The 144,179-nt window shown below is 41.5% G+C and overlaps 2 protein-coding genes across 8 annotated transcripts; both read right to left on the bottom strand.

Annotated features, from left to right (window-relative positions):
- Positions 1-244: 244 nt before the first annotated feature.
- PPP1R1C (protein phosphatase 1 regulatory inhibitor subunit 1C) lies at positions 245-53,038 on the bottom strand. 3 transcript variants are annotated; one of them, XM_065637880.1, is made up of 6 exons: positions 52,971-53,038; positions 50,558-50,891; positions 48,231-48,291; positions 27,496-27,533; positions 25,292-25,352; positions 245-2,044 (listed from the first exon to the last, which is right to left on the bottom strand). In XM_065637880.1, exons 2-6 carry the CDS (start codon positions 50,801-50,803, stop codon positions 1,956-1,958), a joined length of 495 nt encoding a protein of 164 aa, XP_065493952.1. In that variant the 5' UTR covers positions 50,804-50,891; positions 52,971-53,038; the 3' UTR covers positions 245-1,955. The 3 variants fall into 3 exon arrangements, with proteins under 3 accessions (XP_065493952.1, XP_065493954.1, XP_065493953.1); XM_065637882.1 differs by having other exon boundaries at positions 50,558-50,770; positions 52,971-53,013; XM_065637881.1 differs by lacking the exon at positions 52,971-53,038 and having other exon boundaries at positions 50,558-50,991.
- Positions 53,039-59,049: 6,011 nt separating this feature from the next.
- Positions 59,050-116,888, bottom strand: ITPRID2 (ITPR interacting domain containing 2). 5 transcript variants are annotated; one of them, XM_065638049.1, is made up of 19 exons: positions 116,820-116,888; positions 100,601-100,855; positions 100,413-100,461; positions 94,900-94,949; positions 93,993-94,049; positions 91,490-91,526; positions 90,069-90,167; positions 89,339-89,547; positions 87,747-88,441; positions 84,072-84,144; positions 77,915-78,003; positions 73,585-74,799; positions 71,089-71,169; positions 70,538-70,665; positions 69,349-69,499; positions 68,051-68,116; positions 66,962-67,375; positions 60,679-60,794; positions 59,050-60,269 (listed from the first exon to the last, which is right to left on the bottom strand). In XM_065638049.1, exons 2-18 carry the CDS (start codon positions 100,803-100,805, stop codon positions 60,684-60,686), a joined length of 3,729 nt encoding a protein of 1,242 aa, XP_065494121.1. In that variant the 5' UTR covers positions 100,806-100,855; positions 116,820-116,888; the 3' UTR covers positions 59,050-60,269; positions 60,679-60,683. The 5 variants fall into 5 exon arrangements, with proteins under 5 accessions (XP_065494121.1, XP_065494118.1, XP_065494120.1 ...); XM_065638046.1 differs by lacking the exon at positions 116,820-116,888 and adding an exon at positions 101,219-101,288; XM_065638048.1 differs by lacking the exon at positions 116,820-116,888 and adding an exon at positions 101,215-101,285.
- Between the last annotated feature and the right edge of the window lie 27,291 nt (positions 116,889-144,179).

The following is a 144,179-nucleotide window of genomic DNA, read 5'->3' on the forward strand; positions in this document are numbered from 1 at the left end:
ATCCTCAACCTAAGAGCCATCCTGAAATAGAGATTTCAGTGATTAATTCTCCAAGCTCTTATCAGGTGTTTTGTGTTGGCTTTGAAATGTTGAAATTCCGAAGTGTTTGATACCGTGTGCCTGTAAGTCCTAGACAGTCCTCATGTGAAACCTATGGGTACTAATTACCAGCAAAAAGCCATTAATATCAAAAGTGCTTTATTAGCTAGCAATACAGATAGTGCAAGGTTAAACACCGATCACCATTTTACGACTGGGAGTACTGTGGCAACGAGTGACTCTGAAGGGCCTGGTGCTGTGTGAAAGCAAAGCTATGGCAAAGCGGGGACCAGAGCCCAGCTCTTCTTGATGCCATTCCAGGCTTAACTTCGGTCCATTCAAATGTTTTTTGCAGGGTCACTTCTTTCTTTTTGTTGTTTGTGGCATAAAAAGCCGTCAGTCGTGTAAGTCCGGTAGTTGCTTCTGTACAACTAAAGAGTCCTTCTTTTAGTCCTTCTTGCACACCCACGCTGAGCCCGAGTCACGGATCCTGTTTGCAATGTTTCTACAGAAAATGCAACAAAAAAATGACAGATCCAGCGGTACAGATGAGGGGCAGGCGGGGAGGGGCAAAAAGACAGCTCCCAAATATAGAGAAACACTTGTTGACAGATCCTGTTCTCAGCAGTCTTCATGGAAGAGCTTGGATTGAGTAAAACCACCATGCAAGGCATAGACAAAAGGCTCTGTGTTTTGAGACCCTTCATCTCTTTTTTTTTTTTTTCCTAGCTCTGCCCTTTAAGAGACTTAAAGGAGTGGAACACTAAATGGAGGGTAAAACTTTGTATCAAAGGCAAACAGTTAATACAAAATGACAGTGAACTGGTTGAAAAATTGGCCTTTGATTAAAAAAAAGGAAACGATCTGTCAAGTGTGACTTTGAAGAAACAAGGTTTTCTTTCTCCATATTACTTCATTTTATTCCATAGAGTTTGTGTGGGCTAACAAATGAAAATGTTGGTATGAAGGATGCCAAACTTGAACCAAAAACCCGAGGGCTCAGACACAGGCTAAATCACTGCAGCTTGATCGACTGCCACTTACTGGCTGAAACTGTGACAAATGCAGGGTGGTCTGTCCCTCTTTCTCAGAGAAGGCTGTACCCTGTACTTGCTGTGGGTGACGAAGGTGAATATCAGCATGTCCCACTCCTCAGCTGGTGTGTGGGACCCTGCTCATGGGTCTTGCACACTCTCGTGTCTCCTCTGGTTCTCAAACCGAAACTTTTTCTAATGCCTCCAGACAACGATGTTCTTGCCTAGAGAGAAGTTGGTTTTGCCTGATGCAATTAGGCAGCCTCAGACCAAAAAGCAAGACAAGTACTTTAAGCATTGTATATCCAGGGAATACAGGGAAGAATGTCTTTGCATCCTTCTTCATGAGACTGAGAGTCACCTCTCTTTACTTTGTTTCTATCTACATTAATGTAAGTAACTCTAACAACACTGGTAAAAGCTGCCCTTAACTGAAAGGATTATTTTATGTTAACATTTCTCTGCATGCTAGACAAACCCACTGTACAATATACAATTTTGTCTAAATGAACATATTTATTTTGTAGCTTTTTAAATCAGTTTTATTTACAACAGGTCTTAGAGAACAGGTCACACGCAGTAGTTAAGCTCTGGCAGTACTGACATCAGGTCGCTAACACATTTGCAAATTACATTTCTAAGTCATAGAAAATGAAAGAAAAATGACTTTAAAATAACAGATTTATCTTTGAGTATAAGGATCACAGAACACATTTGCAGGTGGCTGTAAAACCCAGCCAAGGGTGCTGCTGGGAGCCCCGGTGCCAGTGGCACACTGAGTGCTGCGGCACGGGGACACAAGCGGTGGCGAATGGTCTGACGCACTCACGGCCACCCAGTTCAGTTGTCTCTGTGATGGGTCTCGAGGCAGCTCCACGCTCTTTAATGGCTCCATTCCTCTTCTCTTTCACTAACTCCTTCTTCTTCCTCTGGAAACGCTGAATCACTCTGACTCTTCAGGTGCTTAATCCCTGAAAATATAGAAGTCATGGTTAAAGTTGTGTTAGCTCGTATCAGACATATTTTTCCTGAAGAAAGAAAGAAACAAAAAACCAAACTAGTGGCAAGTTTTTAAATGCCCGTTCTAACTCTCATTTTCACAAACCTCTTAGTTCGAACAATACCGTGGTGTATTTCCAACAGAAACATTCTCTTCCTTGAACATAGACTCTTAGGAAATTTATCATGTTTTGTTGAAAAAACTGCTGAAAGATACCTTGTAGAACAGAACAGTATTTGCTTCTCTTTTTTCCTTGGTAATCCTTGATCAGATTAGTATTGCCAACCTCAAGCAAGTTAAAAGTTTTGAAGGCTCAGACAGTAGACATGGGAATTATCCTACCAGAATTTCAGCTTGAGCCTTTTTCTGAGACCAATCTGAAGAGATGAAAAACTTGCACATTTTCTCACATGGAGAATGTATTCTGTTGACCTCCAAATACCACCTGAGGCTGGATGACAAGAGTAAATAACTATCATGGGATATTTGGAAGTTTAGGTTTTGGGGAAAGTTGTGAAGTTCATGCGGATGGCTGGTTTAAGCCAGCAAGTGAAATAAGCTCTATGAAAATCAACCAAATTGCAGTTATTTTCCCTGTCCCATGTTCAATACAAGCAAGCAGGCCTTGATGAATGGGGCCTGGTCCCATCTTTTCAGCTCCGCCTTGCTGTGATAGAAGAATTCAAGCCAAAAAGGAAGCAAAAGCAAGCTAAAAAGATGACTGAGCAAAGAGATCAGCAAATCTAAACAGCAAATGCACAAGATTCATTTCTGGGTCCCCTGGTTTTTGACAAAAACACTTGTAGTGGGAACGTAACTGTTAGTCAAAAATGCATGATTTCAACAAAATGTAAGCCTGAAGTAGGTTTTCTGGTGTCATTACTGCCATAACATGGAACATTTTTGGTTTCATTACAGATCATACATAGCTCTACACACCACTTCTAATTGTCAGGAAAAAAAAAAAAATCTTCTTGTCTGTTTCAGTTCCACTGTTTGTTGAGGAGAAGTTGCACCCTGCTTTAGATGATAACCACAGCTGGATAATCAGACACTCCACTGCCATAGCACTGGTAGAGGTATAATTTTCAAAAAGGGGTGCACCCTTAAGGCATATAGGGCAAGATCCAGATTACCTCAAACTGTGAGTAAGAATTGTTGGTGTATGTCCAAGAGTCATGGCCCCAGCATCACTTAACCTGGAGATTCCTACACTTCACTGTTTGTGTCCACATCACTCCAAAATATGGGATAGTTTCTTCCAAATACATCACTTGAACAAAATTTCAACATAAATTATGCCAGTTCAATGAAGTTACAAACAGCTGAAAAAGAGGATCTTACAATGGGTTGTACAAGAAGAGTGCAGCCAGCTCCACTTCCAGCGGGAGCCCATCACTGCTCTGGGCTCTGGGCTCCTCTCTGGGTTTGTTGTTGGTTTTTTTGGTTTGTTTCCACCCCCGCCAGGTGACAGTACTTCATTCCCTGGGAAACTGTTGTTCAGATGTGAAATGAGCAAATAGTTTAATGCTTCCAAGCCACAGTACTTAAAAGTGTGCCCTGCAATAGTCAAACCATTTCCAATTAAGTAACTGTGATGCATGAAGAAACACTGAGGGTGTTCAGCTACCACCAAGCTGGCCTCTGTAGCAACACCCTTTAGTAAGACAAATGCTTTAAATATTATTTCATCTAACTATAGGTTAATGGACATTCAATTCAAAATTATATTATGTTTGTAAAGTTGTCTCTTGTTGTTGACTTTTGGACTTACAGAGCTATTTCTTGCACATTCACAGTACCCATCTAACAGCTACAGTTCAGTACTTAACACAGGAATTGCTAGGAGAAGCCAGAATGCATTGCTTTTTAGAGGGTTTTTTCAAAGATTATAAAGGAAAAGTTATGGACAGAAAAGAAAGCATGTGATATACGGTTAGTATGATGAAGCTTCATTTTTGGTAGAAGTGAAGACTTCTCGCTACATTGCTTAATTGCAATATTCAATGTAAAAATTGCAAGAAATTGAGAGAAATTACATCAATTAGCATTACCCATTGATTTTCATGTAGCAGGCAACTATCAAGCTCATTTAATGATTTTTCATAACCTCCGTTCTACAGCCTGCCTTCACCTTTGCCAGCTATTTAATACCACAGTGTCATTTGAAGTAAAGACTCACAGGGTTTCCTGCACTGACCAATAGTGTACAAGACTCGCTATCGTTATTCGTAAGCCTCAAGATGTTCTGACAGCATCAGGTTGTCAGAATTAATGGACCATACGTGTGGCATTACGAAATAAGGTGCTCAGCTACGTGAAGAAATAACTGCTGTGAATCAATGTGCAGGTAATGAATTTCTTGTCAGTAACACATGAACTTGCGTGACAGAAAAGGCTGGTGCCTTTCCTGGAAAGATACATCTTGTGCACCAAGCATCAGGCTTTCACAGTGGAAAAAAAAGTCTGGGGTAATAAAAATACTTAGTTAAATGATAGCAACTGTACTCTTAGATTAAAAGTGCATCTAGCAACGTAACATTGCAGTAGCCAGCAGTGGCTGCTGAGGGTGTTGAGAAGGTGCTGTAGCCAGGCATGCCCAGGAGCACACCAGCATATTTGTCCACAGCTCCTGCTGAGCCAAAACAATGCAAGAACCTTTGCTGTGGCTCTCGAGTGTCACTCCAGCAGTGTTGTTCAAACTGTGTGCCCTGCCCTTTGTCAGTACGAGGCAAATGATAAGCAGGTAGTGAGCTGGAGCTCAATCCACAGAGATATTTTTTCCTAAATTGAATCTATTAATACCCAGTATCTTTGTTTAGCAATATCTAAACTGTTTGCTGAAAGGTCACATTCTGGTGAAAATTTACTACTCAGGTCACCCCAACCCATTTAACAACTGCTACTATGGTAACATTAATTTATTAGAAAGGATATTCCCTTCTCATCTTTTCAATCTTCATATGCCGGTAACAAAGCTCATGCCCCCCAGGTTTCTCAAATAGTAATCAAGAGGCACCAGAAAGCTGCCGTTTTGGCTTTGTTTTTATCAATTGATGAAAAATGCTAGTAAAGATGAGCAACAAATACGGACTCTAAGCTTTTACTCATAGGTAAAAAACAAAAAAGCCAAGATATTTGAAGGGATATATGGGGATATTTTAGAAGATATTTTTTGTGCATACAGCAGATCTAAGTTAGAAACATCAAGTTACTAATTCCGTGTTAAACTACAGAAGCTTCATAATGTCAGTTACGAATAGGGAGGACTGCAAATGCTGATCCAGGAGTCACCTTATCTTATCAGTGTCCCCTATTCCAGGCAGTGGGTAACTCTGAATGTGGGGGCACTCTCGCCCTCCTGCAGCATGGTGCCTGCACCCTCCTGACGCAGTTCGGCTCCCCTCCCAGCCCTGTCCCCAGCACGGTGCCCTGCTCTGCTGTCTCCGTGTGCGCGGGGGTCACAGGGTCCCAGCTGTCCCCCAGCTCCCAACCTGACTGCGGTTCCACAGCCTCAGGCCCTGGCTGGGGCTTTGCCCTTCGCCAAAACCCCTCCCGGTCCAAGGGCTGCCCCTTCCCACCACTGCCTGGCAGCGATTTCATACCCACAGCGTGTCCAAACCCACTCATGTTCTGCCTGAAAACAAAGCCTGTCTGATCACTGCCTCCCAGTTTCTTTTTCCCTTCCCGCTCCCCCCTCCTTTTTTGTTTCTAACGCCAGCAGGACAAGAATTGTTTTTCCTCCAAGGGCTCATATTTCACTGCAGGTAATTTAATCCAATTAATGCTGATGAAGAAACCCTTAATGCCAAGCCATATTCAGCAGCCATGCACTAATACACTTTGAACTGGCAATTCTTTTCAGATGAAGTCACTGCATCAAAGCATATTTCTAGATTACTTATAAATTATGAGTGCAAATGGGACAACTTTCTGGCATTTTTTCCGACACATAATAACATCTATGCTGTTGAATCAACAGCTGTCTTTTTCCTTCTCTCCATCTGAACAAAGCACCACATTAGAAGGCTAAGCAGTGTCACAAGATATGGAATAACCAAGTGTTTCTGAACTAAATATGTCCTGGAAAAAAAAATAAATTTATTTGAGTAATTAAGGCAGCTCCCCATCCTACTTAACACTTCTTCCTGCACCCTGCTTCACTGCCCAAGGACCGGTGTTGACATTTACCAAACTCAGGACTGAAGTCTGGTTGGCAATTTGAATTCCCTAAAGTTTGAAGGTTATTTAGTTTAATGCCTTGGAGCTGATCCTCTCTATCAAACACATGTTTCCAGATTTTGAGAAAACAGTGGAAGGCAAAGCTGAGCCACAGACAAAGCAGCCTGATTTTCAGAGTTTCAGAACTAAAATGGCTTTGAAATTATCAAGCAAACAAACCTGGCCAAAGAGGATAAGAGCCAAATAAAAATGTCTACTTTATGCCAATCCTAAATGAAATATGTTCTAGTTCCTTCATCAAAAATGAGAATATCAAACCAAAAATCATGTATTCACACTACTAAACAGGAAAAATAACTTTTTATTGGAACATTTTGTTTAGAATTTACCAGTCAAATATGTTTTGACTTCTCTGAAACACCTTTCTCTTTTTTTTTTTCCCCAACTGAAATAAATTTTTGACTTTTATGAAAAACAAACCAAACTACAACAAAAAACCCAAACCCAACCGACCAAACAAAAACCCCACAACCAACCAACCAACCAACACAAACAACAACAACAGGAAAAAACCGCCAAAAGTAACATCATGAACCACAGGTTTTTGGCTAAGTTGGTTGCAGTGGGAAGCAGCTGTGAAGCTGACAGAGCCCAGAACAGCTGGCAGGTCTTCAGGAGCAGCCTTCACCAAGCACAGGAGTGGCCCACGCTGACACAGGAGAACAAGCTGCTGTATCAGAAGACTGGCTAAGCAGGGACTCCATGACTGAGCTCCAATGCCAAAAAGGTGATGCATACAGTGAAAGAAAGTCAAGGTAAAAATGAGGAATAGAGAAAAAAATACAGGCCCACAATGTGCAGATGATGTTAGGAAAGCTCAAGCTTAGTTTGAGTTGAAACTAGCAGAATGTGTCAGGGGCTGCAGGAAGAGTTTCTTCCCCTACCTTCACTTTGACCTTCTTGATCAAAAATTCAGTTGTTTGGCCAGGAAAAAATAATTCTTACTATGTAATTTTTCACTTTAAACAGCTGAAATACAGAAGGGTATATACTCCATGTAAAAGCAGGACAGTGAACCAGTAAGGAAAATGCTATCATTTCCCAAATGCCTATTTTGAGCTTTCTTATTTCCTCTTTGTATAAATGACCTGCTATCTATCTCCCTCATCTGTACCATCAGTTCTTGAAACCTTTAATCCATTTTTCCTTAATTAATTGGTTTAGATAAGCTCTCCTTGCATGCAAGTCAGAGTTCAGTCCATAAGCTTTTGTTAGCAACTCCTTAAAAAACATTAACTCCACCCTTAACCCTATTGTCTACCCAGCTGCTGCCAAACTCTTCTCCTTCTACCACCCAGCTCACCAAAAACAATGCCCTCTTGAGTTCCTTCCCCTGAGTCCCTCCAAGAATTTTCAGATTAATGGTCACTATTTATGCTTTCAAGGAAAATTAAGTTTCTTTGCATATAATGAGCCCCACCCACTTTCATCTCATCTTGGGAACAGATACAGCTCCATTTGCTGGGCTTTCAAATGAGCATTTCCATCCTTTCTCCCACATTGTGCTGAGTTCTGGAGAGATACACCTATCAGCCTCCACAGCTACTTCCAAATCCTCCTCAAAACTCTCAGTTATGGAATTTGAGACACAACGTGAGGTTGTGCTGAGAGCCAGTTTCATCCCTCCCTGGCACTGTCTCCATTCCTGGGCTGGATCAGTAACCCCCAGCTGGGAGTTCCCTGGCGAAACAACCAATCTCTGTTAAATGTTAGAACAAGGTTTAACACAGGATAGTGCTGATCCCTGGTGAGGGCTTCTGGGTGCGATCGTAACATCAATATAGCATGGCAAGACCTGTGGCATACAGTGATCAGTAGGGGATTACTGAGTGTGAACCGAGAGCCAGACCATGACTAGTATTTGTGTGCAAATAGAAAATGTGTTTTACATACCTTTCCTTGTGCTTCTTCATTCCCACTTGCAAGAACGACTTCATTCTGCCAGCCTGGCAGCAATTATTTCACCTGCTGATGCTCATGTTCATGAATCACAGCAGATCACCTGTGGTTGGAGGCTACTGGCCCTGCTGCGAAGCAGAGCCAGCACAAGAGCAGCAGCCCAACCTGGCTGAGAGTGGCAGCCCCGGTGTGTCCCAAGGCAGCCACTCTCTTGGGTGGCCCCTGAGCCACCAGTGGTCCAAAGAACATCAAAAAGTCATCTGTGAAGTGACAGCAATAAAACACACGGACCCTGACAATTCCCATGCATGTGAGTGAGCGAAAAGAAAAACATGAGGGAGAGAAGACAAAGTGAAAGTAAATAGAAGTGGAAAATTTTGCTTTATAAATGTGGGCAACTGTGAACAGTCTGTTTGCTGCAGTGTTTGGAAGTCTCCTAAAAGTTAAGTTGTTCTTTTTTTGAGAAAGACTGAAAGATGCTTCTCTGTAGAATTATCTCAAAGGACTCTCAACTCTACTTGTGCCTGTAAACTTTTGTTAACCAAGGTTTCATGGCACAGCAGTACTAATCCCTTGACATGCAAAGGTCTGGCCTTACTCCTGTGGTTAATGAGTCTGAACACAACCAGGTCCTCTGTTATTACACAGGGCTTGGTCCTCCAGAAGTTAATGAGACTTTCCCTTACTGTTTTAAAAGAAAGAAGGGTCAGCTTTTGTAGTTTATCTTCATTTTCATTTATAAAGAAGAAATAACTTCAAAGAGCTACTGTTTATTTACAATGAATGTATATAAAATAATAATAAAAAAAAAAGTTCTATGTGGCTTTAAAGTTTGAAGTGTGAGATAAACGAATTGACACAGAAAACCAGCACACTAAGTATTATCGAACTCCTGTCCTGATTACCCAAGGGAAAGCAAAATCAGGCTGTCACTCTGTCCCTTACAGCTGATGAAGTCTTCAAAGGCCAGCACACATGGTGGGCCTTCAGCATTTAGAATAAAAAGAGTCTGAAACACCAGTGTGTCGGTTTAAAAGTACATTGGCATTTTAGCAAACTATAAATCAGCAAGATAATGTTGTGTGATACATTATTTTATACCTAAGATCAGGTTGAGGAGGAGAAAAAAATTTTCATGTGTCCGTTCTGATTATGAGACCAAGATATTATTCAGTCATGCAATTTCATCTACTTTTTTGTTGTTGTTCTCCAATGTGCATCTGTTTTACAAGTGCTGATGACCGAATCAAAACAAATGATCTGAAGCACTGGCAAATATGATGGGTTTATAAAGGTCACATGTGTGATCTGGAGCAGATCAGATCATTAGCCTATGCGGGAGGTCGCCCTGGCCTCATAAATGTTTGTGAATGATCATTTGGCTCCCAAGCAACAAGGACTGATTTCCCAACTGCCTGCTGGTTGTTACTAACTCTTAGCTCCAGCCATACAATACTCAATCCACATGGTGAGCCTTTTAAATGACAAATTTTAGGCCTCGTGCTACTTTCTCCACAGTTAAAAGGCTCAGTGCTAAACTATCACAATGAAGACTGTATGAGAGCAGCGAAATCCATGTTGCAAATATCTGGCTGCTTTCCATTTTGTTCTCTCACACAGTACTTCCACCCCCTTTTACCTCTCAGAATTTGCCTGAAGCAGCCATGGCTCCAGAAGACCAGTGCAGAAGAGCTGCTCCAGCACAGAGAGGTTGTTCTCCATGGGCCGCCAGAACATGCAACCAGAGACAGTGGCCAGCTTCGCTGTGACTGAAGGGACCGCATCTCCCACTTACAGTAGCCAAAGGAGTAGACAGAGAAGCTTTTGTCACCCCAGGCAACTTGCGCTAGCATGTAAACATGTCATCTGGCTGGTTCCTTCCTTCCCTCGCTAGCTCTCAGACGTCAGAGAAGTCAGCCAGTCTTCAGAGGTCAAACGCACAGCAGAAGCCCCCGTAGTGAGCTAAGTGGGCGTTTCAGCCCGTAACAATCTCAGTCCAACACTAATTCACCCTTTGGAAAGCCAGAAAACATTTCTCAGCTGATCCTGTGGAGGATGGCTCTTGGCCAAATATGTCAACAACAGCTTGAGCAGAAAAACCTGTGGAGATGACTTCCACATTGGTGATGCTGGTGGACAGCACTGCAGGGCTCTCCTCCTGCTCGGCTCCCTGTGCTGGGCTGGCTGGGCAGCTGCAGGTGCAACCAGGAGAGGATCTAAGCTTTTCAGCTGTTGTTTTTTCATCCTAGTTTTTCATAGTTCAGAGATGGGCTCAGAGCTGTTGATAAGTGTGTTTGAATTCAACCAACACAGGCACATCTTCAAGGGTGCTGTGCTCTGACAGGTCCTGAGAAGCTGCTCAATGGTGAGAATCATCCCTCAGAAAGCAGCTGTCTGGATGCCAAGTTTTACCGGGCAATATGTTTATTTGCTGGAATTGCTAAACCCTCACTTTTAACACCAGCACCATTTGCAGCTAGGCGGCCATCTGTCCGACAGTAGATCAAAATCACAGGACTGGCAGAATTGTTCCCTTATAACAAAGGATTACAGGTATTCCATCAAATATAGGACCACATTTTCAAACCTGAATCAGCTGCTCTATAATAACAGAAGCTCTGCTAATACCAAGAAAATATGTATTAGAACTCACTGGCCTTAAAAGTTTATGACTAACATTTTCTAAGCATGGCTTCTTTAAATTAAAAGATCATACATTTCCCAGGCAACTTCTGTCATTCTTATAATTCAGCACATGCTACTCTAGTGTAGCTTATCTTTCTAGTTTGAGACACTCTGTAGGCTGACTAACTTAAAATAAACTGTGAGGGAGAAAGCAGGAAATAGATTTTGCAGCTAGAAAATCACCTGGGAAAGCTGATGCTCAGGACAATGTGAAACTACACTCAGTATTTCAACTGCAGCATGTAAGTCTGGTTAGGGGTAGAGACAAGACAATTGTTAGTCAGATAGTCTGCTATGTACAAAATAAAACAATGTTATCATCCTACCTGCCATAAGTAAAGGAAGGGAAAGGCTAAGGACAATTAGATAAACCTTAACTTTCATAAGAAGTCATGACTTCTGTATTCTAAAATATATGCCATCATTCAACACAAATTATGGATCAAGCATAGAATTAGGTTGAAGGGTGTGCTTTATGCCAGAGATTCAATTATATAAAAACAATGGTTCTTTCCTAACCTTAAGATGAATAAGCATATACAAAAGTAATCCTCCTCTTGCTTCTAGGAACAAGTGCTTTGTTCACAGATACTATTCCTTTTGCTGAGGAAAAAAAAAAAAAAAAAAGGAGTTCTGCCACCAATATGTTAATATATTAAAAGGTGATTTATATGTGAGAAAGAAAATTGAGTCTCATACCAATTTAATTTCCTGGAATCTGTTACTGCCAATAATGGCAACCAAGAACATTTTCTTTTTTTTTTTTTTAAATTTTTCCTTCACCGGTTCTTAATGGGAAATCTCCAACCCACTCCCCTGGCCACTTCTCTTACTTCAAGCACAGTTATTCAAGCCTTTATCATTTCTAATAAGGGGGTATAGGTACTTCTGCAATATTGAACGCCATGGCAGGCTTGAGGAGATACAAAACATGTAAGACCCCATCCAGATTGGATGTACCAGGTATTTGACAGCTGTGATTGGATTGTGATACGAGGGCCAGCAGTTAAATCTAGGTCCAATCACAGGTCATATGTAGACAGAATCTGGACTCAGATTTCACCAAGGTTTTAATTATGGCCTCTTTAGCTAGAGTATGTAATTGGAAATGCTCATCCTTAGTTACACAAGGCCAGTGCCACTGCAGTCTCACTAGCTTTGGCCATGCTGCCTGGCAAACATTTTTCCTCAATGCAGAATTAATCGTCAAACATCAGGGAGGTTTTGTTTTGGCTTTAAGTGCAAAAATATGTGATTCCCCTCATTATAATTATGATAAACCATGTAAAAAGGTAACATGGTCAAAGCCATCCTTGCTTTACCTCTGCTTCCTAGGTCTTTATTTCCCTTGTTTTCCACTTGCTGCTGTGGCAACTTAAGAACCATCCCTGCGGGATGTCCCAGAGCAGCCTGGGTTTGTAGCCAAGCACAGATGCCCACCTGTCTTTAGGTACTTTAACAATGAACACACTTGCCTGTGATTCCTTATACGCTCAGCAGAGAGAGACTTCCAGGGCTTGATTCTTCACTTGGCAGCCTAAAACAAGCCCAGAGTAACTCCATGCCTGACTTGGTTTAAGCAAAATGGATTCAGGCAGAGCATTTATAAAAATGACAGTGGCAAACTTCAATAGCTGAATATTCCCACTTGCTTGGAGTCTTACAATTTTTGTTTTCTTGTGATTAGTAAAAAACCTGAAATTTCACAATTTCCTTTGAGGGAAAAAAAGAAGAAAAAACATTTCACTAAAACATTTAATATTAGCAGTACCAAAACATTTAGTTTTGCCTAGTATGTTAAACATAAAAATCTAGACAAGCCATAGGAAAATGAATTAAATTTTTATACAAGTTCAAAACACAAAGGAAATAAAGTTTTTTGTATTCAAAACCTTACTGAAAATGCTTTACGAAACATTTTCATCTGCACAACTTCACAAGCCATTTCTGAGCAGCTGTATTTCAGTTTTCTTCAGTCATTCTTATCTAACTTCGACATTAATGGACAGCATTATCCAGCTGCTCTCTTTTTCCTGGACAAATGCACTGTGGCTCTACTTCTTAATATTTTGGCTGACATGGGGATTTTTCTGAGGTCATGAAACCTAAACAGATGACAAAAAAACTTACTGCCACATCCTGAAGGGAGAGAAACCTTGACAGAGGAGGAGAGGCTGTAATACTGAGAAGCAGAAGCCTGAGTACCTGGTGGAGTGGACGAGTCCTGCGTGTAAGGACTGAGCAGCATTTGCTGTTTCACAGCTGCTTCTGTTCCCCTCCAGGCCTGGCATGGTACCCTGAGTGCTCTGTTCAGTTTATATTGTGGATCCATAGTTTCTATTTTTGTTATTATTTTTGTGGCTATTTTTGTGGCTTACTGTGGTCTGGGGCAGATACAGCATAATGTTTGTTAATGGCAGATTTAAATCTCTTGCTGAATACTCTGTGCAGCCTGAGATTTTTAGGGTGCAGATGAAAAGCTTTCCAGTGAGTTGTACTTTTCAAAATGAAGACAGGAGCAAAATCTTTCCTGGTCAGCCAAAAATCCAAGGCGGTGTTTCTCTGTTGTACTTCCATGTGCTATGTGGCTTTCACGTTTAATTAATCCAGTCTGTTTGGTTTCTGTCAGAAGTCTATAAGCTTCTCTGTTAATTTGCTGATGAATCCCCTACTGAGTTATAATTATAATCCTCATTGTGATCCTTCTCATGATGACAAAAGAGATAAGATTTTGGCATCAGCATAACCTGACATCAGTAATATTGTAAATGTTAGAATGATCCCTTATTTTCTTTTAAGCATTTCATAAACCTTCAAAATTACAAAAACATTGTGATGATTAAACAGGTGATTGGTAGGCTAGTGTTTACATTAGATGATCCCCATCGCAGTTGCTTCATGGGTGGCATATGAATAGCAGGCAATTACCATTTTCTTCGTATTACTGGTACTCTAGCTTTAGTTCTTATATCCAAGCAGGAATGTGTCAGGAAGAATAAGCCTTTTCAGTTTTCACCACCTCATTTCCTGTGAGCTGCTGAGATCACCTCAAGCAGCTGAGATCCATTTCAGCAGAGTGAAGCGGAAGATGGCTTGGATCCTTCCTCTCTGCATCTGCAGCAGGGATTTCACCCTAACCAAAGCCAAGGCTGCAATATCAGTGATGAATTGAGGCAGCCTCACTGCCTAGGAGCACTGGAGTATTTCTGGAAAGCCAGTCCCGTGGGGGACTTGCAGCCTGCCCTAATCCTAATTTTTGATTCTGAGATATTTTCACCGAAAACACAGCATCGCCCAGGCAAACTGACATTTAAAGAGCTCTTTTACAGAAGTAGGGAATGTAATACCATAAAATGTCACCTGTCAGACTAAGAGGTGAAGTTCTCGTATGGACAGCTGCAGGATGAAGCTTTTACTGTGCTTGTCATCGCCATGATACGGAAGGTTTATGTTACCTAAATGGTAAGTAAAACAGCTATTGAATCACAGAATTACTGAGGCTGGATCGTACCTCCAGTGACTGACCTGCCAGCAGGTGCTGATGGCCTGCTAGCTGGGGCTTCTACTGGAAAGTCCACCCCAATGCAAGCTGATGCCTCCAACCCTTAAAAGTTGGATGACAATTTGTTATGTCCCGCTACTGTAACCAGCAGGAAGGGGAGGAAGCGGGGAGCCCTATAGTCTGCAGCAGGGACCCATAGTCCCAACCAGGGGCTGAACTCTGCCCACCACGCTTGCTGGTCAGGTGGGAGTGGGAAGGAGGGATCCTGCTCCCTGGCATCTGGAAAAACAAAGTGACCCCTTAGCATGCAACACCAAATCAGAGACATCTGGTGGAAAATGGTTCTCCAGAACTGCTCAGCACAGCAACTTCAACAGGAGACAGTGATTTATAGTGTTTTGCACAAAAATATAGGTGGATTTCCCCACTCCTAAGAAAACCAAAAAAAATTGCAAAAAAAGTTGTACATGATGCTTATGCACAAACAGGCTGCTTCTCTGTTATGCAAATTCAGCAAACCCTAAGTACTAGCTTTTTGGAAGGAAGAAAAGATAAGGTGAAAACAGTGAAAGGTTTGTTTTGATATCCTTGGTAATGTTTTAAATTTGTAATGATTTCATTTTAACTCACTAAGCTTACTGTCAACTGAAAACCCACCAAATTCTTATATTGAAGTATTTTTTTGATTGCTGGCAAATTAAACCCCAATATTAAGAGATCAGTTATTCCACATAAAATGTAGTCACCACAAACTATTTGCATCACAGTAGATACAACTGATCTCACTTTGCAGTTGCCATGGGCAGCAAAACATCAGGGGCAAAATCTTTAGTGGCTCTTTATTGCGTGAGTGACTTGAGCTTGCAAGAAACCCACCTCTTCACTTTGCCTAAGGCATCAAAATACCCCAGAGCCAGCAACCACTACAACCAGAATGTAATTACACCATGGAAGCACACTATCTGGCACTCATATGAACAGTCAGAGCCTGAAAACAATTTTTCTGGCAAGCCCATACAGTAATCTAGGAGAAAGAATATCAGTTTAATCAGCTTCATTATGGAAAATATAGACAAAATACAGAAAAGGTATACTCTTCTCTAAAGGCTTAAACACATTCGTATCAGAGTTATAGATTTTGTAAAAATGAGTTTTAACACTATTCTTACTTCAATCTTGCTAGGAGTGAGTTTTAAGAAAAGCCATGCTCTAACCTCTCCAAGGATTTGGGAAAAACGGATGGCATGCAGGTGAAATGTAGTAACAACCTAACAGATTTTAGCTGGAAATTATAAATTGCAGCCCAACTGTAATATAATTCCACTCCTCCTCTTATAACCTTTCTTGCCTGTTTCCAAAAACTTTCAACATGCTTATTTAGAAAAAAACATTTAGGAATTCACCAGAACTAGCGGTAAGGAGCTACACCTACATGTCACCAGGGGGAGCTTGCATGCCAAAAAGTCCATTAGCATTTTTTTAATAACTGAGTGTAATGCCTCAAACTAGACACAATTACAGCTAAGCTGGGTAGATGTGGGGGGGTTTCCTATGCCTTATCAGCTGCCCTCCAAGTACAACTGCACGTTTCGTGTGTCATGTCCCTGTTGCACAGAGAGATGCCACTGCAGGGAGTAGCCCACGAAACTGTGCTGTTTTCAGCATTTACCAGCCACCCGTTTCCATGTACTCCTTGCTGTGTGTGCAACAAATGCAGTAAAGGTGCACCCCAAGTTGAAAGCAAACATTTTTTGTTTCTTTTTTTTGCATCTGAGTGGTCATTAGATCCCACAATTCCTTTAAATGTACTCTTAAAATGAGTTACTCTGTAGATTGTTTGGAGCCTGCTGACAGTCTTCTCTGGCTATAAGAGACCTGTGGAATAACACTGGTTCGCAGGTTGGGTGAGCACTGGAAAGCATGAAAAATTCTCCCACTGTTGCAAGAAAAATTAGCAGCTAGAGCAGATGAGATCTGTTTAAACAACATCCTCTGGCCCATGCAGCCCACAGGAAAATGAATCCTTTTTCAGATCCATATGCTTGCTGCAGTATTTCCTGTGTTTTTCTGGTCACATTCACACACATAATTCATGCGAGTGTTCAGTTCTAGCTGCAGGCCTGAAAGGATGTGGTTGAAATCTTCAGGCTGCTCATGTTCTTGTCTCCATGCCAAAGCTCTGGTGGATGGTTTTGGGAACTCTGTGTTCCTGCTAAACTGGGCAAAGTTGCATCCCAAGGGGTCGAGGAAGGGAGAAATTATGGAGGGGAGGAGAACCACATGGCCTTCTTTAAAAAAGTTTTGCTTTTCAATAAATTCAGACTAATAGGCACCCACTTCAAAAAAAAAAAAAAATCAAATCATAAAAAAATCAGACAACATCCCAACACAGATGGTCTCTAAGAGTCAGAAGCAAGTTTTCTCTTAGCCTTGTTTTGGTCTAACCACAGAAATAAGGCCCATGTTTTTCAGAGAGAGAGATATCACAAAGCTAACATAGTCCTTTGATATTTACTTGGGTCAGAGTGAAACCTGATGATAGAAAGCAAAATAACTTCTGTCAAGGTACTGTCCCTGGAAGGGCAGCTTGTGGGCAGGAGCTGCTTTCGAGGAAATCGTTGTGTTTTCCAGGTCTCCCAGCCCTGATCCCAGGAGAAGTGAGTGGGGGCGGTGGGAGCTGTGAGCCTGCACCTCCCTACACCTGCTCGCAAGGGCCAGCACGGCTGATGGAGTCTCGGCTGGACGGTCGTGGGATGATTTTGCTGCACCAGTCACTGCTCAATGCACAGTGGTGCATTCACACTGTACACATTCACTATGAACCTTGGGTTTGCCTGTAGCTTGTCATGCCGTCTTTTGACAGCTTTGCTTTTTGAAGGTAGAGATTTTTGTAAGTGAAATCTGACTTCATGGAGAGGAGACACTAATGGACATGGAAGAACTGTAGAAATACACAGTTAGATACAAAGGCAGGGAAGGCTTTACTTTTAAGGGTAAATTAGATGAGACGTGAGCCTGCATACTATGGAGGCTTTTTGGAAAAATGTGACTTAGAGAGGTACCTCTATAGTTATACCTGTGTACCTGTCATTACACTGTACCTATCTCTATCTTGAGAAGACCCCAAATACAGACTGAGGGAGTTTCCCCCTGCCTCCCCACGTGCCAGATCCCTGGGGGTCCGTAGGAGGAGTGTGCTGTCCCCAGCAGGGCTGGTGGGTGGCACAGAGCCAAGGAGGGGTGAGGAACTGACAAATACACTCACCCCTGCTGCACGCAGGATCCTGCAGCTCCTGTCCAGGAGCCCAGGAGATGTCAAAGGCTGAACAGGAGCAGCAGTGGGAGTAGGCAGAGCCCGCTCCCGTGTCATCTAGGCTTCCATTTGGTCATCTTGCTTGGGATCAAATTCAGGATTTTAAATGCTTGAGAAGAAACAAAGGGGCAATTACTATTTTTTAAAATAGGACTTGCTGGAGTCAGTGCCTGCCATGTGGCTCGGTTGTTAACCTCCAGCGTAGAACACGCAGCTAAAGCCAGGAAATAAAATTTAATACCCTGCCAAATGACTGGCTTCATAAGAACCTCACATCTTCTCCTACAAAAATATTATCTTTTCTTCAAAAGATGTTTCAATTCAGAGCACACCACTGCCAAAATCCTTGGAATTTCACTATAAATATGTCCTATGATATAAAGCAAACAGAACAACACATGCTGCCCTTCCTGGGCTTTCTACTTTATATTTTAAAATAAGTACTAAGTCTCCCACATTCTCCTTCTAGAATATTTTATGGTGTTATCTTTTAAAGGGTTGACTTTTTAATGCCATCTGTTACTGCTTAGAAGCAATTAATAATACTATGATGTTTACACTGCTCTATATTTAGTACAACAATGCTTAATTACACTTTTCAAGTCATAAATGCTGTTTCACAGACATTTGTAAGCTTATCCTTGTGTCATAAAAATAAAGTCATACCCTTAAAAAGAAGGCAGTTTAGTATTCACTGCATGAAGCTTAGAAAGAACTATCAGATATGTGGACCTCATGCTGAACCAAATGAAGTCAGTGGAAATACTCCCCTAGACCTTGGCCCATGTTGGATCAGGCCTTTAAACCACACGTCGTAATTTAGAGACCCCTATTAGTGCTCAGCACGGTCTTTTCTTTTTGACACGCCAGGTAATAGTGGCAGATGACAAGTTATAACACAAACATCCCAGTTTTGCTGTAGAGCAGATGTCAAGCTTAATCTTGACTGAACACCTCAGTGTCTCTAACGGCACTGTGGTATTTATTGCAGCCAAGGCCAGAGCCATTTTGAAGCAGAAGCCGCCAGCTGTGTGAAATGAAACGTATTCAAAGCTGCCAACAGTAAGAAATTAAATACAGACTGCGATGGTGTCTGCCAACTTTCTGGGCAGTAGCAGAATGGTGGCAGCCAACTGAACTTGAGATGGCAGCAATCTAATGTATCCCATTCACCAACTCAGTGATTCACTAATTAATTTAGCTCTTTTTAAAAAAAAATTATATCTACTGTCATCATACTACTGTACAAGTCTGAGGAAGAAGAAAGGAAGCTAGAAAGAGTGAGAAAAAGAGACCCAGCACTGGAAAGTAACATCTTGAAAAAGAACAGTACCATAGGCAGGAAATCTGACCATACGACATTCAGTGGTGTGATTGCATTGAGGTGCAATCTGACTAAGATCTGGGTAAGAATGGTGTATAAATGAAGAGCTAGTTTTGAAACCAAAGCCTCACCTTTCTTTTGTGACCTTTCTTTTGTGACCTGATTAGGCAAAAGGTAAAAATGTAATGATACAAGACTGCAGCCTGAATTTTCTTCAGGAGGTCCTGGCAGCTGTGGGACTTCCACTCCTGAAACTAAATGCACTGAGGGTGCTTTGTCACATCACAGCACATGAACAAACAAGAGCAGCACACATGAATAATGAGGCAGAGCTTTGTCTTCTTTTACCCAAGAAACAACATATTGAGACAGATCTTCTACCTAAAAGTAATGGATTGAAGAACGGGTGTCACGAGGCTAAAGAAAAGCTGCTGCTCTAGGAACACCACAGCTCTGCTGAGCGACTAGAGGAGGACTTTGCTCTGACCTCGGGGATTGCTTCATTTACTGGATGGTGCCTGCTTTTGTGGAACAGTCCTAACCATCCCCCCAGGATTTATCACAGCCCTTTAGCTCACTGGAAAAACAAGGAGATCTGAAATGCACATTCGGGACTGAGAGGACAGTTAAAAACCATCTCCTCTAGTTCTAGTCTTGTGGCTCATGTACAATACAATCATGATAAAAAAATGGTAGGTGTTTTGTCATCACTGGAGAGACTGGGAAAATGTAATATCCTGAGCCAAAGTGACTTACCCACACCAGAAAAGTCTGACTGAGCAGCAGCTCAGTCTGTGAATTTTGACAAACCTGGGCTGGATGTTCAGAAAAGTATGTAAGATGTGTTATATTATGGCTAATATTAATTACCTAAAAATTAAATTTAAGCCAGTGCATGATCAGAAAGACAGAGTATTTTTCTTTCTAGTGTAATATGATGTTTCTTGTTCTTACACTGATGTATTTAGTTAATGCTAGAAGCTTTTCACAGTGTTTGCCACATAGGTGGGCAGCCTATAAAATGATACCAAGATTCTGTAGTCACTGTTTAAGACTTACCGACTTCATTCCTCTGCCACTTGACGTAAATTTAGCCTGAGATTTTTGTTCCACGATGATTCTCATGGGCTCCAAAGTCAGTACTTACCATGCTAACAATAATCCTTTATGTCTCTAGGCTCTATCCACATTCCTTGTTAACCTTCAGTCACAAAGTAATGAGATGCACAAGACATCATCAAGCTGGCCTAAGGGGTTACAAATTTGGATGATGGCCACATACTATACTAATTGCTTCTAATAAATTACATATTTCAGGAGGGACATCATGATTTTAATCATTTATTCTGCATGTTGTTTCCTTTGGAGAGAAGAACAAGCAGGCACTAAACACACTGAGCATCAGAAATTCATGGCAGAAGCTAGAAAGACCTCATTTAATATCAACCATCATTGTAAATACTAGAATTATGCATGTATCAAATCCCTGGGTCTGAACACTTTGGGAACAGGCAGCGAGTCTTGTTTTTTTTAATGAGTCAAACCCAAATGATGTCTTTGAACATTCCTTAGATTCAGAACAACTCAGATTTAATCCCATTTTCAAGTGTTGTAGCTGGGGTCTAGCTCAAGAAAAAGTCTTTGTTTCTATGCGAAGAAAAATACATTAAGAGGGGAATTTAAAGAATGTATTTCCCAAAAGCTGAGAAGGAAAACAGTCAAATGTAACTTTCACCTCTGTGGGGAAAGACTTTAATTATGATTTGATGGCAGCTAATTGCAAAGGTGGTCCACTGTACACAGAAAGCTGCAAGAACTTTCTTTCCAGCCCACTGAAATTAGTAGGAACTTGATGCTGATCTAAATAGCCTCCTACAGAGTGAGGTGGGATGAGTGGAGGTTTCCTATTTCCCTGACCTCTAGCACACCCACACCAGTGGGTTCAATGAATTCCTCAAACCACTCAGGAATGCACTTCCTTCATGAGAGAGACCTTGATGGTGTTTAAATAGCTGTCAGTATTAATAGCAATAGCTGGTAGAGAGTGCGGAGACTTGGGAACTCTAGGGAGTGATGCAGGTTTGGTTCTGTTCGTCTTTGCAAACCTTCTTTCCCGTCACTTCAGTCTGCATTTCCTTTCAAGGATGAGCTGATATACCAAACAAAACGTGACTGTCTAGGTAAAAGGAAACCTGCATTGGTACAAAGCATGCCTTGGGATGGAAAGTTGCAGTTGTAACTCTGAGACTCAAATGTGTTCTTTTGATTTTCTAGTGGTAATGAGACACCAAGGAACCACCACTACCTGAGATAAACTGCTTCTGCCGTGGCAGTCTAAGATGCTTTCCACTTGGTCTCTCTCTACCTGGCAGGGTTTTTTTAGTCTTGTTTTAGATTTCTCTGGTGTGTGTGAGGGGAAAAGGGTAAGAATCCAGCAAGGCTTCTAGTGGCTCCTCAAACCCACCAATCAGAATAATGAAGATATCTCAAAGGATGCTCTTTGTGGATGGATGGATGGATGGATGGATGGATGGATGGATGGATGGATGGATGAATGGGTATTTGTGCTAAGACATTTTAACTTCTACTTTGTACAGAGGAAAAAGACCGAAGGATTTTTCTTGGTTTTGTCAGACAGAACAAGAAGCAGATTAGTAAATAGGAGAAACAGGCCTTATGCAGTGACAACTGGCTGAAAAAGATTGCCTTAGATAAACTGCTGACTCTTCAAATTGAGAAACCTTCCTCTGTTTGTTTTTATGGTGTTTTCCACAGGGAGGTTCAAACCCACCTCTTCACATGAAGAAGAAGAACTTAAATTGAAAGAAAGTGACGGAGATTCAAGCTTAGCCTGTTATGCATTGGAAGTTACAGAAAGATGAGAGAATTTGAAGTACAGACATAAAAGCGCAAGAAAAAGGGAAGAAAAAAATGCCTAAAACCAAGGGGAACAGAGGTCATGAATCCTCAGTTAAAAGTGATAGTATACCTAGAAAACAATGTGATGAGGTAAATCGCAACAAACTGAAAGTACAATGGATTAATTTAGTGCAGTTTTCAGATACTGGCTTGTGCAAACTTTGCATGCGAGATGAGAGTGTGGAATTAGCAAACACTAGTGTAGCAGGGTTAGGAAAAGAAATATTTTTGAAAGCAAAATAGAAAACCTCATTGACATCCATTAGGTTTGGTAACTTAATACTAACAATAACACTGCACTGAGCTGTTATCTGGTTTGCTGTCTGATTTGCTCTCTAGATCACCATTTAAATCAATAGCTCTCACATTGATTTTTCCAGCACACTGTATTCCAGTAAAAAGAACAATGCTCTGAGATGAGTCAGCTATTTAGTCTGTCTGTAGGGACTCTGGTGCATTTTTGTTTAGGAAAATAAATGCAGGAGCCAAAGTACACACAAATATATAGTAATAAGAACCTGCCTGTTGCACCATAACATGACACTGGCTCTGCAGACACATGGATTTGCTATGGCTTGCTGCAGCAACTACAGACCTGCCTTGGGATAGAGCAAACTGTTGTAAGGATGGAACCAAAATATTTGGGGGTAATGGTAGACAAACAACAATACCATCTTCCAGTTTCAGTGACTGCGATGGCAGAGCAGAAAAAAATATGCCTACATTTAACTAAGAAGCTGATCTCCACATATTTACCATGTAGAATATCAGCAATATTGCATTTTAATATATTTCAGTTATTTTCATGTGTTTCCATATTCTGTGTAATGAATACTGCAGTTCTGGTACTGTAACAGATCATCATGATTTTTTTGTGTTGGTTCCGCTCATTTTAACCATGTTAACAATTTCCTATTTTGTCTCTAAACACAACATGCACATTCATTTACTCTTGCTTTCTCTCTCTCTTGCTCAGCCATGAATTCATGAAACCAGCAACTGTTCTCTCACACAGCTTTGTAATTGTTTCAAGGAACTGACAAGAAGTACAGCAAAAACTTTCTCAGTTCACAGAAGAAATAATAATCTCAAGAGCTACTTGGAGGCTGGGAGCCAGGCTGAAGCCTGACTCCCCCCGTGGTTTCTCTGAGCACCTCTGCCGCAGGCACGGAGCAAAGCTCTTGCTGTGACCCCATCTCACCCACAGCTCTGCACACGCGGGTCCTGCCTCAGCTCCAGGCTCCGCACCTGCCTGTGAGCTTGGCTTATTTCTAGGAACTTGGGATTAACAGCAGCTAAAAACTACTAAAATGCCAGAGAAATTAACAAATGAAAATATTTCACCCTCTTTTCTATTACGAGTTCTGTTTTATGGAGATTTCTTATCTCTGTCTTTGAATGCAACGTACAGGACTGCACTCTATCCCAACTTCCATAGAGGTTCAGCATCCAGAATCTCATCCTTTCCTGTATATTGAATACCATATCATGAGTACACTGAGGGAGAAACAGCCCACAGGAAATGAACATATGCAAAACTGTGGGAACAATCTGTAATTATGAAGCTTGTTATTCTGAAAGTATTGCTGAATATTGCTATCTTCAACTGCTATAAAACTAGAATTATTTAAATCATTACAAAACCTCTATATTTCTCTGTAATGCTTTCATTGCATTGTGTATTTCACATTGCTATATGTTTGCCTCCTAATCTCTTAGTCTAAACAAAATGACATTCCTGTTTTCATAACAATGAAGAGGAAGGAATAATTAATTTTCTACTGCAAGTCATTTATAAATAAAAAGGATAGTATTTATGGCAGTTACATTACGGTAAATCTGGCGCAATCCAGCCTGTTTACAGGAAGGGTTATCACCTTCAGATGTGCACTGGTGTATCTGGGGAATACTGTGTAGTTTAGGGTGTTCAGGTATCGAGGAAAGGCATTCTGTGCTTTGCTTTGTTCTGTTCACAAGATATTTCAGGTTAGTTGTGATCTATCTTGAATCACATACTTTCCTACTGTTCCCTGGGGACTAAGTTGATGTGGAAGCAAATGGTGCCAGGTGCTTCCCCAGGTCTCAGCGGGGTATTAAAGTTAACGCCAAGTAGGTTGCAGTCCTTGAGAGGAGATATAAGGACCTGTTTTAGAGAGCACTTCATTTGCACAGTATTTAGTTATGGCTTTTGCAGCAAAATAATATAGCACTGAGAGCAATAGGTATTATTGCTACTCATGCAAAGCTTTTTCCTTCCACAAATTATTATAATTGACTGTAATAATCTTACTTCTAAAATGCAGTACACAGACTTTAGCCCATTTTGACAAACAGTCTCATACATCTTTAATTGTTGTCAAGACAAATGCTAGAGAACTTAAGCTACAGAATAAGGTACATGAAACTGGCTGATACAGTAAATTACCTAATGACAGCAGCAGTATTTCACACAACAAATCAGATATCCTAACTTTTTTTTCTTTTTTTTTTCTTTTTTTTTTTTCTCTTCTTTTTTGCCAGGTAATAATTTCTGTTAAGCCAAAGGAATGGGAATTGAGGTATTCATTATCTATCAAGAGATAACCGGCAGAATAGCCTTTGGTCTGCAGTCTGAAAATAATCCTGCACTGACAAGGTCTGAAGTGCCGGTGAATCACTAGAGATTTTGCTTCACTGCAAGCATGGTCAAGTCAAACCCTGTTCAGAGTCATCTGAGAAACAGTCATTTCTGATCTCAGTTAATATTCCTGCTGCTTTTACATTCATCCCTGCAAAGCAGGTAGGCTCTTTAAACATTTACTGAGATTTCTCGTTTCCCCTTGTCTTCACAAAAAAACTTCACCCTTCCTATGATCGGATACCCAGCTCACCACTTTGGCTATTCTTCTTTTCACAGCTGCCTGGAAAGGGAGGCAGAACACACCCGAGTAGTTTAAATACCAAACAGAGAGCTGTATGGGCCCAGCACTGCTAAAATGCATGTATTCAAGAAGTTCTCTTCAAAGTTTGGGACAGAATCATGTCTTACATCAGATTGATACAAGTATCAAGACTTTGCAAAAAAAAAAAAAAAAAAAAAAAAAGTTTAAAAGAAGAAGGAATTGCTACTGCTGCAAGATTCTGTGGTGAGGATAAATACCATAGATGGTTGGTCTCAGCAGATAGTCAATGCCAGGCAGTGATTTTAGAGTGTGAAGGCGGTGATGGGGATGAGGAACCTTTCGTGGCTGCGGTGCCGGGGCAGAGCCATTGCCGACACCGCAGGGTCTCCGCCGCCAGGGCAGACGCAGAGAAACAAGGCACGGGCCGGGGCAGGGACGGGACCTGCACGTACCTTTGAGGGCCGGCGGGGTGAAGACGCTCTGCTTCCTCTGCTTGGGAGAGGCACTCTGGGACTGGGCAGAACAGAGACAGGCGGTCAGACACGGGCACTCACACACGCTTCTGCCCACAGCAGCTTGGGGCCTTGCCCCGCCGCTGCTTCCAGAGGGTGCACGCACCCATCTGAGGAGTTTCTAAGAAATTTGTATTGTATAAACCTGATGCCAGCTCCCGAGCTTTCACAAACACAGGGATAACTAAAATTAGATAGACCAAACATGCGTTTGATGGGAAATCTTCATGGCTCACAGGCAAAACAGACCCAATGCTACCAAAAATTACCCTTAACTCTAAAGAAATATTGTTAAGCACAAAATTAAGATAGCCTGTGGTTTTAAGAGTCTATGCAAATGATTCTCATAAGGCAAATAAATGTTTGCATATATATCAAAATAGTTGGAAATAGTTGCAAGATCTGCATTAACCAATATTCCAATTACAGTGTAATAAATGGTTGTATGTATAGCTAAGGTAGTACTGAAATTATTAATATATTTTTTACACAAATAAACGGAAGATCCCTCTCCCTGCACTTTTTCTGTTTTTCTATTACTTCTAAAATAATAATTTCAGCAACCAATCACTCAGCTTTTAACTAAGCCTGATTAAAGTGGTATATTCAGACAAAGTTAAACTTTTTATGGCCCTGAAATCACATCTATGCACAAAGATAAGTTATTCCAAAATAATTGTAGTAAAATTACACATAGAGTAAAAGTGGTATAATTACACCAACATATAGTTAGCAAAAACTAACTGGAATATATTCCACTGCTAAAGCAAAGCAACTTTTGCAAAACTAAAGGAATTAAATTGGTAATTATACCAATATGACATATGTCCATATACGAAGGATCTCTACAGCTATCTGAAATCAGGTTGTAGCATGGAGGGTGTTGGTCTCTTCTCCTGAGTAGCAAGTGATAGGATGAGAGAAAAAAATGGCCTCAAGTTGCACCAGGGAAGGTTCAGATTGCATATTAGGAAACATTTCTTCACAGAAAGCATTGTGAAGCATTAGAACAGGCTGCCCAGGGAAGTGGTTGAGTCGCCATTCCTGGAGGTGTTTAAAAGACAGGTAGATGAGGCTCTTAGGGACATGGTTTAGTGATAGAGTTAGGTTACGGTTGGACTCTGTGATCTTGAGGGTCTCTTCCAACCCAAATGATGCTGTGATTCTATGATATCACACATCTATGAGATCACACACATCGATAGCTTTTGAAGACATAAATATATATCACATTCCTAAGGATTCCTAATCAGTTTGTTGTAGTTGGTCATAAGGATGTCGCCTTTTCCCAAATATTTGCTAAAAATGTCTTTTTCCCTGAGTACTTTGACTGGTATATAGTCTCTGAATTCTAATCAGATCTATTTCTTCAAGGAACATTTGAGACAGCTCTTAAGAGAACTACTTTCACAAAAGTATAGCCAATCCTATTAACTTACCTTATCACAATGGATGAAATGATAACATTTATAAATAAAATATTGTCTTCTTTTGAAAGAGAAAGCTATTTATAAACACTGCAGGATAGGTTGCTGATCCTCCCCCCAGTAAATCTTTGTAAGTCTGTATTTGAGTCCAAATTTGAACCAATCAATACCTCCTACTGCTATTTAAAGCACTGCCTGCTTCTCTGAGCAATGGGTGAAGGAGAAAGAGATCAGGGAATTGTAGGAGCTGTGCAAGGAGAGGTTAGAAAATGAGATTGGAGGAGCCGGCTTTTAACTGTTGTGTGAAGAACACTGATGTGCCGCCTGCTGTGGGCTTGGCAAATGATGGAAGGAGGAGAGAGGAGCCTGTAATGCTTTTGTAGGTCAGCAGTGACCTGCAGACTCAAAGCAATGCTGGATGAGGTGACCTGGCAGGGTCACCTTGGGCCAGGTTTGCTATGATTTGCCAGGGCACGGCAACAAGGCAGTGGGGAAACTTGCCTTTCCCAGTTCCTGGCTACAGAGCTGAGATACAACACAGCTTTACACAGCCCTGGTTTGGAAGGGATGGTTCTTAAAAGGCTATGTTACTGAAGATGGCATGACAATGTAAATAAAAACATTAACCAGGATGAATCGGTGAGTTTCAAAGGAGTTTTAACAATAGACCTATCTTAACAATAAATATGTTTGGAAAAAAAAAAAAAAATCACTTACCTCTGCCTGTGAGATATTTGTTCTCTTCTCGTCTTTTTCTAGAAGAGGAAAAGATATAGAAGGAGAAAAGTTAGTACAAAAGTGTTTCTCAGCCCTAACCCTTGCAACTCTGTCCCGAACCCTACAGCATTATTGTAAGTAAGGAATTACTCTTCTGATTTACAGCTGTTCTTTCTGTTTTGTGTGTCTGAGAAAACCAGAGGCCCTGATTAGCATTTAGATACAAGCCCTATGTCTAAAGCACTTCTGTCTTTTGTCAGTGACCTAACAGCAGGTGAGGCAGTGCCTTCAGCAGCAGGTCCTTTGGCCAGGCTGGCAGCAGGGCCCTCCGGTGGCCATGGGGACAGGCGGCTGTGCTACCTGGGACTGCATTTTCCTCTGTGATCAGAAAAGGTTTGGTTGCCAAACAGTGTGCAGCAAAATCACGAAGGGCTCTACTGAAATCAAAGAATAATAAGAACCTCACCCCCGTTAAATTATTAATATACTAATATTGGTACTAAAGAGCACCTAACAGTAATATGTAAAATTAGCAAACCAAAGCTTAACAAAGACTAATCTTTCATTTTTAAAGTTTCATTACATTACTGGACTGGTTTTTTTCCTGAAACTGCTTACTTTTGTTGCCTTAATTTGCTTTGGGCTATAGGCATGGCAGTAATGGTCAGTTCCAGAGATTTCTAATGAAAATAAGTGTCTCTGAGAGCCTGTCTGAACAACTAAGTATAATTGTGTGAAACAGAGAAGGGTCAAGGATCTTCCTAACCATTTCACTTAACCAATTTTTGCACGAGATTAAAATATTTTTCTACTATTCTCTTGATGTGGTTAATTGCCAGAAAGCATCTGTCTTCTGATGATGATTCCCCACATATTAGATGAAGATCACTTAGGATCTTTGATGCACAGTAGTTTGGAGCTCTAAAATAAAATGCCATTAAAAAGACAGACATCAATCTCTCACTGTACCTACACCCCTTCTAAAATTTTCCACCTGCATATATCACTGTGCAATTTCCACTGAGGTGTGGCAGATCTGTAAATGTAAGTCTCAGGGAAGAATTAGGTTTGGGCAATATCTCTTTATCTAACTTATCCTCTAGATACTGGCTGCTTGTGTTGTGCTGTGTGTGAGGGGATGAGCCAGTCCAGACAGACAGATTGCATATTCTATTGTGTTCTTTACCATTGTATCTGTTCATCTTGCAAATATTCATTGGCTTACTGGATTTTTTTCAATGTATATATTTCCCATTACCTTTCTATGAAAGACATTCAAGTGACTTATACTCAAGGTTAAACAGTGCAGTTGAAAACAGTGCTGATTACTGAACCATGGTCCCACAGATACTGAATTAGACAGGACAATTAGGAGGCCGGTTCCTGCCATTGACATTTGTATGAACTTTGGCAAGGTGACTAATCTCTTCCTTGACTTCCTCACCTGTAAATAAGTAATAGCAGTTCCTATTTAAGCGTAGCAGCGTCTATTTGCCTTTGTGAAGCACTTTGAAGAATGAAAAGTTAGGCTGGTTAAATGGGTGATTATTTATGTGCTTGCAATCTTTCTTATTAGTTGTATACCAAACAGACACAGCCTTCAATGATTCAGCATTGTGGTGTGGGTTTGTTGTTGTTGTTTTCTTTTGTTGTGTTTCGTTTGCTTGTTTGTTTCGTTTTGTTTCATTTCATTTTGTTTTAGCTTAGGATCCTGGATTTAGTTTGGAGGTTGGAATTTGAATAAATCAGGAACTTTCAGCAGAAAACAATGAAAAGTAAGTTATCTGCCATTCCTTCCTGAAACTCTAAACTTGCCCAGATTAAAAATATGTTTTGTAAACCCAAGCTGAGGCTTGCATAAGGAACAAAAACTGCAACCAGCAGCTTTGTTGGGTTTCAGCTCATGTTCCTAAGGATGTGCACAACTCTAACCTTTTGGGCTTGCACATTCAGTGCTCTTAGTGGGGTGAACCTACCAGAACTGGAAAGTTTCCAGCCTTTCCTTTCACCCAGCAGCCCTTACATGGCAGGCAACTTTGGGAACAAGAACTGGTCCTGTATGGAGTTAGAGGAATCATCCATATCTACAGGGCAAATAGTGCCAATGAATAGCATCAGACAATGCAGAAACTTAAGAATGACTTAGAAAATCCCACAAACAGTTTTTCAAATCCAGTAAACAAAGATCAGAAATTAACCTAAAGGAGCAAAATAAACTTGAGGCAGCAGATGTGAAGTGTTTCAAGTGAGTTGCAAGACAAAGGGAAAGGTAGAGCTGGTTGGAGTTGCAGTTTGGTCAATGGAACATTTTGGCATGCATTTATTTTTGAGGACGGAAAGATCACTGCATGCCTGTTTTTGACAGGCATTTTGATGGATAAGACTCAGTGAAGAGTGTAGATTTTTAAGGAGAGTTGACAAGGAATGGGAAGAAGGGAAGCTGAGATCCCTGAGTGCCATAGGCTGAGGCAGGGAGTAGAAAATAAACAGGGACATGGATAAATAAAAAGGGGGACATGGAAGGAAGACAGGTGTACTTGCGTGTAGCTGAGGCAGTAATGAGAGACATGGACAGTGGACTTGTAGCAGAAGTAAAAGGGAGAATTCAGTGGCGACAGAGCAGAGCTGGAGCGTAGTGTGGGCTGGAGCTCAGTCAAGAGCTCTCTGCCTGGGGAAATACTTTGAGACATCTTGATCTAACTGAAGGATTATATTAATAATTGTGTGAAGGCTCTTCCTTGGACAAATAGTGTTTTTCCAGTGTAACATACAATGCTTTTAAAGAAGTCTAAAATAAATGAAAGCATGTCCTTATAACAGTCTTACTAAGAAACTGTCCTTGTGAGAGTCAATGCATGTGGAAATTGATGCTCTCACTACAACAGGTCAGCTCTGGCACCAAGAGATTCCGAGTAGAGAATCTCTGTGACAACAGAATTTACAATGAGGATGGAAGGTACAAGGTAAAAAAGAACCTAATGAATTAGCTACTGCAAATCAGACATATGCACCTACAGAAATCAAGCAAGCCACGCATTTATCACCCTTAAATCCTTCTCAAATCCATTGATAATTATAAGCTGAGTTTATTTACTGAACTCTTTGAGCATAAATTCCTCTTGAGAGGGGTCGGGAAATAATCAGAAACTAGATCCCAAATATCAGACTGTGATATCACATGATTTACAGGAGAGAATGAAATCCCTGGTTTCTCAGCATCCTTTAGTTCCCATTGACAACTGTGCAGTCAGGATTCTGCTCACAAAAAAAAAAAAATAGTTATACAGAATGAGAAATTTCCTTCTCATGTTCATAATTAGGCAATTATTTCACAGAGAATGTGAATTCAAGTGATCAGCTATTCCTCTCTTATATGAAACAAACCCCAAGTTCTCAGTACTTAACATCTCCCCACAGATTTGCTCTCTTTTGGGGACAAGAGGGAAGAGTTTTTAACGATGGTCCATTTTTCTCCCCCACAGACCATAACATTGCTCACAGAAAAAAATGCAGCTGTATTATATTCCAAATCTCAACATTTGCCTTTTCCAGTTTAACTTATTCTTGGCTGCTCTAATTAGCTAGCAGGAATCTAATTACTCAAGTAATTTCTTGACAGTTTTTATATTTTTTGTTTTGAAGTGGTATAATAGAAATAATTTGAAGTGCTGAGAACAGATTTGTACATTCTGAAGTTACTGAAAAGTCAAGGTATGTAAAAATAACATTGGAATTTTGTTTAGGGGTTTTCACACCCATGATGAAGAAAAAGCAGTGGAGGACTTTGCACTGTGCTGGATGAATAACGTCTGAGGCCAGTGTGGCCCTTACCTTGTGTAGACTGCAGTAGCACCTAGCAAAATAAACAGGGTTTCAGGCTTTAGTCAGTGTCCTCAGGAGGAGAAATGGCCTGTGTTCATCAATGAAAGGTTCAGTCTGAAGGATGTTTCCATCCATCCAGATATGTACACAGACTTTCTGAAATGAAGCCTTATTTATTTAAGGAGAGACACTACTAAAAGTCCATCTACCTGCACAGAGCCCATTTCAGCATTAGAGCTCTAAGCTTTAGTCTTTACCCAGGCAAAATCTCACCACCCGCAGGATTTAGCCTGGCTGTATTGCTGAAATATGGAGGAAGAACCACCAGGGGATTTGTCTCCCACACAGTCTTGTCAGGATAACTCCTTTGAGCGTTTATTAGCACAGCCACCCAGCCAAGCTGACTCAGTAAGCTGAACTACCCCAAAGGTGTCATTATATCAGGTCAGAAAAGAACCGAGTGAAAGGAGGGGGCTGGTTGTAGCCTGGATGAAAATGGTTTGACATTGCTGATCCCTTTTCCTGTGAATCTCCATGGTTGTGCAAATGGCATGACCACACTGGGGGAAGCCTTATGGTTGTTTTAGAGTAAGATCAAAATTCATCTGCCTCTCTTCTCCCTCTGGATAATGTTAATGCACTTGGAGCTGCTATGAAGGGCAAGAGGTGACCTATTTTAAAAGTCTTGGCCTCTGACATCACCCATTGGCTCTGCAGTGGAGTCAACCGGCAAAGGCTTATCTCATCCAACTAAGTGCCCTGCTTTCTCTCCCCTTGGCAAGAGCAAATAAAAGCCTTTTCTGTAGGGTTTCAGTCAGGCACACGAGGAACAGAAGAGGTCAGAGAGGCTGGCTTTTACACAAAAGAAAAAACTCCGTAAGAGGCTGGTGTAATTGTTGCAGAAAGCTGCATGTAGGGAGTCTGGAATTTTCCTTGGGGAAACAAAGATGAGAAGTTTCAGATAAAAATCACAGGGGGCTGACAGGGCTTTGGATTTGCTTAGTTCTTGTCATAGTGTCTAAATTTTCCCTTAAAAATAATAAGCACGATACACTCTAATCGCTCAGATAGTGGAAATAACCCATGAGACACATGGCTATAACAGGTTTTAGTTAAAGAATGATTTAAACAAGAATGGTTTGAATCTGAAAGAAACGAGCCTGAAGACAGACTTTAAGGACACAATGTCATCACTAATGTGGAGCCGCCTTCTAGTCCTGCCCCCACCCCTGTATAAACAGTGCCACTGGATAGAGCAAAGCAGATGAAGAGAAGCATGGACCCAGCCTTTCACATGCAAACTTTTGTGCTGGACACCCCAAGCTAGAGACAGAAAATAGATCATGCTACTGCTATGAAATAGTTCAACCTCTTTCACTTCGTTTCAATAATTTCGATGAAATGTCTCCATGACCCAACAATACTATGTCCATGAGCAAAGCTTTCTGTCTCAAAAAATGTGAAAGAAATGAACCAATTGCTGACTTCCGATCAATATAATCAATGTCGATATACAGCTGGAAAACCAACATCATTTTCCTGGCTCTGGCTCCACTTAGCCATCTCTTGTGGTGAAGAGGAGAGTGGTCTCTCCTCCTGCGGGGGGATCAGGGGATGCTCGTTGCTTGGGCTGTGGGCAGCAAAGCTCTGCTCCCTGCCCTGCTGTGTGCTACCTGTGCAACAAGGCAGATCACCTCTTTCAAAACCTTACATTTAAATGTATGACCTATGCAATTTTAGGAACTAAGAAGCAGATAATTTTCCAAATAATTCTTCATTCTCTTGTCACTTAGTGGTACATAAACCTGAAATTTTCAAAAAATTTTGTTTCAGTAATTTCACATTTCAATTTTTTCATCAATAAAGTAAAGGATGTCAGCTTGACTCATTGGTGTTTGTCCACCACCATTTGCCTTTGTAAAACAAGCTCATTGAAATCTGATACAGCAATTAACTGGCATAATGTTATTTTGTTTTTCTTCTCTCAAAACTACTTTCCCTTTCCTCCAGAAGACAAAGTGAGATAAAAAAAAAATTATGTTCTGCTTTTGCCAGAGTTCTAACTGCAGAATAACAGATTATCTAGCATCTCATGGTTTTTTGCTAAACCACTGAGGCAAGAATTGGAAAAAAGTCCAAAAAGGCAAACATAGAAAATGCTTATGTAATTAATTGTTTGACTTTTGCTTGATGGTCTTTATTTGCCTATACCTATCAATGAAATCTTGACTACGGGTATAGATGTAATTACATTTAATTACAAAAAACACATCCTGGTAAGCCCTCCTGGCATCAGTATGTGTTTCTAAAATCTTCACATTGCAAAAGCACTTCATTAAACTCCAGTATTGCAGCTGCTACAGTGAACGTAGCTGGAGGGTCTGCTCCCATCCTCAGTCAAGTGCTGACAAGAGAGTGAGTACGTTGCGGTTCTGCTGCATGTTACACACTAATCGGCATCTAAATTACTGCCTGGCCCTTTAGGGAACACTAACAACAAGATTTGTATAGGAAATACTAACAAAAATGTAGTGGAGAGAGGAATTTGCTATATACACAAGCATTTGGATGCTTATTCTGTTGGGCATTTGCAGTTAAGGTGTGCAGCATGGGAAAGGTCCAGCACTGCCATCAAGAGACAACTCATCATGCTGGTTCAGAGGTGATTGTGCAGTTCTTCCCAACTAGCTCCTGACTGTAACCAGCCTCCTGTAGTTCACTAAAATGCCACAGGCCAGATGAATCAGCTGTTTGGACACGCAAAATTTTCTTTCCAGGTAAATTAGTCTGTTTATATTTATGTAGCTCTGTATTTCCCACCTTCAATATTCAAGTAGCCATTACTAGCACTTAGAGTAGGGGCAAAAATCTCCTTCGTTAGACCAAATCCTTCCTAGTGGTGCTCAAAGTCAACCTCTAAATGAAAAGAAGGATCGGTCTTTTTCTCCCCAATACACACAACAACATCCAATCCAAACAGCATCTATATCTCTGAACATCATACAGACAGTATCCAAGGACCCACTTTCAACAGCACAGCTATAAGAATATAAAATAAAACCAACTTTCATAAATTACACAGATCTAAAACTATTTAAAACATACATTTCAAGGTCATAATCTGGTTTGGAAGAAACTGGAGACATTACAAACCTTAAATGTGAATCTAAATTATTTGTTTACATCACACAAATCTCAGAAGGGAATTATAGTGCGTGATTTACCACCTTGTTATTCCAGTTTCATGCCAGACTCATGGAAATCAGTCTAGTTTCACTGGCATTATACAAGAATATGACAGTGATGAATCAGATCTGCAGCCTTACCACAAAGCAGTCATGAATTATTTCAACAACACACAAAATCATCACTCTCTTAAGCATTTTGTTTTCAATTTTTCATTGTCCCTCCCTAAGATAGCTGTTAAATATAAATATATAAATATATATAGATATAAAAATCTAATCAAGCCCCATAAATCAAATACAGCTTCTCAAAATATACATTGAAAGAGAATTCTAATTTAATTCTTTGTTTTCTCTCTTCTTATTAATAAGGACTGAGTTGTTTGGTCTGCCTGCTTGGAGTTACTCCTCTGCCTGACTCTGTGATCTTCCAGCTGCTGCCAGCTCTGTAAGGCTCTTTCTGATACTGTCCTGGCTTTGAATGACAGAACACAAAACAGGCTTCATGGAAAAACCTGTCATGAAAACATCCTTCCATGCAGAGGTTTATTTTCCTCACAGCACCAGAGTCCCCATTCTGTAGCCCTGCTCCACGAGAAAGTCAGGCGAGCGTGGAGTGTGGAGCAGACCTTCCTGACATGAAGTCCCTCATCCATCATATGGAGACTATTACAGACTTGGCGGGTCTTGCTGGGGAAAGTAATCAACCCAGGGAGAAACACACTTGAAATAAACATTCTGTTTGGATAACTAATGTAAAGATTGACTTTAAATCACAATATAAAAAATTCTAGGCTTGAAGTTGCTTCCTTCTAGTTGGTTTCTAAGCAGCACAAACTCCTCTTTGCTGAAAGAAACGGAGTTGGCTTTCAAAGAAAAACTGAGTAAATAAGAGGAACCAGAAGGAGGTAACTGAAAGTATCTTTTTTTCTTTTGATCTGTCAGATGAGACGTTTTCTGGACACAATATAAATCTCTTACTAAATTACCAGGAATGACTCCGAGATAAATTTTTCATATAGCGCGCAGCTGGCCAGCGTGGGATCATGGCATCAGAGCCTGGAGAAACCTCTGACAAGACCACAGGATGTCACCGAGTGCAGAAGCTCCAGGTCAGGGTCTGCCTCTACATCGCTTCAGGGCTCCTTGAAATTAACTTGTTCTAAAAGAATACCATTTAGTTAACAGAAAGTACTGCGTCTCATTTCCAGCACAACAAAGTTAAGCTTAATCACAAACCTGCCCTGCCTGTTACACTCCGACCCTCTGCAAATAGGAGCCCTGTCAGTGCTTCAGACAAAAAGAGTCCAGCACAGGAGTTCGATACACATGGAGGGCTGCTCAGCGCAAATACCGCGGCAAGTCTACAGTCTGCACCAGCAAAACAAACCCTGAGGGAAGTGCGAGACAGAAAATTATTTTACTGCTGACTTGATTAGGCCATAAGCAATAGGTAGTTTTGCCATTGACTTAAAAGTGAAGATTTTATGCTACATATGGAGCATGAGCTTGGTTAAAAAAAAAAAAAAAAAAAAGAAAAAAGAGAAAAAAGGCAAACTACTTTCTCATTTAATGAACTAGTTCAAGAGTTAGTGCAGTTGGGAAAGAACTTCAGCTATACATAAACTGGCTTCTTAGTAAGAACTCTTATTCATTATCTAAACTAAGTAATGACAGTTGCATTAATATCACTGCATCTTTGAAAATCCATGTTAACTCATTCAACTAAGTAAAAATAAGTGAGATTAACTGAAGAAAACTGCTGTGATTGGTGGTGTGAAATTTAAAATCCTTGGCCTATTGGGAAGGTTGATGGTAAACTCAAGTCTCAAAATGTGTGAAGTAAGACTTAAATGATACATGATGATTTAGATATGACTCTCTTTTGTGCACATTTATTTAGGATGATTCAAATATCTCTTTTAGATTGGAATATACGTAAGAAAATGCCCTCTATTCCTGAAGCAAATAAATGTAAACCAGCGTGACACTGATTTTCGGGTGTGAGCCAGAAGGGAAAGCTGACAGCCAGCAGGAGGTGCTGGAGGTGCCCCAGGGAGTGCTGGAGGGCCAAACTGAACCACAAGAAGACTTGGGAAAAATATACTTTCACAGACATATGGAATGAAGCAATGGACAAGGACTGGAAAATAGATCTAAAGCAAATTGTAGTATCTCAAAGTTTGTCCAGCTGTGCAGCAGGAGGACTCATTTTTATTGTAAGGTTACATTGACACAGGGTCTATTGACACAAAAGCAGACGTCAATAAAGATTACATCTTTGCTGCATGGAGTAAGTTTCTACATTCACAGCATAACCTCATCTGGCCTGAAACCTTACAGTGAAAGAAAAGGCTCACACAAACCAGGAGGGCAATGGAAATAAAGACGGCTTTTGAGAGGTCAGAGGAGGGCCAGAGCTGTCCAGTGGCTGCCAGCAAATACTCAGAGAAACAGGTTCGAAGAGCAGAAGTGCCTCTGAAATGAATGTGACAGAGCAAAACATACTGCCAGACTACTAAATATTTACAAATAATGGCTAATGTTTTACCAAATGTTTCCGAAGCACTTACCCCAAAACTGCCCAAACAGCTTGCAATTACTTTGTCTGTTGACTCAGTCATAACTATGTATTAGTGTGCGAAAAGACTTAACATGTTCATTAAGTATTTTCAAATACAGAAGGAAGCTAAGTACCTTGAAAAGATGGTTACCCAGTGCTGTGAATTCATCAGCAATGCTGATTAGTATTAATGATGTGTTACTTTCCAGCTGCTTGCTTGCTTTATGTTCAGTCTATGTTCAAATGACATACTGAGGAGGTTGAAGATCTAAATACAGCTGAAGCAAAGATGATGAAGAAAAGTCCATCGTTACCAGAAATATAATACTAGCTGATCCCCTGATATAGATTTAAAGAATTTCCTAATAGCTTCATATATGGGAACCAATTTTGATGGAAAATGGCTCCAAATCAACCCACTGATCGCGATCTTTACATCAGAGTTACAGCTGCAATAGCTATCACTGTGACCAGTTCCTTTTTCAGTTGCGAACTGTAGGAGTATTCTAAGCTCTAAAATAAAAGCCAGCAGCAGCGGCAGCCAAAACTAAAAAAATCAAACAATTTTTAGCATGCTATAGCTCATAAAATCATTTTAAAACATCATAGCTGAACAGTTGTGTATTGTACATTCTGGAAAGTGACATTTACCAGGGGAGAAGAAAACAAATACGAAACAATAAAACTCTTCCTTAGCCAGTGATTAGTATTGCTGCCTTTGCAGTTTCCTTCCTTTTGGAATAATACCTCAAGGATTTCAGAAAGAATGTGTTGTAAAGGCAGTCTGGCCAACTGCTTGCAGCTTGCTTATGGTTAGAATGCACATGCATAAAGCTCCTCACATACATATATCACCCTATCCATGAACCAAGTGAGCTACCAATCATAGTACCTCTTGGGATTTATGACCCTTTTCACAAAAAAAACAAAACAAAAAAATCCCAAAACACAACAAAACAAAACAACCAGCAAATACCAGTTTTATAAATTCATTGTTTGGTTTTCTAAGCTTTCAAAGAGCCAGTAAAATGAGGTTCCATAATCTCTTTTTCACCATCAGCATGACTAGGTGGGATGGAAAAGACAGGGCAATCATTGTTATCTCAGACAATGTGATCTGTATTTTCCAAAGGCATTTTTCAGAATTTCTACTAACCTCACTACATACCAGAGACAGAGGGGACCCTGGATTTTGTTTTATCCATCTCCATCTGTACTGTCACAATCAGAAACACCTCACTGTTATTCCCATGGAATGAGCTGTTCCACACTGTCCTATAGGATAAGTTATATACATTAAAGCCTAAGACACACACTAGCATCAACATTTTAGGAGGCTTGAATGCACATTTCTAAACAATTACAGCCCTGCTGTCTACTTCCTGTATTTCTTCCTGTATTTCAAAAACAGACAGTAAAAACCTAGTGTTAATTGGGATCAAAAGATCTGAAAGGGAAAATTCCTTTTTCTAACCTATTCCTCTAATCACTTTTTAGTTCATCAGAACATTTCCGCCTCAAAGAGAAAAGGTTATAAAAGTGCACTTTGTAATACAAATATGTTGCATTCAGACCACCTGGGCTTGTAGGTTGAATGGCTCCCTGATTTTGTAGCTGTCCTGCAGATCCAAATATAACAGGGAGAAGGTGAAGAAGTGCTGCAGCGATGTGGTGGCTGATCCAGAGATGCTACTGTTTGGCGCTGGTAAAACAAAGAGCAGGAAAGCCTCATCCAGAACTTCTTTGCTCTCTGTCACTGTCTGAGAACAGCTATGTCAGGGAATGTCAGAAAGAGCTGAAGCAAACACTGTCACCACAAGCTTTCTTTTTTCTCCATGGTGGGGGCTCAGAGCAGAAACGTTTAGGCTATGGGATGACTAGGTACCAGGATATTGGTACTGTAGGATGCAGTAGAGCTCGCGGCTTTATTGAACTTTCCATCCGCCTTGCTCAAGCTCACGTTCTGCCTGGTGTGACTCTTCCCTGCTTGTCTCATCAGAACGAAGGACGTGGTCCCTGGGTGAAAAACGCTGCCTTTAAAATGCACATTCATCTACTCAGCAGTGCGGACTCTCTAATCATAGAATCATTTCAGTTGGAAGAGACCTGCATGATCATTGAGTACAACCATAAAATGCCTAAGCGTGGTTTGGTTCCACAAGATGAATAACACTAAGACATTAACTGTCTGTGGTACATGTGCATCTCAGGTGTCCCAGGGAAGACATGAATAAAGAGAGAACATGTAACTGTGCTTCATTCTGCTACTATGATATTCTCTTCATCCCCCAGTAAAGCCATTTGAGAAAAATACTAGAAGTGATGATTGTAAATACAGGCACGTGAATCAGATTGTGAGGGAGAGAAGGGGAAAACAGAGCTCCTTCCAATAGACATATAGTTTAATTCTATCCTAGAACTGCTTTGATTACTGTAAAAAGAGACTTGGCTGGTCCAGCTGATCTTGTTTCCACCAGCTGGTGACACAGACAGCTCAGACTCACAGGAAAGCAGCGCTAAGCTCTGCACCTCCCTGCACGCTCTTTGAATTCCCACAGTCCAGCCTTGCGTAGGTGGCAAAAGCTTTTATGATCAATAGCTTTGTTTTGTTTAGAGTCTTGCCAGCTTTCAGTCCAGATTAATTAAATTCCCACTTTTGGTGTATTTTGAAGTGAAGTTTTAACTTCATTTACTCCACATAAAGAGTTAAATTTTGTCTCTGAAAGCTCAATAAATGGGGCTATCTTAATTGATGCTTTAAGTGCAACCCCTTCCCGATATTCTGAACATAATGAGGTTAGTGCTAAAAGCTGGATTCTCTCTCATCTGTCTGCATTATCTATTTATTCTGCACACGTCACCATGGTAAATGAGTGCTGCATTAAGTACTAAATAGTAGAGGGCAGACAAACTCTGTTGTTTTTTTTTCCCCTCAGCAAGGCTGAAATATTTATTAATGGATTTCGGTTTCTTACCTGATGGGAAAAAAAAATCATTATTGCCACCGTATTGCAGCATAACTTAAGCACAATCTCAAAACAAAGTAATTTGACGTTCTTATTCAAAACACTTTGTATTCATTTCAAATGGTCTCTAAAATTTTTTACTGTTTAAAAAAACCCACTCAAAATACAAACAGAACACTTGCTCCAGGCTAAACTGGACCTATTTTGATCCAAACTCAATTTTTTTTGAAGGCAACCAGCCCTTCTTCCCTCCAATTGTATATTCATGTAGCTGTATAAAATATAGCTTAATACTTTTATTATAAGATGTAGTTAACTACACCTAGGCATTTTTCTAAATAGAAAAACTCACTATCTATTCAGAATTCTCACCAAAACCGACAGTGTGAGGTGTATAAGTATTTGGCACAGTGCAAATCTGTTAAGAGTTCCTCTAGCAAAATATTAAGCCTTATGAATGCAATAAAGTTAGAAGCTGTCCAGTTGACTTCCTCACCAGGGGAGGTGGCTGTGCATGCTGCTGTTCTCTACCCAAGGCACAGCTCTTTGTCATGTTAATACACATGAAGCTGATAACAGAGGTAAACAGTCTGAAAGCTTATCAGTCCTGACATTGAATAAACAAGCAGATGGAGATCTGTAACGTGAAGCCATATATATTAAAAATGATTTGCAAATAATCTCCTGTGGTGGAAAAAGGCTGTTTCTATGGTGCTTTTGTATAAGGAATGAGGAAAACAGATGAAAAGTACAAGGTTCAACTCTAAAAATATCTCCTTCACTTTTAGATAGTTCCACGGACGTTGACCCTTCCAACACAAAACCAACAGGAGGCAGGGAGCAGGTGGAACAAATAATGTCACAGTACACATTAGGGGCTTAGCTGCACTGATAAATAAAGAATTATGTCAATTCACCTGTTGGGGATTTAAGACTGGAACAAGAGAAATGGATAAATGCAATTCCACCCAAACTGGGAGCAAGTAAACTTTTTTTTTTTCTTTTTTTTTTGTCTTGATGGCCTCTCAGCTGCACCACTTCTCTGATCTAGGCCAGAAATCTGAGACCTGGTTGTGAATATCCAACCTCTATTTCCAGTTTGCAGGGCTGAGTCAGGCCTTTCCACAGACCAGAGCTTTCTGGGCCAGCATTTGCATCCCACGCTCCCCCTTCTTGCAGAGGGAGGCCAGGTTTTGGGGAACAAGAGGGACTGCTTGTCTTGTTTTGACTAAATTTACTCACTTCAACCAACTAGACCATAGTCAATAGAAGCAACCAAGCTCATATGGGCTATGTGTCATGTGAAATGTACCTATCAATCATCATTAAGCACTGGAAATAAAGGAAGCATGGATAAAAGTAAACATGAAAAATGAGGGAAGTGAATTATGACCAGAACATGCACAGTATCTTTTTATTTTTACTTTTCCTGAGTAGTTTTCAGACACTTCTCCTTGTTAAAGCATTACTTACTGACTAAAGAGAGCCCAGATTCAACTTGGGCACTATATGAAATACTGTTTCCTACTGTTTCAGACTATGTGTTTTACACAATGACTAAAATGTTCCCAGAGAATGTTTCTGTTTGTGAACTAATATGTTAATGACTGCAAAGAACAGCAAAAATGCATCTGGCTGTTTTGGTGATAACCTTTGGGCTAGGGCACAGTGCATCCCAACCAAATAAAGCCCAGTCTTCCAGCTTGCTGTCTTTGCCGTACTGCAGGGATGTCCCAGTTTCAGCTGCAGTAGAGTTAATTTTCTTCCTTGTAGCTGCTATAGTGCTGTGGTTTGGATTTGAAATAAGGATAATGTTGATAACACACTGATGTTTTAGTTGTTGCTGGGTAATCAAGGACTTTTCAGCTTCTCATGCCGTGCCAGGTGCACAAGAAGCTGGGAAGGGGCACAGCTGGGACAGCTGACCCAAACTGACCAAAGGGATGTTCCATACCATATGATGTCATGATCAGTATATATTTTGGGGAAAGAAAGAAGGTGGGGACATTTGTCTTCCCAAGTAACCATTATGCATGCCGGAGCCATGCTTTCCTGGGGATGGCTGAACACCTGCCGGCCCATGGGAAGTGGTGAATGAAGCCCTTGTTTTGCTTTGCTTGCACGTGTGGCTTTTGCTTTACCTATTAAACTGTCTTTATGTCAAGCCATGAGTTTTCTCACTTTCACTCTTCTGATTCTCTCCCCATCCCTCTCGGGGATGGGCGGCTGAGTGGGGCTTAGTTGCCGGCTGGGGTTAAACCACGACAAAGGAGCAGGACAGGTGATGATGATGACATATAAAATCCTCACTCTCCTATGAAACATTTTCATGAAAGAGGCTAATGACAGCTTCTTTTTAAAAAAAGAAATTCATTGCTTCTGTTTGGAAGCTTCTGGACTCCTGTCACTTCTGAACTCCATTAAAAACCGCTCAAGCAGAGTTTCCTGTTTGTTTGTTTGTTTGTTTGCTTTTTTAAGTCCCTGAAGTTTTAATTTTCAAGGGTCAAATCATGGAGACTCTACTCACACTGCATATGTGTGAAGAACTTACACTGTGGCTTGTCCCAGGGGCTTCTGTAAGCCTGAACTGCAGAGTAAATTTAAAGTCACTTGAATGAAAGAACATCCAAGCATAGTGTATATAGGTAAGAAAAAGGGATGTAGTTTGCCACTAAATGTTTCCAATCACACATCAGCCTGCAAACAGCAGAATATTTCCAAGCATAGACATTTTCATCTCTGTTCTAGAATCCCTATCACCTGTCAGGTCTTATGCAATGCTTGTTTTACGTATTTCATTGTTTCACTGTGTCAGATGGTGCTTTCCAGCACAGGCCTAAAGAACAAGAAGGTCCTCACTGCCCTGACCAATGGTGCTTGATCTCTGAGCATCCTGGTGCTGTTGGTAATCTACACTGAGCTGTACCAATCCGGTGGCAGGAGGGAATACAAATCTTTTTCATTGCTTATTGCCATAAGTCCATGAACTCCTAGACTGAAATAAAAACAGACAGCGCACTTAAATGGTGGCCACATTTACATGTGGAAAGGCCAACTAGTTTAACAACAACAAAAATACAGTTAATGACAGTTTTTATTAATGTACTGCATTTCTGAATGCTTTATCACCACATCAGAAGCCTAAATTTGCAATTGAAACCAGCTGCTATTTGGCTTACTCACTTTCTATTTCTTGAACCAAAGTAAGCAGTATGTCCTACCAGAATCTCATGCTTTTGAAAAACATATCAGTTTTCATGAACTGTGGGACCAAGAATTCTCAGCTGCCTCAAGTTTCAGCGAGACTTTTGCCTGAGAAAGTATAGCAGGATTGTTTGACAATGCCCAGAAACAGCTGTCTCCTATCTAGCAGGTCTTTTTGGTCCCAGTTTATTTTGTCTTGGGAAAACAAACAAACAAAAAGAACATTACATGTAAAACAAACACATTCATTCACCTAGAAGCATAATTTAACCAATTTTAGTTACAAACATTAATGCTGGGTATTGCATCTTGCATTTATCCCCTCAAGGATGTGGTGCTCGTATAGTTTGCATCATCAGAAAAGCACATCTCTAAGTGTTTAGGAGATGTATTGTACGGGGAAAATCTGGGAGTGTCTAGAACCAATTTAGCATGAAAAACCTCATCTCATTTGGGTTGTTGTGGGATTGCCAAAGGTGTATGGACAGTTTTTCCTCCCACCACCCCTCTGGCTGTGCTGTTTGCTACTGCACTGAATATTGACTCTGCTCCTGAGGCATCTCACCAGGCCTCTGGGGAAGGGGCAGTAAACTGAAAGGCATGAATCCCTCTCTGGACAACTGAAAAGCAGCTGGGAAAAAGACAGGAAAACTGCTAACGCCCAAAGACAAGCTACAAGCAAGTTCCTTGCCTGGAGACAGGTACAGCTTAGTCATCTTCAAGTTATGATTTCCAGCCTTCAGAAAACTCAGATTTACTGAGTTGTACTTGGAATATGCATTTTGTATTGCTTTTGCAGTGATAATATATGCTTTCTGCCTTGAAATGAGATTTGCAAAACACAAAAAGGCAGCTCTGGAGGAGAGTTATCAAAACACATTGCTATGTTTTTCTTATTTCCAAGCACCAAGTAACATTTACATTACAAGCAAGGAAGCCAAAGCAGGCAACTGAGCAGAAAGGAGAGCTGGAAACAGAAAATGCATAGAAAGTTCAGAAATTTAGAAGTTTATCCTAATGTTTACCCATATTCTAATGCTTCAAGGAGACCAAACCCTTTGACACAAGTTGAACGGCCTTTGCCAGCCAGACTGTTTGATGTTGTGTTGGCTCTGTGACACAGCCAGGCTGCACAGGAACACTGGCATTGTTTTCTGATCAAAGCAAACCCTAATGGTGTTAAACCTGAGCTGTGGTCTGACGTGTTTTCCTCCCTCAGTCATCACTTCTCTACATTGCCACCAGCTTTTTTTGGAGCCATTGCAGTGTGATATTCTGCTAGTTTAAAGCATGGTCAGACTTTTATTTCAGATTATAAGACTTGATTTTCATATATATCCTGCTATGCTTGGTAAGGAGACAGGAGCTTGTGAGTATATTATAGCAGTGCAGAAAAGGTTGCTTTCAGGGTATGGTGATATTCAGTTTCTATTGGCTCCAGTGATATTGCAAGAGAAAGAAGAAGCAGGAGAGCTTTAGCAGTTTTTTGATTGAGCCCTTGTGCAGCAAAATAGTTAAATGTGTCTTTAAAATTAAGCATATGCTGATGTTCCCTTTATAAAGGACAGACATGGAGCAACTGTGGCTATAGCAGGACATGAGTGGGTTACCCCGGTAACCCACACGGGCATCCTGCACAGGATGAGATGCTGCACGTTTTTGCAGTTCTGTCCATTAATATTTGGTTTTGCTTTCACAGTGTTAGGGAATAGACTACCTTAGCTTATTGAAAAGTAAAACAGTCTTATAATTTCAAATAAAAGCAAAACTGCTCAGAAAATATAACTCCATTGATGGAGCATTTTCATGAATGACACTAATGAAAGCAAGCAAAGCACGATAGAGTTAACCAACTTCATCATTCAAGTCTCAATTTTCTAGCACTAGCTTCTCTGCTCAGATGTGACACAACTCACCACAGAGCACTTTACAGAGCACTTACAGGAAGAGTTAAGGATTTGTTCATTGTTATGTTGCTTCACAAGCCCATATTATTACCCACTGCAATAGTTGTTGCTGCAATTCAAATCTCTCTTCTGTTGACTTTGATTGCAATTATATATGATGCCAATCAGAGGGAACAGGAGAAAATGCACCAGTCACTGATACTAAAGGCTGGATATTAGCTCCTGCAGTCACGTCTACCACTTGTCTTTAAACCATTTAGTGTGGTCTAGCTCTTACTGTCTCCTTGGAAGCAGTGAAGCCAAGCAGACTCTTCTTGTAGTTTCTGAGTAGCAGTCATCAGTTTAAAATTACTTAGCTTTGGTAGATACTCCATCTTCACTTTGTAGCACAATGGACCTGACCTAAATCGGTGAAGACAGACCTCTGTCAAAGCTGTAGTAGACATCAGGGACAGATGAAAAGACTTAGAAGAAAACAATTATTTTAGATCTTTGTATGGCACCACTCAAACTGAATTTATTTTAAAATTCTGAGATGTCCAAACACATTTTACTGCCTTCTGGTTTCCAGATGGATCTGCATCCAGAACACCAGAATACCACAAGAATGCTGCTTTTTTCCTGCTTCAATCAAAAGCAGCTGCAACAGAGGCTATAGAAAAGTCTGATTCTCAGAAAATGTCTGTCTCTGCTTTGCAAAAGAAGTTTAAATAATTTGAGTAAACTTTGCAGTGGCATCTAAACATTTAGAATTGCCTTAGGACATGTATTTCAAACCCTTGGAAGCATATCCTTCACTAGCTGTTTTCTCCTAATGAGGAAATTGGAGTACTCCAGTGGGTAAAATTCAAGAGATGGGATTCTTGTTTAGCCCAGATCTAATTTAATAGGTGGCTTTGACAGTATCGCTTAAATTCTCTGCTGCTCAGTTTCCCTGTTGACCTAGGGAATCACACTTTTAAAGCAATTTGCTGGAGTGTCAACTTACCATTATTATATTATTGACTGCAAACATGTAGTAAGGAATTTAACATTTTTGGAGACAAATCCTTACTCTGCATGCCATTGAATTCTATTCAAAATCCAATAACAGACCAGCATTTTGGGTATAATCAGCAAGGTATCAAGAGTCCCTAGGACTAGCTGACTCTTCTGAAAATTGAAGGTATATGGTAATTTCAGAAGCTGTGCAGCACCTTGCAGGATCACACCCATAAGAAATATTTTTACTATTTATACTTCCATTGTAAAGCTATTGTCTGCCTTTCCAGTTGGGCATTGCAGTCCTCGTATTCAGCGGGTTTACACAACTACATGTGTGCACTCCATTCAAAACACTTGCCCATATCAAGAACGCCATATGGAAATATGCATACGCATGCTCATGGATAAACCACATGGTGAGGTGTGGGAAAATGAAGGTGCTTTTAAAGTTTATTTTTTTATCTGACTTCATGTAAAATTAAAAACCAAGACTATTATAATTTAAACAAACTATACCTTCATTGATATTAGTTCCCAGTATCTAGTAAGGGGGGCTAATATCTAAATGAAAATATATAAATAAGTGAAGAAGGTGAATGTACTAGCTCTTGGGCTTATATGGAAGATGACTGATATTTGCAGCAATCCTGACTCATAATAAAAATGATTTATTTAAAGATTTATTATGAACATTGCAGGAAAGGAGATAACAGACATGCACCACTTTGTTTACAGTAAAATTTCCTGTAAATTAAAAAGAGTTCTTATTCTCTGTTTGGCTTTGATTTGGTACTGTACCAAGTATCTGTTTATAAAAGGAAATATGACAGTACAAAGTGTACAAAGTGAATTGCAAAAGAGATTAACAGCCAAGGTGAATTTGCTTTAAATTAAGTCCTAGCAACACAGACACTGTAGATCCCACTAAGGTAAGGAAAGTCAGTCTAAGTAAGGCAGATCTTTTGTGCACCACTACTGAGAGCTGAACTGCCAAAATTCAGGCCAGAAAGCTACTCCCCAAACTGGGATTGGTGTTACACCTGCAGCAAACACGTGGGTCACTCTCAGTGTCAAAAGAATATAACCCCAGCCATATGTCATGCTAGAACATCCCTAATCTGTGTGCTGTGCTGCAATGATCTCAACTCCTAGAACAGGGCCCTCTAAATGCTTCCTTCTGTGCATTTCTGAGGAACTTCAGTTACTGGTTATCTTAATCAGAATTGTAAACCATCAGCACAGCGCAGTAAGTGAAGATCCTAATAGAGCTAGGATGGGTTTGGTTTGCTGAGGTGCCAGTGCATACAGCAGTGACCTGAGACACATCAGTGAGATAAAACCTGAACTGCTTTTAAAAAAAGATTCAGGTGATGAAGAGATAAGGCAGGAAAAGACGTTGCAGAGTACTATAAAAAAGAAAAGTTTTATATAAATTAGGTAGTGTCTTTCAAAGGGATTATGTCTTGAGGAATTTTTCTTGAAATCCGTTTTTGCTGAGCTTGTTTACTTATAATACTCCCTGAACAGCTTCAATAAGAGTCTTTCTGAAGTCACATTTAGGTGACAAAGTATGTTGCAACTTCAAATTGTCTCAGGCCACAGAAAATCTGCTGAGAGGAGACTTGCACAAAGATAATGTATGAACAATTGAAAAGGAATAGTGAAAACAGACATCACATGTTTCGTTAGAAAACAACCTGTTTTACAGAAGCAACTCGCTTTTTTGAATTAGCCCTGGAGCCACCCTGGTATCTTTAGAGATCGGAAAACCAAGACTAGGACTTCATGGATCTCCAAAGTATCCACCCAGGGAAAGAAAAGGTTTGTGGACAGGAGTGCTGGATCATGGTCATATTAATTCTCCTTGTACATACAACAAAAGATTTACATGGAGGATAAAACCCTGAAATTACTGGCATTATCTGGAGGCCACGAGTAACACATATTCATGAGGTTTACTCCCAACTGTTCTAAGATCCATAATTCAACATGTAGTACAATGAAATTAATGCTGGAATTCTTAAATCATGTAGTTAATAAAACCAATTTGCAGAAAGTTCTGTGTATACAAGTTCAATGGTTTAGAAGGTATTTTGGCACTTACCTGAGGGCACATGTTCATTCATGATGACGAGCGATGCTGGTGTAGGCCTTCTTTTCCTGATCTGTAACATGCATAAACCAAGGACAGTCATTAGGGTCCATCAGCTGTCCCACATCCAAAGAAAGCAAAAAATCCATCTGGTGCACTCCTGAGTATAGACCAGGCAATGTTAAAAGATAAAATATTCAAAGAACAGCAGCACATCACTGTGTTACTGGTTGCTCTCCTGGCTGACAGTGATCAGGGTCATGCTGCTGCTTGTACATGGAAAGCAAAGGCATGGAGAAGAGCTTTCCAAAATACCTTTAGGATTTGCAGTCATCTTGAATAAGTTTCTGGATGTGTATTGCTGACATGTATTAGTCATATCTCAAAGTATTGGCATTTAGCTTTGCTTCAGGAAAATTATTGCAGTAGTTTGTGAGCTTATATGTGCAAATACCTAGTATTGTCATAGCTCTCACAAGTAATCATTAATACTCGTATTTTGTGAGTGCACTTGAGAGCTGATACGGCATGCATGCCTCCCAATAAATTTATGATACTTCTAAACTGTTGCCAGAGCTGTTACTATTGTTCTTTAGCTAAAGAAAAACAATACTTAAGACTTGCAAAAGAACCTTTTCGAAGAGCACTTTACAACAGATCTTTACCTATCAATATATAACCCTGAATTCTATGCAATTCTTCTTATTCAGAGTTTATTTGGTTAAGTAGTTTTGTTCCATTTACACTGGTTGAACTATATGATATCGGACTACCACATTTGCATTGAAAGCTTTGTGTTGTTTCACTAAAGCCTTCAGGCTATTGATATTCTATTGAATCTAAGAGAGAGACCAGGAGTATTTAAGCTAGAAACCATTCTGACACAAAACCTCCGTGTCAGTGCATTTGTTCTTTCTTAGTTGCTGACCCAACATCTGTATTTAGCTGGATTCAAATTTTGCTTTGAGAGGTGTAAATGGAAAATTACATAATCAGGGTTAATGGGTTTATTCCAGATTAGTGTAACTGTAGCTGACAGCAGAATTTATTACTTTGATTTCATTACACACCCACAGTGAAACTGTATAGCACTTGGAATTAGACTCACAACATAAAAAAAAAAGACTGCCCATAAATCCTGGGCAAAGTTTGGGCCACAGCACTTCAGAAGCCGTGGGAATTTCAGGAAATCCTAATCCTATGGTTCTCACAGATTTCAGAAAAATATCAGAACACATCCTGCTTGAATTCATTGCAGGGCTGTTCCATAAGATACAGACATCTTGCAGCTCAGAAGCACCTATGGACAAAATGAAGACCCACAGCAATTGTCTCCTGCACCCTTCTAGTATTTCTTCGTTCAGTGGTCATGCACAACTCATCATTTTCTAGCAAAGGTGGCTGCTTTTAAGAGACACAACATCAGAATATTCAGGAAACTAGATACCTGTCCTAAAGGTGCAAATAGTTTGGTAGCTAAGAGCACGGAACTGTCAAGGTTATAATATTCCCCTGGTATCATCTAAAACTAGACTTACCAAAATAGAAGCAAATGTCAAGAAGGACTTGCACTGACAGAAATATACTGGGTCACCTAATTATGATTTAACCATCTTTTCTCGTAAGATTCCCTGTGTCCTTCTTTATGTGTATCTATGCATATCTGTACGCAGTAATAGACATATTTTCCTCCTTAGACATCTTTATTACTATATATATTACATGTATGTGTTTTGGGAGTGAATCAAAACCTAAAATAGCACACACATAATTCCAACACCGACATAAGTCGGGCATATTTCTACATGTATATATTTTTCAAACACGTAAGCTACTGTAACAATGACATAAACCTATATAAAAATCATGAGAAATACAGCAGGTAACTGGAGGGATAACTATTGTGCAAAACATAACTCATATTTTCTCATGTTAAAATGATGGGTAAATAAGCTCTGTTCTGCACACTGTTTCCATTAGGTACCTATTATCAGCTTCATGTTTTGCTTTATATACAAATAAAATACTTCAGTTGATTTGTTGAGAAAGTGTATTCATGTGAAGTGTATGTATTAGGGTACAAGTCCAGTTATAGAAAAGTCATGACAAATACATACTGAAGAAACCTATGCAAGGTAAAGAAGCCTTATTCTGGCTAGAGGACATATCATGCTGCCGCTTTGGGTGTATCCAGACATCGCTATAACCTCCAGAGCATTTAATCTACAGCTACACTAATATAAATTAGAAAAGCATTTAGGCCTCAAGTATTACCTGTTCTCACTCTACATCTTGTCCCCCATTCCCTCAAAATGCCAAAGGAAATTTGTCTTCCTTACCTGCTCAGCTGCCTCGGGATCTATTTGACTCTGAAACAGTGGCACAGCAAACTGTATTTTTTTAGGGCTGTTGGGCTCCATCGTGATGCTGAGGTGAGTCAGAGCGAAGAGCCTGGAACGTGGGACTCGGTCTGCTCCTCTCCCGGGTGCTGTCCCCGCAGCCAGGCTGAGTGCTCCCAGCAGCAGCTGCAACTCCCGACTTAGCACGGGAATCTGCGTGAGCCGAGCAACTCCCTTATTCCACATCCACGGAGATGCCCACTGGCTTGGCTATTTTCTTTTCTTCCCCCTCTCCCCTCTTTTCTGCAGTCCTTCAGATCCTCTCAGCACAAAGCTGAAAGGAACAATAAGCTAATTGTGTACCAGTTCACTTCTACATATGCCAAGCATTCACTCAGAAGCTAATTGAAAATGCAATACTAGCATTGCATGGCCTGGAGCCCTGGGATTTGAAAAAGAGGATCTCTCCACTGTATATTACTAACTGGCTGCTCAGAAGTGCAATGCAAGCTCCCTCTGAGTATTGCTGATGGGCTCTTAATTATTGATGAACACAAATCAGGAAGTTTTCAGATTTTGAGGGCGGAGGTAGCAGGAGGGGTGGATGCAATAATTCCATCTCTGTTACACTGTGCCAGAACTGCTCTCCTCTTCTCACCTATCAAACAATTGCCACTGCTCTATCAAATCCTTTTCTAAACCTCTTCCAGGAAGAGTTTTGATGATGATGCTACACAGATGCCTACACTTTCATGAAGCTTATCTGGTGTGCTAAGTGGGTTTGCAGATTCATACTGTTATCGCTTCTGGTGGGCTCCATCTCACTTGATTTCAGATACTGTGAACATCCACATTTAAACCAGATATCTGGATCCCTCATATTAGACACATCAAAGGGCATTTCAGTTTACCCTAGTTAAGCAGAATACAGTGTTTACTGGAGACGACATTTTCTCTCCATTAACCTTAGAAAAAATAAAAATGACTAGTTACTTCACTTTTAGATGGCCAAATCCTACTTCGGGGTACAAAATCCGTGCCTTCTTCTAAGATCAGGAAAATAATTTGGCCAATCATACCAATAGTACCCTTTGGTGAATATAATTCATTTTCACTTTTCATTTCACCTTAATTCAAAAGAACTGTCTGAAACAGTACACAGCGACCACTGATGTAACCTCCTTTGCTTAGAGCACCTGGGCACTGCCAGGCTGCACAGCAGAGCTCCTTCGTGTGACAAAGGTGTGCTCGAGGCCAAAACTGGATCCCCAGGCACAGGCAGAAAATGCCCCAGAGCCAGTTCAAAGGGTTGTGCTGAAAGCTCAGCTCTGAGTCCATAAGCATTGGGCCGATCTCTTGTTACACACACGGGCCAATTTGGAAGAAAGAGAAAATGAGGTACAGCAGGAAAACCCAGACCGGCCCAGCCTGTCAGACTCAGCTTCACCTGGGATAAGGCTACCTGCATTTTGGTCAGGGTTTTGGAGGGCCTGTGAACATTCTCAACATGTGAAAGGAAACACACCCAGCCAGAACAAAGAGCAAACGCAGGAAATTCATGGAGAGGAGTAACAAGCTGAGCCTGCCTCTGGCAGACTGCAGTAAGGAAACAGCCAGCAGCTGAATTCAGAGCTGAGGCTGGACATCACTTATCAGTGTTTCATGTGATAATTTTTAAGCCTTCACTATTCCTACTAAGATGAACTATAATTTGCTTTATAGATGTCTGCAGACAATTTGAGCCAGAGCACAATTGCAGCACTTCTGCTGGTACAACTAAGAGTCTACGACACTAAAGTAGCAGAGGCACATGCCACTTTCACAAAGGACAATTAGAGAGTTATTTTCAGGACAGTCTAATTATCCAATTTCACAAGTCCTTCATTAACAGATACACCATTAACTTCAATGACAGCTTCAGACATAGAGAATCTACACAGGAATACACTCGGGGGGAGGACACACACAGGGACAAGAAGTCGTGACTTTTATCTGATAAATTTTCATAGTTAAAATAATTTTTGTTTTTGCAGTCCCAGATAACATGAGAAAAATGTTTCCCAGCTGCTTTGCTATTATATATAGTAATAAATAGTATATTTAAATACAGCATTTCTCTATGGAAAAAAAACTGCCACAAAATATCTATTATAGCTGTCTACAAAACTTCATGTATTAAATTATGCTACAATTACAGTGTATGTTACTGTATTACAGGAGCTATAATTCTCGCTATAAAGGCTTAAAATTTCTTATGTTAATGATAAAGTCCATTGAAAAAACACATTCAGACAGTGAAAAAAATATTAAAATATTAAATGCCCAAAGGATTGTAGTGGTGTGTTTCAGCTCTAGACCACTGGACATCCTGTCTAAAGGAATCATGTCTCAAAGTTGTCGCTAGAAAAGGTACCTGAGAAAAACGTTCAACAGTCTTTTGAAGAAACAAACCAACGAAAGCACTTCTTGGCAGGTTCAGAAGGGAGACAGACAAAAGGGACAGGACAAGACACAAGGACAAATCCTTAATGGGGCTGCTATGAGGCCCACCAACCATGTGATGTGGAGGTATTTGCTTCTGCAGCTCAACTCCCTGTGTCTATTTGGAGCTGGCGCCCAGCAATCTTCACATGCACTATAACAATACAAGTATTTTTTAAATAGTATAAGAGGCATATTTCAGAGAGCACTCGGGTATAGCATTTCAGGATTACTACATCAGCTCACTCTTACACCTAATTTGCAGCACTAGATGTCTCCGGGCAAAGTGTGCCTGCATTTTCTATAGACTGCATCATAGTCTGGGGAAGAGCTGAAATGCATTTAAGTACTGCCAAATTCTTTTAGCTCATCTTCTGTTTTTAGTGCAGTCCCAACAATGTTTCAAATGCCTTCATGATTCAGCTAAAACTATCATGTAAGAAAAAATAACTGTCTAAGATCATTCCTTCCTATGTCATTCACTAGGTTCTGGTATGAAGTGCTGCCTTTTAATGTATTCTACTGTAGTGATGAGCTATCAGCACTCACAGCACAGTTCCTGCTTGAGATATTTTTCTTGCTGTGTTAGGGTAGGTTTATATTTTTTTTCCTAGCCAGATACAGAGGCTGCTGGGAAGGGAATTCAAGGGTCTCTGTCCTGTGCTTTCCTTACACAGTTTCTGCTGTGGTTGTGATCTGCCTCGGTGTCTCTGCCATGGTCAGGGACTCCTGCAGCGTCAGCCAGCTGAGGAGAAGAGAGCTGGAGCTGCTTGTGAAGCCAGCCTGCTTAAGGCTTTGGCTCCTAATTTCACCAGTGCAGATGCAGGGAAGCATTCAGTCACAGTTCTCTGATCCACCAGGCTGCCTTCACAGAGCAAAGGCTCTGCTTGTCAGTGACATTCCATTCCATGTCCATGTCCCTTAGGACATAACTTTAATCTCCGTTGTAGCCAATGATGTGTGAGAACCTTTGGGCAGATGTGTTGATCTACGCGTTCCTGAGACGTCTCCTCACACCAGCATCTCCTCAGGTCACTGCTGGGCAGCCCCAGAAGGGAGGCAGAGTGCATGAACACTGGACATGGTCTTTGTTGTGCACACCATACCTGTTCAAGAACAGGTTTTTCTCTTGGGGCTCTACACCGGGCCTTGCTCATAGGTCCTAAAATGACATGCAAACCTTCCAAGAATAAACAAAGATCTATTAAAAATGACACTGAAAGTTTCCTTCCAAAATAGCTAAATACAGGGGTTGCAAGCAGGGTGGCTCCCACTCAACTGCTGGAGACACAGTTTGCTATTTATATGCAGAAAATGTGAAGAATTTAAAATCTGCAAGGGTGGGAGGGTGTAGAGCAGATCACATCTGTCTCATGAGCAGCAAGTGCTGCTGCAGGCAGGTCAAGAAGAGGAAGAGAAAGTCTTGCTGAGCAGCAACAGAGTCAGTGGGACATTCAGCAAGAGCTGTTGGCCTAGTAACAGCCTAACCCAAACATCCACCACCAGTATCCATCCATCGAACACCAGGCTTGTCCATGACTATGTACTAACTACATACATGGATTCACAAAGCCTAGAGAAGTTAAAAATACAGCTATTTCTATTTATACCATCATTCCTTAGAGGTATAATTTTAATCATGATCAGTTTAAAGTCAGCTTTATCTGAGGACATAAGAACTGATACTATCTATTCAAGTCTTTCTCTGGGACTCACAGCTCTCCAGACTGTCAAGGAATGTACAGACATTTACACGTAGGTGCCATCCACTACTGTCCATAGAACACACGTATCCAAAACATAGGAAATGAGCTGGATTAACGGGAGGTAACCTGATCAGACAGTCAAAAGATCCATGTATAATATGGACTGTAGTTCAATAGTGCAGAAACCAAAATTCTGGTACTGGTTTTAGGGAGGTATTTCAGCAGGCAGTCATGCCAGAATTTGCTCCCTTACCAACAACAGGGTAAATCTAGTATATCTTTCAATAAACAGAACTACTGTTGGCAGTTTACGCAGACTTTAGAATGAAATTATATTATCTTATTTCCATATTAAATCTTTAATGCAAAAATAGACTGACTATATCATTGAATTAAACAAAATATAAAATTGAGTTTCTACTGTATTTTTTTAAAAAACCCCCAAAATTAAAATATAGAACATGGAGAAGTTGGACAAGAAACGAACGGCCAGAGTTTCAGAGTCTGAGTCAGAAAATTCAGTGTACAAACATAAGCTACCAGGCTGAAAACTAGATACATTCATGGAAAAGAAATCCATCAGGGATACCACCACTGGCCAGGACATCCCAGGGCCACCACCTGCTGAGAGTGGGAAGGCAGAGATGCTCCCCACACTCCCCCCAGGGAATGCTCTTCCAAAGGGCATTGTTTGCTGTTGGCCACTGACGGGGTGAAGATACCGAAGGGGCTGGACCTTTGGTTTCATCTGCTGCGGCTGTTCCCATGTTACTGACTGCAACAAAACTCCAAGTGTTTCATGAGCCTGCGCTGCTACACTCCTTATACTTAAGAATAAGCAATCCCTTTACTAGGCTTTTCTTTCCATCACTTATGCCAGTGCAAAAATAAGCCTAGAGGTAAATTTTCCTGCACCCCCAATCACAATAATATTTAATTTATTAAGTACACATATAAAACTTGCATTGTTTAACCTTAAGTATAGGACACTGCCCTTCAAAATCAAGTCCCATGTCTTTATGATCCTTTTCAACAAAAATCTAAAACTGAAGTCGAACACAGAAAACTAAACAGAAATATTTATGTGGATGTTTTCTTAATAAATTGACTCTAAGACTCCCTAATGACTTGCAGTATGCAACCAATGGAAAATGAGATTACTTCAGAAGATAAACTCTACATTATTATACGAAGTACTCACAAACTTAGAGATACCTGTGAAAGCAGGTATCCGTACAAAAGATTTCACAATAAGCAGAACAGCTACTCACTCACTGAGACAGTTCTTGGTTCTCATTGTGCTGCCTTCTCATTGCTACCATTTAATTACTTTAGCATTGTCCAGGCTTTCCCCTTTTACCCTGTCAAAAAAAGAGAAATATGTTTCTGCATATAATATTCACCATCACTGAGAAAGCATCTAGGCAGAATTGCATGATATACAAGTTATTTAGAATAATCAAGTGATAATGTTTCTGGTTGGTTTTTTTTTAATATCTTTTATTGTTTCATTAGTTATCATAACACTATTGTGCATTTTTATTCTAGGGTATGAATATTAAGGATTAGCACCACATCTAAAAATTACTTGTGAAATATCAAAGTAGATTTGCCATATGCCAAGGTAATGTAAGTTTCGTATTTTTCCTGAAAATCAAATAATGTATTATTTTGAAATCGTCCTGTTAATTCAGAAGAAAGCATTGTATTGGACTGAAACCATCTATTTTAGAACATCAAGCAAGTTTCAGAGTTTTGGGTCTGTTCCCTATCGAAAAAACTCTTCCAAAAGAGAAATTTTCCAGCAGTTTAGGTACAATTTTGTTTTACGCTGTTAGTTATGGCTTGAATTACTCCGGCTTCCAAATTGGCCTCCTCTTCTCTCTCCCTAATCAGTATCTTCCTGTGGCAAATTTCATTAAAACAGACTAATCTGTGGTATAACTGCATTAAAATGTTCTAACCTATGCTGTATTTCAGGCGTAAGCCATTTGCTCAGCAGTACACAAAATCCAAAGGCAGGACAAATGCTGCCCCCCTAGACTCAGTAGAGTGATACTGGTGAGCATCAGTGGTTGGACTGCATCGGCAAGGCTTTAAATTCTCACCTTAATAGAGACAGCAATCAGAGCAAACCGGTCCTTAGGAAATGCATGGCTTGGAGCCTCTTGGGCATCACTTGCCTTCCAAGAGCAAGCTGCTGAGGGCTTGCACACCACACACTTTGAGAGACAGGAGGAGATGCAGGGCAGCCTCCCTCCTGTGAGGGCTGTGTTCAGCAAAAGTGCCTGAGAGAACTTCAAGAGCCCATCAGTTCTTTCAGCAGGGCCACTCCGAGTCCTCTCTGCAAACAGCATTGCAGAACTACCAGCAGCAGGACCCTCTCCTCCTGCGTACTCACCCCCAGCCACATAGCTGGGTTCGTGGCCATCCTCAGTCCTTTCCTTTTCGGGTCTCGCACCCACGGCGAGCAGCAGCAGCACCTCCCGGACATCGCAGCGCTGACCCAGGGGGCGTGGGGGCTGCTCCCACCTTTCCAGCTATTGCCTCCAGCCGCCCAGTGCTGAGATGTCCCCACATCATTTCAGCATAGGTCATTTTTGTAGCTTTTCACTGCAACAATGTGGGCTAGAAACATGCTCTCACCTTAAAAAAACCCCAAAAATCTCCAAGTACCAGGCCCCAAACCTCTGCCTGCTCTGAGCTGTGCCACAGGCAGCAGGCTAAAGACAAGTCTATTTTGTTACCAACAGCGATGTAGCTGTCCTGCACTTGCCGAGAACAGCTAGCTCTTAGCGTTTCCAAAATACAGCCCTTGGCTTTATATTCCTGCAGCCAACTGGCAGCCACAAAGACCACTATCACAGTGAAGTTTGGAAAAGCATCCAAAATATCTCTGGCATTACTGTTGGCTTTAGTCACAGCAAATTTGATAGACCATTATTTATCAAGCCACCAATAAAGCTGCTTCAATCTGCATAGAATTCACATCGAATTTCAGGCTGGCAAAAAAAAAAAAGACAACACTAATTTGTAAGGAAAGTAGCAGTTTCAGTCATTAAATAAAAGAAAAACCATCCATGCTCAGAAAATCATTACAGCTGAATTGACATTGCTAAAGGGCAAGGCACCCAGGTTAGGCATGTGTCCAATAATGACGGCTGTTCCTAAGGCACAAGCAGAAATGTCAATAGAGGTTGACACCGGTACAGCTTAACTTACATGACAGCAGTGCACTACATTTTTTTTTCTAACAGGAGTTTATAGACATTCCTATAACTACATAAATGTCAGTCAGAAAATATTAGCTAGAACTGTCTTTAAGAATAGCAAAAATCTGTTATCAGGATTATGGAAAAACAGGTGTTCGTGTATTCATTAGTTTCAGTAGAGTTTTAGAAATGTCATTTTGAAATGCCTTTATTTTAAATTATGCCAAGAACTTCACAAATCTGCCTCCCATCAGCTGAAAGAAAAATCTGCACTGTTTTCCATTTCTCAGGACATATTAAACGTTAGACTCTGTCGCTGAGAAGCACGCCAGGCACACTGGGTCGTTACCCAGCTGCATGGGGGATGCTGCCGTGCAGCGGCCGCCAGCTCCTGAGCTGCTTTTCTCCATCACTCCCTCACAGCCACAGTTGCCAGCTTTCTTGGAATGCCACTTTGAGTAGCACACAGGCACAGGACCTACATTAATGGTCAAGCGTGTTAATTAATCTGGCTGGGGGACATGGGGAGCATCTGCTGCTGCAATTATTTGAGTGCGTTTTGGGTTTGGACATCTGCGAAGGAAGGTTGCAGGCACTCAGGTCTGGCTGGTTACTCTCCGGTGGCACTCTAGAATGGAACTGCCTGCTCATGCAAGCTCCAAAGGAAAGCAGAAACCTACTGCAGCTCACCACCTTGAATGGATTGCCATGCCTAAGTGCTGTCAGAGCTTATATTTCGACTTTTAAACATGTAGGATAAGGTTTTCAACAAAGCTCTGGCTCCACTCACAGGGACCACCTCTGAGGAGAGGTCAAGACCAACCAAATTCCTAGAACCACAACAGTAGCAAAAAACTTTAAGAGTTTGGTTTTAAGTGCCAACATTGTTCTCAAATCTCACATTTCCTAAGCATATAGTGTCTCCTGAACATCTGAAAGCTTCTTGAAACTCAAGTCCTGAGCTTTCCTGCTGTTCTCCATTCTGTGCACTATTTGATCAAACCTATATTACTTATTTTGCTTAAGAGTAAACCATGGACAATGAAAAACACTGACACAGATTATAGGCAAAATAAATATTTTATTGGTTTAATATACACTTTTGTTTAAGAAATCAGCCCTTGTGTGTCTTCCTAACACAATTTAAAATCTTATAAACTTTTCCATATAATATTGTTATATTTGAAACAATTTTTGATTAAAGACCTTGACATAGTGTAAAGAGTTTTAGTAGACGGAAATGGCAAACGAATAAAGAGATTCCAAGCACAGCAAAATGGGATATTACATATCCACTAAATGTCTATTTGACCACATAAAACCTCCAATGACTTCCAATTTGCTCCATTGGAACAAATACATGTTCACCAGGCTAACTGAAAATATACTCAGTGATGGATGGGGAAGGAAAAGAGATTTTTTCCATTTTCTCCATAATACAAGCAAGGTCGTTCATCCATTCCAAGTTGTACATCCTAATTGCTTTCAGAAGATCAGTACTTTTATTGCATTTTGGTTAATATGAAGCAGAGGAGAACTTCTCTCGGTATGACTGAAAGCAGTCAACACAAATAGTGCTTAAAATAAGGCACTTTACTATAAAGGGATGGGCAAACAGTAAGGAAGCAAATAAAATTAATTAAAAGTTGTCTTCTACACAAAGATAAGGCTTTCAGTGTCAGAACTTTAAGTAGTTTAAGTAACCTCATGTCATTCTACCACTCTGCTAATAGTAACCGCCCCAAGAATTAACAGCAATTTTTACATCAGGATTTTTTCCTTCTTTTGAAGTGGCACTAAGTAACAGCAGTGGAAACCATTACTGGTTGTTTCAAGCTCTTAAAGTGAATCAGTTATTGCACAATAAATACCTCACAGAGGTCAGTGTTTTGGGGGGTTTTTTATTATTTTTTATTTTTTAATTTTTTTTTTTTATTTTTTGTAAAAAAGCTAGGCTGAATGCGTGTGTGTTATTTATAAATTGCTTACGTCTGGAAATCTTCAAGTTTCATGATGCATCATTAAAGAAAGAAATTAGCTACATAAAAATTTACAACAGGGACATACAAATAAATACAAAACCTTTCAGAGAGCCACAGTTTTGTTGATGCTTTAACTAAAGTAATGAACTAGTTAAAGTGTCTAAGTCTTTATAGACGAACTCAAGGAAAGGCACACATCGTAGAACCAAGCATTGAATGCAGTAGCCTATCTCAGCAGCTTTAACATCTCCTGAAGCAAAAATAACTTGACTCTTTCGCCAGTGTACACGGCTCAAAGCAGAATCCCACAGCGTTTCGGACTACATCCAACCTTACAGAAAACAAAAAGCGAGACGAGTATCTAAATTAGATTTTCAGAAGTCTGCTTGTTATGCTTAAGTATGTATCTTGATAACATTCGTAGCTAAGGCAGGCAAACTACAGAAATCCTCTCACATGCTATATTCACATGCGAAGCCATCACAGAGCACACCAAAATCAAACATCAAGGACCACTGCGTGAAAGCTGACAAGAGAATGGGCCAAACTATAGACCAGCTGATCTTGCAAAGCTATCCAGGATTATCAGTATTCTCTGTATTTAATGAACTTCTATTTTGATTACTTATGTTTCAAGGGAAAAATGCAAACAAAACAAGGTTTAAGTTAACAATGATATTTCATGTGACAAAAAAAATAAAACCTGGTTGTGGCAGTTTGCCAAAGATTACCTGCAGTACCTGTTTCATGGCTGTGTATCTTGTTTTGCAGTTGCAGATCTGCTTTGGGGTGATACAGCTGCTAACAATCCACTTACTATTTCTCGTCTTATTTCACCAACAATAGATTCCTTGATCTGAAAGGGATAAGCCAAAGTTTTAAGGTCAGCAAGTTATATAAGCAATGGATAAAACTAAATGATATTGCAGATATGTTTGACATTATTGACACACGAAAACGTACAATAGCAAAAAGTCAACTGCCAAAAAAACGCAAATGGAAAAATATAAGAGGATTTCTCTTGGAAAAATAACCATAATTTTAAAGTTCTCAGAAATCATATAAATGCAAACTAAAGTAGGTAGGTTTGGGTTTTTGGTTGGTTGGGTTGGTTTTGTTGTTGGTTTTGTTTGTTTGTTTGTTTTCCCAGATGGTAAACATATCTGTGTTTTACACTTAGGATTACTAGTTTTAAGTTAAGAAAAAATACATTTTAACTATGCTAAATTTCTGAAAATGGCATTTCAGGATACACACAGCAAAAGCACCCAAATGCACCACTTTTTGACAGTAGTTGTTATCTCTTGAAAACAAAGGCAGGACCGATCTGCCTCACAAATGGATTACGTAGTAGGAAAGATCCAAGCCTAGGAACATGAGCTGCTGTTTTCATACAAATCAAAAGGAGGTGAATCCTAATTACATACTTTCAGCAGCAAAGACAAACAGAGAACTTGAACTGTTGCTCAGCCCATCAGTTGGCCCCTGGGGTATGATCTATGCCAGCAAAGACTATTTTTCATGGGACTGTGACAAAGCATTTACTCATTAAATTTTACATAAAACAAACCCAGGAGTTACTACAAGCAGGCACCTGAGTGTGGCTGAGGCTAGAACGGGGGAAGAACAGAGCACTGATGGCTACAGAAAAGGAAAAGGAAGCAACCCCAGTTCTACAACAGCGTATTATGCTGGAAAGGAGCAGGGCGTGACAAAGAAAAATAATACGGGCTGCTCTCACAAGTATGAGAAATCTTGCCACCAACTCATTTTTTGGATTGTCTTCACTTGGGGAAGCACTGGTAAGTCAGATGCGGTTCCAAGGATGGGGAGGATGATGATGGTGAGAGAGCGCAGCGGGGTCAGAGCCGGAGCCCAGCCACCGGGGTCACTCACTGGAGCACCCATCGACCCAGTTTAGCCCAGTTTTCTTGTTCTTATGAAAAGGGCAAATAATTTCCTGGCATGAATAACTGATCTTGGCCTGAAGAAAACACTGTTCACAGTGTCACTTTAAAGTAGCTTTCAAGTGCCTGAGTAGTGGTAATGAACATGAGACTCAATGCCAGAGAAACAGCCCAAATTTCTAATCCTGGTGTTGCCTTCACGTTGTGATGCCCCACCAATACCATGGGAATAATATTTACTCAAACCCAGCCTTCCCGATGGCATAGCCCTCTCATCATCTCCACGATCATCTTGCAATTCTTGTAAGTCTCCCCTTTTCCTGGTGCGTCAAAAGGATTAAGCAACAACGTCAGAAGGGCGGCAACAGCATTAGCGACAGGTTATTTATCCCTTGTTCTCACTGGCAAGCAATTCAATCCCTAAACTATCAGTGGCAAAGTTCCTTACTTCACTACTACTTTGCATCAAGCAGAAATTAAGAGACTCTAATATTATTGGGAAACAGGTTTACAGTTGGGTTGTTTGCTGATTAACTGACAAAAGAAAAACCAGTGTGTCACAGGACCTGGCTTACTGATGGCCAAAGTCCTAAGGATGTCTATGCCAATGCACACATGGATGTACAAAGCTGTAGGACCGCTGTCAACGCAGTAAGGGCTTTGGGATTTAGAAACACTGGCACAGGGAAACAGCCCCCCAGCTGTCTATCAGGCCACTGTCCTAAGAGCCCTGCACTGCTCTCATCACTTTCCTTCTCCAGTATCACACAGGGTGGGTCTGTGACTATACTACAAAGCAGTTATTCAGTGCCCTTCCCTCACCAGATAGACAAAAATACACCTCACTTTCCAAAGAAAACTGATAAAAGCTTCCCAAATCGGCAAGTAAATGGTCTAGTATGACAGATAGTCTCGCAGTGAGGCGGAGACTGGAAGGGAAGCGGCTCCTGTTTTGTCCTCAGCTCTTCCAACAACTTCTGGCTTGACCTTGGTGGATCACTTGAGCCCTCTGCCTCTCACCTTCCTGCCCAGACAGAACAAGGACACTGCTGCTTCTTTTCCCTGCCACTGCTTCCTCCCTCCTTTCCAGACTCATCATGGCCACTCTTGCGTGGCGAGCACAGCATCAATTCTGCAGTGACTCAGTCCCATGTGTGTGTCATGACAATTGCCAATGTTTGCCTTTTTCATTACACACAATTTAGGGCAAGGTGCACCTTCCATTTACTCTGCAGAGGGCACAGCCCACTGCCAAGGTTTCCTCCATACAAAAGAGAGAGGCGGTCAATGAACGCTCCACCGTATGTTTAGCAGCTGAATGAAAAATGGATCATTTGAAAGGGGAGAGAACCCTCTCATTTATGGTACACATACTACATTGATACAACACTAACATTCAATATTGCATTAATAAAAGAGTACCACATTCATAGAGAGCTTTACTACAGTAAACCAGTGATCCTTCTCCCTATGAAAAAATTAGCATAACTGTAATATTATGTTGTTGCTAAATAATGAACTGATTGAGAGTGAAATGTGCCAAATCGGCAATTCTGGAGATGGGTGTTCTTCATCTACTCATGGAAAATGAGCGCGATGCTTTCACAGTCCTCATACTCCTGATCTGAGCTACATTTTCTAAATCAAAAGAATTATTTTCTACTCTATTATCTTCTTGTGCCACTTCCTCATGGCAGCAGCTGGTGAGTTTTATGCTCAAGTTAGTAAGAAGAGGAATTCAATGCCTTCACAGGGGGAATATGAACAACCAACAGACATTTTTGATTGATGCTGAGCGAACATGGATTTGAATGGAAAACGGAAAAGGGAAGATTCTCTATAAAACCATCTCTCTGTCCCATTAAGACCCATTATGGCCTCTTAAAACAGATGTTAACAGGAAAACTATACATTTCTTTAAAGTGTAACTTCATTAAATGTCATTTACAATAGAGAACTGTTAGCAAAACCAAAACCTGTACCGCTCTTATGCAGAAAGTTTTTTAAACTATCACACCTTTTAAACTGCAGAAGAGCAGAGAGGGCCTGGTGGCACTCCTACTGACACTGTGACCTACGAGTCAAGCAGTGTGTGCTTCATGTGATACTTCTGTGGAGGTCAGGCTGTAGTTTCATCAAAACAAGAGGGCTTCTGTTTGACGTTTTAACATTTCAGATTGTTGAATGCTTTTCTGTGGGAGTTAGTCAATTAATGCTAAAAGTTAACACCATGGGGTTTTTTAATGCCAGCAAATAGTTACAGGTCAAAGCTCACATGCATTACAACCCACCCAGGCATATTCTGAAACACTGCCTGACTTCTCTTTCCCCAACACAAGGTCATGCAGCTACAGAGAATGGGAGGAATAAGCAAGGGTTTAACATTTGTGAGTGCAGGCATCAAGAATGCATCCTACCAGATTTCTTCTTTTGACAATGAAACTGGAATTCCTTTGCTAACAACAAGGCCACTTAAGGAAGGCATATTTCAATTGATGCTCTGTTTTAGCTCTTATGAAATACAAAAGATTTTCCTGGCCAGTATTTAATAGCATATTCTGTCTCTGCAGAAACTACCAGGAGCTTCAAGCCAATGCATCTTCATTCTGACCTGCAAAACTTCTCATGTCGAGAATGAGCAGAAACCAGGCTGCCAACGAAGTTAAACTGAGGGACAATCTCTGTGAGCTCAAACATTTGCGAAGTGAGTCAAGCTCAGCTATTTGCTGACTACTCATCGTTGAATAGCAGCCTCTCAGTTCAGTGCAGATTCTTTCAGCATTACCATGTCCTCAGTGCCACACAACCCAAAGAACACTCTCTGTGCAAAGAGTACACATCTTTGTTTGCTATCAATTAATGAAGTTAAAGAGGGACTTTCACACAGGCTAACCTCAGAGAAAATACTGGCTGAAATAACTCTGTACTTTGACTCCAGCTCCCTTTATTGTCTCTGCTGCTTTTACAGTACATTTGAATTACAGGTCTCTCCTTCCTCTCTCAGTTTCTCCTTCAGCAACCCTCCACTACAACACCACTCTGCTGACATGCAGGTTTTTACAGAGGGGCTGAATACAAATGCAACATCCTGGCTTCACTTCAGAATTGACAGCAGAGCGCAAGGCATGATAAATATGTGCAGGTCTCTAAGCATTAGGCAATAAACCCCTTTAAAAAAGGCATGAAAGAAAAAAACATGAACCAGAATCTGGGACGTCTAGGAGTATTTTATGACCTTTCCAAAACAAGACCTTTCCCAAGACTCCTTTCAACTTCAGCTACTTTAGAGAAAATGGCAGCAGAAGGGTGGCAGAGGCGGAATACATTTCAAAACGGAATGCTTGCGCCCCTGCCTCATTCACTCCTTTGCTTTCAAAGTAGAGGTGTAAAGTTGTAGCATCATGAGCTCCACTGTAAAGATCACTGATGGCCAGAAGGTGTTCAGCTCCTAATGCTGAGCACAGTAATGATGAGGCCATTGGTTTGGTGGTACCTCACTGCGAGCTGACTGCGGTGCCCTTCCTTCCACAAGATAATGCCACTTTGCGTAACTCATCCCACTGACTCCAATGGGGCTACTGATGGGGTGAAGTACTAATCAGCATCATAAGGTTACTTATTGAAAGCTGGTCTCCATTTCACCTCACTGGCAAATTGCATCCTTTTTTAACACCAGCAGTTCACTGGCTGTTAATGTTTGTGGCTATGTATTATTCTTTGCAATCTCAGCTCCGGCTATTTATGGTGTTACCCAAAGGTAAACAAAGTAAGTACCTTTACATGCTTCCAGACATCATCTTCTATAAGAACACCCCTTAGTAATGCTCTACTGCTTCACAAATCTCACCGTGCAAGTGTAAAGTGCCTATGCACAACAAAGCCCACATGAGTCAGCCAAGAAAACATCTTCACTTTGCAAAGACAGACGCAGCAGAATCTTGTGGTAAGATGATGAGTGAAAGGAAAGCTTATGGTCCAGTACACTCTGCCTCTTTCTGTGCTGAGAGAAGAGGGGTGAAGCTGTGCCAAAAGATTCCTCTGGGATCACAGCTCCTGTTCTATCATGAGATGAGCAGCCTGCCTCTCATCTGTTTAAAAAAAACAAAGCTAAGGCAAAGCTAGTTCCAGTTATTCACAGCCTCAACACAAGCAGACCTGGATGGCAGTTACAGCCCGGTCTGTTGCACATTCCTGAGCAGGATACCCCTCCTGGCCTTTCCAGTGGTTTGCAGCACAGCCGCATAAAAGCTTCAAGGGACAAGCTAAAGGTCCAATGACCTTCAGCTAAAGTCTAAGTCGTGCCTCTCCAGTGTAGGAGAAGGAATAAAACTCACAGGTTCTCGTTTCCCATTTCTGTATTCACAACAGAGAGCTTGCTTGCTCCACTTTCTCATGGGCACTGCTTTTGGGAACAAGAAGTTTCTTTTGCTTCCTTTTCCCATTTATACTACTTGTCACAAGGCTTTCTGTCATGTCACTGACAAACAAAACATCCAGTTTTAGTCCTGTTTTTCAGCCTGGCCCACAGGAAAAATAACCAAGCACCCTTCACTTTCATTGACTGCCAACAAAACTAGTCTAACAGCATTGGTCCAACATCAGTCTTAAAGTCTGAAATAACTTCTCATCTGACTTCAGCTTGCTTCACTTACACTCCTACAGATCTTCGTGGTTTGGGGCAGAGGGACTGGGAAAGTATTTTTAACATTTACTACAGAGTTTTTTTCAGAAACAGTAATTCATTAATCAAAGTAACACCAACCTGGCTTTTTAGCAAGCACATACAACACAGAAATTTTCACTTGGGACTCTGAAATACTGCTGCTTAACCAAACAGTAGAGATGGCAAATTCTTTCTCACCCAGACTTATGGTAGCAACAAGCGATCAAGTTACACGCTAACCACTACCACTGAAAAAATGTCTACTGCTTAGCACAAGAATACAACTGTGGCTTGAACACTGAGTCACAAGCTCCGAGCCTTCAGAAATAGTACAGTAACAGTATGGAGCCTTGGCTTGAGAGGGAAGAGAAAACCCCAGTGGCCAAGAGTTAAAGACAGCCTGTCTCTAGGTTTCAGTAAACACTGTTCAAACATCAGCCCCTCTCTCCTCACCTCCCGTATGACTTGCTGCAGCTCCTCCTGCTCCACGCTTTTGTGGATTTCATCAACCGAAGGCACGAGAGGGACTTTTTCAAGTTTGTGCTCTACCTCTGGCTTGGAGTCTGCAAGCTCCTCGGAGCTTTCCGCCTGCTGCCCAGCGCCTGCTCTCACCGGGGGAGTTGGTGTTAAGGCAACAGATGCTCGGTATAACTTCTTGCTTTGACCCTTAGACTTTCCCGTTAGTTCAGAGGATCCAACACCAGCTTTTCTACCTGCGTGACCAGAGCACACTGAAGAGGAATCAGAGTTTCCATGGGAGAATACAGACTCTGTACCCTCTGCCGGGAGAGTTTCCAGTCCAAGATCTCCTAGTCCTAAACCCAGTTCAGACTTCAGAAATGACTGCTCTCTAATAAGTTCGGACACCTAAGGATTCAGAAAAGAAAGAGTCCTAAATATGCATATTAAAAAGTCACATATAGACACAACTATGCTTTCTGGTTATTCATTCACTTACTCATTCCGTCCATGTAACAAATACAGCTATAAAATAAATACGTGCTTTGCCTTTATGATTGCAACAAAGAGGATCGTAAAAAGGAATGGGCTTTTTTGAAAGCCAACATAAATATGAATTGAGGCAGTTCCCCAAGCCACTGACTTTTGCAATACGGATGCATCCTGCCAGAGCCATTGACAGAGACACATGTAAAGGCTTGACCTTGTTTTTCTTTACTAGAACAATTCAAGTTTGTTCTTTCCTTCCTGAAATCTTTGAACTACTTGTTTTTGATAGCATAAAATGAACAGAAAAATAAGAAATAATATTCCCTGGAAAACTCACTATGTAGTTATTTTATCAACTAAATGCCAATGATATCTCATTTCTACATATTCCTTTTGAAAACTAACAAGAGTTCATGGCTACTTACACCTATAGTTAACATCGCTTAAGGAAAAACGCAGCTGTTCTCAACAGAACTACTAAGGTCAGTTAAGTATTTCAAAACTGTGTCAAATTAATCTCCTGCAACCTTTTCTAAGAAATTCCTTCCCAGTTCTTTTTCTTAGTAAAATATACAGCACACAACAATTACTTACTGGTTCAATGACATTCAATGGAGAAGGGCAGGATAGATTATCAGCACTTCTGCTTCCATACATACCCTGAAAAATTAAGTCAAGTTAATGCATTGAGGATTTTTATAGAGCTGTCAGAAGCCAATACATAAACATGCTGTGTCTCAGATGACTTTCTGTCAAAACAGAAACTTAGAAACAGGAAGCAAAGCTGGCTGGAGAAAGTTTGTTTCAGACATTTTTAAAGCTGGCTCTCCTTCTATAAAAGGATTTACAAATAAAACGATTTTTATATGGTTTGAAGAATGCAAGTTTGGCTTGGGATCACAGTAATACCATATTTTCCTGTTCTTGCATTTCAATTTTTTTCCCATGACAAAATACTGAAAAGGAAGATGTGGCCTGTGCTGCTTCTACAGAAGAAGATTGGCTAAGAGAGAGGAATGAAACCCAGGAAGAACATACGATACTTTTCATTTGTGCTTCTTTTATTTGGCTGATGACAGAATTGCAGCAGAAAAAAGAGGAACCATCTTGCGTTGAGTGAAAAAGAAGAGAAAGTATATAACCATGCCACCAATAAACATATGCAAGTGTCTTTTTTATTCCCTCTCTCGTGCTTCTGGGGAGCGTCTGTGGGAGCAGAGCTTCTCCCACTATTTGGCGGGGAGCCACACGTTCATCTGAAGGAGTTACAAAAGGCAATAGAGGGGAAAATTGAAGATGACGACTGGATTTTCCTGGTTTTGGTTGATTGATTGGTTTTGTTTGGTTGATTGATTTTTGTTGGTTTGTTTGTTTCTGGTTGTGGGTAGGGTTTTTTTTGTTGTTTGTTTTTTCCCCCCATGGGTCAGCAGAGCTTGAGGGGAAGCACAACCCATTTCTTGGGAGAGAAACACTGCACGTTTCTGATCTATCTGTCCTCACTTCAAAAGAAAGAAAACCAATGTAGGGAAGCTCCAGAAAGACCATCCCCATGCCCCAAGCATTTTAGACATGAGTACTACCTACCAAAACTGTGAGAATTCAGGGTCATGACAAGGAAAAAGAAGAAGAGGTTTGACAGAAGAGGTTTGAAATCTCAGACTTAGCACTCCAGAAGATATGTATTGATTCTTATCAACACCAAGGAAATCCCTCTATTCATGACCCTTTTCCCCCCAACCCACTGACTCGAACCAATAAAATATGACCCCTGATAATACACACGCCATCATTAGATTGCCCAGATTTCACTGCACTCTAAGAGTTTTAACAGTTATGAGATATTAACATTACACTGAGAAAACATACAATGTTGTTACAGAAGAAATACTTACTATGTGTGTCTGAGGTCTGTAAGGTGAAGACATGTGCAGACTTCTCAGCTGGTCTTCCAAAGCAAGCAGACGTTCTTCTAACTGCATCTCTAACTCCTGTAGCTCCATGCGAACAGACTTTCTCAAGCTCTGTAGCTGATCAGCTTCATATCTATAGCAAGTCCATCACAAAAAGAACAAGGGCATTTACTGCACTCAGCAGCACACCACAAAGGGGGAACTGAGCAGGACAGTCCCGCAAGGGAAGGACTTCATACAAGGGGATTCAAAGTGGAACACAGAAAACTCCTGTTTCAGGGAAAAATTAGCTGAACACCTAGACAGAAATCTTTCTCCACTTACAGAAAATACGTATCACTCCATAGAGAAAACTAAACCACATAGTGTATCACAGAATACTCTCCAAAAATTTTAGCTTTAAATGCTTAAATATGTGCAAGCAAAAGTCGGCATTTATACATGTAGCAAATCCAATTTAAAACTAGTAACAAAAAAAATCATAGAGCAATGCAGTAATTGCATATTACTTCTTAGGTTTGGTACTAGATTCCCAAGCAGTCACAGCTACATTTTGGCCAGGATGCCATTGTACAAGAAAGCCAACCGATTTCAAACATGTTGACTTTTAAAGTGACTAGTCAAGAGCTGATTCAACTAAAGTAAATATGTAAGCAGTTTGGAAAATTGTTCCGGATCAGTGACTGCTGCAACTCATGGTGAGCACAAACACACGGAGCCAGAAAGTGAATGCCATCTGTAGCCTGACAAGTGGGCACCGTAAGTTGGAAAAGCACCTGAATACTAAAATGTTCATTTTTTTATTTACATCTACAAAGATGGGGGGGAAAAAAATCTAAGACTAAAATCTTTAAGGCTTTTTTCCTCCCATATCCTATGTTCAAGAATTCTATAATAAAAGTCCTTAAAATCCACAGCTGTAAAATCACTTTAGAGAAAGGATGAAGAAAAAAACCCCATCAATTAATGAGAAATAGGGATCAGAAGAAATAAAGAGGAAAAAACTCTGAAATTAGGAAGCGTAAAGAAGAGAGTAAACAAGTTTTTGGCAAAAACTCAGCTCCAACCCTGTTCAAACCAAAACTAATAGGTTTTTTGCTCTGATTTGAGGGGCAACAACAAATTTCCTGAGGTGCCGAAGTACTTTCTTTTTTTAAAAAGAGCATCTTACCTTTCCTCTTCTGTCATGTGCTGATAAACTGTTGTCTGTTGACGTAACATAGTCAATTCCAAATCCATCATTTGGGTTCTGAATAAGTTTAGATTTCGCCTTACCACTTGTAGCTCCTGGAAAGTATTCTGGAGGAGAAAGGAAAAATAAAAAAAAAATACACCAACCAAAAAAACCCAACATAATATTGTGTCACATGGAAAAACTGAATTTAAATAAGTCTGGATCTTATAACCACATGTGTCCAGATGTGCCCTTGAGTCAAGCAGAACCTCAGCAACTCCAGTATACTACAGAGGCTGCATGTTGTGCACTCACATTAATTCAAGAAAGCAACATTTTTAGATGTATCATACAAGCAAACACATGAAAGGATTTCCATGTATTTAGATTAATTAATTTTTAATATTATTTGCAGGATGGAGTCAACTGTTATCTCTTGAGAGCAAAGACAGAGAACTGCCCAAAGTTAGCACAATCTCTGGCACATTTAGGATGTTTCTTTGTGTTTCACATTGACTAAGTACCACTGTGTGAACAGGGTCACTTACTTCGTAGAGAGGTAGAATGGATGATCTCTGAGTAGTGTAACCGGTGGCTGCTGAAAGATCCTGACCCCTCATCACAGGGTACTAGGGAAGAAACAAGCAGTTTGAAATGGGAACATCAACAATCTCCTTTCGGAACTCATCTTCCCAAACGCACCGATACTCCGACAGCAGCCACTGCTAAACACAACCTTGCCGGCATCGCAATTTCTGCTGTCTATGTAAATATTGTATCAGGAAAGGGAAACCTTACAAAATGGCAGTGCCAGCTCTTAGCTGAAGCATGTGCACCAAAGCTCTGTAATGCAAATGTGCTGCAGGTGAAAAACCAAATTAATCCTGTCTGACACTGTAAGTAGGAGTAAAAGCTGAATTTTCCTGCTGCAGGCATGTTATGCCTGAAAACTCAGTAGTCTTAGGTAATGGAAGAACAACTCGGAAAACAGAACTGAGCAAATTAAAGTGCGCCATTTTCAAATCATTATTACAGTCACATTTGTCTCAGGGTTTTGCTCAGTTCTTAGTCTCGGTTTTTTTGTTGATTTTGGTTTTTAATCTCACTACATTGCCTACATCCAAAGACCTCTGCATGCTAATGATCTCTCATGAAGAGTGTTGAAGAATTTCTGGTTGCATGTTGCATCAACACATGGAGCAACCAGATAAAATTAAGGGGCTGTTAAGTATAGAGACATGACACAACAAGGAACAGTGGAAACAGCAAAAACATTTGCCTTTTCATATGTGAAAAAGATAACTTGTCCAAGATAATTTTGAAAGAATTCAAAGGACTATTGACACAGCATGGAAAATTTGAAGCATGTCCATTCACCCAGAGGAGTTTTACTCAAACATGATCACATCAAGGGGATGTTTTTTTTTTCCTCTCCCAGTTCTCTGTTCTATCAGGAATTTATCTGCTCCATTTTATTCTTTCCTAAAATCAGAGTCATATATTCAAAACATCTCAACTTTTTCATTAGCACCTGAGTATGCTACAGGCCAAACTTGATCCTGGAAGTAAGAAAAAGCAGCGCCAGGGAACTGTGTATTTTAAGCGAGATGTTTTCATATAAACTTCTGTAATGAGAAGGATCAAGCCCTCAAATTGGAACTAATCTAGACAAATTATGCTGAAAGTAGAACAAGTGGGCTAGGAGACATTATTATCCTTTCTGATACTGATTTTTTTTTTTTAAGCAAACCGGCTTGAGCATAAGTTATGGACATAACATGAAGACTTTTTCTTCAGCAGGTTTAGTTAGCACAGTATAAGTGATAAAAGTGCTGTAGCACACTGTAACCTTACCCACATTAAGGCTGCAATTGGTTCCCAAGAGGAAATTTTACAAAGAAGGTTAAATTCTGCAAATGCTTACTCTCAGGCACACTGTCCACTACCTTGAGCAACGGCTGACTCAAACCACAGCTATCTCAGATTTCCACTGCAGAGCCGTGTCCCAGTGCCCAAGCTTGCTCCAAGAAGCAAAGCCAGCTGATACAGACGAAGTCAGGATGGAATGGCCTCTAACTTTTGACAAGTGGCAAAATAAAACAAAACATCAGGGGTCTAAAAAAGCCCACTACAGCCTACCACCTGCAATATGGTGCAGGCAGGTGTATGTTTGTTCTTGGGTAAAACCCACAGAAATTGTTGAAGCTCTACAACTGAATAGTGTTCATGTGTTCATATATAAGCAAGCAAAGTCTGCTGTGCTCACGTAGCCTCCCGCAGCAGCTTGCAGGCTCCTAAGCTGGATCACCACCTAAGAGAACAGCAGTACAGGGCTGGCAGAGGAAGGACAGCTGGTGATCAGGAGGGAAAGAGCAGAAGGTATGGCAGAAACTGGCAAAAAAAAATGCGCTTGCATTTTAAAGTATTTCTTCTCTGAGTGATGAGATGGACAAAATTTCACACACTGTGATTAAACTGGTTCTTAAGAAAAGATGGATGACTGCAGGATCATGTTGACCAGCTCCAGAGCTGAATGTGCAAAAGCAAACAGCACAAATATATATGGAACAGACATAATCATTGACATCATTACTGAAACCATTGGACTTGCAATTAAAAAAAAAATTCTATCAGTTGGATGTGGAGTATGTCAAAGACAAGTGAGAGGTTAAAGGACTGTCAATATGTATTTTTAAATCTAAAGCTAATGACTATCACCCTAAAATAATAGCTGATAAAGAGTACTCTGTTCCTCCCACCCAAGAATATCCATGAGTGAAAAAAAACCAAAAGAAACCAAAAATCAATCTAAGTCAACTGCAACAAGAAAAAAATAAATACAAAAATAATGGAGCACAGGAAAGATGATAATTTGCCACTTTAAACAGAAGCTCCTAAAACGGCAGCAAATCAAACTTGCATAAAATATCATTTTTTCCTGATCTGCTGCACCACACAAAAGAATATTCAGATTAACATTCTGGTTTTGTAGGGATAAAATAAGAAGACTCTTTGCCCAAGGTAAAAATTTGGCTTCCCCTTACCTGTGAGAGGTTCTGCAGGGAGTTTCTGATGTCATGTAGGACCCTGCGCAGCTGCATCTCCACAGTGGAGGGAGGGTTGAGGGCATGAGGCCGATGAGGAAACATGGCATGCCTCGGAGAGAAGGGACAGCCGAACGGGGAAAGCAAGGTGCCGAACGAAGAGCCAGAGATGCTTGGGACGCTGTGGGTGCTCAGCGTCCTCATGTGCTCGCAGAGGGGTCTGTCCTGCCACTCGGCGGGGAGGGAGTGGAGGGAGCATGTCGACTGGGACATGTGTGCCGGCGTGTGCAGTGGGCAGCTCTGTACCCTGGTGGGACCGGGCTCCTCGGACAGTCTGCTGGGCCCAGTTTGGGGCACTTCTTTCTTGGAGGATGAAGGCGCAATGAATAGCGTGGATTTGCACACCGGCGGGATGGCGGCTGCCTCAGCCTCACATTTGTCATTCTCAGACATTGGTTTCTCATCTTCCTCCACACGTGTGTACTTGTAGGTGAAAGAAGGAGGACTGCAGAGAGTCTCTTTTCCTGGAGCTAACTGGACATTCACAGAGGACACCACTTTCACCGGATTCAGCAATGCAGCTGGGAGAGACTGAGACCGCCTTAGAGGATAGCCTGATTCAGCAAACCAGAGTCTCTGCTTCCTCAGGAGATCTTTTGACTTAAGCAGAGGGCGTCCAGCCCTGGAATCAGATGTGCTGATGATCCTCATCTCGGCTCTTTGCAAGGCGACGTGCACCCTGTCCACAGAAGATGGGGAGGAGCTGCCACCTTCCAGAGACTTCATTGACTTGAGGATATGGTGTGTGTGGTACTGAGGAAACTCAAACACACTGCCTTCCTCCAGCAGGTTGAATTCTTTCTGCTCACTGGAAATGTCCTCTTCTTTGGAGCTGACCTCTCCTCGGACTGTCTCCAGTATACGAGATGACTTGCTTTCTCCTCCTTGATTTTGTTCGGTTTCATAGTCAATTTTTCTGTCTTTGCTCCTTCTGTTCTCAGAAGGTGCCCCTACCTTTCGCCTCTCTACTTGAGAGATAATATCCTCTTCATCATCGTCATCATCATCATCATCTTCTTCCTCCTCCTCAGACTTATTGAAACGGGACAGTTCCTTGCCTATTGGTGTCTTCTGTTCCTCACTATGTGATGTCACGGTTGTCTCACTGTCACAGCTGTCGGCACTGCTTCCCATGCCCTGCAAAGACTCCTGAACCTAGGAAAGATATGAGCCAGCAAAGGGGTGAACATACTGGAGACTCGACTACTGACTTCTCAGGGGTCAGGCTGAGAGTCCAAGTCCATATTCATTGAGTATTGTAGTGAGGAACAGAATGAACAATATAAAATGCAAGAAAAGCAGTGAATGAGAACAAAGAAACCAGAGATGTTAGAAGCACATTGAAGTATAGCACCAAATGGAGATGGTTAAAAAAATAAAACCAAACTACTCACACATTTCTTTGATTTGACAATAAACACTTTATTGCCAGAAGAACAGAAGTGGCAGCGGAATAAAGAGTGAAAAGAGTAAAACACCAGTATTTCAGGTAGCGATGACAAAGGACTAGCAGGGTGGAAGCACATGGCATCTCCCATACAATAAAGTTTCACAGTGAACACTGAAATGCAGGGTGGTATTAGGGAATGCACACAGAGAAGTGAAGAGAACTGCAGACTACAGGGAAACTAGTGTCATGGGACAACACAAAGAATAGGAAAACCAGTCTGTCTGTACACTCAGCCTGTTTTAAGCCACAGAATTGCCTGAGACCTGACATCTCACATAAGGCTGCTAATCGCTATTGAAGACTGCATCCAGGAGCATCCATCCTCCCTTTCTTCTTCCTAATATTTCTTCCCCTTTTCATTCTAAATCTCAGTTTAAAACAGAGCATGTGTGCGGGAGATGCTAATTAAATAGGTAACAAATGGCAGAGAAAGCATCTCTGAGACAGGGGGAAAAAAAAAAAAAAAAAGAGATCTACGGATTACAAAGCATATTCCTTAGGCTGGCCTGATTGACTACCATATTTACAAGTGGACAAGACATTTTTGTAAGAATATGTGTTATTAAGTACGGTCTTGGAAGTTCACCATAGTTGACATATGAACTAGAAATTTAGAGTTTTTCCCATCTCTAATTTCTGCAGTTCTCATTGCCATTAGGATACTAAATATGAGTTTCTTCTAGAGTGATTAGTACATCAGGCAATAGTTCCTTCTCCAACCATCTAGAAGAAAATTTCAGCCATGAATGTCAACTTCTTAAATTATGTGCTTGACATTGCAATCACTGGCACAGTCACAAACTCATATGAAAGACTGTACAGGTTCAGATACTGTTCGAGTCAAACGTATTAAAAGAATAAAAGATTCAAATGTGAGATGAGGTGTGCTACATTTGTGCGTGTCTGTGTCTATAATCTTCCATCACATTGTTCACTTACAAGTCAGGCAAGCAAAACTTCAAGAACTTGGATGGAGACGACTTCTTATTTCACTGGCAACATGAAACTCCTCTGCAGAATATCCCACCTTAATGCCAAAATCTCCCTTTTAAATCTTTATTTTGGATGTCAGGGATGAAAGGCAATATGGTTCCAGTTTTTGAGTTTTCTCCTGAATTTCAGAGGAATGCTTTGGCTGCTAGAGTCAATTATTTAACAGTAGATGGCACCAACTTACCATACTTTTAAGAAACAATATACACTCCTCTGTATCCCCTTCATCTTCTTTTCACAGTTCTCTTTGCTAGCTGCCAAGTCCTCATTTCCCCAGTCCCATCCTTCCCCTGGATTTTCTGAATTCAGCTCAGCACTTGGTCTGAAGAAAGCAGTGAAGGTGGCAGAAGAGAGCCTAGCGACTCCACGCCACAAATCTCATGCAGTCTCAATACATCTTTTCAAAACAGCATAATAGAAAGCAGAACAATCTCGTCCCTTTACGGCCAACAAAAATAAACTCCACTAGTCTTCCAGTGAAGGGGTGCTTAGTTGCAAAATGCTTTTAATGGACTCCTAATCAGGTTGTGACCAATATAAAGATCAGGAGTGAGCAACTCTAACCTGAGACTCTTTCTAACATGCCTGCCAACTTCAGTGCAGCCCCAGTTTAGCAGAGAGCAGAACCAGTATCTCAGACTATTATGCTCATTACAGAGACTCAGGCTCATGATTTCCTTTATTCACTCTCTCGCTCTTGGAAAGTGTAAGCTGATGTTTATAAAGGAGACACAAAGACTAGCACTGTCTTGGCTTTAATTTTGATACCCAGTTGAAAAACTACTAAAAACTGGAAAACACAGAATAGCAGTACCCAAACAGAAAAGCAACACTGATGGATGGGGAGGGTGGGAATCTCTTCCTAGTAAGTCCTAAACAGCTTTACAAAATGTTTGGTGTGTCACAAGGCAAAAAACATACTGTAGCATAAAAAAAGAGTTCAGCAGCTGCAAGCTCCAGAAATGAAATTAACCATGATACTTAGACTCCTAACTTTGTGCTCCTCCAGACTGTGGTTTAGGTCCCAGACAGCTAACTGATGGCCTTGAGGCCAGGATCCAACTCAAGACTTTTTTCTGGCTGATTGACAGGCCAACCAAATCATGGCTATTAGTGCGTGAATGTTTTAGGAGAGGCAAGAGAACACCTCTCATAAATATCAGGTACAACGCTGAGCAAACCTGTGCATCAAGCAGACACCTAAGCACCACGCTGGAACAAAAGCCTCCGCTAAGACATGCGGTCTCTGGTCAGTGTCACGGCAAGTTCTGGGACCGAGATCAAAGGAACTGGAACAAGAAAGAGCGTGGGAGCTCAAGATCAACTAGACATTAGTATACCTTCACAGTAAAGTTAGTATGAAATTGTTTTCACTTTCTGTCAGCTGCTAACTAAAAAAAAAAAAAAAAGAAAAATATGCAAAAGAATATGAGTGGGAAGGCAAAAATGATACAAGAAATGAAATGATCAGCAGAAAAGCTATATTCTTTCATTACCTTCATCTCTACCCACTACAGTCATGAGAGGAATGGACTGTGATTCTGGAGACTCAGTTGGTGAGAAAAGATGTACCAGAAATTGCGAACAGGACATATTGAACTTAGAGCTTATTCGAGGCCCAAGGACACCCAGACTATCCTGCCAGAAGGGCCTCTAAAATTTTAACACAGTTCTGTAAGGGATTCAGCAGGTCCAGCTCTGAAAATGAGAAGTTTTATAGGATCTAAACTGATGGTCACGATAGCAGTCACACATCAACATCCCTCCCCGGGTTCCTGCTGTCACACAATGATCTGTAATACTTCAACCCCAGAGTGGGAGCCTTACCTGAAGCTGATTAAACGGAGAACAATCTGTGGAGTCCTCAGCAAAGCCACTGCTGTCAGAGTGCTGACTCGCACTCCGTAAGAGCTGATCTGTTTAATACAAGCAAAACCCAACTGTAATTACTCTGAAAATCACCACCTTTCATGCCCAACCACATTCAACACACGCTTTCCTTTTACATTCAAGTAACCTTAAGTGGATAACACAATTACTTTTGAAATTCCACTTTGAACAATACAGAGAAACAGATTGATTGTTTCAAGGAAAAGCTCTTCTCATGCAAAGTTCTACTTGTGAAACTTCAAGCAGTAGTGGAAGAGGAACCATCTTTTACATTTTTCTTTCCTGTACTGTGGAAAAAAACCCCACTCTGCAGATATTGCCACTGCTGGAGTTTTCCTTCCGCAAAACTGAATCACTGGTTAATGCACATGCAAGCAGTGGAACAGTAACTGAATCACTGGTTAATGCACATGCAAGCAGTGGAACAGTTGCCTTTGTATTGACACGTACAGATTCGCCACCCCCCACCCACCATCACGGAGATAAAGGAGATCACTCGTCTCCTGCCAGCCTACACCGGTCCATACACCCAGGAGAACAGCATCACATGAGCAGAGAGGGCGACATGCAGGACTTGGAGAACTGCTACAGACAGTCCCCCGCTGGTTTAGAGGATAAATACGAAACATCTCTGACACATCAACAGGCAATCGGCCAAAGCACATTCCCAGTGCTCATTTTATACACAAAAGATAAGATCCTCCTGCTTCTTCTTTTCTACTTAGATTAGGTAAGTGTTAAAATAGCCTAAAGAGACTCTAAAATCCTCAGTGCTACCCAGGAGTGCTTTCTGGTGGAAGCACTATAGCCACAAACCTGCTTTCCAAGGAGACCTCAGCAAGCTCTGCAGTACAGTACTGCACAAATCTTGTTCCCTGCTAGACACAGGAGGCACTCACCAGGTACAGGGCTTACATTACAGGACCATAAATATTTCACTTAGCCAGAGGGCAGCCTGGGCAACAACCACGTCTCACCTATAGTTCTCCACAGAAGTGTAAAAGCTTGGAGATGGGATGAGACCACAGTGGTCTCCAACCCCCAGGCTGCTGTCTCCTCTTCCTCACCCTGGGGCGAGAGCTCACTGTTGTCTTCTCAGATGCTCAACACAGAATTTTGCCCCACATTCCTTCAACCACTTAACTGTCATCATATAATTAATCCCAGTTCACAGCTCAATGCATTGGAATGCATTATGAAAACTGTTTTGAAACTGCTGGATTTTCAGAACTCATTTTTTCATTATTAATTTTGATGAACATTTCACTAACACAAAAATAAAACCCTGCACAGGCCCAGAAGCTTGTGAACACCAGGAGAGGCGAACTGCCCATTAAATTTCTGTATCAGTGACTTCACACAGCTTTTAGGGAGTGCCTTTCAAATTGTGCTGCTGCTCTGTTATCATGGTAGGCACAATATCCTGCGATGATAAACAACTTCTTTACCTCAAGACAGACATTCCCACCCAGCTCCCAGTAAAGACAATGGAAATGACTTCCCTGAGAACTGGACCAGTTCTTATTAACTGCCTGATTCAATCAATACAGCTGAAAGAGCATGCCATCAACAGGCTGCCACTACAGCTGAGGCTGCTGGGAAGCTGCCACCTCCTCCAAGGTGAATAGTCACCTGCTTTGGCCTCCTCACTGTCTCTTTCCCTATTTGGTGAATTTTAATTGAAAAGGACAAAGCACTACTGGTGAAAGCCTTAGCCACAGGGGAGAGATTCCAATGAGTTCCGATAAAGCAGTTCATCAGTGCATGTGCTGGCACCTGGTTTCATGTGCATGAAGCTTATTACTGCTGAAGAAAAATATTGACCTTCCCTTCTATTTCCTTCTCAGTCAATACCTCATTTTCAGTTGTTAAACCCCCCCCCCCACACACACACAAAACAAACAAAAAACAAACACCAAACCAAACAAACCACGCCCAACAAATTTATATATGTCACCTCAAATCAATTCTTGGCCTCCTTGGACACACAGTACTAAAGAAAATTATCTAAACCACTGATTTTTACTATAGCATTTTTTATGTATGCACATGCTTTGACAGCCTTACGTGACAGATACTGCCAGTCAGCTGGTCAGATTCAAGCAGACAAGGGGAAAGCATGAAAACATTTTTTAAAAAAGCTGAAAAGTTACATTTAGATCTTGATTAAAACGCCTCCTGTGATGAGATATGGCTCTTCTCTCTTCACCCTGGATGCAGAAACCTCATCACCAAAAGCTGGGCTGCAGGGGCAAATCTGGCACCATCCCTTGTCCTGCATACCCCCACTAAGACAACTGTACCTTCTGCAAAAAGTCACTGCACAATGCTGACACTCTGCAGTCCACAACACTATGTAGAGGAAATCTGAACTAGCGGGAGAAGGCCAGAGGCAGCATAATAAGGAAACTGTGGGAAAAGGAGCGAGCCAAGATGAACAAAACCAGAAGGAACAATCACATTCACGTCCCAGCTAAACAAAGCACAAACAAAAATGCCCCTTGGATTATTGTTTTAAGTGGCATAAAAAAATATATATATATTTTTAGGCACTGAACACATGCCAGAGAAATGTGGGTATTCAGAAATATATCAAATAAGCTGAAAAAGTTTTAACAAGAACAGATGATGAAGAAACAAGTCTGCAGTTTACAAAACGTGAGAGCACAGATTTGTCAGAGAAACACTATCAAATAATGGAATAATTAATCTATTGTAAAATAATATTCAACTACCAACGGACTGTCACTCTCACCAGTCCAAATAGTCCCATCAGGTACTTGTCCTAGACTTTCTGTGTCACTCAACTGCTCACGCAGAAGAGGAGGAGAAACACACGGAAACTGCCCATGATGCTTTAGTAACATCTATGTTTCTTTTACCTGCAGTACTGGCAAAGCTCTAGTGTACTTTGTGTTTCACAAGATTATTAATAAACTGACATTCCCAACTTAGTTATAAAGTATTCCATCATGGGATTAAATATCTACTGCCCCTTTTTCCCATACTGATCGCACCCTGCACCCCAGCACTGCCAAAAGCAGCCTGGTAGGGAACCCTGCTGCAGAAACTCTGCAGTGTCCCTGGGGATTTCCCAGCTTCTGGAGAGATAAGCACAGACTGCCACAAATACTAAATCTGTTCCAAATGTTTTCTTCTCACTCCCCCATCTCCAATCTCCTGTGGAGCTGCACCCACAGAGAGCCATAAATACAATAATATCTTAAGGACAGGAAGTGCTAATGTTGTGCTTTCTTCACTTTAAAGAACACAATTTTAGAAATTAATCACTGCTTTTGACTGTCAGTTTCAGATACCTTAAAAGAAATAGGTTTGTGGCTATTCAAAATTTCACAGGGCCACTGATGTCAGCAACTAGACACTCACAAATCACAATGCCTCAAGAATACTTTGTTCTCTACACATTGTACCTATATTTTTCTTGTTTGTTGGGCATTTTTGGAATGGGAGGTGCTGCTGTATAAATATGCAAGGAAGAATTAGTTTTCCAACTAACAAACCTTCCTTCCAGATAACTTTGCAGTAAGTTTTTTTATAGTGGACATTTAGCAGCACTGTATGCTTTTAGTGCAAAGCAACTGAAGCTTTTCATTCTTCTCTGCTGCATTCCTAAAAAAACCCATGCAACAAACAACAAAATGCCGATTTTGGGCATAATGGATAAGCCAGTTCAGCACCATTCAGAAGACATAACCTAAAAAGTACATCATGCTAGTCAATACAATACAGAATTCTTTGTATCCCCTAAACAAAGACAGTACTATAGCAAAGCAATCATTTGCAAGCCACTTCGAAAATCTGAGCTTACCACTTATAAACAAAGCCAATCTGAAATGAGAAACACACTTTAATGGGGAGTCTAAGCAGCAGGAGACTCAGTGTTGTTCAAGCATATCTCCAGACTATTTCAGTAGGAGAGTCTTAAAAAAAATACAAATACTTTATATCTTATTATAGGCCCTCTTAAAATGCCTTACAAACTGTTCTAAATGTCAGAGGAAGCACCCACATTCCCCTGTGTAGAAGTAAAATGACACTGCAAGGTTTATAACAGTCTGTGCCGAAACGCCACTAACTCTGCTAATTGACACAGAAATACCCCTACATGAAAAAAAAAAGTTACAAACGTATTCCCTCAGGTGAAGCACTCATCTGGAACAAATTTTTTGTTTATGGGTGCTTATGTACAGTAGAGTCAACACCACTGAAATAGGTGGGTCTGTATGAGGATCGTCAACTGACATCACACTGCAACAGAAGACCAGTGCTTGAATTTCTTACTGACCCCACCTCAAGAGATTGCTAGTGAGAATGACATTTCACATTCAGATACAACGGTGCGCATTTTTAATAAGTGGCTATTAACTTTGAATGCCTTCAAACTTGGTCACTCGCCCTCTGACAAAACTGGCCTCTATGTTGTCTCATGGTGGACAACTTGCAAAAGAAATTACTACTGTTTTTTAATGTTCTGGATAAGTTCTCCATCAAATGCTCTTCCTCTTGGCAATGTTACTGAAATCCATTAGAATAAAATCCTAAGCTTTCCATATCTCCCAGGTGAAATAAAATGTTGGTCTCAGACTAACTTCTAGCAAACGTGCAGGCTTACCATCGGCAGTGACATCCTTGTTAGGCAAGTCATATAGAAGTCTAGGCAATACTTGCATAATAAAAAAGTGTCATCGCTAATCTATGCCAAGCGTATTCAGAAATGGGTGGCAAACATACGCCAGCACGCCCCGCTTCTGCCATACTGAAGACCCATTGCTAGAACCGCTGGCACCTTTCAGCAGGTACACACAGGAACACCTGGCTTTTTTTCCCCCATTTCATGGAGGAAGAAAAGGGTAAGATAGCTACTGGGAATAGAGAACACAAAACTAGCATTTCGGAAGATGAAAAACTGTATTTTTCTCCACCCTGACTACAGCTCGTGGTTCCTTAAGTTGCCTGTCTCTGAAGAGCTCTTTCTGAAACTGCTCAGGCCAGGCAAAGAAGAGACCTGCTCTGTAAACAGTGCAGCTCTTAACATGTAATCAAGTAAAACGTGAACTTTAAAATACAGCCAAGGGAGAAATGCTGGGACCAGTTAGAGATGCAGTTTCTGGCGGTCCTTCCTGGCGGCCTGCGTTTGTAACAGAGGAAGACTAGTGAGTGCAATGCTGTGTTGTGCAAAACACTGCTGAAATAGTTAGCACAAGCTGTCCTAATAAGCAGGCAGTAACTTTCAGAGCTTAGGCCAGAGCATTCTCAACCACGTTAATGCAATTCAGCTGACAGTTCACAAGACTGTCAGTTCATTTGTGAAAAAGCAAAGATGATCTCTGCTTCTTAAGACAAGTGTTACTGCCTTTCTTTAGTATCTAGAGATGCTAGTCATGTTTCACCAAGAAACTGCATCACAGCTAAGCTTCTCACTAAGTGCCACAAGCTCTATTTCTTTAATTACACGTAACAGCTGAAGAACGGACTTCACTTGCCAACAGTGGGCAAATAACAATTCACAAAATGAACTTAAAGATCAGTTTTGTCCCAGTCCCCAGCCATAAAATACATAAATAAGAATTTGAGATGAGAGCACAAACTGAGCTACGAGAGCCAGTGCACGGTTTGTCATGTGCAGGACCACAGCTTCCATGTGGGTGTGAGAGACTCGTCTTCTGTGCAGCCGGCTTGCAGGCGGAGCAGTAGCTCATAGGAAAATGTTGGACGTATCATGCAATTTAGGTTTAAAACAATGTAATTTTAGTTTAAATGGGTATCTTAAATTACAAGATCTGCCAGAGAAAGAAAATCCCATGCAATCTGAATTAACATTTCAGTTCCTCTGAGCTATCATCGGTTGTACAAAAGCGAAAACAGCCAGTGAGGTTATAGGGCTGTTGCCTTCCCTGTAATTTGGTTGCCACTTTGCACTACTGTTCTGTGATTTAGCTGAAAAGGAAACTCAGATCTTTTTTATAAATAAAGAGAAAAGAAATTTTAGAAGTTTTAAATATCTGAATGAGCATTTCAGAGAGAGAAGGACACTCAGCAGACTGCTGTCTCCCAGGAGTTGAAGTCTACTCACCTTTCCTTGACTTGGTCACTGCCAGCTGGTGAGAAGCTGGAACGTGCGGCAGATCCCCTTCTGTGCTCTGGATCTATCAGGAAGAGGAGATGAATATTTTGTCAGGACAACTGGAGTACGTTCCCGTGCTTAAGAATGCCCAAGCTATATACACTGCCCGTGCAGGAAGGGTTTGTTTGAGGGGGGTTTTGTGGTTTGGTTTGGTTTGGTTGGTTGTAGTTTTTTGGTTTGGTTTTTTTCTCTCCAGTCCAACAGCCTATAATGACTGAGGGAGTAAATCGTACCTCCTTGAATCAAAAGTATTATTTCTCAGGTACTCAGCAATGCCCCTGCATGACAACCGGGATCCTTAGGACAGAACCTCTCTCTCACAGCACAGGGCTTCCCTTCAGTTAAATTCATAATGCAAAAGGACCAGGAAATCGCATCCTGTGACACTACTGAGAGTTCTCAGTTCCTTTTTGATCAAAGACTGAAACGTGAAAATACCTTTGACCACCTTCACACTACTACTGTCTTTTCTGTTCAGCACTCTTGGCCCCTCACTTGAATTTAAAGAAAAAGCAAAATACATTTAGAAAAATATATCAAGAGGTCAGCACGTAAGGGTTGTCACCTACTGCCCTACCAAGTATCCAGACCCTGCCAGAACCTACTCCAGACTTCAGCACACCATCACTCGTGGAAACACTTCTTGTGTCCCTCAGTACAAAAAAGGAAGATAATATATTCAGAGCTATGCAGATTTCAACTGGGAAACTTAAAACTACATGAAAATTAATCCTATTACTTAATCACTTTGTGAAACACAGCCTTATTAAGAAAGCAGTTCTCAGACAACCATTCAAACAATGAAAAGAATACATCTAAAATCTCAACAGTGAGGCCTTTGTTCAGTTCAAAAGCTAGAATATGTTCTCTCTTTTGTGTGCTACAGAAAAAATCCTCATGGTTCACATGCAAGTCTACATGCACAAAAACCCCAACTACCCCCTCAATCCTTCCCTCTAACGGGCTGCCTGCCTGATTTAAAAATTACCAAGCAATGAAATTTTCATCTCCATTTTTGATCAACTTAAAAATGCAAAAACAGGATACTGATGGTTTTAAGCCCAAATTAGTATTTGGCTAAAGAAGAAACTATATTTGCAAGAATACTGTGTGTATAGCAGCCACCAGAGTGCATTTTCTTAATTAGAAGAGTTTTGAGAAGTACTTGGCCTGAATTTTTCACCTTTAATAAGTGACCGGCATTACTCCTGCAAGATAAATCAAGATGCTTCTGTTCCTTTAGGAGAAAAAGGCTGTACCAAAGGCGTAAATGCTTATTTTGTCCAAATGCAGGGAAGCATAGAAGGGACTCACCATTTATGTTTAGGAAAAGCACCTTTTAAAACAATAATAAAAAAATAAAGAACGGCAAGTAATCTTACAGGCCTTTTGGACAGACTGGCCTTCCAGGAAAGGTGTCTTGATTCTCTCAAACCTCCCAGTTTCTGATGGCTAAATTTTCAGCCTCCCAACAGCAAAGCCTCTTCTCACCTAAATCCCCCCCACCTCCTGTCCTTGGCTGGCACACACATCCTGGCCGCAGCTCGGCCAGCACGCAGGGCTCCTCTCTCCGTCCCCGTCCCTTCAGCCAATACTGATGCTGGTAAATGACCTTCGGGACTGCAACTGGCCGGCTCAGGAGTGGGTGTTTGGGGGAAATCCTGCCCTGACTCACTCTGCACTAGCTATCTCCACAGCCACAGGCTTCCGAAGGGCGCCCGGACCTCCAAGTCATTCGTAAGTGTGGAAAGAGCTTCCTGATACATCTGTCATCTTTCATAGGTCAATGAATGCACTTTGAGCCAAGCTGGGAAAATGAGGGGAGGAATTAGTGTCACTGTTTCTAATACAGTTTTTATTGTTCATTAAACCCTCCTTAGAGACGCACACAAATAAAATCACACTGCCAGGTATTGTTCTAAAGTTTCTTCAACAAAACCAAATCCCTCCCTCCCAGGGATCTGACGGCAGTTGATATGTATGTATTATATTACATAAACAAAAATTCACCACAATCTCCTGCCACATCACATCTGGTCTTGCCAAAACAGCTGTGTTTATGCACGGGCATCATTGCAAAGTGTGTCAACCAAAACTTCACAAACCCATTGCATTTGGCTTATGCAGAATTCAGCAAGTCTTCTTCATGTCATAACCCTTTACGGTCCAACTTACTCTGAAGGAAAATTCCATTCCTTTTTTTTTTTTTTTAATTAGTTGTTTCAACTTGGCCCAAGAGTACCAAAAAATGGATTTCTCCTCTGGGATACGTGAAAGCAGCCCAGCTATCAAGAATATAGCAAAATGCATTGCCATTCAACCTCTCCCATTGTGTCAATGCAAACATCTGTGCAGCTACACAACAAACTGGATACGGAAATTATCCAGTTGAAAACTAAGCCAGGAAAAATAAATACATCAAAATACACTGGGTTTCTTTTTCCCCTCTCAACTGGACCAGCCTTTTGTTCCAATTCAGAAGATGGCCACACAAGATGTGGGTGATGATACCCAGGCACAAACAAGTGGCAGGAACTACGAGAGGCTGGATTACCTCTTTCTACTTAATGAGTTCCTTCAGCTCCAACACTAGTTAATCTAGAGGAGCCTCAAAAGCCTGTAGTGCAAATATAACACTGGACATGGCATCTACTAAATCATCATTTCCTCCTTCACTGTAGAACTTCGGGGGTTTTCTATTCACTTACTTTCTTCACTCATTTCACCAATTAAATCACAATACCTCATTTTACATGTCTATTTCACATAGACAGAAGAAGATAACTGCTGAATTGCTAAGGCCACTTCAAAACATGCCCACCTAAATATCTGCTGATTTAAGTTAAGGCAGATCTTAGAATTCAAGGTGTGAGTCTATGCAAAAAAATTGCATTCTTACTAGCCTATTAAAAAAAAAAAACTTACAGGAACCTGGGAATTAAAACCCCTTTATGACAATTATCAATCAAAAAATGGATACATGCATTTATGAAAATATTAAAAGGCAGCCAGCATAGAATATGTAACTAAGCCACAACCAAAGGCACATCAAACAGCAACTTCCAGAGAACAAACAAATCAACATATTGCAGATTGCCATCAAAACTAAAAGTTGCACAAAATAAGCACCTCACCTTACTTGATGGCCCCTTTCCCTTTCATACACCAACACTCTTGCTCCATCCACAAATTTATCCTTAATATAAATTGATAAACTCAATTTACTTTCAGGCAACAAAAAGAAAGATTTCCAGTTAGCAATTTAAGCAAAGTAAAAATTTTAAACCAGAGGTTCTTATATATACAAAGGCAAAGGTAGATCTATTTCCACAGGAAAAGTTCCTAGTAGTTTTGCCAATGACTGCAATTACCTCAGCTCGATGAAAAAAAGAATGAGAATTTTCTTGCTGACTCTCAGGAACAACAGCAGCACAAAATCATTTTGTTAAAAGGGTCAATTAGAGCAGCCTACCGAGAGAGAGTGACAACTGTCCTATCACTCAGAGAATTCAAAGTATTCCTGGAGAAAACACTGTCAGCTACACAGGAAAGAACATTCCTCTGCTGGCAGCCAGCAAGTTATGTAAACTGTATGCAAAAACAAAGCCATCTATCTCCACCTACCTCTTCCATCTCAAAGGAGTCCTTCTGCTGCAGCATTAGGTTCATTATGGATGGGTTTGCGAGCGGAGTGCAGGGGTCTCTGCTTGGTGATGCCGTGGGCAGCCTTTGCGTCGAGGAGCTGCTGTTGGATGTACTGGAACTGCTGCTGAGGGTTGGCGAGTCCAAAAGACCAGATTCTTCATATGGTCTATCCTGGGCGCTTGCCAACCTGCTGCTTGGCACATCTGCTGGAGGCACAGCACCCTCTTGCTTGTCATCAGTCCCAGCAGGAAGGTTTGCAGGTTTACGTGTGTCCGCAGCATTTGTCTGACTATTGGCTATCTCCTCTTTTACAGTAGCCAAAAAAGAGGAAGAGTCTTTCTTTTTAGAGTATTTTGGTAATTTAGATTCATTTTTAACATCGTTTTCCTTGCTCCCTGGTTCAGCTGGACTTTTCCCTTTTTCAACAGGTGAAGGAGTTGAGCAGCCACTACCATCAGCTTGCTGTGTGCCGCACAGATTGAGCTTAGACAAGGTCTTCATCAACCGACTGGCTGTGTTGCTGCGATTTAAAGGGGGAGGGCTGGATGCCTCTTTGCTGGAAGACACTGAATTCATACTACCGATTTTCTGCAAAGGGGTCCCAGAGACTTGAGAGTACAAAGAAGAAAAAGCATTGGCCACAGTAGTAAGCACTTCAATCTGACGAAAACGACCTGCACAAGAAAAAAACATAAGGCAGCGTTTTTGAGGACCTGTTGATCCATCTCTACACCATGGTGTGCATTCTCAGAGACAGCTCTTTCTTCATACCTGAAGGGGGACTTTTCATCGTAACCTCTGCCCAACCCTATATCTCCTCCTACTTGTATCAAGGGTCCCAAAGGTTGACTGAACACTGCCTAGTCCTAGAACGTAAGTGATACCACGCAGTATGAAAAAAATGGAAAAAACCTTTGCAAGAGTGTTAGGGGCAAGAAGAACAGCAAAGAAAGCTTTCACAAAGTGAAAAAGGGACACAGTTACGTGAGTGCAAGTTAATATACAAAGTGCTAGGAAGAAAAGGGTTACACGCCTCGCTCTCACCATCTACAAGTACAGGAGGACATTTCAGCTATGCCCTCATTTCAGCAGTGCTCATTACTGACCTAACAAAGCTCCTGTCCAAGTCAATAGAAATACTGGCCCAGATTTCAACAACTACAGAAGTAGGCCACTGCTGACCATCTCAAAAATCCCATCCAGACACTGAAGAACACAAAAAAAAGACGGACATTGCTATTTGTTTCAGTGCTCTAAAGCTACATCAGAAGACAAGCTTAGAAGCAAGCAGCAGGAATGACACAAACCAGAAAACAATATATCTTACGGGATGCCTTTCATTTCCCTCCCCCACTATAAATCCTCTCCCCTCACCCCAAGGTGTACAACACTGATGGTCACCTCTTGCCACATTTTAAGACCAAACAAGAGTTTTATTATGGATTCTGGATGAAATTTGGCCTTTAGACTGTAAAGGGGTTTCGCCAGAACACTAGATATACACCTTCTTTTGAGGTTGTTTACATAGTTCCAGAACTTAAAAATAAACTTTGCTTCAAAAACATACTTACTTGTTAAAGCAAAATTTGGATTTTCCACTTCCATGCGCTGTATTTGGGCATTCAAAAATACTTTGATATCTATCCCTCTGGCAAATGATGATGAATTAAAAAATCTTGCTGGAATTTTTGAAGCAATATCGGGTTCATCTCTTCCAAATCCGAGGTTATAGAGCACTTCTTCAGGATCTTCCTCATAAAGCTCCAGTAATTCAGAAACACTAGACAAATGAAAATATGTTTACTATCTACTTGTCTCTTTTTAAGACCCAGTCCCTTCTGTCACACTGCCAATTCAGCCCAGTAGCCAGCTTGGTCTATTGAACTTTTGACTCCTACAGCTCAGTCTACTCTAGGAAATAACTGTGGAGATCTCTGCATCTGAAGTTTCGGTTCATATCACCAGAGACATCAGCCCAGAGACATCTCAGATCCCATCCTGTAATTTATAAAGTCAGCCCTTATTCTGCAGAGCTCCGATTTTAAAATGTCATTAAAATCTCAGATGTTTCTAACATTTGGAACCATTTGTTAGTATTTACTGCAAACCACAACTAAAACCAAATAGCAGTTTTTCAAGCGATCAAATGAAAATTCCCTTCTCGGCTACTTAATGCAACAATGCACATAAATCAAGCCAAGTCCATTTAACTGAGGAACAGAAGAACTAAGTTTTGCCAGCAAAACACAGCCAAATTCCACTCAGCTGCGCCATGACCTTCAAAGCATAGGACTCTCTTACCTTGAAACAGTCGCGCTGCTTTTTCCAGACCCGGAGGAGTTCATACTTCTCCCTTTCTGGTGGAACTGCAGCCTCCTCTCCTTCGCCAGCACACCATTGCTGTCAACACAAACAGAGAAGACCCCTGCGATAAAGCCCTTTTGCTCAGGGACTCAGGTCTCTGTCTCGGAGGAGAGCTAAGCCTCCAGCGCTGCTGAATTTCTCTTTTCCCTTTCAGTGTTATCTGGTTTATATTAGCCATGTCATTTATTGAAATACAATAACAAAAGCGAACCCTGGGACGCCTCAGTAAAAATGTACATAGACGGTAAGAATCTGAAGGCAAATGCAAGCTGAATAAACAACCCCCTGATCTCCCCTTGCTGCCCCACCCTCCCCGATCCCACCCTCTTCCAGCAAGGAAGCCCAGCCTCTGCTGAGCTGCCCTGTCCTGCCTCTCCCTGCCCTTCTCCACGCCACTGCCTCCTCCAGCAGGACCACCTCTCCATGGCAGGACCAGCTCTCCATGGCAGGACCAGCTCTCCATGGCAGGACCACCTCTCCGTGCCTCAGGTACCCGGCTCCCCCTCACCCTTGACTGCCACCCACGCAAGGCTGCGAGCCGTCCCAGCAGCGGCCGGGGAAGCTGAAGAGGCTCCAGAGGGGAGGAAATGGAGCAAGATGAGCTCCAACCAAGACTGCCGGCCGGTTTCTTTCCCAATCCCAAACTATTTCCTCCCTGCGTCTGGAGAAGCCGCCTCAGCATTAGGTGGTACCTCAGTCTCAAACGTACCGTTACTGACAATCTCTCTGGGGGACAAACTTTCCCAGGGTGAATTTTACTGTACAAATCCTAAGAGACACACACAACAGAACAACGACCGAGAAACCAAAGATGACAGTGGATTCACCTAAAAGCACATTTACTGGGCCTGGCTCAGGAGAAGTAGCGAGGATGCTGCCCACATGGGCTATGCTGGCACTTGCTGAAGTCTCAACAGGGGTTTCAGTCACAGCACATTTCATTTAGAAGATTTCCCTATAAAGCAGGCACTTTCAGTCTTTTCTTCCCTCTCCCAAAGGATATCTGGTCTGAAAAGTAAAACTAATTTTCCCTCAAAATTTCTGAAATGGCAAGGGTCAGTAAGGCAAAGAAGGTAAATCATACTAGGTTACTCAGATTTGGCATTTCTCCATTTTCCTCCTGCTACCCCAAAATCTACTCAGGTTTGCTGGAAGAATAAAAATCTGGGTTTTTTCTGCATTTCTTAATGACTATTTCTGTGCTATCTGGGTCTTCTCTCTCCCTCTCACATAAGCTGACATGACCAGAGGAGCTTTAGCTCTGATGCAGCCTCCACAACTTCCACTGCTCCCTCTTCCTCCTGCACTTCAGTATAAATATTTCTTTGAAGTAAACAATAACAAAAGAAGAAGTTTACCATGTCTCCATTTGGGTGTCACTCCGTAGATGATTAGCTGTAGAGAAACAAGAAGAAGTTACACACAGACCTCTTCAGAATTACACTTTCCACAACAGGTATGAAGAAGCAGGCAGTGAGCACATTTACCAATACTCCCACATAAGCCAGGTTTTTCTCTTCCCATATAAATGTGATTGTCCAGTGTTTCTAGTATACAGCTGATAGAAAGACAATCTGGTTTATTCAGGCTCTGTTTAAACTAAAATCTCACATGGACGACGTGCTTACATACTGTCACTAATCACATTAACTTGAAATCTTACATGTGGTAAGCTAGTAATTGTTATATAAACCATTTTATTGCTTTGCAATTGAAGAAGCAATTACCAGCTGCAGGGCTGTTCTTGGGCAGGAAGGGGAGGAGGAGAAGCAGGCATGGGAGAATTGCTACTGTAGAGAAAGTAAAACATACACGAAAGGCAGGTGGATCAGCACAGCTCCACACGGGAACACCCCAGGCAGCACTATTCTTTCAGAAAATCAACACCCTGTCAAGCCAGAGAGTTGAGCACCAGCCTTAAATTATGGAATCCCCGAAGAGGCGAGTCAACATTAACAAACTTGCCCCAGGAGACAGACACGGAGTGTGCATATGCTGTAGCAGCCCTCAGAATCAGCTACGAAAAGAGCAGAATGGTGTCAAACACGCTGCCAGGAAAACTCCGCATCTCAACTTGCTGTGCCAGGGGGCACAGTCACCAACAGAGAGCAAACATGGAAACCTCACCACCTCCCCTTTCTTTTCAGAGGCGTCAAGAGGAAACTTAAACATATACAAAACAGATATGCCACACCTTTTTTTTTTAATATTCTTGCCTATAATACGAAGGTAAACCTATCTATATGGATTAGCTGGTGACTGGTGTGAACAGCTAAACCATGGACTTTAAGAGCTCAGTAGGGTCTGGGGTTACAGGGCCATGCCCGATGCCCTCCGTGCCATCTGCACAGGGCTCTGGCTTGTTTCTGGATTCGGGCAGCGATGGATGCACAAGGGCAGACATTCACACCAGCCTCAGCAGGGCCGTCTGTCTGGCAGGGCACGCAGCCCTGTGCCAACCAGCTCTGTTGTCCCCTTGTTCTCAGACGGGGAAACAAAGCTCTGCAGAAACACCCGCATCTTTACCCAGGAAAATCAACTAGCGATTCTAGGATTGGAATCTTTGTCATCTGAAAAGGGGAGAAACGACCTTCTGCCTAAATCATGCTAAAGGCTCATAAAAACCAAGGAATGATAAAGGGAAAACACTGAAAAGAAAAAAGTGACATGATGTTTTAAAATATACTGACTCTTGTCTTATTTTCCATATGCTCAGAGCTTGGATTATTGTTAAAATTTTTCTATGAAATCCTTGTACTGTAGGCAATCTAACAAGCAGAAAAGACTGTCAAAAAGAAAATTTAATCCTATTTAATCTATTGCAGTAAGGGACTCATTTACTGTGTCTCCATCATTATCAGATCAAGGTAATTATCAGATCAACTGTTTTCCTTAGAAGTCTTGAATCTTTAAAAATTAAAGATATTTCCTTCCTCCAGACCCTGTCCCACTACTTTGACACCACTGGTAAGACTGCTGTGGAAAAAAAAGCGCTGTCTACTATACAAGTTCTGACACTATTGCAAAAACTGTAATTCAAAAAACGTTAAAAGCTAAAGGGGGGAAGTGGTTTTACCTTTTTTTTTTTTTGACAAAGATATTGTCTTTTATTCCCTATCCTGCAGATAACCCCAGAATCTCCTTTGTGAGACTGTTTTTTGCTATTTTGTCTCAAGATGCTGCTGTTAGAACAGGGTCCACAGTGCTTTTGTTTATGGACACCTCTAACCCATGATCAACAGAGAAGTTAAAAGTATTTTTCCAGCAAAGAAGTCCACCACAAACAGACACGCATCTCTTCCCCTTAAAAAACGAAAGGCAAGCAGCTAGTGACAGCAAAGTGTATATCATGGCTGATCCAAAGTACTTACTTAGCTTTGGTGCTTTTCATTTTTAAAAGCACTTAGCCCTTAATGGGTTTGCCTCTTGGCTGACAGAATTTCATCTCTTCTTTCAAAAGCCTGCACATGCCAGTTCCAAGGGATTCAGGGGAAGTGGGGCATGCACAGCTGCCAAGAGTAACCCATGGACAAGAAGAGCAAGTAGGAGAAACCACCTTCTCACAGCCTCAGTGAGTACTGCAGGCTGTGCTGCCGCTGTGAGCATTAGAATGAGAGGGCAGAAGCAAATTCAGGGCTGCCTCTGACCTTCGGGTTAGACAAGAATGTTTAACACCAGCGACAGTCTAATAAACTCAAAAAGCAAATCCTCCTGTATTTTTCTATGTGCTTCATGCAGGTTTTCTAGCCAGCTTTATCAACTGTCTTTGACCAGAAGGGGAATGCGATCTTTCAAAATAAAAAATCAGATGACTAAACTATTTTTTTTTTAGAAAAAGAGTCATAATCCTGCCACACCCACCTTCAGCTCCCAGGGATAAGTCATCTTCAAAACTTCCTCCATTTCTCACCAGCATGCCTGAAATCGTACAGTTAGCAGTTCAACAACTAGAATGCTTCAGTGTCTTCTTTTCAACAGCTTAACTAAAGATTTTAGCAAGACACTTCAGTTGATACAACAGGCTACAACCAGGCTATATTTACAATTCCTGCATTACTCAAACACTAAAAAAGCACTAAGAAGTGAGAAGTTACATTTGAGAACATAGAAGAATTATTTTGAAAGAGAATTACTATAACAATGCTTTAGTTTTGTGCTCAGAAACACCCCCAAGTCAACCTACAGCAAATTAACCGCACGTGGGAAACTAGAGGTACCACCCAACAATTTAGGAGCAGAAGGCACAAATGTATCTATCCTCCAGACATCTTACCAAGGGGATCCAGAGTCCCAGTCCAGCTTAGGCATCCCCCTCTCTCTCCCTGTACCAGACTGAGTTGAAGCGAAGACTCCAGGCACAGCCAGTAATTCCTCTGCACCCTGTCACTACCTGCACATTCTCACTGTACTTTGAACTTTAGTATCCAGCCCTGCTCAGATAGTAAAATTTTCAGGTGTGGCAACCAAAGTTTCAAGAGACAGAGACTGCCTAATGCTCGCCAGCTCAGAGAGGAAATTGCAACCCCCCCGCTGTGCACATTTTGGGGTTTTTGGTTTAGGGCTTACTAAACTCTCCAGGAAGAATCATTCGGGATCTTTTCCCGCTTCTCCAGTTTCTCGGGCACAACTGCTTCACAGCAAGAACAACTCGGCAACACCAACCAGGCTGTGGTTCGCGCTGCTGCTAGAGAGCTGAGGTCTCAGGTGAACATCCATGGAAGCACAGTTCCCAGCAAGAGAGATTTCAGTAGGTAAAGCCTTTCCTTACCCTTCAACAGAGGATTGCTTTGCTCATCCAGGGAGGCTCCCAGAGGCGTTCTGAAACCACAGAAGAGATTAATAAGACTTTAAAAACTTGCTGCTTCATGTCCTTCCTTACAGTGTGTAACAAGCTTGTGATAGCAGCAGTTGTCCCTCCCTCCGCCCCCAGAAAGCACAAACATCTGAGGACAGGCAATTACTTCCTAAACAATCCCCAGCCCTCTGAACAAATACGCCTTGTAGAGAAAAAAACCAAAACAGGTTAATAATAACTGCAATGCTCAGATACCAGTCAGTGGCAAAGCTTTAGGGTCACCAGCCCTCTGTCAAGGAAGATAACGGGCTTCTCAGCAGAACACCCAGAAAAAAATGAGCACAGGTTTTTGAATGACTTGATTTGATCTCATTTATACAACAAAAACTGTTGCCATTTTTCTACACGTTTAAAACTTCTTGAAGAGAGGGGTGAAAAGCTGTTTTGGGTGATCAGAAACAAGATAAAAATCTTGACAGCTATGTCAGCTGTCACTTGCCAGTTCTGATACTTCGCAGGCTCTTTAGGTTGGCTCTTGTTTGAATGATCCCTCCTATTGCTGCCCCCTGAAAGGCAGGGGATTTGCTGAACCTCGTGGTGCCCAAATGGAGCAGCAGCAACCACTGAAATGGCAGGTCCAATCCCTTTCTGGGCTCACGCTACACTTGTTGACATTAGCTGGATGTTTCCACATCTTGTCTCTGAGATGTGTTTAACCAAAGGCCTGTCACTATTAAGTAGTGCAGCATTAACTCTCAAAGCCCAAAACAAATTCAGAAATATAATACTCGTAAAGAAGGGGAAAGCAGATGATTTATGTGCCTGTATTATGTATGTTTCATTTGGGTTTTTAATTAGACAAATGCATAAACCTGCCCAAAGAGCTGAAAGTAAACAGTGCTCTGATACAGTATTTGTTTTGGTGCCACAGCCAAATTAAGCAAGGAAAGTTTGCATCTCTCCTTTCTAACAGACCTTAACATTTCACAACCTTTTTTTTTTTCTTTCCTCTCTGAAAAGAGTTCACTCTTTCCACCTGTGGCCTGCTGACAGGGAGCAAGCTCACATCAACATGTCTTCTGCAAAGCAAAGACCAGCGTGGTGAGAGGCCAAGGCAAGCAGGAGAGCACCCAGGCGCACATGCGTGTTTCAGGTGACAGGAGAGACTGCCCAGGCTCGGATCTCCCGGGTTTTGGCGTGTCTGTCCTCTCAGGGTTTGAAAAAACTTAGGGCATATTGTCTGAACCTGTCACGCTACAAGAAGCCTTATGTTCCGAGGTAATAACTATGCCAGTTGTTTACTCTCTGGCTTTGATGGGTGCGCTCCCACCCTTCTCCCCCTCCTTCCCTGGTGGCTACTTCAACGTCTCTACCTTTCAGATACAGAAGCTTGCTGGCAGTGACTTTGACAACCGAGGTCAGTGCTGCATGCACCAGCTGTCAGAAAAATGGTAAAAGCAACCACCAAAGCGGGCATTTTCTTTCAGAAGTTAAGCCTGTCACCTCTACAGCATGTTAGCAGCTACCGGAAAAGCAGCCCCGTCAACCGCCCATCTGCTGCCCTGCTTGCATTGCTGCACACAGGCACAGCTGCCTGACACCTCCTGCCTTTGGAAAACTTTCATTTAAGAACTAGACGCATGTTTAAACACGGGACAAATACCACAGACAAAATCCTCTTGGACGACAGCATGGGCAGCTGTTTGTCACCGGCGAGGCCCACGAGCCGGGTTGGCCAGCTCTGTCTCGGAGCAGCCTCGTGCGCTGGGGAAGGTTGGGACCTTTCCATCTGCTGGGCCCTCGGGACAAGATCTCCCCGCCGGAGGTGCATCACGGCAGGGCCCCAGCACGTCCCGGCAGCCTTCACACAGCAGCTGGGGACGCCAAGAGCAACCAGAGCCCAGCCAGAGCAAAGAGCAAGTGAGCGGGTGTGTGCCTGGATCACAGGATCCTGCAGTTTTCCATTTGTGTTCACTCATTTACTATTGTATTTTAACACATATGGCAATAACTTATCTCAGTATCAGTCTACAAAAGAAGTGAATGAACTCTCAATGCCTACATTGCCATGGGTACCAAGCAGGTAAGAGGGGCATATGGAGCCTCAAGGCTTCTTCTCATCCCAGAGGCTGGCTTGCTCAGCTACCAGTTGTGGTAGGGTGGTCTTCAGGAATGGGATGAGGGTTTTGTACTGTGCTGTAAAAGCGTTTAGACCTCAGCTTTTAAAGCATTAATTGGGCAGGAGCCATGTTTATTTTAAACTTGAAGCAAAAAAATCTCTTCTTTCTGAGGCATTTCAAGAACTCACTTCCTGCGTATCTACAGGAGATGGCTCCTAAATACCTCCCGCATCCCCTGTATTGCTGGAAGAGTTTAAATACAGTGAATCAAAATAATACACATCACCATGGAGTCGTCAAAAAATGTTTCTTTTCTATCAGTATAATACAAACGCCTGTGTTTCCTGTCTTAGCTATACAAGAGTTAAAACTGAAAACTTTGTAAGCTTTCTTATTACTTCAAAATGCCTTTTCAAAATACTGGGGGGAGAGAAAAGGATGCCTTTCTCAAAGGCAGGTGATTCCCAAAACATGAATGAACCAGAAACTCTGGGTAACATCTGACATTTCTTAAGCCATCATAATTCTTATTACAGTGTGATACATACTTGCCTTTTTTGGTTTTGCTGTTGGGGTTTTTTTAAACAAACAAAACAAAAAGAAAAGAAACAAACACGTGTCTACCAAGTTAAATAGCATGTGATCTTAGGCACACTCCTCTCTCCTCCAAAGCAGATGTGAAACATAGATGCCAAGTAATAAGAGACCCAAACTGCTAACCCGAATACCAAGGGACAACTAGTAATTCTTTTTATCCATATTATAACACTGTTGATGCTTTTGGAAACAAACAAAGGAATAAATCTTATAAGCAGATCTCTTTATGCAGCAGGTTGATATTACATTTTTTTGTGCTGCTGCCAACTCAAAACAGAAAATGAAATTTTAAAAGTGCTAATTTTCTTCTGATGTACATTTCACAAAATCTTATAGACAAAATGGGAAGGACTGCTTTCAGAAAATACATAACAGAGAAAATACTTTATTTTAGTAACTGAATCTTCACTTGTAGTAATGATTATATTTTTGCAACAGAGCTAACTCTTAAGAATGATGTGGTGCAATGGGCCAGAAACAGAAGCTCAGTCTGCATCTGTTGCCCATGCATTGTAGCAATTAAAGCTCTACAACAAAAACAGTGTTATTAAACAAATAAGAATTATCAGGGAAGACAACAATTGCAAATTTCACAACAACTGTTGTTTTTAACTATTCGTTTTCAAACAATACCCTGTCCTCTTTTCCTATATACATTGTTATCAAGAGACAATCGGATCAGGGTTTAAATACATGTAGTCACTCTATAATCATACAAGTTGTATAATCATTTTACTGCACATACTAGCTGCTGCTTGCATGTATATTAGATACAAAAAAAAAAAGAAGAAATCATTTGCATTTGTAAAACACAAGGGACTGCTCCAGGCAGCTGGGATTGCACCTCCCAGATTGAACCGTGTATGCACACGCTCTGCACATCACAAAGTCAGGGGCTAACTCCAGTCTCAACAGCTTAACAGTTTAAGAGCTCTTTAGAAAAAAGCAAATTTTATCTGAGGAGAACACAAGATTCTTCTGAAAAGATTTACAACACTGGATAGCTATGCTTTAAAAGACTTCCGTGGAAAGGCCACAACGAGTTTCACAAACATGCATTAATTAAATTTGCATCTCTGTATTAGCAAAAGGGTAAATTCGGGCTTTATTTCCTTATGTGTAAAATATGGAAATAGAGTATAAAATAAGATTCCCATATTTTGCGAATCAACTACCAGAGATGCAAACATATTCCACAGAAGCATTTGGTGCCAGTCTTAGCAACAGATAGTTTCCATAGCACATGAATAAAACCACAAGCTTCGTGTTACTATTCAAGATTTGTTACCATCTATTAGGTGTTCATGTTGTCAGTTTGCAGTTTTGTGCTATTCCTTAAATTCTGTATGGACAAGGTAAGGGTGACAGGGCCAGGGAAGGTTCTAGACAGAAATCCTGCAGATACGGAGAGAAGCAGCACTGCAGCATTAGGAAGAATTTCTCCCTCATGGGCCTCTTCCCCCTTCACTCCTCCAGTTTTTGCCCTCTCTGCTCCAAACATACTTCTAATAAAGCATTGAGATCATAACACTTATTTTTAAGGATATACTTTGCCAGACCAACAGGATATCAGATTTCAGGTGAAGTCAGAAAAGTCTCCCATTCTGACATTCTGGAAGAATGGCCTGGCAGATCTGAACATCGCATTTTAGGGACACAGTACGATTTCAAGCTGCTAGCTGCCAAAACCCCCTCCAAGGCACAGCCTGTAAAGATCCAAGGAAAACTATACCAAGGACCCTGTAGCTATAAAGCAACCCACACTTCAGTTACGGGACTAAGCTCAGCTCAGCCGCTTACTGGATAAAAAGATCGCAACAGCACAGCTAATCTCAGAATTAAATTTTCATCTTAATGTAGCTGCTCTCAAAACGAGAAGGAAATCAGAAATATCAAGTAGAGGAGGCCTTGAAATGTCATTGTCAACTACTTGAAAGCTAATTGTTAGCTTCCCCTGTCAATTCTGGCTCCAAGGGCTGCTAGGATTGAATAGAGAAAAAGATGGGACAAAATGCTACTGGATGTAGCATTTACACTTTTGTGTGACTGAGGATGAAGAAAAAGTAATGTCATGAGCCCATTCCAAACACCAGGGAAATATTTTGTAACAGAAACACGGGATATATACACCACATCGCAAATTAAGGATGTCGGTCCATATGGCAGAAAAGGAGAGAGACTTGGACAAATCAGGTTAGCTTAAATTGTGCCATCACTCTTCAAGACCCCTAAGCACAGAGGGCATTACCATGTAAGTTCTGTTTCTTTAAGTCTGCAGGAAAAACCCGACAAGGCAACCGGAGGCTTTCAACTGGAGCCCCTCTGTAAGAAACAGAGCAGCTTCCAAACCAACACCACTAACCTTACCCTAAACTAAGGTCCCCCTCAGCGGCTGAAAGTCTTCAGCTCCGTTACATGAGACACCAAGAAAAGAAAAGGTGCCAAAGCCAGCTCTTCCCTAGCCACACATACACACGCCACTGCTCCTGTTGTAGCCCCAACTGAGGGTATAACCCCTGTAAGACCGAAGGGTACTTATGCTCCAAGAAGGCTTCTGGCAGCACCGATGACAAACAGCGCTCCAGAGCGCAGAGATGCCCATGACAACCCGCGGGTGAGGCCGCCGCCGAGATTTCCTCCTCTCCCCTACGCGGGAGCTGCCCGACCCGCCACCCGCCTGGGGACCGCGGGCTCCGGCCCCGTAGTGACCCGCCGGCGGCAGCCGCAGCGGTGCGGCAGGACAGGGGCAGGGTCGGCGGGAGCACCCACCTGCAGTCCTTCAGCCATATCGCGATCTTCTCGTTGGGAACGCTGTGACCTTAAGGGCAGAGCAGGAGAGAAAAGCCGACCGTCAGTAACAGCCCGTCCGTCAGGGGCCGCTCCCGCTGCCGGGGGCCCCGGGGGTCCCAGGGGTCCGCGGGCTGCGGCCCCAGCCCCGCCGCGCTCCCGGCGCTGACCTGCTTCTGCGGCCAGCGGCAGCTCTCCGCTGGCAAGATCCTCTTCCTCTTCTTCCTCTTCCTCCTCCTCCTCGCTGCGGGCTGCCGCCGCCGCTGCCGAGAAATCCTCCGCTTCCGACGCCTGCCAGGAGTCCCGGCTCTTGGCCCAGGCCTTCCTCTTCTGGGTCGCCCCTTGCCATTCCTCCGCCGCCGGGGGCTCCTCCATCGGGACGGCGGGGGCTTCACGCCGGAAGGCGAGTGCCGGAGAGAGCCAGCCTGCCGGGGGAAGGGGAGCCGTGCCGTCCGTCCGGGGGCCGCCACCGGAGACGGGCCGCCGGGGGGCGCGGGGCCGCTGTCCGCGCAGCCCCGGGGGAGCGACACCGCCCCGCCCCGCGCTCACCATCCCCCGCACACACACCCACCCGCGATCACAGCCCAGCCCGCCCCCAGACCCACTCACCGCCGCCCCCCGGCTTCCCCCGGCCGGCCGCTCCCGGCCGCACAGCTGCCAGCCCCGGCCCCGCCGCCGGCAGCCCGCGGGGCCCGCCCGGCTCCCGCCGCCGCCCGGGACGCAGCGGGAGGGCAGGGGGCTGGGCGGGGGTCGGCCCGGCCCGCCGCCGCCCACGGGTACTCACTCACATATCGCGCCGCGGGGAGGCGGCGGAGGCAGCGCCCGCCCCGGCTGCGGACGGCGGCGGCAGCTCCGACTTCCTCATACCGCTGCGGGAAGACGACTCGGCGGCCACGTGATGGCAGCGGGGCCGGCGGCAGCTCCCGTCCTGCCGGGGCCGCCCGCGCCGCACCGGCCGGGCAGGGATGCGGGGTCGGGGCGTCGGGCTGGTCGCTGCTGGGGCAGCGCGGCCGGGCAAGGGGCGGGAGGGCTGCGGCCCCCTGGGAGGGCACCCTGCACCAGCCGCGCTGGGCTCAAGGCTGAGCCTGGCTGGGCTCAAGGCTGAGCCTGGCTGGGCTCAAGGCTGAGCCTGGCTGGGCTCAGCGGCGCTCCTCGGCCTTGGCCTAGCCGGCCAGTCGCGGGCATGCAAGGGATGTTTGCAACCCAAAACATACGCAAAGCAGGTAGAAGAGTATTTGTGACTTTTTTTTTCTTCGGGGAAGAGGGAAGGCACAAGACAGTACAAGTAAGTTGGCTGGACACACACAGCTTTGTGTCTTGTTTTCAGGGGTGGTAAATCAGGGAAGCCTCTGCTTGAGCAGAGGCACAGGTCTGCAGGGACATTGGCAATACCAAATTACACCTGTTAGCATCTTAGATTCACTTGAAGCCATTATCATCTGGTCCAGGATAAACTCAAGCAACCAGAATCAACCAAAAACCCAGCAAAAGATGAGTCCCTACATCTGGGAAAGAGGTGTGACATGCTCAGCAAATATCCTTTCATTTTCCAGCTTTATAGTTCGAACCTATCAAAGAATTTCTGTGATTTTTTCCCCCTACAAAAAAACCCAAACAAAAACAAACAATTGAGAGCAAAGCATTTCTTTTTCCTAACCCATCCACTACTTTATGTATACATAGCCTTCCTAAGATTAATTTATCCTCATCACTTGATCCATTTTCCTAAACTTGCTCTAATTTCCTGAATGCCTTTTATTAAGATTAAAGAAAAAGAACAGTAGCACAAGAAGTTATTTGCATTTAATTTGTTTCTGAAAGTGTGCATTGCCATACATGTTTCAGGACTGTATTTTAAAATGTTGGTATTTTTGAAAAAAAAGAGCAAAATACACTTGAATCAATCTTGTCAATCCTCAAAATTATCAACATTTTCTCAGCACGGCATGTTTCGCACACTACATGTTTTGGCATAAGCTAATATGGAGCATGTCTTGAGCCATGGGTGTCCCAAGGGGTGAGTCAGAGAGTCAGCACATCCTGCACCCTCCGCCACGGCGTGCTGGGGCTTGGCCTTCAGCTGAAGTTCCTCACAGGTATATTTACAGTACTGGAATCTTAAAACCTGATTTTTCTGGGTTTATTGGCAAAAGTCTAGCACAGCATTACTTTGACATAATGGAAAATATTTCTATTTTGTGCATACATATAAATAGACGTATCTATTAAAAATGACTCTCATAGGTGAAGCTGTCTGGATGAGACTTGTTGGAGAGGCCTGGGAATGGCAGGGACAGGGAGAAGTTTAACGCCTGTCATTGTTCTGCTGCCTCGGAGGGAACACAATAGCTTCTGGGAAGCAACAGTTGCACTGGCACAAAGGGTGAACAGTTGCAAGCTAAAAGCAGCTACTGTCTGCTGTGCCAATACATCATTAAGGAGTTCTTAATCCACAAATTACTGACATTGTCTATAATTGCTTGCGTGTTGTGACAACACTTACTCGGAGAATGTTTGAAATGTAAACAGCAGCCAGTAGCTTTTTGCAATGAAGTCCTGCAACATGTAGGACTGAACTCTCACTTGCACTTTCACGCCATCCCAGCAAATTCCCTTTGACTCTATGTGAATAAAGATTGCACGCTAAGTTCCTGTGTTAAGTAGAACTTTTTTATAAGGCTTGGTATTTCTTTTAATACTTGTAAGCAAAAAGTGGGTTTGTTCTGCAATAAAAGCTTCTCCCACTTCAGAATATAGTTTGTTAGTCACACTTCAAAGAAATAAATCCTATCAAGCCATATTACCACTTAAATCAGACCAACTTTTTTTTCCCGAATTATTTTTGAAACTATTCAAATAAAAATGCATAAGCAGTAAATAGATAAGGGAGAAATTGTGATTTACACTACATTATAAATTCCTAAAGGAAGGTTTATAACTGCAGCATCATTAACAATACTACCAGACATCACAGTAAAACACACACACATTTTAAAAATAATAATTAAAGAACTCTCACAGCTGTCATCTGGATGTTTGCCTTGAATATGTAAATGTATGTAGAAATACACACACAGAGAGATACAAGTTAGCCCAAGGGATGCCACTAAGTCACTCTCTTGTTCTTAAAAGAGCAAAAGCCTTTGAAGAGCACTTAATCCAATTTTTGCATGCAAAGGATTCTTTCAGATGCAGGATTATCTAAAAAAAAATACATTTCTACATAATTCAAAAAGACATAAGCTAGGGGTTTCCGCCAATTCCCTTGGGGACTTGCTCCCATGTCTGAGTGCATTGTGAGTAGCACTTTCCTGCTATGCTAAGACTGGGCTTTGCCATGCTTTTGAGCAGATTGTTTTCCTGTTAGATCTGTACATTCACTGTTCAGGAAGGATTACACAATCCATTTATATAGAATCATTTTGGTTGGAAGAGACCCTCGAGATCATCAAGTCCAACCACTAACCTAACACTGGCACTAAACCACATCCCTAAGAACCTCATCTACATGTCTTTTAAGCACCTCCAGGGATGGTGACTCAACCACTTCCCTGGGCAGCCTGTTCCAATGCCTCATGACCCTTTCTGTGAATAATTTTTTCCTAATATCCGATCTGAACCTTCTCTGGCACAACCTGAGGCCATTTCCTCTCATCCTATCAATACTACCCTATGGTATGGAGGAATAGGGATAAGCCTCTGGAAACCAAAGAAATATTTATGGGCTATATAGGTGGGCCGTCGGGAGCATGGTCAGAGCCTGTGCTGCTGCTTCTGCTGCCTCCCCATGAACTACAGACATCCACTGCCAGAGGAGGATGGGAGCAAATGGATCAAGAGGTGCTGGTGTGGTCTGCAACAGCCAGATTTGGAAGCTGTTTCCTCTGTTTTCCAGCTCAGCAGTGAGCTAAGCCCACCCCACCAGGACAACTTATAGCAGGACAACATGCTGCCAACCAGTCCCCAAAGCCCCACTGCACAGAGCTCACCACGGGGATGACACTATGGCGACACAAGCAGATAACACATACAGAAGATTCTAGACAGGGTAATTAAGAATAAACAAACAAACTCTCTATGTGCCTAGTGCCTTCTTTTGACAGAAGAAATTTGAGTAGTTTTAAAAGCTGTAGCTTTTAGAGAAGTGGTGCAATAAGACAAAAGCCTTCTGTTGGACTTTCACATGGCAGTGACAACCAGTTCTTGACAAGGGGAGAAACTGCACACTGCTGCCTAACGAAGGTTGGATCCTGGGACAGGCAGTTCCAAGTCAGCAACATTTCATGACCACAACTGGATTTCCATGTTGTTGGCTTTCTCCAAACAGAAGAGGCGAGAAGCTAAAAAATAGCTCACCTTAGCACGCATTTAATGAAAAACAGTCTTACATAGTAACAAAGCAATGATAAATACTGTGCAGTTATTTGCCTTGGCAGGGTCCTCGTCTAGGAGCAGGAGAATGCATGAGGAAACACACAATCCAGTGTCATGGACATCTTTAAAGTTTCCACAGCTCTGTTTTAGTAAATGCGCTTTGTTAAATTAAGTGATTTCTTTCTGAGCCAATATTATTATTAAAAAAAAAAAGTCTACTCAGACCTCTGTTATACTATAAATGAAAAAGACAACCTGTTCAGACATGGGCTGCATCATTGTATCTATGCCATGTCAAAGACAAAGGGCCTGCACTGCCTGTTGCAATATTTTAGTTTGGATTACCCACTGCAGGGGTGGATGGTTTGGTTTCCTGACTTCTCCAGAACACACATCCTGCATCTGCAAATGAAAGCAGAAGGCTGGAGGTCAGTCTTTGCAGAGCTCCTCTGAGGCCATGGTGGCTGTGGAGGTGCTGCTGCCTCTTCCTCAGGTTGCATTGGCAACTTCCCACCTTCTCTAGATGTCTCTCATCTCCCTGGTCCTCCTGTCCCAGTGATGACAGAAGACCAACTTGCACCTCTCTTTCTCCCACAGAACATCTGTAGGCTTCTCCTCTCTGTCAGTGGAAATGCCTCTTTTTTTTTTTTTTTTTTTTTTTTTTTTTTTTGGGGGGTGGTGGTGGTGCTGTCTTGTAAGCCATTACCTATTCATTGTTTTAGGCCTTTTGAGAGCCTTGTCTCTCTCAGTGCTGACATTGACCATGCCAAGAATATCTACCATTTTAGCCCTCTGAAGATTTTCTTAACACACTTAAAGGAAACTTCACTCGTTTCATATCATCACAGCTTACAGGAACCAAAATCAGTAACTGGAATACTATATCACTAAGGCAGAACAGAGTCTCTCCCTGTATCCTATGAAATACATATACCATAAAATAATAAATAATAAAAATGATGCCATGAAACAATATTATTATGTATTTCATGTTTTTTCTAGATTTTCCTTTTAAAAATTACATATTTGAAGTGAAATTTTGCTAGAGAAAAGTAATCACATCTGGAGTGTCATTCAAGTATCTTTCTCCATAAAGAAAAAAAAAATCATATACTTGATTTGGAACCATCACTGTTACCGGACAGATGTTCTCTCTCAAATATGTGGAGTAGAAAGGATGGAAAATAACCTGACAGTTTTACTGCAATAAATGAAAATGTTAGGACAGCCTCTATAGCTTTGCCAGTCATTTTGTTTATACATGAGTGATATGCATGACATTTCTATAAGGTAAGAAACAAATGCATTAAAGTTAATGCAAAACTACGTATCTTTAGGTTCTTTTTGAGACAAATGTTGTCTGTTTTATAAAGTGACTTGTATTTCTGGGACGTCTTGCAGCAGGAGGAAGGAGGGAAAAAAACCCACTTCCGTCAGGGCGTTTACAAGGGCTATAGCATAGCAAGGGGAAGTTTCTGAAGGAAGAGCCGGATATCTGTACTGAAGTGGATTACAGCTGTACCACCAAATCAGACGGAGAGAACTGAGGCCAAATATGTGTAAATGTATGAAAAAAACCCACGCCATGGAGAAGAGCAGAGAATAAAAGTGGCTTTAAATCTTCCGAGATGTAAACGTACTTCATGTCATTAAATTATGGCAGTGGGTAGTTGTAATTTTTGAGGACATTAATATCTTTGCCAAGAGAGCAGGCTAAGGAAATAAATCCACAGAAGCAGGAAATTAAGGTTGTGGTACATTTTAACTTTAAAGCTGATTCTGTGAATTTTCTCATTCATGCTGTCTTTCTTTAATTTTAGCAACTGTGTCCATTCTCTTTCTGAACACCCCCCTTACAAGACTATGGTGTTGGGACTATGCCTGTTTATGCACCTCTATCCTATACTGCCCTATACTACAGGATTCTGTGGTTTACTTTTACAGTTGAAGAACTTTAAGACAGTAATTTCATTTGAAAATACTGTTCCTTCTGATAAATTTTAAATGTTGGTGTTCCGAATGGCTGATGAAGGAACCACCCATGAAAAATAGAGGGGAGAGATATTGATTTGCACTTTAAATATCTTTCTATCTCTTATTCTTCATATTCAAAAGTACTCCACTACTGTTTTGAGTCCTGTTTCTGGTCTCACTAGGATCGCTGATAAAACTGTGCATTTTTAGAATAATTAAGCTTTTTAACATGCATTGAGGTATGGAGTAGCTGTTACATTATCCACTGTGAAACAGTGATCTGCAGGAAGACAAAATAAGGCAACTCATCACACCCAGGTCTGACCAATTTACCATACGTTTCATTCCAAATCTATTTAGAAAACTCTCCGGATGAATTTTTTTGCGATGAATGGTTTTATCAGCTCCATAATGAAGGCAGTCAGGTTTCTTGTGGATGTAGCTTTTGTGGTTTTTGTTCCACTAAGTCTTCCATCGTTGGAACACTGTTAATGTATCTCTCTTCTGTATATTGCCTGTTGTCTGATAATGAGCAATTTCATGGTGCAGCCTTCGCCACCCAGTAGTCCAACTATCTCTTTCATGAAACATGCTGAAATCTTAACATCACTGAGTCCTCTTCCCTCTCTAGAATTGGAATGAAATTGGCCAGTGACTTCAGAAATTATGACAAGAGGAGGAGAGGGAAATAATCTATATAATCTCTATTTTCTTAGGAAATTAAGATTTTTAGAAACAAACAGAAAATCTGCCACCACCACCACAAAAGCAACCAACCAACCAACAAACACAAAATGTGAACTCGAGAATCATTCCTCACCACAAAGTCCACAGAAAGGCTGCGTATGAGCAAGCCCAGAGGACACATCCCTTGCTTGTCATCTGGAACTGAACAGCTCAGTGTGCGTGACCAGCTAGTTACAAAAATGTGCTATCAGATGTTTACCCAATGTGCCAATTCATTTATGGGCTTGACTCAGCTCTAAAATTAATGTATTTCCTTTCCTTGGGAAGTACAAGAAGTTCTAGAGTGATAATACTATTAACTTTAAGGCGTTGACCAAGTTATCCTATAGCTGGGACAAGCGATAGGACAAAACACATCAAGAGAAAGTTCTAAACATAAACCAGTAAGGATTTCCAAGTCAAACCACAGCTAAAATGGTCTGGACAGTCTTGATGTGTTCACATTATTTGCTATAAATCCCATTCACCCAGTTCTCAGACACCAGTTCAAACAGTGCAGCTCAGAATGGCATCGGTATCAACCCATTCCTTAGCAGTGGGAGCACGGGAGGTGGGGGGGGGGGGTTGAGCCCACACAGAAGAATGGGATCCAGGCATTACAGTTCCTACAAGCTAACACTTGGCCAAGAACAGGCTGTCAATTAAAGAATATTGCAGCAGAAAAGAGAAGAAAATTTTATCTATGTTATAAAAGTCAGTTTATAATCCCATTAAAATGAAGCTGGAATAAAAGGAAGAAAATGTTTTTCTTCCAGTATATATAAAGTAACTACTGAATTTAGGGGTAGTCAAATAATTGTGTAAAGGCCAGACTTCCTGCATGAAGCTGCCTAAAGACTAAAAAAGCAGGTTTTACTGCATAAGCTCTTCACCACTGATCAATATATTCTAAAGAAAGATTTATTTACATAGTTCAATAACTCCTTGATGAGTCACTATGCTATTTCAACCCTGTAGACATTTAATGGTCAGACTGTATCACATTAAAGAGGATTTTCCAGTCTAACAACTCCATCTTGTCATATATATTTGAAATGTTTATAAATGGATACTCCAGTATTCGGAGTACAGGTTATTTCTCTAGCTGACTGCTCAGAAGCTGGTGCGATCTGGTAGCAAACAAGAGCCATTCCTGGCCTCCAATTCTTTGGTGACTTGTGTGAATTCATTTGATGTGGTCAACAGAAGTAACTCCCACCAGGCAGAAAGCCAAGTCACCAGGAGAAAAAAAAAAAAAAAAAAAAAAAAAATCACATTTTGTACTAATTGGGTACCTCACTGCTGTCTATGGTCCAGGTTGGCAAACCCTTTGTGCACAGAAGTCTCACTAACTTTAAATTTAGCTCCTTAAAGAGCACAGCAAGGACTGGTAGTGGTGAATGTGACACCAAAAATAAATGGGAACGGAACCTGTGCTGCCCAGATGAATTATTCCGTTACATGGAAGTTCAAGCCTTCTGATCCTAAACTGTCAGGGCTTTATCTGCTCAGCCCCCTTTAGATGCTAAATTAATACTGCCTTTGGGCAGTATTCAAACTCACATGGTTCCAAGCCCTGAACTCTGCCAGTGATTTTTCCCATCCATTTAATAGATTAAAATGTTAACTCTAAGTGCAGTCTCCAAAAAAATGAACTCATGTCTTTAAAATCAGCTGCCAACCAGAGAAAAACTTTCCTTCTTTGCTGTACACCAGGAGTAGCCAATGTCTGCATGTTCCCCACGAGGCTGGTTAAACCCCAGGGCAGCTCCTGCTGCCCATGTCCCTGCAGTCAGCAGAGCTCCCAGACCTGCCCTGGTACCTGTACATCTCTCCAAGCACACAACCACTTAGTACAGGAACAGATCGACTATCACAGGCAGGAAATTGAGGACAGTAGACACGGAATGGTCAGAAAAGCCTGCTCTGCTAAACATAAGGACTCTACCTTTTGTGTAAAATAAGTTAAGAGTTTGATTAGGAGAGATACTACAGAACACAACACCTGAAGGATAAAGACATGACACAGTTTTACCAAGGCTCCTATTGTTGCTGTTAGAGTGGCATGCTCTGGACTGTGATGTGTTTGGTGCATGTCCTTTTCAACAGGCTTCTAGTCTCACCATGGGAAGGGATGGGTCACTGTGCCTTAAATCATAGCTTCCTGACAACAGCAAGAATTCAGCTTTCAAACACCGCTCACATATCAGATGTTACTAGCATTGGAAAACCTGCATGATGTCAAAGAAATGTATTATTAATGTTTAAAGCTATTTTGAGAATAGAACATTTCAGTTGGAAGGGACCTACAATGATCATCTAAGTCCAACTGCCTGACCAGTTTAGGGCTGACCAAAAGTTAAAGCATGTTAAGTGCATTGTCCAAATACCTCCTACACACTGACAGGCTTGGGTCATCAGCATCCTCCTTAAATTGTGGAGCCCAGAACCACACATGGTACTCAAGGTGAGGCTGCCCCAATGCTGAATACAGAGTACACTGTACACTAATCTCTAACATGTAGAGTATCACTGCTGTCATGTTGACAGCTATCAATCCTGCCATGCATATCCCCTTTCAGAGCCTTTGACTTGCTCAAGGCTTGAGGGGGGCTGTGCATCCTCTCATCTTCCTAGAGAAAATGGTGCTTTTCTCTCCTCAACACACACTGGGGTACAGCAAAGCACCATGCGTGCAACAAGTCTAGGTCTGGGTGTCCCCTGAAGGGAGCACAGGAGGTTGTGCTGCATGTGAGGTGGGGTCTTCTTCCCTAGAAGTGGAAGGAGGAGGCTCTGGAGCCCACTGCAGTACTCTACACTGCAGCCTCCATGAAGGGCTGAAGCTTCTAGGGGGCAGTAACTGCCTCTAAAGTGGTCACAGGAAGGTAAGAGAAGCTGATAAGGGATGAGGGAGAATGAACCCCATCCTCTGAAGCCCCCGACACCATCCAGATGGTTTGGCAGTAAAACGGTACTAAGTAAACTGTGATGACTTGTTTTGGTAGCAGTATTCAGAAACATTCGAACGGTGTTGCCTGTGTCTGAAACATACCTGACACAGTCAAAGATGCAGAGGAGTGTCAGAGTGACCTGACATTTGAAGTCACATCAGTACCCTTTTAGAGAACAACATGTAAAGATCTGGACATTTTTTCCCCTTGGTCATTAGAGAAAGCATGTTAATAGTGCACTACCACAGCCAACATCTCTTGTTAAAATTGAGGTCTCCAAAACAATGGATTGGGATCTCTTGGATCCAGAAGCTTTAGTTTCACAAGGTGGATTTGATCAGAATACCAGACTTACCATGCAGGAAAAATGATTATTAAAATAACCATTACTGTGTATCTCAAAAATGTACCCTTCACAGAAAGCAGTGGCACCTCTAATGAGAGAGAACTCCAGCACCTCAGTCTCACAGCCAGCTTTATTGCCCAGCCTTTCTGATGCAATTTTCAGTGGATATGTGCACTTGTGCACACAAGAGCACACTCAGAAGGTCTTATCTGTGAAATGTAGAGGTGATTAACCTCACGAAGCCAGCAGAACACCACAGGAGATGTACCTCCTTGCTGAAAGGTGGTCTTGCTTTTATGTAGACAAATCGTGAAAGAAGAAAGACCATCCCAGTATTTTCAGTCATGGCATTCTTTGTTTTAATGACTACATGTGAAGGAATGATTATACTGGCACTATTAAGCACACCATAGGCTAGAAGTTTTTTATTTGGCAGTTAGTGTTTGTATTATAAATGCTAAAGTGAAATGACGCAAGTGCCCTTTTTGTTGTCATATTGTTTGCTTTAGCTTTTGTTGGATCCATTCCAATGGTACCTTTACGCAGGCTCCTGTATAATTAAGATAGTGTGCACAGCCTCTGAAAGGAAATCATTAAGAGCCTCTTGTGGAGAATGCACTGATTTCCATGTCCATGCCTTTTAAGTGGGTATAGCTCACACTCCATTGATTAACTTCTTGATAGTCCAGGAGTACTTCAAATATTAATTCTATGTTAAGTTTCCAAAGCCGCTTTCAGCTGAAAAAGTTCAACCCACTTTGTAGGCTGTAATTCATTTGTTACAGACATTAATTTCTTGTTATTCCAAGATGTTCCTTTCTCAGAAAAAAAGAAAAGTCCCCAGAAATGCCTTGGATTTGTCTAAAAAATTATAAAAAGTATAACAAAAACTAAAAAGCAGGTCTCCAGACTCTGAGAGTAACTGACAGATTCCTTGGTTAGAGATGTAAAATCAAGAAATCAAAAGAAATTGGTATGCTTCTGGGGAGAAAGCCTGGTGGTGTAGCAACTGAACAAAGAGGATAAAGGAATATACCATTTTACAGTTTGTTTGCTCACCTGCAGTTGCAAACACAAAGGATAAACTTTCCCATTGCCTATAAATAACATTTCATTGCTACAAACTCTCTGTAACTTCTGCACGAATTCCCAGGCTGGGTGGTGTGTCCCAATAGCAGGTTATATCACTCCTGTAGAAGTTTTCCGGCTGCTGTGCAGTGCTGTACCTGGGTGCTCCTCACCTGAGAGCGCTCACCTGCCCACACTCCTGAGGTGCTTCTGCACCCAACAGCCCTGTCTGCCAGGCTACACATCATACACGATATTCCTCTCATTTACATCTAATGGGCCAGTCAAGAAAACACTGAAACTAAGCCACGCCTATGATATGAGAGATAGAAAAGCTCTGCTACTGTTGTGCTCACCTGCCTTTATTAGGAGTCCAAACTGAGGATTGATTTCTTTCATCATTAAAACCTATTAAAACGTTTAGCAGACTTCAGAGGAGTTGTGACATCTGAAGCTGATTACTTAAGCAAAACCAAATAAAAACACAACATACAGTTACTGTATGCATATTTGTAGATGATCAATGTGCAACAGTAAAAAATGGTTATTGAATGGTTATTTGGTAAATTCTTAAGTCTTCAACTTAAAGCAATAAGTGTATTAAACCAGGAAGTGCTTGACCCAACATGCTTTCGCTAAAATTGTATCAAAGTAATTATAAAATCTGATTAAACAAAGCTGCATTCCCACACACAACTCCACCTTCTTGCTTTGGCACAGCCATAAACTGCTCTGTGAAACCCAGCAAAAGGGTATTACCACATTAGCAATCAATAAAAGCAGAGCGGAGGAGTTCTTGTTTATTCCCAACACGCTGATGGTGTTTAGGGAACCAGTGCTCTCTGACAAAAAGGTGGTTCCAAAAAACCACTTTGAATCAGCTCCTGTTTTCTGTCTGACTTCAAAGGCAGCATAGTCAGGCTGGCGCTGAGGACCTGTGCCAGTCACAGCCCCAGCACCAGAGCCCAAACCACCCTTTTCATCCTCTCCTGCCAGGTTACAGCTGAGCTCCTATTCACCCTCAAGTAGACTGTGTGAGTTTTCAAAAACTACAATTAAGGCAATTAAAATAAAATACCTAAAAACTCTATCCAAACAGGCTTCATCTGTACCATTAAGGACCATCTGAAAAATCTAATTTCAATTGTATTCCAGCCTCTTACCCACTTTCTGAAAACAAACATTTCTTCCACCCCCATCCTTCGCAAACTTGCCATGCTGCTTCTATTTAAATGAAGAAAGAAGAATGCACAACATTTTTTCAGACCAGTCACCATAACCCAGCCTCAGGAATTTGTCTTCATATAAAGCCACCACAGCTGTAGTACAGTACCCAAGTATTTTTTACGCTTTGCTAACAGAGGAAATGGATTAGAGAAAGGAAGTGTATGACAGCATTCCTTTCTGCTAAAAATCACAAAAATAAGATACTATCAAATAATTTCTGCAAGAATATATTAAATGCAGATAGATTCTTGACTCTCCTAACTCTTCCTTGACTCCATTAGTTTACTGTATGCATGGGATTTTAAGTAATTCAGCATTTCAGTCTTTTCAGCACTTAAAGGCCTATAAGGAAGATGGGGACAGACTTTTTAGCAGGGCCTGTTACAATAAGAGAAAGGGTAATGGTTTTAAACTAAAAGAGGAGAGATTCAGGCTAGACTCAGTTTTCTCTAATTAGCTGTTTTCATGATTGTGTCATTGGTAAACCTTCAATAATAGATTGCTGAAGCTGTGAAGTCAGACTCAGTGGCAAAGATGTTTCACTTAGCTCCTTATTCTCATATTAGTAAAAAAGTGAAAATATATAGAAGTTATAATTCAACAGTATTGCCCATTTTAAAGCATTATGATGTAGTTCTAGTCACACGGTTTCACAACACTAAGTAGAAGTTAACTGATCACCATCTTCTTAGTAACTTTGAAAAATTAAGATGTGTTCTTTTGGCATAACAGTTTTCTTCCCAGGTGGAAGATGCTTTCTGACTCAGACTGGCAGCACAGCTGCTGTTTGTCCTGTGCTGTGACCTGCCTGGGATGTAAAGTAGCTGTTGGAGCAGCAAGCGCAGCTGCACTAGGTCTGAGTGCTCCTACCATGGCCTCTAAAGCTATCTTACAGCCATGCAGTAGAAAAAGCACAGAATAAAAAAGTTTGGCACAAGGCAAGTGGATCAACCCACACGCCAGAGAGCAGGTTGGATGCCACTCTCGACAGTGTGCGAAAGCATCTGCAAACAGAGATGTTCCTGAATCTCCAGCTGCTCCTACAGCAGCTCTTTGGAAATTAATTTTTTTTAAAAAAAAGAAAGTTAGCCTGGCATTTAGGGGCCAAAGGCAAATAGTTGAGATTGTGGGGTCTCTGTGAACATCAGCTGGTGGTCACATCCAGGAGTCGCTAAACTGAAGCTCTGTCTCGAGCAAATCTTCACAGCTCTACTTGACTCTATGAGGAGAGGCTGAAGAGCTGCCCTGCCAAGTGGGAGAGATTTGTGTTCATTTTCTTTCACATTTTGTGTAACTCAGCCCAAACATTTTCATTTGGTTAGGTGACAGGACACCAACATCATATTCCTCTATACTCAGGAAGGACACCAGAATATTCTCTCTCTTATGTATGGACTTAATTTCCCAGCAGAATAGGTATTTTCCAGGGAAAAACAGAAAACCACACACACAAAAACAAAACACCAGAGGTACATTAATCTTTAAAGTTCAGATTTCTGAGTATTTACACCTAGTTCCTGTATTTGTAATGGTGATGGTTCCTTTATGGGCTTCTTAATGCACCAGCCAGCAATGAGATCAGAGCATCCTGCCAGGCTGGCAGATAAAACTCTCATATTTTATAACGGAAAAAACAATGAAATATCCCCAAGAACTTAAAGAGCATCAAACAAGGGTTGAACTTGATCTCCTTATTGTGCTACTCTTATACCTTCAACCTCCGAAAGTCCCTCTGACACAGACAAATCCTGAAATAGCTCCTGCTGAGTGTAGCGGCTGCTGATGCTGCTGAGCACAAGGACAGCATGGTCTGTGGCTGCCTAAGCCAAGATCATAGTACCTCAAAACATGTGGCTAGGAGAAAGGGAGCAGAGGACATTTCCCAGTATTACCCTAGAAAAGGAGTCTTAAAGCTGCCAGTGCTATTTGTGCTCCATCAATCATTAATATCACTGTAGGCTCAACTTATACAAAAATATCGTGAAGAATAAACCAACTCTCCTCCCTTTGGTTGTTTATCTGGGTTAAATGTTACATAATTAAAAAAAATTATGTATGCTGTGGTAGTGACAACAGTGTCACATACTGAGAAAAAGATGGCATGGTATTAAAAGAAAAGGTCCAGCCCTTTTTTGAATGCAGAAGGAAATAGTTATAGAAATGGATTTTAATTATTAACTTGGGTTAGCTATCACAGTACCTGAGAAACTGCCATATGGAACATATTCTAATGTAGTTTCTACTCTTAATGGCCTCGAGCCTTCCAAGAAACAAATTTTTTGTTACATAAACTGATGTCACAGTGGCCTTGCTTTCACTTCCCTTAGAGCTACAAATACATCAGCAATGCAAGAGCCATTAATGGACAGTTAATGTGTCTAGTAAAATTTTGAGTGAAACATACTGTGGTTACTTGGAGTAAGCATTTAGATCGAATAAGATTTAAAGTAGTGGGACACCTGAAGGAGAAATTCCAGCTACGTTACTCTCCCACTTTAACTTCTTCTCAAAGTCCTGCTGTGATCATGGCTGTGCTTTAGACCAGAGTGTGAAGGATGCGAGGCATGAAGAACTGTGCTATTCAGCCGCTTACTTATTCAATTCAGCTACCTCTAAAAAGATCACTCTAGTAATAGCCATGAAAAGATAGCATAGACGACTCCTTTATATTTTGCACGCATGAAAGAAGAAATAATCTGCACCAACGTAAGCCACATGAACACCAGTGACACTACCTTACAGCCTCTATGAGCCAATATCAAGTTTCCGTCACTATTTTTCAGATGTTTTGTTCTGAAGACAATTTTTTATGTTCGAAGACTCTTTTTTTCCTCCCCCAGAGATATTATAAATATCAGCATATATTTATATGGAAGCACCAGGATTAAAATACTAGAAACTGATTTCCTGTTTCCGCAAAAAGCATCGTGCATGGACAAATCAAAGCAGGGTTTCCAGAAATGGTTGCAAAAGCTGGAAGATCAGTGTCGTCTGATTTTGAGAAAGAGATAGGTAGAGGAAAAAAGCAGCAAGAGCACAAGTGAAATGATTCTTCAGGTTGCAGTCTAGCTTCAGGAGATCTGGTTTCAATTCTTCTCTCATATTACTTCAGTAAAACAAGTGAGGAGGTATCACAGGCTCAGAAAGTGCAGGTATATAGTCACACGTGCAGTTTTGGTTAACAGAAGTACACGTTGGATGCCAATGGATCCAGACTCCAGCTACTGTGCTCTGAGCTAGTGAATGTACGAAGAGCCCCAGGAAGCAGCGTGGCTCTCCGCCTTTCAGTCGATTATAGTGCTAACTGATGCAAGGGCTCACTGTCTCTCCAACCTCTTTTTGCTCACAAAACGACAATATTCCTCACTATTTTTTTCTGCAAAGCAGAAGAAAAGGGCATTTCAAAAAAGGGCAGCTAAAATGGATATCACAAAATATTCATCCGACATCATGATGAGACTGACTCTAAGAAAGGCATATTGTATACCAAATACATCCTGCTTGAGGCCAGCACTAGCCTTAGAATGGCAGAATACAGTGAATTAATTGACAGACTCAGTGCCCCACACTTGTTTCTGAATAATCACCATCTGAGGAAAAGCTAAAATGCAAAATAGCAACAATCCCCAAATGTTCATACATGCTTACACATAAAAACACAATTGGAAAAAATCTTGGACAGAGTAGCACCAGCCTGGCCTTTTCTTTCCAGAGAGCTCTTACCTCTTTATAAACCAGGCTGTTCTCAGGACTCTCTGCCCCCTCCCAGAAAGCATCTGAATCAGTTCAACCTAGGACAGAAAAAGGGGAAAAAAGGAAAAAAACCACCAACCTTGTCATTTGAAGCTTGAGTAAATATGAACATAGTTTTTGCTATTTTATTTCTATCAGATTTGGCTCTCTGTCCTTTGTGTGGCTTTAACAGCTGTTTATTTGCACACAGTTGTGTAACCTTTTTCACAGCTTGTTTAGACTCAAGATCACAGCATGTGGTTCCCTTCAGACATAACCAACTTAAAATAACAAAACCCAAAAATTCCTTCTTAAGAAGCTCGAGGTCATTTGTTTCAGGTTTGAAAAGGATCAAGATCCTGTAATTCCAGGCATTGTTATGAAATGAGTGAAAAGTTTCCTTTACATTACCTTGCCAGGTGTGCTCTGCAGCTGTATCCCACTGCAGAACCACCACCAAAATCAGCTTCTTGTGTGTATGCTGACTGCACAGAAAACTCTTGCCATAAACATATATAGTTGCATGTAGCACCTTGGAGGAGGGGTGAATGCATGAAAAGTAGTAACTGAAACTTGGTGGCCTTAAAACAAAAATAAAACCAAACCACAAACACAAAAAAACCCCAAACCTCTAAACAAGCAAACAGCAGGGTATCTTTTGTAGTTCCATAGCCGGTTACTTGAAGAAAATACCATTTTACTTATCTTAGCCACAGTAAAGGGAAAAATGTCAGGGAGATGATAGTAATAAAAAAAAGTTTTATCAGAAGATCAAAATGCAAACCCTCTTCCCCTGAAAGGCTTTACTCTAGCTGCAGGATGAGAATGACTGTACGGATGATGCACAGGAGCCAATGATGAACTATTAGAGCCAAGTGCCAGCTGGAGAGAAAGCAGCAGGGACAGAAGGGACACATGCCGGAATGGTAGGACTGAGGCAAGTTTTTTGTTGTAACAAAGTGCAGCTTCATACTATGTAGCTGATATTAATAGAAACAAGATAGGTCTTCAAGATGCTTTGATTTGATAAACAGGTCTTTGCTAAAGCTACGTTTTTTGGGTACTCATGGCAAGTGTGGGCAGATGCTAAGAGAAAGAGGGACAGGGATGCATTAAGTACTTCTGCCTTGCCTGGGAGAATGAGATTCAGCTTCAAGATAGCGAGTGACAGAGTAAGAGCAAGCACTTTTGAGAAGTCTCATAAACAAAGCGTCAAAAGGCATTTGCTTCGACTTGCTGTTTCCCTTTAATGGCTGTAGGCTGAATGTATTATTTCCAATCAGTCCCTCATGCTATTTTTACCCCCATGTATGGACATTACATCTCTTCAACCCAGGCCTCTGGAGTTCTTCCCAGTGTTGTGAAGGAGCAGAGAATATTACACTTTTATATTTAGCTGCTGTAGATTCAAGTCAAATATTTCTGATTTTCAATAGTGGATACTTTGAACCCAGACTCACAGCAGGCTGCTTGAAAATGTCTTTGATTAGATGGAAAACTAGCAACTGCTGTTACTAATATGAATGGCATATTTCTTTCCTCACCTGTTCTTACTACCAGATTGTCTGAAGGACAGAAAACATGAGAATTTAACCCTGTAGTTTACCCAGGATATGAAAAATATCTGCTTTTTGAAGAGTGAACTTGTGGTCTGATGATAGAGATAAGGGAAGGGAATGTCAGCTGAGTTGTCCAGTGGCTTCTAATTGAGAGAAGAGATACAGCTTATTGACAGCTCCAAATGGCACTGAAGTGTTGATAAAAAGGAGGGGCAGTGACATTTGCAGGCAGAAATTCATTGCTCACAGAAATGCCAAGTTGCAATGTTTATCTTTACAAAAAGCCAAAAATGCTCTTCCATCATACAGTAAGTAACTACATTATCTCTTGCAAATCACATTTCCAGGGCCTACTGTATTACAGCCCTAACTCATCTCGCAGTTTGTTTGAGCATTATGATGACAGCCACAGTTAGATTGTGCTGAGGCTTGTAGGTTGGCTGTTTGCTTTGATGATAAGGTGATGCTCTGCTACAGGAATGGAATTCGCGAGCCCATCCTCTGTGCAGTGAAAGGCTCCAATGGCTGTGGTTGCCATTCACAACATCCATGTGGAAGAATGCCTGAAACTCTTCCCCAAATTTTAGCACCATCCAGAGAACAAATTATAGACCAAATCTATAGTCCAAATCTGCTTTGGCATGAAATGTCCACATCATTCTTCAGGACAGAACAAACTTACACCTGATACCACAACAGCAACACAGGGCACAAGAGACGGACTCTGGATCTACTTTGTGCAAACACTGGAATGGATGGTCACCTTCCCAGCATTCATGCGAAATGTAGAAGCAGCTTCAGCCTGAGCAGCCAGAAACAAGATCTGCATGTGCCCCCTGCAGGAAATCTCTCTTATGGTGAGACCACAGTGCCAGGCTCTCCTGGCTCCATGCATAACTCATTGGAACACCATGGCTGGTCCACACACAGAAAGATGAAGGGGTCCCTTCAACAGAAGAGCTGCAGAGCTTAAGGTTTCCTGTGCAGGGAAAAATGTGACCTCCAGTTCCTTTCAGCTGTAAAGGGTGCTGAGCTCATTTCTCATCTCCCAGTGAGGGCCTCTGGGCTATTCTAAAATGATGCTCCCTCCTGCAACCTATTGTAATTTTCGAGGACAGTGAGGCTGCAAGTTCTGTAATTTTTGCTGACCTCCCTTTAATCACCACATCTTATTCATGCTCACATCACACTTCACACATACAGGCTCTGCAGGAGGAACCTCTGGTGGCTTTTTGAGGGGACCAAGCACAGAGATGCTTATCCACAATTGCAGGGGCTCTGACCAACTCCAGGGGCCTACATAGCTTGTCTGGCAAAAACATGGATACCTGGGTATGCAAGTGGTCGAGTAGAGATCTTGGAGACTGCTTTCAGATGCATGTGGATACATTATCCCTTAAGTTGCACTTTAGCCCTTTAGATCCTTTCGTGAATCTGGCCCAACATTCTCTGTTATAAATTCTGTTGTATTGATTCTCCAGACCATTCAGGATTAAGTTTGCCGAAAGTCAAATAATCTTGTTGTTAGGGTAATTGCTACAGATGACTCTGTGCATCACAAAAAGAAACAGAGACACCACTGAGTCAGGAAGCCTTGCCTCTCCCAAAGGCATGAAGGGACATGGAGAGGTGGAGGTTGGCACATTTTCCACTAGGCCAACCAGAACAGATTGCTAATGCAGATTGTAAGCCTCTTCAAAGTAAACCCTCCCAATGGAAACTTCTCCCACCATCAGTGCTGAAATCCAGGTAGGAACAGAGCCCAGGAGATGTGCCACAAGCCAGCAGGCAAGTCGAGCCTCTCCCGTTCTCCATGCGTGCAGCCTGGGGGGCACCAGCTCCGGCTGCCACAGGAGCCAGCTGCACCCCCAGAGCAGTAACATCCTGGCAGGGCCTGTCCCCTGTCCCTGAGTGAGGGAGCGGGTCAGCCCGAGGGCAGCTCTGGGGATGAGGCAGGTCTGGGCTGAGGGAGGAAAAGGTTGCTTGTTCAGCACACAGAAACAGGTGTCTCGTCCCTTAACACCACCCAACACCAAGACTGTTGGAGGAACAGAAGGTCCACATTAAGCTGAAAAATAGGCACCTCAAGAAGATGCTTCCCCCTATTTGTCCCTCAAAGCCATGGTAGAGAGAATGTGGAATAGAATTACAGAGCTGAAGTGCCGTAAGAAGGAAGCTGGCACACTGGAAATGGCAAGGTGGGAAGATGGGATGGAAACAAGCAGCTGGGAACACAAGGAGGCATGAATGATTGACAAAAATGATGACTGCAATTTAAGCAGCACAAACCCCTCGGTTATAAAGTGGAATAATTGTAGCTTGGAAAAAAAATTACCATAAAAAGCACACCACATCAGAAAAGGTTATCAAACATCTATCACCCATTCCATTAAACATTCTTAACTCATAAATCTAATCAGAATTCTTGGCTCATTAGTCTTATGAGTTAAAAATTCAGGATTTCCTGGCCCACTTTGTGCTGTCAATAATAGGACAGGAACAATACAGCAGGATCACTGGCATCAGGGAGCAAACTTACAAAATGCAACCACAGCACTCACACAACATGAGCAAATAGTTGTTCACAGTAGCTGGCAGCCAGATTGGAATGGGTTTATTATTAGTCTATTAAGCTTTTTTTTTTTTAAACAGCAATCTTCATTTAAATACATCTTCTCTTTTCATCATGAAAATCTAATTCCCTTTCCTGAAGGTATAAAGTCATTGGCAGAACAAAAAATCTTCTTGTTTAATGTTCGACATGTTTGAACAACAGCTAGTGCCTATGGATCTCTCCATCCATTAGTGGAGCTGAGCTGGTGCCACTGCTGTCAGGGGTAACTTAGTTACCAGAACATCGACTTCCTAAAACCCTGCAGGAGAACCGGGGGACACTGGGGCTCTAAGCACAACACTGCATTCTTTAAGAAAACTGTCCGTTTCTTGGCAACTGGAAAAACAATCTCTCTCAATTAACGCACTTAGTCTAGCCCACATCTGCTGTTAAAACACTGGAGGAAAAATATTTGAGTCCTTTCAAATTGCAGATAATGAAATTACACAGACAAGAGATTAGATTGTTCATTTGGAAACCAGTTTAATTAATAGCCTTCACATTTTATTTATACTCTTGCTAAAATCCTGGATTCAATAGTTCCATTTCCTCTCCCTTCCAAAGCATCACTCATTGTGGAGTTATGAAAAAGAAAAAATACTTAGAAAAAAATTCTGATTAATTCAGGGCAGAATTTGTGTTAGAACATCTATTAAAATATACCTGTTTTCTCATGTGTTCAACAAAAAGTCATGTGCAGCAATAGGATTAAGAACACCACTTGACAATCTTGTGCTCAAGGCTCATTCTGGCCAGAGCATTATGTTTCACCTTTAGTGATTAATTTTTTTTTTTTAAAACAGATAGGGACGGTTACTCTACATTTCTGTTCCTTGTCCTTTTCCCCCTTGAAACGCTGACACTCACTGTCAGACACCTGCCTTACAATTCACAGGCAACTCTCTCCATTTCCATGTTTAAGGTTTAAATCCCAAAGGCAGTGGGAGTTTTGCCTTTTAGGCGACATTCAAAAGTTGGCAAATGTCCCTAATGAGCTTGTAAACACATTTCTCCAACTACAAGGAATTGTCAGAGATTTCAAACCATGAGAAGGATTCACCCTCCTCCATCTACCTAATGGCTCATCAGTACTCCAAAGCTTCTTTGCCTGCTGCAATTTTCATACATAAATTCAATTTAAAAACTCTTACTGCACCAAGATCTCACTACTAGTTTGAGACAGAGTACATATGATTCACATAAAGGTCATTACTTAACTAGGAAATAATATTAAGTAAATAGTATTAAGAAAAAAATAATACCTTGAGCACAGGAACTCCCAATTTTCCACTAGGAAAAACACAGATCACCAGGAGTCTATTTTGGGCTCCTCACAGAGCAGCACAGACACTATTACCAATCTGGCCTATCCATGAACCTCTGATATTTTTAGTATGCCATCAAATAAAAAAAATAATTTGTACCTTAAAAATAACTGTTGCTTCCTACATTGCCTCTTCTGAAGCGAAAGCTAGAGAAAATGTTGATTACAAATGCACAGCTTTTTCCAGGACATCATTTAATGAAGCTACTTTTCCTATTGATCAACCTTCTATACTTAAATTTTGTTGAGTGACAAACAATAGTATAGAGGAAATTAAACACCGAAATCTGCACACACTCTGTGACAATATTTGTTTAACAGCTGCCGAAATCTGGAAGTAACAGCGAAGAGTATTATGTAAGAAAATCCTGTAACCCAAAGAGATAATATTCTGGTTAACATCACATTGAGGCTCTACTTGCTTAAAACATCAGTTGTTGTAAGAAAACAATGTTCAACTGATGATTCACAGTGCAAAAATATTTGTTCAATCCAGAAACGTAACAACCTAGAAATGTTCAATAAGCCAAATTTAGGCAAATATATAATTGACATTTATTTTAAAAGGAACAAATATATGATACAACAGGTTACTTGGCCTTACTTCATCTTTGAAAAAATGTTACTGAAGTGATAGATTGTACACTAGGTTGTTCCAGCCTACAGAATTAAAACTAAATTCATAAAAATAAACCTGAAACTGTCAGAGGCTGTAAATACAGACCTGGACAAAGAGTTTACAAAAAATGAACTATTTTGGCCTATATTTCTTAGCAGAATGTACCATATTTCATGTCATGATTGCTTTATGATATGAAATGGAAAGCAAACTGTTATTGTTTAATCTTCATCAACTAAAAAAAAAAAATTATGAGCTTTAACCCAGAAGAAAGTTGACAGTTTGCCAAACAGGTATTTTTCCCACTGTTACCAGACATTTTTAATTAAAATCTGAAGGTGGCCATTAGATTAACACAGCTTTAAGAAGTGGCCTCATAAATTGTATATTTGTTTGACTGTTACCACAGCTACTAGAAAAGTAACAGTAATGAATTACTGTTTCAAAAGAGGCCATACAACCTTTATCAAATTACTAATGCTATTTATTCATTCCAGATAGATGACATTTCAGATAACTATCCAAACTACAAATAGTGATTCAATGAAATCAGTGCAATGTTTAAAATCTGATTACTAAGTCCTGCACAGGTTGCTTCAGAGGACTTGCAGAGAAAGTCTTGGAGGAAAACAATGTACAAGCAGTACATTTGGTAAAAGTATATAATCTTCTGAACAAAATAGTATGATGTGCATTTGCAACAGTTAAAAGTTCATATAGAAAAGTTAGAGATAGATCACTCACCTAGTTTTACAGTTTCACTTAACTGGAAACCAACTGGAAAGGTTGAATTCAAGAGACTTGATCATAAACATGCAGTCCATTAATACAATGTGTGTTGAAGATCACCTCTTCTGCTTAAACAGCACACAAAATAGTGCAAGTGATGAAACCAAGGAGCTTATTCAATTAAACCAAGAGTCACTTTTGCATCCGTTTGGGAGGTGTCCAGCCTAAATCTGAAGTCCAGTACAAAATCATATAGCAATCACAGCTTCCTACTTGATTTATCAAGTTATTCCGTGTGTTACTAGGAGTGAACACATCACCTGTAGGGTGGCTGTGGCATAGAATCAAAGATCTCTTCCTGTCACATTTTTCTTTCGAGCAGAAGGATAGCTAAGGAGATCTGTTTATTTAAAAACTCCATGACTGTCAGTATTTGTCTCACTCTGGCTTGAAACATTTTGGCTGTAGAGGAAAAGACAACTTCTCCCCTCGATGCTCTTCCCTGTGGACATCTTCCATCAGGACAAGGACTATATTACCTGCAGTGCACCTTCCCTGTGCAGTCACATGCACACTGCATAGCTGGACGTGGAGCTGGGGAACCACAGGATCCTGAGCCAGGCTTTCTCTGCATTGGATCACTGGCATAAATGGAGGGCAATGGGGAGATTCATTTGGCTCAGGAGCGAGAAAGATGGGACAGGGAGGAAGAAAGGAAGCCATTCAGCACTTTCTCCTGGTGTTATATCTGAGCACTCCTGCAGAAACACCAATGCTTTACTCTAAGCAAGATTTTATTTGACCTTTTAAAATTATATTTTTATTTAACAACAGCTAAGTTGTCCTTAACTGCAGACCTCAATGCACAGGATGAGGACAGTAGATACAAAGCTGACCGTTCACAGAGGAGGGTAAGGCCAGAGATAAAAATCATACAATACATACAGTCCTAGCTGCCAACATTGGGGCTGAGCAAGTAAGAAAAAACAAACCCAAACAACAAAACCTCTAAATATAAAGACAGGGAATGTCTTTCTTACTGACCTTAAAGGTCCCTTGGGTTGTCTCTGCATTGTAGCACAGGAAATAAGGCTAGGGCTGGGACTGCTGATTTCCCATTTGCTTTCAAGCTTCAAGAACATTGCAATAATTCTGATGCTCAGAACACCAAACAAGCCAGAAGAAACATGAGCATACACCAGAGGAAAGCCAAGGAAAAGGACTAACCAAAAGCATTCCCTCACCCCTTTTTAAAAAAATCTGCTCATAAATGTGGTTTTATTCATGCATTCTTTTCCTCTGTCAGATCAGGTATTTCTATCCTTTCACTTCTTTTATTGTCTCAGTAATGGAATTTGCCCAGCCAATGCTTAATTAACTGTGCTGAAACATTTTTTAAAGTTTCTGCCATGCTCTGCTTTCAAAGGTTGTTCTTTCCATAGTACTGGTGGGGTCACCTGGAAGGATCTCTGTCTATCCAGAAGCCCAGTGGCACAGGACCTGATTTGATGCAACTGCCTAAGGAGTGTTCCCAAATTTCATGGGAAGCAAAGTGTCTTTTCACAGCGTATCCACTTGTCAGATAGAATTCAGAAATCTTCTGTTACCTCAGAGTCTCATCCACTATCTTTTGTTGGCTAAAATAACTTTCCCTCCTCTGTGCAACAGGACATTCATCTAACCTGGCCTAGCTGAAAGGACAGCATGATCACTGCTGGGTTAAAGCTGGCTCAGTCTTCTTACAAATCTTCACCGTCCAGAGCAGAATGAAGCACTAAATTTTACCCTGTCAGGTGGGATGGATTTCAAAGCTATATCTGTAGGGTTTAAACAGAACCTGGGCAAGCCAGTCATCTCCTAGCACTTGCTTTTCTAATGCCTTGGTGCCCCCTGTACTACTTCTGCCATTCTGTCATGCAGATTTTCTCCCTCTGCTTCTTGAAGGCCCCAGCTATATGGATCTTCTCTCTCCAACATTCCACTAGCACAAATCCTGGATCCATATCCATCCCTATCTGCTTCTGCCCTCCTGTGATGCCATTTTGCCCAGATGTTCCTATAGATCTGTATTGGTCTCTGGTCAACACTATCGCCTTTCATTAAACTCATTAGGTAGACTAACTCCAATAGCTACCCACTCCTGAAGAGAGTTTCTCTTGTCTACTTAGTACTCTGAACCTTTTTTCAATCCAGCTTTTATCTTGCATTCTCTACAATTTCTTTAAACAAAGCTTCTATTGGTCTTAGTGAAAGCAGGGAATTCAGATTCCACCCTTACCCTTATTTACACATCAGCCATTATCTCTGCCAGCCCTGATATGTACCAGAAATCTTTTCCCTTGATCCATCTCTCTCCTGTTTTTCCTCTCCCTAAAATCTTAATCGTTTTCACATGCTGAGGATGGTCATCATGCCTATACTGATTCCTCTAAAGACTTGTTTCCTCACCTCCACCTTTCCATCCAATGCACTGGTAATTCTGTGCTGGTCTTTCAGCTGCTTTATTCAGACCTTTCTCTTGTCTAAACTACAGTCTCTCCCTTGCTTTGATATCTCATAGAAGCCTGGATAACAGTTCAAGGTGAGTCTGACAAACCCTCACTAGGAAAGGTTTGATACTATCCCTTGCTTTACAGCAACAAATTGCAGAATCAGTCTCTCTGCTGGGTATGCAATGCAGATCTCTTCTTTTGAATGTCCTCCTACACTTTCACATCTGAGCTATATCTTACAGACTACACTTACAAACTACTAGAAGGTTTAGCTATATCTAGCCTTCCATCACTATAGGTAAAGTACACAGATAAAGGCTACCATCACCTTCATTTTATTTACTATAGCATATCTTCTCACCTAGAAAAATTCCATCATGATCCACTACAGCCATGTAGAAGATTAAGTCCCTATAGCCTACTGACCAGCTTATCCATTACCTGCCCTCCTCCAGGATGTCTATCACATCTGCTGTTTATTTTCTGGACTCGCCTCTAATTTACATAGGTTTTCCTCATTCTCTGTCAGCTCCATTCTTCACTCAGCTTAAAACTGCTCAAACTTGTGTTTTCCCTATGCTGTCCTTGAGGTTGAGAGGAGGTATCTATTAATGTGAGCATCTACAAAGTTGCCTGATAGCTGACCTTCCAGTTTCTCTCTACAACACAAGCTTGAAGAGAGGCCACTGGCCTGATGAGACTTCTGACAGTCATTCTGGTCCATATTACTTTACTTTCTCACAATCCCTTTGGTGTGGTCCTCTTATTCTAGGTGTAAAAACATTTCATTCTACCATTCCTGATTCGTACAACAACAAAAATCTGTAATACTATGCTGACATTTCCTCAACTTTAGGGAAAAGTAAGAACAAATGCAATCCAGGCTCTATCTATGGCTCTGGCACGATTCCCAACTCTCACCTTTGAAATGGTTACCACATAGTTGATGGTATTTTCAGACCTTTGCTTCACTGCAAGAGTCAGAACGCTCTGCTCGCTCACAGCAATGGAAGAGCAGCTGTGGCAGCCGCGGCACAGCACAGGGGCAGCGCCGAGCAGGACCTGGTACCCGCCGCCCACAGGCAGCTCTGCCTGGAAGAGAGCTTCCTCTCCACTTACCTCTGCAGTTCTCCTCCTTTGTGATTCACAGTTTACACACAGCTGCAAAGGACATTAGTGGGAGAGATCCAGATGAAGAACTTTGCTTTGTTTTTGTGACACTGGCGTTTCCAGTTAAGTTTATTTAAGGTAATAACGTAGCCACTGATGAAGGCAACTTCCCAGTCGCTGCCATGTCAGTGCTTCACATGCAGTGAAAAGCTAACCCTCACAGTCACAGTGTTAGAAAAGGTAATTTGAATTTCTGATGCATTCTGGTACAACTGCTGTGTGCCAGCTGATACGCTTTTGCACACAGACACCCCCAAACAGGCTATAATTTTACACTGGCTTTGCTATTTGTGCTGGATGGTCCCCCATGACCTGTGAAAGAACTGGTGCAGACTGGCTCACATCTACATTTCATGTGGGTCCTGGTTTCTGATGCACATTATCCTATTGTCCACACTTGGAGGCAGAGCAGAAAAACCTGCTCTCTGCCCACACAGAGGTCTGGTTAGTTTACTCCAGAGCAGATCTTGGGTGTAGAGCAACACACATGTGGTGCAAAAAATTCAAAGGGACTTGGATCCCTGCATGAGAGAGGGAACGCATTAAACAAATTTGCCCCATGTTTCCTTAGATTCCTGTGCCTAATGTTACAGCTTAGGGCAGTTTCACAGATAGTCTAATAGGAACAACTCAGTCCAAGACCTGATTACAACATAAACTTTAACTCAGGCTAATTCCTCTATGAAACCAGATGCCCATTCTGAACAGCGAAAATTTTGCTAAGCTCAGACTGTGACCAAAGTAGTGGTAGCCCTGTAAAAGTTTAGCTGTAGGTATAGTATGTGTAGCTGTTTATAACACAAATTAGTATCTCTTGCATGTTATTATACACCTCAATTAAATTTCTGATATCAACCTAACATATTCCCAGTACCACTGGAATAAATATTTTCAATAAATCACATTCAGCTCCAATTTATACTAGAACTCCCATTAACTTTAGCATGTGTGGCACCTATTTGCATAGGATGAATTTTCCCCCATTTTTCTATCTTACTACACTTGAAACATGACAAAGTCCCTACAAGGTTGCCCATGTTGCCAGCACAAATTCATGCCCCACTCTATGCAGCATTCCCATCCCTGCTAAGTAGCTCCATCAGCATGTCTATCTAACTTGAGCTACTGAAGTGCTTGCTTTTCATGTGCTCTATTTTTTCTACATCTTAAGATATAAAAATGAAGTGCTTTAAAGTTCTTAAATAAATATAAACTCCCATGTTATTATAGGCCATTCTCCACTGCAAACAAGCCCCAGCATTCCCAATAGAGGTAATTTTTTCATCTCACACTGTATGCCTAAGACTGGAGTAGGTTTTCGTACCTTCGGCTTCTGTTTCAAAAGCATGATGGTAAAGAACAAACCCCAAAACCAAAGTTCAAAATAAAAGCAAGGATGGATGTACACACCACAAAGGGAACTCTTTTTGGAGAAGAGATGCTGCTTATCATGAGGCAAATCATGACAAACTTCAAATACTGTGTAGCTGAAAAATAATGACTGGAACCCAGGAAGGCCATTTGATTTGAATTGAAAAAGGTTTGGGACCTTTTTTCAGGTTATGGGCTAGGAGAAACCAGTGACAGTCATACACTAGAAGTGATCTGAACCATGATCTGAATTGCAGTGTTTTCAGAGTGCTAAATGTGACCTCAGCACTTTACCAGTGACCGTTTTCTGACAGTTCTGGACAAAGTAACTGTCTGAAATTTATTTCAGGAGTAACATGGCTTATAGAGGCTAGTGGAGGATGATCATAGAAATGCCTAGGGCCTTAGATTCAGTTATGCTGGGCCCTGTGTAGCTGAGGCTTGAATATTTCATGTAATATCCTATCACTTCATTGGGCAACCTGTTCCAAAACCTGGCTGTTCCCACATAATATTTTTCTGATTGAAATAATATTTTTCCAATATCCAGACAGAATTTCCTGCGAAGTAACTTGTGCCCATTGGCTCTTTTTGTCACTCTGCATCCTGAAACATGACATCTGTGAAAAGGATGTCCCCTGTCTTCTCTGTGACTACTTTTGAAGTATTGGGAGGCTGTGGCTAGATTCCCTTGAGCCTGCTCTTCCTCAGGCTGAACAACCCCACCTCCTTCAACCTATCTTCATATCGTTCAGCCTCTGACCACCTTGGTGGCCCTCCACCAGACCCTCTCCAATTTTTCAGTGCCTAGGGGACAAGAACTGAACAAAAGTGCCCAGTAGAGTGGAATAATCACATCCCTTGACCTGCTGGGTACAGACAGAAGTGAGACATCACTGTACCCAGTGGGGTGTCTCAAAGGAAGAGGATTTTATCACAACTTCCTTTAAGTTGTTAGAGTTTGGGGGGTTTTGTTTGATTGGGGTTTTTTTTGACCGCAAATGGGCAGACTGGCCCTCAGAGGAAACACCAGGTCCAGCAGAAGCAAGAGATCACAAGGATGCTGCCATGTGTTCTTTGGTCCTGACAGATGCTGGGATGGAGCAGGAAGAGGGGAACACTGTGCACACCCTGGGCCACACTTCCTCAAGCCTTTGGTACTGGTCACAAGCATACACAGGGCCCCGGAGCTTTGCTGTCATTCAGAACAGCAACTCCTGTGTACACATGCTACTAAGCCTCACATCCTGAAGGCTTCCACAGCTGAAATCATGTCAAAGATGAAACATTGCAGAGCACAGGGCTTTCTGCTTATTTTCCCAAAAGAGAATAAGCATTTTGGTGCTGCTCTCTTGTAGCATGACCAGGTGCCTGACGGGCTGGGCTCAAGGAGGTAGCTGTGCCCTCAGAAGGTGTCTCAAGGTTGCATCACACAGAGCAGCACAAGCTATGATAGTTGTGCCAGCACAGCAGTGGTCCTGCTATTTCAGGCTCCTTTCCCAGAAACAGCCCATGCAGCAGCTCCTTCTGCAACAGCTCTCAGCTAACTCAGCATTTCTGTACATTAGTTATTACTCCTACATGCCCAAAAATTTCAGTAGCAACATGAAACAAATGCAAAAGAGTAGTTAGTGCTTCAACATATCTCAAACTTAAGGAAAAAGTTCACCTCTCTAAGTGGAAGGGATACCCATGTTGTTGTCATGGTACCGCTGAAGACCCGTGCTGATGAGGGGGTTCTCCAGGAGGGAGGGGCCACCTATTCAGACAGCCCTTTCCCATTCATCTATGCTGGCAGAGAAGGGTAAAGCTGAGGGTTTCAGTGTTACTTGGTTACTGTCATTGAAAGGAGCTGGGTTTTGCTCAATAGCCATTGAGTGCATTCCTCAGATTCTTTTCTTCTGTGCTCTGTAAGTCGGGGTTGGAAGTCTCTACTGAAAGCACAGGAAGTTAAAAACCACCTTTTTCAGCCTCCTGTCACCTCAGGGTACTTCTGTGATAAACTGACCCAGGCTTGAAGAATGGAGCACCTTTTATAGCTCCATCACAAAACAATTTACAAAATAATGAATTACTGCCCTTACCATGTCCTCAGCTGGCACTGCTGAGTCTGTAACTCGCAGTGCACATTCACAGGAGCACGAATTGTGCCCCTGGTAATAAGAGTCCAGCTGTCATAGGGGCCAAGTGCTCCTCAGGCACCTGCTGAAAGCATGCGCCTTAAAAAACAGCATGGTGCATCTTATCCACTGAAATTAAACAAAGGTTTTCCACTGACTTTAAATGGAGAAGGATTAAGAAATAAATTTTCAGTGCTCACCTCCCTGCTTAGAAGAACATTAATTAAAGCTCCTAGGGGAATTTAAAATTGAAATCTGGGCAGCCAGGACACAACTTTTTCCTGCATTGATTCAGTGTGAAAACCCAAATGATTAAAGTGTTCCACAGTAATTGTGATCCACATTAAAGACATTTTAAAATATTTACCCTATATCGAATATTTAACCATATTGGAAGTGAAAAATAGTTGAAGTGTTTACTAGCAAATTCTGGAAGAGACAAAATCTTATGTGGGGCCAATACTAGAGTCTGCGAGGCAACACACTGGTCACCACCCATGATTTAATCCCTGCTCCAAGTGTAACAGGTTGAGTTCAAGCAGCACCTTGGTACCATCCAAAGCCACAGGATAAAGCCACCCTCCACTGCTTGCCAAAAGCCATCTCCTGTCTGCACAGCTTCAAGCTTCGCTTTTACATTACAGAAGCCTCTAACGGAGGAAGAAGGCCCCAAGTGCTAGGAGCAAAAAGCCAGCTATCGAAGAACAGGGCACCAACCTTCGTGTCAGAGAGGGGACCACAGGGCAGGACTGAGCTCTGTAAGACCACAATGTTACATCAGGCCAGGACACAGAAGGCAGGACTCCTCCTGCTCCCCCTCAAGCCAGGCACCATCCTCCCGGATCTTTCTAAGCTGAAGTAACTATTCTGCTTTATGATCTACAACATATACTTTTTTCCTTCTCAAATTTTGCTTCCAACTGCATATTTTTATAGGACTTCTGCCTTTACCTATTTAAATTCTGGCTTTATATATCCCAGTGAATATTTGCTCCTGATTTTCTTGTAGCTATTTTGAAAACTGAACTTTAAAAAGAAAAAAAACCCCACAAAACCAAAACAAAACACAGAAAACTTTATTTTTGCATTCATTTAAATGTACTCAGTTCAAAATTAGGGATGAAAGAGTTTGAGTTTTTCTCCAAGTTTTCAGCCAGAAAGCTACAAGAAGTTATGAGAGGACTGCTAAAGGTCAGCATGCTATAACCAAATTCCAGCCTGTTAAATTACTGCTATATTATGCTTCCAAGAAAATCTGTATTCAACATCTGTTTTCTTTACAGGACATCATTAGGAACAGACAGGCCAAGTCATAGCCTTATTCTGCACTTACCTCAGGTTTTGAAAGGACAAATCTGTCTCTCCCTAGACACAGGACTATATTCAAACCTGGCCTTGTTGGACTTGTTCACTACTATGATGTTTTCAAGTTGCTCTGGAGTCAGACATTACCCAAAAATCAGTATTAATGAGGAAAACAGGAAGGCAAACTGGACATGAGCAGGCTCTGCTTTTCGTCATTTACACTTGCTGCCGTTCAGGCTAATTTTTTATCAAGTCAGAGCAGATTTCTCTATGACATAGTTGGCAAAAAACTCCCTGAAAAAAAATTGCTGGCTGATAGTTACATTAGGAATCAGTGTGGACCCCAACATCCTGCTACTTCTGAAGAGGTCAGTACTCTTAAAAAAAAAACCTAACCACCACAAACACATGCGTTTCGCAAAGAGCTCTGCAATTACTTAAAGTTACAGAAAACAACTGTTACTCCCTAGCATGTGATAAAACAAGTGTTGTCCAACACCATCAGTTTGTTTTTGAGATATCAACACACAGAATATGGAGACATCTGTATGTTCCAAGGTTGGTATGGTTGTGGATACAAATGCTACAGCAAAATGGTGTCCAGCTCTGCAGTTTCTCCCACCACAGCTGTCACTTCCACCTTCCTCTAGTCCCTGTTCTCCTGCCATTTTGGTCCCTCTTCCTAATCCTGACAGAAATACAAGACAAAGGCTAAGAGAAAATGGGTTTTTCTGGCTGTGGTGAAAATTTCGAAACCGTTCAACCTCTATTAATGTTGTCATTTCCCAAATATTTGATATCACAAGCAGGAGTTCCAGAACCTATAGAAAAAGAAAGGAGCATGAATGTGCCTGGAACAAAGTGCTTGCAAATTTGGGGCAACACCCTACACATGGCTTACTGTACTTCCAGGTGCTTTTCCATCCCAGACTCAAGAAAGTAGTACACCTCATAGAAGCCTGGCCAAAGGGCTGTTGGGACATTGGCTCAAATATATTCACCATCTGGTTTTAAAGATTGTTGAAATTACACAGTGTAATAAAGATAAAAACAAAAAAGTAACATCCAAATAGATTACCATGACCATCCGAGCTGAAAATTCTTAAATATAAAAGCAGTGTTGCAAAGGATTACTGCTTGTTTCCCTAAGTCGTTCCACAGCATGAACATCACATGTTGCTACAATGCAGACAATTTTGAAATGAAAGTTAAGCCTGAGCCTAGTGGAGGGAGAAGTTCAGCTTACTGTGGGATTTTTTTTTATTGCTTGTTTTGCCTTTGAATTATTTGTAACCTTGAAAAAATTTTCTATACCTCAGTTTACCCACATGCAGGATATTTACCATCTCCCCCACAATTGCCTATAAGGTTTATATCCAATAATGTTTTTTCAGTAAATCTTGAGCTGTGCTGTTGAACCTTCAACATTTTGAACTACATCATTGATCCTGCAGTGTTATAAGGAAAAAAATAAAGGTAAAGAAAAATTGAGGTAACATAGAATAGAGGGGGAACAGCTAAGCTGTAAAATGTTTGGTAGGGCTTCATTTGACAGATGAAGGAGAGGATACAAAGCAGAACTCAGAAAGAGCAAGGAGGAGGAAGGAAGAAGAAAAACTTATAAACTGGTGCTTCAAAGACCAGTGGAATAGAGGGTTAGCCACAACTGCACATGCCCACCAGGGTGGGGCTTGGTTTACTTTTTAGTGACAAGAATTATGCAAAATTAGTAGAACAGAGACTGCAAACAGCTATAGCTGCCCTATTTCACTACAAAGTAGCTGCTGAATTAGAAAACGTTCTCCCCAAAGGATGTAAAGCAGCCTTCCCAAGCACCTGAAACTTCCTCTTAAATTTGCATTGTTTTGTATATCTTGCTTTGTTTCTCCCTACAATGGAAAAGAGAGTTAAACCATCCCCTTCCTAAATAAAACTAACAATTTCAATAAGCTAAATGCAAAAAAAGAAAAGTTATACCATTTCACTACTTCTTCCAGGCAAAAAGGCAAGCAAGACTAAATATAAATGCCACTGTGGTTTCCCATCTATAGCTGGTTTTTATCTAAATTATGAGGCTGTTTGCAGTAACACATCTCAAACGGAGCATAAGGCCAAATCAAGAACCATACCTTACCTTTAGATTTTGACTTTAAAAGGTGTGGACAAGACACAGTGGCACAACAGTGTACAGAAGAATGGACTCTGAGAAGCAAACAAGCATGAAAGCCCCAGGGATGGGACGGTCACACCTCGCATTTGCTGGCAGTCCCACTATTCAAATTCTGGGTCACTGGGTCAGCAGTAAGAGTTATTTACATTGCACTAACAATACAGCTCCCTCTGAAAGGGGCACTAATTTGTTCGGCGGTTTGCTAACAGACAAATGTTTGCAATATCAACAGCAAAAGCAAAGCTTTGGTGAGCAGAAAGCTTGACCCATCCTTTGGTCCCTGTGAGGCAGAGCTGGCACAGGATGGGAAGGCATGGTGCAGAAGCACACGGTTAGACCTGCTGTTCGGAGAAAGTCAAGTGTAATGCCACTGAAAGGACTCACTTCTTTCATATTATGGTAGAGAAGTGAAAATTCATGACTTTTGAAGACAAACCCATCTGGAGACTTGTTATTTTCACAGACATGAAAATTACAAGGAATAGCCCTTTTCTTTATCCCTCAAGGAAGTTTCAAGCTTAGTTAGCAACATCAGTTACTTCTATGGCAACAGACAGAGGTATAAACACAGGATTATAACCTTCAACAAAGGATCAAGAAGAGGAAGAAATAGGACTTGGAGAGAAATGCCTGGAAAAGCTGCAAAAAATGTAGAAAGTTACTAATTTTCTAAAAAACACATATCGCTTCTTGCTCCCTACAGTATTTCTATGAACGTTGTCTCTTTTGGGTATGACTTGGACTCCAAAGAGGGGGAAAAAGACAGACTGTACATTGCTTTTTTTGCTGCAGGCAGCAGAGTCAATCAAATAGCTGGGATTGCTGACACAGAACAAGGCATGATGAGGTGCCTTGCCTGGAGTACATTACAGCTCACAAAATTAAGCTTACACTAGAAAGCATGTACTTTCATTCTACAAATGTTGCTGTAGACATGGGAGTTCAGGCACATATGTACAAATAAATGTAAAATTTCCACACACATTTATGTACGCTAAGTGGAGATGAGCAGGTAATTCTAGCATTGTCAAACCAAAACTGATCTGTGAGGGAAAGCACAGATGATACCTTTTAAAGCGTACTTTGCTGTGAGCCAAGTCACCATTGACTTTCACGCTTGAAGCCTTTTGCACCACTCCAAAATGCGATCAAGCTGTACCAACACAAAGCAGTAAATCCTTTGCCACTTGTCCCAGTGTAAATAACTGCACAAAGCACCACACACTGCTGCGCTGAGCCCTATATAAAAAGCAGGTATTTCCTCTTATGTCTTTCCCTTCTATTTTCACCAGCAGGATTAGCCAGCCCTCTGGCAAGGGAAGCCAAAGGAGCAGCTGCCTTAGTGGGTGCCCAAGGGCCCATCTACATCCCAGCCTGTCCAGGGAACATTTCAGGAGAGCCCCAGCCCCAGCAGCAGAGTGTGTGTGGCAGCCTGAGCCAAACACACAGGGCCAGGGCTCAATTGCTACCGAGGCAAATTCATTTTGAGCCGCTTTGGGTGTGTCTGCAGGAGCTGCAGTCACTCCTTCGGATTGCCCTACAGCAGCCATTTCCCAGGAACATCTGTCTCCTTGGGTCCCAGCCAAAGGCAGAAAGGTTGCTTTGTTGTCGATTTTTTTTTTTTTTTAATCACCACTCTCACTTACCCCAGACACATGCGTCTACATGAGACAGAGAAAGTAAGAAAGGGAAAGCCCAGCCTGCACAGAGACTAGCAACAGGTCTGAGGCATGACCCAATTAGCAAAAAGATCTGAAAAGCAGCAGGTGCGTGGGAAGCTCCCAGGAATTGAGAGGCATACCAGGTCAAAGAAATCTCCAAGTCCTCATAATCCAGGGCACGTTGAGAGAGTTAGGGTCATAAGCAATGAGGTCAGGAAAACCCTCCATTTGCAGAGATAGGAGGGAGGAGATACACAGCCCACTGAAAAGCAATGCAAGAACATCTGCCACTGGGCAGAGGTCTGACCAGTCACCAGATAGTTTGTCAGGAAGCCAGTAAAAATGACAGCAATGAAATAACTGGGTAATGTTGCCTAGGATTAGATGTGAAAGGAAATACCATGAAGCATCTTCTGAAGCTTAAAGTAACGATTTACTCCCAGAGCAGGGAAGGATTGAGGGGAGCACATACTGCAGACAGCGGGAAGTTCTCTTCATCCTTCAGCACCCTTTGCCAAGAGAGACACTGTGCCTCATTATTCACTGGTAATATCCCAGGCCCTGCAACAACTTTTTGCTTTTAAAAAGCCCCAGCGAAAGTTCTCATTTTGCTATTCAGATGTCAAAGTTCCCTTTTGGAAGCCAGGTGCAAAAGCCCTGTACAGTGTTATCTGTACATCACCTGCCGTGTTGGCAGGGCTGCACGCAGGGAAGAAGATGCAGTGACAGCAAATAGAGCCAGGCAGAGCAGACTGACAGAGCCCAGAGTCCTTACAATGTTAGCAGTGACAATTCCTGTGTACCTGGAGTTACTCTCATCATTTGTAAAACTTTAAAAATTAATCTACTCCTTTGCACTTAAATAATTCACCCAGGGACTGATTTACTGTACAACTGTCAATGAGTCTACAGTGCTCACATGCTTCCCCTATTAAAACAACTCCAGTTGCCAGTAAGGAAGGACATAAGAAAGGATGACTATTTTCCAGTCGTTTTCCAAACAAGTGGAAGCTGTCACAATATTTAACCTTTCCTCTACTCTTCCACTGACATGCACCCTGCCCCACCCCACCCTGGTGTTGGTTCCCACACCCCAGATATGAGAACAGATAAGGAGGTCCCAGCTTGCTGCTTCCTGATGGTGAGTCAGGGCTCTGAGTCAGCCTTTGTGTTCTAAGGAACCTGGAAGGCTTTGAAACCTGCTGTTGATTTTGGCAAAACCACCTCTTCTTGCTTTGAGTGTAAAACAATTTGCACACATCATTCTCGGTCTGAAAACAGCCACTGAGACAAAAACAAGAGAGTGACCAAAGATTTTCTTGTGCTGGACTCACCACACAGTGGAAGCAGAACCTCCCCATCCTTGGGCACAGTTGCACTGAAGTGACTGAACCACAAAATACTCACTTAAACCCTGAGGATCGGGGCAGGAGGTATTCATGGCTTCTGTCTGCCTCTATTTTATTCACAGAAGGTACCACTATTTATTACTTTGGATACAACCACTTATAGAGCAATTGGTGACCTTTTCAGTGATGACCAGGAAAGGTGTTGTCACCTGCTGGGCCACTGTTCTTCCCATAGCCAGGTGAGCTGAAGTTAAACAGCACCAATTCCAGTCCTGACATCAGTAAGGCCACCTCTTCCTCCTCTATTTTTCCTGGTGCATCCCTTCTACCAAAGCCAGGCCAGTCTCTTTAGGTGCTCAGATATTAAGGAGCTTAGCACCAGGAGAGCCAGACAGAAGTGTCTTTTGATAAAGAAGAGTTTGTCCCATCTTAGTTGAGACATGCCGGTAATGAGGGAAACTGCCAAATCCACCCCTCAAGAATCCATGTGTGTCTCTGCCCAGTCCTTCCCTGTCTTCACAGATCAGCACTTTGTATTTATATATATAAAAAAACCCACAACTCGTTCTTGGCACAGAAAAGCTCCCATATTTTTATTAACATGTTTAAACATTACATCAGCTGCTCATCTCAGACATTCATCTGCATTATCCATTTCTGTGCCTACTTCTGTATCTGTTTTACAAAACCTTTAATTAAATTAATTATGCTTTTATGTATATATTTTAATTTCCTTTTGCAACCATTTCAGGCGTCTTTTGATGTCATTGCAATTCCAAACCACATTCCTCCCCTTCATATCTGTTTGGTAAACACCTTTGCTTGGGCCAGATTCATTAGCATTTTAATTATTTTCTCACTCCAGGACTTCTCTGCTACCCCTTCTTCCCACAGTCTGGAAAATTAAGCTATTTCTAGATTAAGTCCTGAATTCACTAAAAAGTCTTAAAGCATGACAGCATAAAGAAAACAGAAAAAGTTATCTGTAGAAAGTACAATTAGTTGCTACACTTCCTTTCAGAGTGTAACTATTGTTAAAGAAATTATTTCACGGAAATTGGTTTTCATATGCTTTAATAGGGATTTTGCATGATAAAGCGAAGAAACTTGAAACATGCCAAAACACATGAAAGAGCAACTAAAGTATCACTTGTAACAGTATTTTTTTAAAGTTTGCTTGAATAAGTGTTGAGAAAGGAAAATCTTGACGTGCTAAAACTTTGCAAAGGTTTTAATTTTTAACTTGACTTTGAAAGTGAAAAACAGCTTCAGTGCACCTCTCCCTACAGCTCTCTTTCAAATGGTTTCTTTACAAATAAATTACCAAAAACCATGGCACTACAGAGCACTTTTTACTACTTTTTCAATTTTAAATGTTTTTATTTTTAAATTTGGCTACTTTTAAAAATTGCTACACACTTTAAAAACCAAAGTGAAGTGTTTCAGCTAGCTAGAGATGTCCTTTCAGCTCCCCCACGTCTAGCCAGCCAATCTAAGTTAAAAAAAAAAAAGCACCAACCACCACACCACAACATTTTGCTCAGCTCTGCACATGGACAACTTCAACAATTTACCACTCACCAGATGCTAAAAATTCAGGTACGAGTTTCTTAGTCTGCTTTAACAGAACAAGAAAAATTTTGCTTCCCTCTTTTATTTATGTTTAAACCTTACCAATTTGTGACTGTGATGTAGTGAGAGCATCCACATAATCAGATATGCAGGTCAGCTATCAAGTGATTATTTGTCTGATTGCTTCCTTATATCACTACATACATAGCACCCTCACTAAGCTATACTTTAGGAAAGAAATCCACTAACACTAATGTTGATCCCACAAAAAAAAAAATCACAAGCATCCTCACCATAGACAGTCTCATTCAATAATTTAACAACCAATGCTTATTCAGTGTAAAGAGTATGCAGGGCCATCCAAAGTGAGCCTGCAACACTTTTAGGCTTTCTTTTCATTGACAAAAGAAAATGTTTCACCATGGGGAGAAAAAAGTAGGCATTAAACCACTGGCTCTTTTTAAGGAAAGATTGGAGGCAAAGCCCTTTGATTTCTCATCAGGTGAAATCAAGGCTACAGGGTGGATAAGGGTCAGACCTACTGATGGCATGCTGAAAGCTTCCAATGCTTTTCCTTTTCTTTGGATTTAACAAAAAGTCTGTATGCAACGTTCTTCTCATAGAGAGTAGAAGCAACAGCAGTTCATACCTTTAGCTCATTAGAAATAGCTCCATTAAACTAATTTGCTGCCTTTATGGACAAATTCACTTAAAATGTAAGTTGCTATTTTAGCCGAATTCACTTCCAAACAAAAGACAGGCCACATATATTCGGATTAATCAAAAGTAACTTGATGGGAATTATTTAAACAACATTAAAACACGTGCATTGTACAACTGGTTTTTCCAGGCAGACAAGCTTTTAGCTCCCTAAGTTGTTTCTTATCCAGGAGGACAATTTTCTTACCATGAACCCCTCCCACATGCATTCAAAATGCACCTGCTTTCCTTTCCTCCAGTATTCTGGGAGCAATGTGAGCATTGCACCACCTTTGTAAGCTCTCCATAACATTACCATGTATCTCATGCTGGTCTAGCTGAACCCCTCAAGGATAAACAAGCAGAGCAAGATCTGCTATTGCAGGTCTGGGACTGCAATCACTCCCCAAAATGGCTGCAAGCAGAAACCCTGTTCTTCTGCAGTTCCTTTCCAATTTATTTGCCTAAAATACTTCAAGTAGTTCTCCATAGGAAACTGATGAGGGCAGCAAACAGGATGTAAGACAATCCCTTGAGGTCATCATAGCCATTTGGCTATGGTATCTATTTGGAAATGGACATCTCCAAATATAAGCCCATAGTCAGATTGCAGTAAAAATACCCTTTCCTTTCACCAGCTTACAGTGAATTGAAATTTAAAGGAATGCTTAACAATGTTAAATATCTTGCCAGGAGATGTATATTAGAATCACTACAGTTAATTCTCTGAAAATTATGCATGTGACTTGATTAACATTTTCAGCGTAACTTGTGTCTGAAGACAAAAAATCAAAATTGTTTTCTACTGAAGAGTCATCAACTAGGGCTTCAACCTTAATTCTGCTACTTCCTAGCAATAATTTCTCTATACATTCCTGGGAAATAATCCCACTGAATATGGAAGAGATTTATAAAGGGCAACAGTGAAGGGGAGCAACAGCTTATCTTTGCTGGAACCAGCGATGTCCACCAGCAGGAGGTATGACCTTTATGATTTGAGTTGGACAGAGTATGGGAACCGTGTGGGCTCTGTGTACAAACAGCTTTCAGATTCAGAGGCTATTCATAGACTGAAATAGGATGTGGAAGCAACACAGAAGTGACCAGAAGAAATAAAACATTACTTCCCACAACTAACAAACTCCAGTTTGGCCTGCTACATCTAACCCAGCTTTCCTAATGCTCTACGCAAGTTGCAGAAGTCTGCTCAAGGCCCAGCGTATCTGATTGCACACAGGCACCTGTAAATGTAGGGCAGTGATATCAGGTATCTGTCCTACTCCAGTAATTCTGCCTAGCTCCAAAAGGCTTATCTGGAGCCTAACCTTCCATTATACAAACAGGACAAAAACAGAAACTCAGCAGCATGCTGGGACTTCTATTTATGAAAGTAACTCACTGGGAGCTAGTATACAGTCCAACGCTACCATCAGATAAATCAGGATTTAATCTGAAAACAATGACATGCTGCTAGTCTAATTGGGCTGTTAAAGCTTAACAATGACGACCCTAGTGTTGGTTTTTGATACAGGGAGCAGGGAAAAAAGATGGAAAAAATAAATGAAAGGTTATTCAAGAATAGGCAAAAGAACCAGAAATAGTGATGGAAAAATTACAGTGAAACAGGAAAATGCCAAAACTGGAGATTGTCCAAAAAGTGAATTTGCCTAATGACAATGAATGCAAGGGTGAGCTAGTAAGCAACACCAACAAAAATCAAGGTGTCTCTTCTTGCAGGTTTGAGATTCTCACACTACTACCTAAGAGTACACCCTCTCAGCCTGGCCCTTGGGATCCTTTCAGCACAGGGGGAAGGTGATCCATAGATGAGTAAAGGAGATGCATTAAAGAAGTCATATTTTTTTTCCCCAACTTTTGCTCTTTCTCTGCAGGAAAATATACAAGTGGTATAGAAAATACCATCATTTATACTTTTCTATACCCAAAGTGATTTTTCAGACTGTGGCTAGCATGGTCTGAAGATGGTGTTTACATCATATGCTTCAGAAATTTCACAGGATTGTCATGCTAAGATCACCTCCAAGTTACCAAAGTATCTGTGTCAAACTTCCCCAGTGCCAATGAGCAACACTTAAAATAATTGTATACTACCAAGGTGTAACTGGCACCCTTAAAGTTCTCACATCTTTTGCACCAAGACATCAGAAATCCTCTTTTGTGGCCAGATTCCATAAGTTATGGGTATCATTAAAACTACAGTCATTATCACCAATAGGATCTGGCACAGATTCTTAATTTCACATGGGAATGCAAGATCTAACAAAAAACATTCTTCTGCTGTGATACGCAAGTTTCATATTTTCAAAGAAAAAAAACTGAGTAGAAATAAAACCTACACCCATTCATAGTTTTCCCTCCATTATTTGCTGCATTCTATTGTTCACAAACAATAGATATGCATACAAATATATTTTTATGCAGCCCTTTTTGATAAAAAAGGCCTTTCACAATTCACATTGAAATACAGCAGGATTCTTGCTCCCCCTTCCAAATGAACCTGCACATATTTGAGAGATTCTTGCTGCCCCGCTACATTTTCCTCTCTCTAAGCATTGACACGGAGGGAGATGAGAGCTGATGGAGTGAGCTTACTGCTTTGTATGCACACACAATAACAACAACAGGTTGATGTTGAGGGCGAGTTGAATTGATCCAGGCTTTCATTTCCAACACTTATTTATGACAAGCAGTACATATTATTTACCAGTGAATATACAGTAATAATGTACTTAGCTTTCATTTAAACAATTACCTTGTCATTTCCGATCCAAGTTCAGGAAGTAGCACAGACTTGGGAGGGCAAAGGGTTGCAATTAACAGGCTTAGCTCACCACCAGAAGCTGCATTAACCATCTGTAGGCACATTTTTTGGATACAGCAAGCAGTCAAATGCAGCCCATAGCAGTACCCAGAGGAAGACTATTTTTCTACATTCATTAAGATTTGTGAAGTTACTCATTAAATCCTGACTGAGTGCAGTGGTGTGAACGAGTCTCATGCTTGAGCAGACAGATGATCCATCAGCTCTTGTTTACTGGGATCACACCACCACACTGAAAGCAAGCTGCAGGTTTTACAGACAATAAAGGAGCTCCTTCCTCACTTTCTCAGCTCCAGCTTTGCACTGGAGAAAGAGGCTCTATCCAGTCTCCTCTCATGCAAATGCAGCACAACATAGGACTTGTGCACAACCATCTCCAGCAACTGGCATTGTGGAGGCCAGTTCAGTTCCAAGGCCAATAAATGCTGCTAAGATTTCCTATTAACAATTTCACTGGCATCTTCTCCAAGTATGGTTCTCAGGGAACCATCCCTGGCTAATCTATCTTCAAATGTTTTATCAGAAAGCTGCTCTGGTTTGGTATATCTGGTGGGGAGAAACCCCATCCTTAATTGGTATAACCATACAAATGATACATCAATGTATCCAGTCTAGGTAAGGTTATACTAGCTACATATAAGCTATTTTGAACAGGCAACAGGTTAAAATTGTTCTGGGAAAATAATTTCTTGAGGCTGACCCAAGAAAAACATTAATAACACTCAGTAAATAAAAAAACCCACACACAACATCCTAGGCCATAGTATGTATTCTTTTTGTCTACGGACATCGCATCATGAGGCAAAGAGCACTGGAAACCAACAGGTTAGGCACAAAAGACACTTCATGCATTAACCACAGAAGAGAGGACAGGGCCTTTGCAGCTTCTCATTCAGCAGAGAACACTCACCACATGCAGAAATTCAGAGTCCAAAAACTGTTCTTCCAGATTCAGAAAGGAGACCCTGTACCACCAAGGAGAATACACTATACAAAAAGGTACCCAAAAGCCTGTTCCCTCCATCTGCGTGTGCTACCTCGGGAACACTTTCAGCCACCAGCGAGGGACCCAGGTTCCGGGGCAGGGTGCACACAAAGGCCATGTCTAGTCCCGCATGAATCGGGTCAAACCCTTGCCAATTCTTTTTGTTTTCTCAAACAGCAACAAAAAATTATCCCAGACCCATTTCTAAATTCCTGTTTCCCTACCTATAATCACTTACTTAGAGAAGCACACCAGTGACAACTCTTTGGTAACTCAGAGGATGACATTATGATTGAAGAATTACGGTTTCTGACTTCCCCCTTTTCTTACTGTAGAGCCTAACTCCTCATTGTTTTAGTGTAGAGGAGAGATTAATACCAACTGTGTTTAGCCTCTTATCTTTGCTCAACAAAGAAAGTTATATAATGTTTCAGGAAATGAGTTCCAGTGAAAATAACCACTTTTTTTTCCACAGCACTAAGTGCCTAGGAAAGATTCTGGTCTGCCTGTTCTGGCATCTTATGTTTACTCAGGACAGACATGGCACAGGCAGTAAAAACCAAAAAAGCCCTAAGCTGTAATATTGAAGGACCAGCTTAGGGTTAAAAATTATCTTCATGCCTAATAAATTCCTATAGCTCCATAAAACTGCCAAAGCAGGTGTCAGTTATTATAGTAGTAATTTTTGTGATGGTGCTGCTCTACTAGCATCTCAGTGGAGATGATCACAAATGCATCTTTTAAAGACAAAATTATTATTTCACAGGCAT

This window comes from Caloenas nicobarica, chromosome 6, assembly GCF_036013445.1.
Source record: "Caloenas nicobarica isolate bCalNic1 chromosome 6, bCalNic1.hap1, whole genome shotgun sequence".
In the NCBI taxonomy this organism is placed as follows: Eukaryota; Metazoa; Chordata; class Aves; order Columbiformes; family Columbidae; genus Caloenas; species Caloenas nicobarica.

Coding starts and splice junctions, on each gene's coding strand:
- PPP1R1C (XM_065637880.1), bottom strand. CDS start 50,803: ATGTGGAATAAGGGAGTTGCTCGGCTCACGCAGATTCCCGTGCTAAGT. Junction 25,353..27,495: donor CAAATATCTCACAGGCAGAG/GTAAGTGATTTT, acceptor TGTTCTGCCCAG/TCCCAGAGTGCCTCTCCCAA. Junction 2,045..25,291: donor CACCCCGCCGGCCCTCAAAG/GTACGTGCAGGT, acceptor CTATATTTTCAG/GGATTAAGCACCTGAAGAGT.
- ITPRID2 (XM_065638049.1), bottom strand. CDS start 100,805: ATGGAGGAGCCCCCGGCGGCGGAGGAATGGCAAGGGGCGACCCAGAAG. Junction 88,442..89,338: donor TCCAAATTTTGCTTTAACAA/GTAAGTATGTTT, acceptor TTTCTTGTGCAG/GTCGTTTTCGTCAGATTGAA. Junction 67,376..68,050: donor CATTGAATGTCATTGAACCA/GTAAGTAATTGT, acceptor CTGAATCCTTAG/GTGTCCGAACTTATTAGAGA.